Below are 144,179 nucleotides of genomic sequence, written 5' to 3'. Positions count from 1 at the left end.
AGCTCAATGGCTTTATGATTACTTCTACTACTCATTACAGGCTCCCGAAGGAAATTCGCAAAATTGCAAAAATGTGGTATGTTATCCTTTACAACAGTATGCACTCCTGCATTCTCACTTGATCTTTTGGAGATCCAGAGAATACGTCACAAGACTCAAATCAATTATTTACAGTCTTCCACGTACCGAGGCCCCAAAAATAACGGACGGGCGTTTGGTACACGGAAATGGGTTATAGAGCAGCAACAGGCGATTCAAACTTTTTTGATTGATTCTTGCAACTGCTCTTCGATCAAGCCTTTTTGGCAGACTCGGTATCCCCTTCGGCCAAGAGCTCTTTCAAACGTTCCGGAACCGGGCTTGTCAAAAACTCCAGGCTACCTGGGTTTTCTCCATAACATACATAGTGCGCAGAGACCGCTCCCTGTAACACAGCCATGGCAATGCGGACCTGCAATTTCAAAACAATCGGAGTCAAATGGAAGGCACGTGCCCTATAAACCAGCTCCCATTGAAATCTTCCGAGCTACGGAAGAGCATTAATCCGTCCGCTCTTACGATTTTGTGCGCTGGGAGCGCGTATCAGAAACGACCAAATCCACGCGTATCAGAAACGACTAAATCCACGACCTATATGAAGGTTCCTACCATGACCTGCAGAGCATGTTACTTACCATAAAGTATCCAATTACGAAAGATACAACTGATATTGACGAAGTCAGCGCCTTGTGAGTTCCGAATGTCCAACCTCCGCTCACAATAACACAAAGCATTCCCCCGGCTATGCCACTCAATACGCAAAACGAGCTTGTCATGTCTGTATCGATGACAACATTGAGTTCCTTGTTTCTAAATAGATCCCAGGTATCTTCGGAAGCTCTCACAAAGGACTTACTTTGAAGGCCAACCTGCGAGATTTTCATCGCCACCATGAACACATAAATGAAATTTGCGACTCACTATCCAAAACCAAACGACTTTCTCGACTAACATCAAAAACAGAGCAGTTCAGACCACCTGCACAAACGCCCAATTGTTGGCGTATCGGACGAAGGTTTCCATGACACCGATAAAACAATCCGCACAGGAGAACATGAACTCGTTATCTCCATGAATCCTGTTCAGACCCCGAGCCTGTCCAGAAGACATAAGATCAGCAATGACATGGGAGAAAATTGCAGGACTGCTGTGGGCGAATAAGATGCACTTACAACGACCCGCAGGGCATGGATAATTGGAACGATAAGGGAACCAAGGCAAATGCTCCCGAAACTTGAAGTGACAGCTGCATGTAGAGATCGTTCCCAAGGGATTCGAGGCCCATTGTCATTTTCCAGATAGATCGCTGCAATGCCTCTGGCAACCGTGGTACACACGACGTTTCTCAACGTCTCCAGCGTCCACGCCAAGCTCACTAGCAAAGCGAAAATGACCAGAGGAGCGAGCTTAAAGCTGAGCGCGCTCACTACTCCAAAGCTCCAGAACACAAGCCATAGCGAGGCTACAAGTAGAACCCAGAAAGACACCAAATAGGTGCCTGGCACTTTTCTGGCTGTGATCAGCGAGCAAAAGAGGAGATCTCCCGCATATTTGATCCTAATACAAAATGAGCTTAGAAGTCAGCCAACGAAATGCAACGGCACGGGCTCATCTGAAGACTCTGAGTAGATGGAACCGACCTGTTGGTAACCCAGCAGGAATAGAGACCTTGGCAGATGGAGAAGATGAAGAAGAGGATCCCGACACCGAGGCTGGATGGGAGGCCAGTGGATATGAGCATAAGAGACGCGGCAAGGGTGAGCAGGGAGCTAGTCCAGAAGACGGCTCTAGCCATTAGAGCTGGGAAGTGTTTGAAGAGCGTCTGCCAGCCGGAGGCAAACAAGCTTCCCACCACCACAGCTGCACCAAGCTGGGGGAACCATCGCTCTAAGTTATGGAGCTTCCTTCTGCTCATATCTTTGAGATACATGATGTTGAGGAAGAGGATTCCGGCAATCACGAGCAGAAGGTGCAAGGCGAAGAGGAAGAAGAAGGCAACATCTCTGTAGGGAAGGGAGGAAGATCGCCATACTCTGATTCTTTGAGTCGAGGCAGGCTGGAGAGAGATTTTTCGAGCTCGGATTAAGAGCAACCATGGCGTGATCGCGAAAGAATCGACATTGTTATCAGAAAGCTTACCTTGGTGCTCTGATCCGGAGCTACTTGAGTCGTCTTCTGCGACCTGAGGATGGAGGGTTCGCCTCTGCTGGTCGCTTGGGCCTGAGCTTCCGCATCGCTCGTGATCTCCCCCTCGTTTGCTCCACCCCCCGATTCTCGAATCGGACTTGGTGCTGTCGCTGCTTCCTCGCGGTGCCTATACTCGTCGTCATAGTAGCCCTCCTCCTCCCTGAAGCTGTCGCCGGACGCCTCGGTCGCGCGGGGAATTTCCAAGGTATTGTCCCAAATGTTCCCGGCCTCGGTGGATTCCTACGCCACAAAAAGCAATGTTACAAACGGGGCCAAAGAGGGGGCAACAGGGCAACATTCCGGGGCGAAGAACGAATGAACGAGGGAGAGGGAAGGCAGAAAAAAAAGGAAGCACGGCCATGGACGGGCAAAGAATGATGGTGCAAAAAGAGAAGGCAATGGAGGGGATGAGAGGCTGGAGGGATGATTACGATGGCTCCCATGATGGAGAGGGACGAAGAGGAAGGATGCTAGGAGATCGCCATAGCCAGGAAGAACGCCATAGACAGGGGAAACGCCAAAGAAGGGGAAAACGCCATAGCCAGAAGCTGCTGAAGCTGTAGATTTCAATTTTAAGTGAAGAAAAAACGAAGAAGAAGAAAGAGAAGAAGAGGATGAGGAAGAAGAGGACCCTTCAACTGGCCTCCGGACGGCGTGGAAAACAATCCCCACAACTTGGCCTGACACGTGGCCCCCTCTTACACCGTGACAGCTACGTGGGCCCCTTCCCCGCCCGACACATCGAGGCCTGACAGCCTAATTTAGCTAGCGTGGCTCCGCCACGTTGGATACACGCCCCTGCCTTCTTCCGCTGCGCCACGGCCACGCCCCTGTGTTTTCTGAGTTGGCACCCTGGGAAGTCCCCGGGGCTGCTGACATGACCCACGTCGTTTGGGTCCACCTAGTGCGTTTCCGCCACGTCAGCAGCGGCCGTTTTACGAGGTCATGTCGCCCGCGGCCCGCCACTTTTTGATGGCGGAGCCCACCCACCTCTGAGTACGAAAATTCAGGCGATTCTGCGGCACTAATCGCGAATTAAGTAGTGGATTAAATATTTTAAACACGGATTGAGTCGTGGATTAAACATAGTGATGTTCCTGGCACACGGATTAAGAGAGGCGGCTCACTCCATACCTACTCCCACACAGTGCAGTCCTTCTCTTTGTACGTGACCACGTGGCGATTTGAAATATAATCCGCAATAGTGTTTTTTCAATCATTCTGGCGCAGTGGCCGCCTCGTGTGGCGCTTCAGAAAAGGAGCAAAAAGCCTGAAATGCATAATTCCCCAATTTTGCCCTTTCGAGGGTAACTTCTTAAATGCCCCTAGGCTCTTGCATCATGACGCTCATTACTCATTGTCTATTGGGCAAAAGGCAATCTACAACCATTTATTAAGTGGCGCTTTCATCATAACGCTTCAATTTGAAATGCGGGGTGGGATGAGCCTCGAGAGTTTCAAGTTTGAACTTGTCTTACAAAGAGCTAAAATGTATTTGAGCACCGAGAATTACCTAACTTTTAATCGAAACTCAAACTACTTAGTTAGCCCGCCCTTTCACATAAAGTTGCTTTGAAGCTCACGATTAACATAAGGTTGCTTTTAAGCTTACAGATAACATAATTACAAATTGGGTTTTTACCAGAGGGCCTGCTATCTTACACAGTCACCCGAGATTGGCTACAAGAATTTTCAGAAAAGGATTGAGAATTTTCAGACAAGTATGGGACCCAGGTGGTGGCGATTGGATGGACTTGGATTTAATTATGCGGAGATTTGATCTTACTGCACAGGAGTGGGAGAGTTGATGAGAATGCTCTTGACCAAGATTAAAGATAGCTTGCCTACTTGCCATCTATTTCAGGATGATACGGGCTACAAAGGGGTTGTGTGGAGGTTGAGTAAACCTCTTTCTAAAGTCAATCTGAGAGATTAAAAAGAAGAGGAGGGCTCAGTCTCGATTCCGGGGCTGGCAAGGAAACAGTGGAAGTTTCATGCTCCATTAGAGGGACTGGCTGTGTGGACAACTAGGGTTAAAGAGTATGGAAGGCAACTCCTTCCTTCAAAATTAACCTCCTTCTTTGGAGAGTGTTAGCGGGAAAGCTCCCGGTCAGAGCCAGGATCTTCAAGCAGAATCATAAAGTCAGTCACGTGTGGTAGCTCTTTTAGGGGACAAAGGAGGATTGAATGACTCCTTACATGAAATATGGTAGACAATCAAAAGATCAGTGCTTATGCAGTTATGGAAAGTCAAAAATGATGTGCTTTTCAATAGACCTCGGAATGGGAGGTTTTTGGCTCAGGCTGCCAATAAGGAGAGCAAAAGGACTATTCACTTTGGATGTAGAAATGAGTCTTATAGAGCTTTAAGCCACTTATGGGTTTAAAGATTTTTGCCTTTTATTTAAAGGTAGTCGATTTTCTTTTTCATTGTATACATTTTTCTCCTTAATATAATTTTGTTTTACCTGCAAAGAAAAAAAAACATAAGGTCCTTAGTCTGTGATAAATTAACATGAGCTGGCAAAGGTGGCCATTGCACATCAATTGGACCTCAAGCCTCACAATTGTGAGGCAAAGAAGGATGGGAGTCATGACAAGTGACTGCTCTATTGCTACCCACACTAAGTAAAAAATTCACAATTGGTGCCATAAACAACATTTTGTTGACACGCCTAACAGCTTCAAGCATTTATTAGAGGCCTGCATACAAGAGCTAGCCATTTTTTTATTGGCTTGCCTATGAAGAGCTCTGGAGCATTGAAGGCACTTCAACTCGACGCCAATGCCAAATGCAAGCTTGCCATTGGCTAGGTAGGAAATGGAACTGCACTGTTCAGAGACCACGCTCAACATCATGTGATTACATGTGCATAGCACTGACACATATAGAGTGCTATAAAGGAAAGGGTTAGATGCCCTAACCCTAACCCTAAATGGGTTTGTATATATTCTACATTTTCAACCAAATCTAGTGTGCGAGAGAAACGGCCAAGGCTTCATCGACGAATGACTTCAATCTCTCCTGGTTGTTCTTCATCAACATACTAGAGCCCATGGCTATTATTCATTAATGCAAGGCCAGGAGGTGGTCAAGGGGCCGCCCGCCATGAACTGTGTGGTGGAAGGAGTCAAGGGTGATTCGTCGAAGAGCTGCCTCACTAACGCCCAACGACCAGCTACTACCACCGACTCCTCTGCACCACAAACCTCCAAGGTCCCTCACAAGAGACTCTCCAACGCCACATCATCAACCTTGCCAGCGAACGGCTAACCATAGCTCTCAACCGACGGGCAACTCCAACGACAGGCAGTTCCAGGTCATAGCAAACAACAAGACCTTGTCAACGTTGATAGCAGCAGCTGCTCCTCTCATACACTTCACTAGCTTTCCATCGATGTAGCAAACAACAGATGCCACGGCCAATTGAATCTCTCCACACCCTCGCTCATGGCAGCTCTAGCCCCAACGTCAATGACCGCGACCCCTCCGACAACCACGAGCAAAACTTTTCATCGTCGGAATCTCTCTTTATTCCGTTGAACCACAGTGTGACATGTGGCTAATACCTTGGTCACCTTATCCAAAGGTCACAACCAAGGCTTGGTCCAGAGGGAGCCAAGTGGCACCCTATCCTCTGCCATGTCAGCAATACCCTACGTGCCACATCAGCAGACCTAGTCCATGAAACATCATCAGCCATCTCAACATTGCCATGTCATCATCCACATCAGCAAGTCCACATCATCTGTCATGTCATCAAGATTGACCAGTCAACTACCACGTCACCTTGTCCAATCAGTAGTGTCACATCATCACTACCACATGGTATTATTCCCTGCCAAGCACTTTGACCCTCTGCAAGCACATTGTACACACAAGTGACACATCATCATCTTGCTCCACTGGCACACCTCTCCACGGGCACAGTCACTACATGTGCCCCCTGAGTGCCACATCATCCACTGAGCACATTTGCACTCCTCTCCACCTAAATGAAGTCGTATCTCTTGATCCAAGAAGAATTTGAGGGCGCTCCAAAAAGGAAAAACGGTCAATGTTTTGTGCTCTAATGCTCATTACATCATTCCAATCAGTAGTGCCACATCATCACTACCACGTGGCATTATTCCCTGCCAGGCACTTTCACCCTCTCTACAAGCACACTGTACACACAGGTGACACATCATCATCTTGCTCCACTGGCACACCTCTCCACGAGCACAGTCACTACATGTGACCCCCTAAGTGCCACATCATCCACTGAGCAGATTTGCACTCCTCTCCACCTAGATCAAGTCGTATCTCTTGATCCAAGAAGAATTTGAGGGTGCTCCAAAAGGAAAAACGGTCATGTTTTGTGCTCTACATGCTCATTACATCATGCACAAATTTTGGTGCAAATATCACTCACTTTTGAGCCTCGCCGACAAATCCACTTCCTTCATGCACATTAGCCTCTACATCAACACATTTGACCAAAGAAAAAGATATTATTTGATGTTCTTTTCTTTGATCGACGGTTGGTCTAGATCTAGATCAGAGTAGACTAGATCGCCATAGTGGAGACGATTTGAATTTCTCCAAGTTGCCAATCTAAGCCATGCCCAAAATTCCCGACTAGTTCTTACTCGGAGTCAGAGTCCCTACGCTCACATGCGGTTTCACACTCATTACATTTTCTAAAACCCTACCATCTTCGGATTAGTGAGCAGTCTTCAGTGGTATTGGCACATTGTATCGGTGGGCAAATTGCAAACTATTCCACATTTGCACTTCACATTGCCACCATTGTAAAGCCCTTAATTAGGGTATATTCTGGCCTTTGTGCACATCATTTTTTAGCCTTATAAAGCCTCGTGGCTATTCCTGACATCATTTGCCACAAGCCTTGTAATAGATCGGATTATATATTACAATTCTACCTTCACCAACAGTTCAAATTTCACTTGCCACAATCAGTGTTTTGCAGCTGATTCAAACAGTGATTTTCATGACACTTTGAGTACATTTCTTGCACCATGTCTACGACTAGCAACCTCAATCTAGAAGCATCTGCTAAGCTAGACAACTCCAATTACGGCACATGGAAATACCGAATGGAGACAATTCTTGTACTTCAGGACAAATGGGAGTATGTCAATGGATCTACACCTAGACCATTGGAAGATCCAGCCAGTAGTAGCTCTACTCCACCTGTTGTCATAGCACCAGCAGTGTTATCTCCAGTTACACCAACGGTTTTCGCACCTGTAGCAGATCCTACCATTGCCCAAGCACAGGCAGAAGGGGATAAGAAAGACAAGTATGCATATCATCTAATCAAGTAGAATGTGCAAGATGTCATGCTAGGATAGCTCAACATCGTCAAGACATCAAAAGAAGCATGGGATATGTTGCCAGCTCTACGAGTCCAAGAACACTTCCAAGATTCTCACACTGAGAAACCAAATCAACTAGAGTTTCGCAATAGCAGGCGAAACCGGTCATGCTTACATACTCAGGATCAAAGATTACAACAATCAATTCGCAGCAGCAGCATGAGAGACCATGAATCCAGCAGAAATGGTTCAAGTCATCCTAAATGGACTAGGAGATGGATACAAGAATCTAGTCCAGAGTATTGCCATCCAATGGTAAATTCTGACATTGGAAGAACTTCAGTCAATTTTACTTGGTAAAGGACTCGGGACTCAGGCCATTCATGCATGCAAAGGTCATTCCAATGATCAAGCATTCACACCTTCAGATAGAAGTAGAGGCAAAGGCAAAGGTAGAGGTAGATCATTCTAGCAAAGTGGTCATCATCAGCAACAAAACCAGCATCAAAGTTAGAATCAGCATCAGCATCATCCTCAGCAACATCAGAATCAGCAAAGAGGAAATCATTCCAACCAAGGAAGATTCCAAAGACGAGGGAATGTATCCACCAACATGTCAAACATTCAGTGCAACTACTGTCATAAGTTTGGACACTATGAAAGAGCTTTCTGCAGGAATCAGTACGACCAAGGCGGTCAATCCAACAACAATCGAGGGAATTTCCGCGGAAGAGGAAATCATCGTGGTGGACATTCTAGTCACAGTCATTATGCAAATGAACATGGGAATATGTTTCTTACAAATGAGGAAATGCAGAAGACTGGTACAGTGTATCTAGACACTGATTGCAATTCAAAAGAGCTATCAAGTCAACCAAGCAGATCAGAATCCTTGGTACATCAACAACGGTGCATCATCTCATATGACAAAGCATCAGGAATGGTTAAGAGATATGAAACCATTAGAAGGTCAAAAGAATGTCATATACATGGCAGATACACCGAATGCAGTTCAAGGTACATGCATTGTCCCTATGAACAATTTCACTGGTACGAAAGGATTGTGAAAGATGTACTCTATGTTCCAAAGCTCAGCAAGAACCTCTTGTCAGTAGGTCAAATAATGGAACACAACTACCAAGTCATTTTCGACAGAGATGAATGCACTATCAGAGACAAATCCAGAGGATTTCAACTAGTAGGAAAAGCATTTTTAAGGAAGGACGCTTGTTCAGAATGCTAGCAATAGTACCAGATTTGCATGCCATGTCATCTCAACCGCAACATATGCCACTATCTACAAAATGGCACGAGATATGGACATGTCAATTTTAAAAGCTTGATAGAACTCAGGAACCAAAATATGGCAATTGGGATTCCTAAGCTACAGTTTCTTGGAAAATTTTGTGAAGCATGCTACTTCGGAAAACAAAGGTGAACCAACTTTGGCAGAACCTCTCGAGCAAGAGGTATTCTTGATTTGATTCATACAGATGTATGGGGTTATGCCTAGACCTACAGCATCAATGGTTCACTTTACTACTTAACTTTCATCTACGACTATAGAAGATATTGTTGGGTCTACTTTCTGAAAGAGAAATCTGAAGTGTTTTCCAAATTTCAAGAATTCAAAGCCATGGTAGAAAACTAGACAGGCAGAAAGATCAAAGTCATGAGATCAGATAGAGGAGGTGAATACATGTCTTCAACATTCATGAACTTTTGTAGAAGTCATGGTATTCGAAGACAATTCACATGTGTAGATACTCCTCAGCAGAATGCAAGAGCTAAAAGGAAGAATGGTACTTTAGCAGACAATGCTAGAGCAATGCTTAGTGAGAAGCATCTTTCGCAGCATTGGGCAGAAGCAATAGCCACTGCAAACTATTTGCTTAATCGGCTTCCTATCGAACCGATTCAGGGTATGGCACCCTATGAAGCATTCACTGGACACAAGCCACGCATTGGGCATCTTCGCATATTTGGTTGCATAGCATATGCCCACATACATGATCATCATCGCAGGAAATTGGATGTTAAGTCACACAAATGCATCATGATTGGCTATAGTGAAGACATCAAAGCATATGATCCCATCAACCGCAAGGTCATTACCTCTAGAGATGTAATCTTTGATGAGGAATCAGAATGGAAAACCTCAAACACACAGGAGATAGATGCACTGATTTCACAGTCATCTATAGAAAAGGTTGATGAAGAATAGCAAGAATTGCCAGAAGAACCACATCAACTGAAAAGGTCTACTAGGGAAAGCTGACCTCCAACCAGATTGACATATGGTGAGAAAAGCAAAGGGATTCAGGTTGAAACCACCAACTATGCTCTTATGACTACCATCATGGATACAGAAGAGCCTATGTACTTCGAAGACGTAGTTGACAAGCCAGAATGGCAAACGGCTATGAATGAAGAAATGGATGCTTTGTACAAGAATAACACTTGGGAATTATGCAACCTTCCACTAGGAAAGAAAGCCATAGCAAACAAATGGGTATACAAAGTGAAATACAATCTAGATGGAAGTATCAAAAGATAAAAAGCCAGACTAGTTGCAAAAGGATTTGCTCAGTAGTACGGTCAAGATTATGATGAGACTTATGCTCCAGTAGGCAAAAATGGATTCCATACGGTTCTTGATATCACTAGCGACACTCAGCAGATGGAATATGTATCAGCTCGATGTCAAGAATGCATTTCTCAATGGTTACCTAGACGAGGAAGTCTACATGTAACAACCAGTAGGTTATGTTGAACCTAGAAGGAGAATCAGGTTCGCCACCTTAAATCCCCCTTAAATAAAGTCTCTATGGCTTAAAGCAAGCACCCAAAAGTTGGTACAGTAGAATCGACAAGTTATTTGCTGATCTCGGATACATGAAATCTAATGTAGGTCATACTCTCTACTACAAAGCTTAAGGGGAAGACATTACTATTGCACTTTTGTATGTAGATGATCTAATTGTGATCGAAAGCAAGGATAGCTTCATTAAGAAATTGAAACAAGACTTATCTGCAGAGTTCAACGTGAAAGATCTTGAACTTATGCACTATCGTCTTGGTATTGAGTTCTAGAGAGATTCAGATAGCACCTTTATGAGTCAGCTCAAATATGTTAATAGTCTCTTGAAGAAGTTTCATATGGCAGATTGCAAGATTGCTGCCACTCCCATGGAACAGAGTTTGAAACTTAGAAAAGATTCAAAAAATCCTACAGTCAATGACACGTACTACAGACAGCTCATCGGATCTCTTATATATCTGACTATCACACGGCCAAATATTTGTTATGCAGTAAGTTCACTAGCACAGTTTATGGCAAATCCAAAACAGACTCATTGGAATGCAACCAGAAGATTCTTGAGATACATCAGAGGTACAACACAGTTTGGAATAGAATACACAGGAAGTCATCCAAGGTTGCATGGATACTATGACAGTGACTATGCCAAAGATCATGAGACCATGAGATCCACATAGGGATATGCATTTTAACTTGGTCATGGTGCTATATCATGGTTGTCCAACAAGCAGCCAACTGTTTCTTTGTCTTCGGCTGAATATAGGGCTCTCACTACAGGTGCATGTGAGGCTATATGGCTCAGAAGACTATTGTCAGAAACAGATTACTTTGATGAATCAAAGTCAACAACAATATACTGTGATAATCAATCGGCTCAAGCATTGGCCAAGAATCCAGTATATCACTCCAGGACAAAGCACATTGATGGCCAAGAATCCAGTATATCACTCCAGGACAAAGCACATTGATGGCAAAGAGCACTTCATCAGAGAAAGAGTGTTACTTATTGACATCACACTACAGCATTGTGATAGCAAAGAGAATGTTGCAGACATCTTTACCAAACCACTCGGTAAAGAGCTTTTTGAGAAACCCTGACAAGCTCTTGGTTTGACTCAGAGGAAGGACATTCCTATTAAAGGGTGTGATAGAATGTAATTCCCAGTCCTTCTTTGATTCCCCGGGGTGTGACAGAATGTAATGCCCAGTCCTTCTTCGATTCCCCAGAATCATCATCTTGAGAAAAGGCCTACTTCATGATGTTGATCTTGAGGGAAGATTACATGTGCATAGCACTAACATATATAGAGTGCTATAAAGGAAAGGGTTAGATGCCCTAGACCTAAACCTAAATGGGTTTGTATATATTCAACATTTTTAACTAAATCTAGTGTACAGTTAGGAGAGGCAGTCAATAGAGCGAGCGAGAAAAAGCAAGCGAGCCCAAAAAAGCGAGCGACAATTAGTTGAAGTGGTTGGAAAATCAAGCAAGCAAAGAAAGAATCTAAGTTTTTTATAAAATAATTGCTTGAAGCACAAACTATTCAAAAAGGTGGTTATGTGTCACAAAATTTATATTCTGATGCACACAAGTTTTTTAGATGGTGCAAAAAGGCATGATATCATATTCATCTAAATCATGCCTTGTCATTTGATTTGATATGTAACATTATGCGATTTATATTTGATAATCAAAAGATGTAGGGATGTTAAAAACTCATCTTTTGGGCCAAAACAATCAAATATTGACATCTTGCCAAAATATAGGGATGTGAAAATGTCCTCTTTTGGGCCAAAACAAGGAGCGCGTTAAGGCCAAAACAGGGAGCGTGCCTTGTTTTGGCCTAAAAGAGGACATTTTCACATCCTTGTATCTTTTGATTTACAAGTCCAAATGGGGTCATGTTACATATCAAATCAAATGGCAAGGCATACTTTAGATGATTATCATGTCTTTGTGCACCATCTTGTAAAATTTAATGCACCAAAAAATGAATTTGTGGCCAATTTGCTGCATTGGTAAGATTAGTGGGAGGTAAGAATAAATCATTAGGGAAGGATATTTTTGCAGTAACAAAGAAACATGGGTTTTGTTCCAAGAGTGAACAGAGTTAAAAAACCTAAGCATTTACATATGCATGGAATCTAGACTAATCCATGCAAAGAGTCCTTGGAAAGATGATCTCAATTACTCTAGTGGAAAGAGAGAACTTGATTGCAGTAGGGTTTGTCTTTGATACAAACAATGACTTGGAAGTTAAACATACAAACTGTCTCACGGATGATGTGAAATTAGTGTTAATGGCTTTAAAGTTATATGCATGTTTAACCTTCTGGCATTGAGGGAACATATGCACTTTTAAATAAGTTATTATTTTTTGCTACTAAAATGGGGGATTTATAAATCTTTTATTGTTTTTTATCGCTCGCTTTTTTTGGCTTGCTCGCTTTTTGTTGCTCGCTTTCTGGTAATCCTCTACAGTGAGTCATTTGTGGTGTGCTCTCTAGCCATGCCCTCTCTTCTCATCTCCACTCTTCTCCTCTCCCCTCTTCATATTTTGCCATGCACATCAATGGCGCTTCAACTTGCTCTCGAAATATGTGCCAAACTCCAAAAACCAGCACCAGCCTCGTGTTTTGGGCATCATGTGCACAGACCCTAAGCAGTAAGGAAATTTAAGAGGAAGAAAGATGCAATTGAAGTCCTTGCACATCTAGCAAGTAGAAGCAAGCAATAACCTTCTTGTCATCATAAGCTGCTGTTCCTTGAGAGCGATGAGGGAGAGTGTCATAATTTGTCAGGTGATGAGGGAGAGTGTTAGAGATGGAGCACTTGATGACACATATTCACGCACCAAGAACTATGGGATCACCCTTCTCATTTTGGGGTGACAGAGGAATCATACAATCCAAACGTGCATAGATACGCTGTCACTTTCAATGCCAAACAAACATTAGGAGCCTCCATGCGTGTTCAACTACGTGGTTTGAAGACAAGACCTTGGCTTTCAATCAATATCTTTGTTATGAAGTGAGGCAATGCAAAGAATAGAATTGCAAAATTGTTGCAAACTTGAATCTAGAGTTAGGGACCATTGATGTTGATAGACAAACTCTAGGTTGACATGACACATAGCACATGAAATAAGGCTTTTTGTTTTTTTTTCCAAGAAAAATGTAAAATTTATATTTAAAAGAGGGAAAAAGAAGAAGAGAAAAGTACAACTTTGCAATTCTAATTAACATCCCATAGAGACTTACACACTATGGCAAGATCTACAAACCGATGACTATTATAGTCAAGAACACTCAATATGTCACTTTGAACCAATTGAACCAAATTGATCAGATGATGAGGCCAAATTTGTTGGACTACTAAAGCTCGAACAATATTGCATAGCCTAATATGAGAATCAACCTCAATGACCCAACAACATCAATTTCCACTTGAAATGAATGAGTATCTATGCCTTCGCAAGCCATTTGTGACCAAATCACCAGCACAACTATGCAGCTCCCAAAAAGGTGGTGATGGCATGACAAAGGGTTCATAGAGAGGAGACCTATTTTCATTTTCTTATTCAATCCTTGGTGGAATACTTACAAGTCAATAACTAGCAAAATGAGAAGTTTAGTCATTGAGATGGAGTTGCTCTCCAAATCTATCTCAATCGCAAACCCCAAACTTGTGTAGAATCAAAGGGCACCCATTGTAACCAATCCAAACAGACATTATAAGGTATATCAAAAACTGACTCACAAATGACAAAATCGGGTAGTCCACAATGAGTTTTCTCTTTTTCTTGGCTAATAAACCAACCCTGTACAAGGCAATAAATTGCACTGCAGGGCCATTGTGGCTAAATTCTGGCAAAGGTGGACAGTATTAAATTCTTTTCTCTAGTCAACAGTTGAAAGCACTATGTTAATTTCTCAATAGAGAGCCAATCATGCTTATGGCTATCCCACAAGCTCGCCCAAGTGCATATCCCTAGGCTATTACATCATGTAGATAGTTTGGGGATAATCTAAATAGGAGTGATGAAATTGATGAACAACCATTTATTGATCCAAACATTGTGTCCTAAGGAGCTATTACCAATCACTCTTTGTGAACCAATCCAAGACATCTAACAAGCCCTCTCCTATAGACAATGATCCACCCTGAGAGTAACTTAAAATACCTAATTCAAAGAGGAAAATCACACATGTTTAGCTCCTGCCATCTGGCCAATCCTAGGGAAGTGCCGAGGACACCTTGTTGCTCTATCCAGTGGTATGCAATAATTGCACAAGGCTGCATATTGTGCATCTTGGTGATCCATTTGCAGCATAATCTGTCACAATAGAATCCAACCAAGACCACCTTGTAGTTTAGGCATGGTGGCGTATGACCAAGGAAATGAATGCCATTGACTTGCCATTGCTAACTTCTCAACCTTCGAAAGAGAATGACATAACTATAGACAATGAAGTGGCATTAGAGCTAATATATGGTTAAGTGCGGTTATTGTTCTAAGAAGGGATAGCTTCTTCTCTTTCCACTTAGGGAACTTGGCATGCACTTTGGTAAGACACCAGTCAAGTCTCTGTTGCAAAGTGGAGGACACCCCATATATTGAAAAATGACACCCACGGGGATTTCTATAAAGCCATACTATAGAAGCCAATCTATCCTAACATAAGACAAGTGGTCTTACGAGTATTTATTCAAGAGTCTGACATGGTACCAAAGGAATCATGTACCCCCATTAGGGTGTCGAGATTGTCACGATCAACTTCAAGAACATTGGTGTTGTCATCTGCAAAGAATTGCGAAGAGAAGGGAGTGCCATTTGGTAGCACCAAAACTTGGAGAGAGCCCCTACTAATGTGGAGATCTAGCAGCGCAACAAAGGCTCTGTAACCACTATAAAAAGAGGAGGTGTAAGGGCACATCTTGTAAACAAAGAGCTTAAGAGAGAAGCTGTTATAAAAATATCCATTAGAAACTATGGCGAATGTAGTGATAAAAACTTTAACATGTAAAATAGTTATGTGCTTGTCAATAAAAGACACCATTTCATCTTTTTTGTTGAAATTGTATATAGGAGCATCTTTAATCCACAAAATCCCATGTCCCACCCCCGCCCCCTTGCATTTTATATCTAAAATGTAATGCTCTACCCCCCTCTCCCCCCCCTATCATTTTGAATATTATGCCCTGGCCCTTGGCCCCCCTTCCCCATGTCTTTGATTCTAAATAATTATAATGTAAATAGATAGGGGGGAGATACAGAGATTGGGGTAAATAGGCACATTTTTGCAACGATAAGAAACTACAAATTTTCAATTAATGGAGGGGCATGGTTGCAAAAATTCAATTAATTAATGGCTCTACTTAGTGACATAATGGGAGAACATAATGCAAAATTTAAATAGTTAATTATAGTATTTTTCCCATCTATGTCTTCTCATTTTATTAATGCTTGTGTTTATGCTCGTATGAAGTATAAAAATTAAATGTCAATCTCACTATAGTTTGCAGAGCAGATGTGAGGTTGTGAAAAGAGGTAAGGGGAGGCCTCAAAAAACTACTTGCAAAAAGCCTACAACCACTAGGATTTTTTAGGTTAGTGTCACAATAGGGGTGGGATAGAGTTAAGAGTCCTTCCTTATGTCCACATGTTCTTGCAATTGTCTTGTCGAATGCAATCAACCTCAAAAGGGGTAGTGCAACCCAATAGTGCCGCAAGTGCCATGAGTGCCAGTAGCGCCAACACCACCAACTCCACCAGCCAACCCAATGGATCAACATGTAGCAAAGTGCAAGTTTGTGGAGTTTAGGGGTGGAAAGAAGGATGATCCGGATAGCCACATAGCGCAGTTTGAGACCTGATGACAGGCAAGTGGCTTCAACACCATGTTTGGGGATTTGAAAAAGTTACAACAGTTTGTAGGTACCTTGAGTGGCAAGGCTATGAATTGGTTCACCGTATGGTGTAGCATAGTTTACAAATTATGAGGAGATGAAGATAGCTTTCTTGCATAGGTTCCATAAGAAGTTGCAGAGCTCTGTCAAAAGAAACTCATGGTGGAAGATTATGCACAAAAATTATGAAACCTTAATGCTCAGTTGGATGTGGCAGAAAGACCCACAATTGAGACGTTGGAGGAGTAATTCTACAAGGGATTAAGAAAAGAAATATGTAGCGTAGTAAGCATATTGGATATTTGAGGTGCGAATGGCTTCAATGACTTGGTGGATGTAGCTAAAAGAGTCAAACGACTATGAGGATTGTTTAAAATTCAATCCAAGGATGACAACTCAGACAGTGAGTCAAATTTTGATAAGATGAATCTGACAATGATATTTGGATAATGAGGATGGTAAATCCAAAAAGAAGAGAAAACTTAAGAAGAAGAAGTCTAGCAAGAAAGAAATCTAGAAAAGAGAAAAGGAAATCAAAGAAGAAAATAAGTGATATCGAGAAACTCATGGATGAGAAATTGAAGGGTTTGGGAGCAATGAAGTCAGGGTCTTAGCAAGCTGAAGTGTGAGACTGCATGAAGAATCACCCGACTAGGGTTTTTTGGTATAACCCAAATGCTCGGATAAATCTGGTACAACAGTTACCTTGCCCACTGGCAATGGGTGCCAATCAAGTCACCATTGTGGCCCAAATCTAGAGAAACATTTGGAATCAGAGAGGCAACTGGAACTAGATGGGACATTGGAACACACAAGTAGCGTGGGGCTAACAAAATTCCAGTATCAACGAGACTACAAGTATTGTTTGGAGAATGGGCATAGACAAGGCTACAGCTCTCACTACCGACCATGTCCTCTTCTATACAAGAGGCATAGCCTTTGCTATTTGTAGGTCGCCTGGGGTTGGCGAAGGTACCGAAGATGTGCTGCTTGTAGAGTTTGGGCTTGAGTTACTTAGGCACCCGAAGAGGTCACTGCTAGTGTTGGCTATGTTGATGCGGGAGGTTGTTGTGCCTATGGTCATCGCTGAGTGTAGTCCAAGTGTAGTCCCCACTCAGGAGTTGGAGTCGCGTTGAACTGGAGACTATGTTAAATGTCGAAGACGTTGCTGGTTGGCTAGATTTGTTGGGAGTCGATCATATCATTTGCTACACTGCTTGTTAGATTGTAGGAGGTTGTCATTACTTGATCACATTACTTAGCGCTAGTTCTCACTGGAGGAGCACTAGTGCAACTGGCATTTGGCTCTTTGGAAATGTCGCCTATAGAGGCTCGTTGCCTCATTACTAGAGTTAATGAAGCTAGAAGTGGATGCAATTAGAGTAGGCGGCTAGAGTTGGAGCATGGGCATCGCTACTAGTGAAGTCTACGTTGAAAAAGGTCGTAGGAGCTGTCTTGGAGCCTTTGGATGAGCCATAGGTTTGATTTGAGTATTGTCAGCAGTCACGGGTGCTACTACTTTGTTGATGGTCGATGACGCATAGAAGGCTTGTCGGGCAGCTTGTTATGTAGTGGCATAGGAGTCATCTACACCATTGAGGCCGCCAATAATGAACTTCAATGAACTTGCCAAGGATGATTGATAGAATGAAGCATATTCTACAAAGAAACAGGCCGAATCTCGCCTTTGGAGAAAATAGATTTTATGAGTAGAGTCCTATGTCTCTCTCTCTCTCTCTTTCTAAGACAGAATTTCAATGAAACCTCAAAATAACTTTCGAGATCTAAAATTAATCTTACATTCTAAAACTAATCTAGGAATGGGAGAAATCCTAGTGAGCTACTACTGAGCTAAACTAGGAGAGCTAAACCTATGGTCTGATACCATGTTAAAACATGGGTGCCTCAGGATTTATGGATCGCTTTAAGGTGAATGGAACCTATTTGAAAACATGATGAAGAGAGTGCTCATAACATGTACCTCAAGTCAATTAGGTTCCAAGATAGATTATCTTGGACTCATAAACAAAATCTTGAGTAAGTGTGCATTTCTCTATTCAACAATACATAATAGGCCTCTTATATAGAGAGTGCCCTTAGAATAGTCAACACTTGTGGGATCCTCTGATCCTCATCTCTCCTTGTGGATATCCTTGATCCACATCTTCACATCTTGTAGTCCACATCCTAGGGTGGCTACTTTAATTCTTTCCTATACCATACCTTAATCTTTAATCTACGTGCTCATGGCACCATATCTCAACAGATGGTGTACACACTGCTACACATACCATCATCGCATACATGGTGCATACATTTCTACACACTCATATAGCCATATCCCTATATCCAACCATTTGTACGGATGGTGCACACATGGCTATACATACCATAGTGCTCATCGTGTAAGTGGTGCACACACTGCTACATACTCATAGCATAAGTGGTGCACACAATGCTACACACTCATACAAATAGTGAGCACATATTGCATCAACTGTGCAATAAAATGCTAGATCTCACAACTAAATAGTGAAAGATTAAAAAATAATGGGATAATCCCAATCCTCATAATATCCCTCTTGCTTGATATCGCAATTGTCCTCAATTGCATGACAAAAAGGTAGTCAACAAATCAGGGTATTGGCAAAAATATCGTGAGGGCATCCACTTGGCATCCTCTTCAGGGTGGTTCTTGAATGAAACAAGATAAATGGGATATGAATTTCCACATCTTGTCTCAGTGATTTGTGTATCAATGATATGGTATGGCTCTAACAGCTAGGTCTCTCCTTGAAGCAAAGGTGCCTCCTCTACAATAGGTCAAATCGGTGGATTTCCACGATGTGTAGTCTCAATGGTGACTCACGTGTCGTGGGGATCTTGAAGGAATGCCGATGGAGCCTCCACTCCAATCTACTTCTTGTGAGAGCAATGCAAAGCACAAGCCATCTGCATGTGTCACTCAAGCAGCTCTCGGATTGTTGCAATGTGTTTCCATGAGAGAAAGAGGGAAGAGGGAGAAGGGAGAAGAGAGGGGAAAAGGGAGGGAGAAGGAGAAGGGAAGAGGAGAGTGAAGTCGAATGGAGTGGCAAACACAAAGGCACTATAATGTTGAAGAGAAGAAGGAGCTTGTATTCCAAACTTGTGCATACAACAATGAAGACCAAAGTCAACCATTTGGCCTTTTATACAAGTCACCTTTTGAAGGGAGGGCCAACCCTTTATCTTTTTGCACTCTCCCTTTCTTTACATTCATAAGGCTCTTGAGCCCGTAGGGTGCCAAGGTATCTAGACTATCCTTTCTGTCTCTCCTCTATTGTTCCACTCATGTGTTGGAAATAGCACTTGTGTTAGCCATATAAGAGCACCAAATAGCGCTTGTGTTAGCCTCATGCCTCCAAGTCCTAAGCCATTTGAGGCTGAAAACTTGTATATGAGGCTCAAAACCTGGAGTGGCGAGGCCAATCTTGAGCTATTTGTGGCTCAAAACCCATGAGGCCTGGAACCGCTTGGATTATTTGTGGCTCAAACCCTATGGATCTTGCACTGTACTTCCTCCATGGCTACAACCGTGAAGTAAATCATGCAGCATAATAACCTCTGATCACTGATTACTGTACGCTGTGGATGTTAACATGCCCCCCTTCCTATTTTGCTGAGTCGCCCTCAGATCAGCTACCGTGCTGGAGGAGGTGGGTGGAGAGGACCATCTGGAGGACTATGTAGTGGTCCAATTGGTGGGGAGTGAACCGAGTCAGGTATGGTTGGAACTTCAAAAAATGGGTGGTGTGCATGTCCTTGTATGTGTGGATATGGACTCAGAGGTAGAGGCGGAGGTCCTGAAACTGAGTGGGGCCAATGTCGAGGTTAAAGCCAATCTGATTGTTGAGATTGTGGAGCTTGTCTCGTCAATCGGTTGATTGTGGGCAGGGACATCACAGAGGAGTAAGAGGAGTAGACGGTTGAAGTGGATCACTGCAACGACAGTGGGATATGTTAGAAATCCTTCGAAACCCTCAAACTAGCCCTGGCCACTGCACCAATATTGGAATCTAATATTCCATGTCCACATAGATGCCTCCAATTTTGCTATCAGGTGTGTGTTAGCCCAACTAGGGGAGCATAACCTAGACCACCCGGTGTACTTTGCGAGTTGGCAATTGAATGAGGCTATCAACTACACAACAATAGAGAGGGAGGGTCTAGCCATGGTCTATGCAGTCAAGAAGTTCATGCAGTACTTGTTGGCCAACAAGTTCGTCTTCTTTGTGGACCACCAAGCACTGTTGTACTTGGTCAACAAGCCATGCATGACATAACATAAAACAAAATGAACCTTCGATAGTAGCTCATGTGGCCAATAAATCGCTGCACTCCCTTAGCATATTGGGAGGTATCGTGGTTCCCCCATCTATGATAGTGTGCGTAGAGGGTTGACCTTGCCCTAAGGCAAGGACACTCATTGGAGGGATGGTTGCCATTACATATCCCGCATGGTTGCCATTTCATATCCCGCACCACACATTGTCTCTTCATGGAAACAAGTGGGGATTGCTTGGCACCTCCTTGGAGGCCCCTAACCTCCACTATTGGCCTAGCTGATTCAACAAATTCGAGGCCAACTCACTCACATTCAAGCCCTTGAGCTCATTGTTCTCCTTCTTAGTTGGCTCCGCACTGGAAGACCTGACCGATGGTGATACCTTGTTGAGATATCAAGCTCTACCCCCGATACATCTCCTGGATGACTATCACTTATGTCACCGCCTACGTTAGTTGTACTCGTGGTGTAGTTAGACTACCACGTATGTTTTTGGTTTGGGTTCACATATGAACCACGTATTCTAGGTTTGACATATAGGGTATTTCCCTCTTCTATTGTATTGTTGTTGTGTGCAAAAGTGAAGAAAAGCTTCACCCTCCAACCTTGTGTCCTCTCTCTTTTGTGTGTTGTGAAGAAAGCTGAACTTGAGTCTCCTATCTCTCTCCCTCATTCTTTACATGGTATCAGAGCCTTGTTCGAGGTAAGGAGCTCAAGAAAGCAAGCCAAGTTTGTGGTGTCCTGGTAAGAGGACCAGTGTTGCTTTCCTATTTCGAGTTTGGGAGCAAATCTCTGCAGGTAGCACAGCCAGAAGTGCAGGAGTGCACTGTTTCAAATTGAGAGGCCCTTCGCGGTGTGGCGAGAGCGCAGTATATGCTGCGGGTGAAGGCAAAGCCCTTGGTGACTTTATTTTTTTGATTTGAGGCCGTTTCGGGGCCCGTTTTGAAGGCGCAAGTTCTTCGCAGGCACTCAGAAAAAGGCCCTGTTTTTGCTGTGCGACCACCGCGCGCGGCTAGTCGGTGGAAAGGTGCCATAGAAATTGCATCGTATGTCTATGTGCAGAGATATTGGGAGTTGCAGATTCATGCCTGTTGCCTGTTGATGCAAAATCGTCACGAGGAAGTGACTGTGTGGTGAAATACCACTTTCGTCAGTGTTGCAGATCTGCCCCTGTGAGGCTTTTCGCAGAAGTTTTGCTATTTGCCCTTGTGAGGCATTTGCTGTGTTTACAGGTTGCTGTTGCAATTCGTGATTTGTAAAATGTCTGAGAATCTGTCTACCATTGTCAGTGAGAAGCTTGACAAGAACAACTTCCAAGCATGGAAGTTCAGGATGACAAACTTCCTTATGGGAAAGGGAGTTTGGGATTACATCAGTGGTGAAACTGCAGAACCAGTTTTGGGTACTGCTCCCACTCCTGCTGAATTGAAGGCCTTTAAAGAATGGCATGAAAAAGCCAGAAAATGCTTGTATTGGCTGTCTGTTAGCATTTCAGATTCTATGATTGTGCATATACAGGATGTAGAGACGCCTAAGGAAGCATGGGATACATTGGTGAAGCTGTATAGCACAAATACCAAAGCACGAAAGATGCAGCTAAAGCAGGAGTTGCACAATGTGCAAAGGAAAAATCTGAATATAAATGAGTATTCCTTGAAGGTGAAAGGCCTTGCAGATTCTCTTGCCTCCATTGGAGCACCTGTCGATGATGAGGACTTAGTGTCCGTGACCTTGAATGGTCTTGGGAAAGATTATGCACAGTTTCGGACATCCATTGGAGTCCGTGAAACATTTCCTGATTTTCAGGAACTTATTGCTCTCTTGCTGAGTGAAGAGCAAAGGAATGGTGGTTCAGCCACCTCAACTTCTCAAGAGACTGCTTTCTACTCGAATACAGGTAGAGGCAGGGGTAGAGGAAGAGGCCGTTTTGGTGGCCGTGCAGGAAATCAGAATCAGCAGCAACAACAGGAAAACCAGTCCTATGGAGGAGGACGTGGTAGTTCTAGAGGCAGGGGGAGCCAAAGAGGCCGTGGTTCATGGCAAAGGAACCAGTAAGTAAATAGTAGCACAGAATGCTATTATTGTGGAAAGCCTGGACACAAGGAGAATACATGCTATAAAAAACAGAATGACATCAAAAGTGGGAAGTTGCAGCAAAGCAACTATGCATCGTCAAGTGGGCATGGTGACGACAGAAATGAGCACCTTTTTGTGATGCAGCATATGGTTAACTCCATGTCAGGAGATGCTGCAGCTTGCAATGATGTTTGGTATGTTGATTCAGGTGCCTCTAACCACATGACCAGTCATGGTGAGTGGTTTCATGATGTTAGAAATTTGGATAAGCCAGGTTATGTTGAAACAGGTGATGATACTGCGCACCCAATTACGCAGGTTGGTAAAGTGCCATTGGCTATGCAGGATGGCAAAACGAAGTACTTGGCAGATGTACTTCATGTCCCAAAAATCACTAAGAACCTGGTTTCCCAGATGGTTGAGCAAGGTCTGCAGGTTAGATTTAATCCTGATGGATGTTTCGTTGAGGACTTGAAAAATAAGTGCCGCTTGGTTGCGAAAGGCAATAAAAATGGCAGAATGTTCACCTTGGATGTTGATATGCCTGAGGTAAAAGCTGCTATGTTTGCCCGTGGGAGAGGTGTCATTGCAGATATTGAGATATGGCACAAGCGCATTGGGCATGTGAATATACAAAGGCTGAAATCTATGCAAACGAAAAACATTGTTGCAGGTTTGCCTAAATTCAGAGTTGAGGGAATGCAAAAGGTATGTGAAGCATGCCAAATGGGTAAGCAGGCCAGACATGCATTTCCCAAAAATGCTAAGGTGAGCAGAAGACCTTTGGAAGTGATCCATTCAGATGTTTGGACAACCAAAGCTGCTTCTATTGGTGGATGCCATTATTATGTGACGTTTATTGATGACTACACTAGGAAGGTGTGGATTTATTTTATGAAGCACAAAAGTGAAGTGTTCAGCCATTTCAAGGCTTTTAAGGCCATGGTTGAAAAAGAGAAAGGTGTGCATATTAAAGTGCTAAGATCTGATGGAGGGGGAGAGTACTTTTCAGAAGAATTTTGTGAATATCTGAAAGAACAGGGAATTCAAAGGAAGTACTCATGCAGGTCTACCCCTCAGCAGAATGAGGTTGCAGAAAGGAAGAACAGGCATATTGCAGAAGTAGGACGGGCGATCCTAAATGAGAAAAACATGCCTGATTATTTTGGGGCTGAAGCAGTAGCAACTGCTGTTTATATTATGAACAGAACCCCCACTGCAGCTGTCCATGGCATGACGCCTGAAGAAATGTATACAGGCCAAAAACCAGATATTTCTCACTTGAAGGTATTTGGTTGCATAGCTTATGTTCATGTTCCTGATGAGAAGAGAACAAAGCTGGATCCAAAGGCAGAAAAATGCATCTTTATTGGATATGCTCAGCACCAGAAAGGGTATCGCTGTTATAACCCTTCCACCCGCAAAATGCAAGTGAGCAAAGATGTTGTTTTTGATGAAATGAGCAGCTGGTATGCACCAACTGTTATGGTAGGAGATGCAGATGCAGGAAATGGGAATGCTGCAATAAATGCAGAGCAGCAATCTCAAGCCTTGAGTGGACCCAGAGAGTCCTCTACTAGTGGATCTAATGCATGGACAGGGAGATTGAGATCTAGTGAATCGTCACATGGCAGTCCTGATAGTGTTGTGCAGGTATCACATAAGGGAAAAGAAAAAGTGGACCATGCTCCAGTGTTTGATGTGTCTGCTGGTAGCTCTCATGTTGATGGAGAGTCAAGTGGCTCTGAAATGAGCCTTGATGAGGAACTTGGGATTCCTTCTGTTGTTACACCTGGTGCAAGGAAAAGCAGGCATGATTTAAAGACTCCTTCAACTGATCCAGTTGTACGGAGGTCCACTCGTATTAAGTATCCAGTTGATAGGCTGAGATATGATGGGTATACAGCACATCACTATGCTTATATGGTCAAGGTTCTAGAGGAGCCAGAGCCCACATGTTTTGAGGATGCAGCAGGGCATAAAAATTGGGAAGCAGCTATGGATGAAGAGATGGCTGCCTTGGATGCAAACCACACTTGGGATTTGATGCCTTTGCCTCATGATAAGAAGGCTATTGGCTGCAAGTGGGTTTACAAAGTAAAGCACAATGCTGATGGGTCTGTTAGCAGGTACAAGGCAAGATTGGTTGCCAAAGGTTTTGCGCAGACATATGGAATTGACTATGAGGAAACTTTCAGCCCAGTTGCAAGGATGGCAACCGTGAGAGCAGTAATTGCTATGGCTGCTGCAAAGGGATGGTCTTTGCATCAGATGGATGTGAAAAATGCCTTCTTGCATGGTGATTTGCAGGAAGAGGTTTATATGATGCAGCCAGAAGGTTATGAGGATAATGCACACCCCAATTTTGTATGCAGGTTGCGCAAAGCCTTGTATGGCTTAAAACAGGCGCCGAGGGCATGGTCAGACAAGATAGGGCAATATCTTGTCACTATTGGATTTCAGATTTCCAATTCAGATTTTTCACTTTATGTGAAAAGGACAAACAGAGGGATTGTGCTTATAGTCATCTATGTTGATGACTTGATTATTACAGGTGATAGTGATGCAGACATTAATGAAGTGAAGCTGCTGTTGAAGCAGAAATTTGAGATGAAGGATTTGGGAGAGCTGCGTTACTTCTTGGGCATTGAGGTTATTAGATCCCCGAGTGGGATATGGCTATTGCAAAGGCAATACGGTTTGGACATGCTGTCCAAATATGGGATGACAGGCTGTAAGCCTATTTCTGTTCCATTGGAGCAGAATGTGAAGCTCAATGCAGAGACAGGTGAGCTTCTTGAAGATATTACTATGTACATGCGCATAGTAGGTAGCTTGATTTACATGACTATAACCAGACCAGATTTGAGCTATGCTGTGGGGCTGGTGAGTCAGGTTATGCAGGCACCGAGGAAGCCACATTTGGATGCGGCTAGGCGCATACTGCGGTATGTGAAGTCCACATTGCATTATGGACTGTTTTATGAAGCTGGGTGTGCATTACAGGTACATGGATACACAGATGCTGACTGGGCTGGTAGTGTCTCAGACAGGAGATCTACTAGTGGTTTTATGTTTTCCCTTGGGAGTGGTGCCATCAGTTGGAGCAGCAAGAAGCAGCCAACAGTTGCCTTGTCGAGCACAGAGGCTGAGTACAGGGGTGCAGCAATGGCTGCATGTGAGGTAGCTTGGTTACGGAAGCTACTTGCAGATATGGGACAGTCAGTTCATGCAGCAATTGTCATTCATTGTGACAACATTAGCAGCATCATGCTTGCTAATAACCCAGTTTATCATGCTAGAACGAAGCACATTGAGGTGCATTATCACTTTGTGAGAGAGAAGGTTCTAGCTGGTGAGATTGATCTTGTCTATGTCAGCACTGAGGAGCAGGTGGCTGATATTTTTACGAAGGCATTGGGTACCGAGAAGCTTCGCAGATTTAGGAGCTTGCTTGGTGTACGTGAGATGGATTTGAGCTTGAGGGGGAGTGTTGAGATATCAAGCTCTACCCCCGATACATCTCCTGGATGACTATCACTTATGTCACCGCCTATGTTAGTTGTACTCGTGGTGTAGTTAGACTACCACGTATGTTTTTGGTTTGGGTTCACATATGAACCACGTATTCTAGGTTTGACATATAGGGTATTTCCCTCTTCTATTGTATTGTTGTTGTGTGCAAAAGTGAAGAAAAGCTTCACCCTCCAACCTTGTGTCCTCTCTCTTTTGTGTGTTGTGAAGAAAGCTGAACTTGAGTCTCCTATCTCTCTCCCTCATTCTTTACAATACCTCTGATGGGGTCGGATTTTTGTTCGAGGTAACCTTGTCCATCATATTATCACTTATACGGATAGCCACCTTGCTGTATAATTCAAAGGAGGTAGGGTTCATAACCATCAGGTGGTCATGCAGCTTCGGGTCTGCTAATCCGACGAGGAAGCGGGGCAACAATCATTCGTCGCTCATCTGCTAGTATGGTTCGCAACGAGAATTGAGGTGCTTGATTCTAGCTATGTAATCCCAAAGGGATTCCTTGTCATTCTACTTTACCTCATATAACTGATTAATTGGCCTCCATTTATGTCCATTGGGGGCGAACCCTACAATGAAGGATTCTCTCAGTGTCTCCCACTTGACTTTTTCTTTCGAGGCGAGATCCCTATACCATTGGCCTACCTTGCTATCCAGATAGAGACCAAATGCATTAGCCATTTCTAAATCTTCAAGAGATCCAAAGGCTTCACATATCTTCTCAAGTTGCTCCACGTGGGAGACCGGATCTCCTTCCCCAAGGAATTTGTCCATCAACTTGGAGATGGCTATGGTTTTGACCCCTTGAAGGATGCGTTATCCCTACTGGAAACACTGTAGGTGAGGATGGTGTGGCCCCCCTTCCTAGCGCATTTACCAAGATGTGCATCGCATCATCTGATAACACCATTTGGGAAGTTGGTGGGGGCGGTGCCATTGTGGGCCTGACTAGATTGCTCGAGTTTGAAGGCGAGAACGTGACTGAAGGAGGTGGTGCTAGGATATGCGACCAAAGATGGACCTGTGTACCAAGATGGTGTGCGAAAGCGGAACCAGACCTGTTGGAGCAGGATGAAAAGCTAGGAAAAGATTTCGACATCGAAAAGTTCCAGAGGACTATGACCAGGAAGTTACGGGAGCATCTTCATCAACGTGTTGGCTTTGGGCCTGGATGTGTTGGTGAGAGGGGGTGTTGGAATGGTCACCTCCCAATCTGTAAGCCCCCATATGAGGAGAGCATGGGGGAGGGAGACCTAGGGAAGGATGTGCCCAAGAGAAAAGAAAGAGAGGGGGCTGCCACATGGGCAGCACCTCACATCAAAGAGAGAATACCTGGATGTGTGGATCTGGGACAGATCTAGAGCATTCATGGTCGGTAGGGTATCCCAAGGATGAAAGGCTGCATCAAGAGTAGCTCATGTGCAGGATGATGGCAGGGACACATTGTCTTGGATCAGTGAGGCACTTAGAGGACAACTTTAAGGTGACACAACGCGTGGAGTCATGGTTGGACTGTGGGTAGGATTGCGACCTGCAACAGACACCAGTAGATGGCATCAGCATGGTGAGCCATATAGCGAGGGTAGTGGGTAGGCGAAGGGCCTGCAATAGACCCTGATGATGGTGCATAGGTTGGTGCAGCAGAAGTAGGGGGAACATGCGCTAACATGGCGAGGGATGGAGCAACACATGGCAGCCTATATGGAGGGCTGGTTGGGCTAGGCAAAGCTACCCAACCAGGCCCTATCTAGGGCTGGCCAAGGGCTTAGCCCTTGCATGGAAGTGTGGTCCAAAGGCCCTAGAAAAGAGAGCCCCAAAGGGGCATTTATATACAGTCTAGGTCAGGGCCTGGTCGGCCTCTTTGGGTTGGCCATAGGTAGCTTGACTGGTTGGTTTTATGACAGGCCTTAGGGCCTATAAAAGCAGAGGCACTTGCCTCATTTCAATATCCAGCAGCTAGCAATCCAGGAGGCAGAAAGGAGCAGCAGGAAGCCACCCTTTGGGCCTATATCCAGGAGGTGAGAGGGTGCTTGAAGGGATGTAGACTTAGTCGGGAAGGGTTGGGACCTCGGTTGTCTTCTAGGGCAGCAAGGTGTTGTGATCATCATACCTTCTGGAGCAGCCATTCACAAGCAGGTTGGAGCAGTGGAACAGCTATCTTGGGGCCTACATTCAGGAGGACCAAGGGGACCTATGTGCTATAGGCAAAGCTTGGCAGGGGCTGCCCACCTAGGCTGATTCACAAGCAGTAAGGTGGAGAAGAACTCACTAGACGGAAAGTCTACAGACGCTCAAGGTGGAGCATGCGGGCTCAAGTCTAGAGATAGGCAGTAGATAGGAGAAGGACCTTGTGGTTAGATCAGAGGACCACACCATTGGTGGGACTCTGGATCTATCTTTTTTGTATTGTGTCCATAGTTTTGGACGAAAATATATTATTTTGTTGGTTTCACTATCTGGCTGGTTCATTGTCTGTTGATGACTCTGCACATCTATTTCATGCACATAAGTTAAGAAGTTTGTGATTCCACATCCCACATGCACACTGTGTGAGCTTTTGGGCATTACTATCAGTCTTTTGCTATGCGTACCCTCTGTTGAGTTCATTTCTAACATGACGTAGGGGCGACTTCGTGGTGGAATCCATTGAGTTTCCCTGGTGGTGCAATCCATTGAGTTGCTGATACCAGCATTGGAGCGAACGCACCAAGCCCTTGCATTCATTGGAGCAATAGAGGCAGGTGGGAACGTCTCTGGAGGGGGTGGGTCACGGAGCATTTGCATGGAGGTTCCTTGCATTGGGTGATAGGGTGGAACTTGGGGTGCCACATAGCCGGCAAAGGTTGGAGGCACTTGGAAGGTTAAGAGTTCATAAGACACCCCCCCTTGAGAGCCTCTCACATCTTCCTAGCTAGGGTCTTGTCCCATGAAGTCCCTCAACCATGGGTCTTCATCCTCCATGCGTTCCCACTGAGGGTGCCTTGCGAAAGCTATGGGCCCCAGGTCCACGAAGGTGGTTTCAGTCCTTGTCTTTGGTTCAGGACTTGGTTGTTGTTGGCAAAGGGGTTCTCCATGTCTGTCAAATCTATTCGACCTAAATGTCCAAACATGTTGGTGATTGTTCCTTTTAACCTAGATGCTACAAAGGGAGTAGGAGAGTTGGGGGAGCCAAACTAGAGTGAAGGGGGCTTCGGAGGCCCTCGCGGACCTGCAGGGTCTTGCATCTCCTCATTCAAGCTCTCCGTCGTGGTCCTATTATGGAGTGGGAGCTAGGAGTCGAGCCTCCAATTCGGACCGATCCCCAAATGGGGCAAAAGGTGGGTTGAGTGCAAGTCAAAGCATTGTCCTCCAGTGCAGGTTCCTTGGACAATATGCTTCCAGATCTCAAGTGCATGCATAAGACCTCTAAAAGGGAACACCCTGGCTGAACTTTACTTCTTTTTTCTTTTTTTTGGACTACCCCAGAGGTATCCCGATGGGCGTGAGGATAGGATTATGGTGATGGTTGTAGGGATGAAGCTAAGGCAATGGTCATAGGGATGGGAAGTGACACGTGTCAACGGGATAGGATGCAAGTGGTATCCCCACGGTTGTGGGGATGAGCTAAGACTATGGGTGGAGGGATGATAAGGTCGGCGGGATAATGGTATGGCAATAGGCATGGGGATAAGACTATGGCGATGGGCATGGGGATGAGCTCAAGCCACGAGTCAACATTTGTCAGAGACCAACAAGATACCTAATTTTGACATGCATTAATTAGGGTGGTGGGTTAGATGGTGGTCAGAAGTTAGGTTGTGGGGATAAGGGATAAGGCCATGGGTCAACATAGGTTTGACTGACGAGATAGTGCTATGGCGAGGGCTGTGGGGATAGCACTACAGCATCAACCCATGGGGATAGGAATGTGCTATGTTGCCGACTGATTTTTAATGATTCTTGACAAGGGTTTTTTGTGATGGGGGGATGCTAAACTACCTAGTCTACCTACTCAATGCAAAAAACAATATTTGAATGCAAAATGAGAGATTTCTTAAAGAGGTGAGTGTCAACACTCAAAACCATTTCGATTTTCAACATGATTCATCATTCTTGTTTTTTTTTGTGAGTTTTGACACCATACCCTCCTTAGCAATCTTAGAAACTACCTTCCTATCATTACAAAACACTAACAAACCTCAACAACAAGCTTCCTATACTCAAAAATGCTTTTCAACATAAAATGTCAGTTTTCCTTCTCTTTTCCATCCAAGTCACACTTCCTTCCTCATTCCTCTCCTAAAACACCACTAACAAAGACTAAGTTAATCTTGAAGCCATGTGAAATGGGTAGATTATGAAAGAAAGCAAATGCAATGCAAAAGCATACCTGAAACTCCCCGACGGTGATGCCAAAAATATGGTCTCAATGGTGACTCACGTGTTGTGAGGATCTTGAAGGAATGCCGATGCAGCATCCACTACAAGCTACTCCTTGTGAGAGCAATGCAAAGAATAAGCCATTTGCATGTGTCTCAAGTGGCTCCCGGATTGTTGCAATGTGTTTCCATGAGAGAAAGAGGGAAGAGGGAGAAGGGAGAAGAGAGGGGAGAAGGAAGGGAGAAGAGAGGAGGAGATTGAAGAGGGATGGAGTGGCAAACACAAAGGCACTACAAGGGAAACAAGAGAACACCCAAAGACACTCATGAAGAGAAGAGCGAGCTTGTATTCCAAACTTGTGCATACAACAATGAAGACCAAAGTCAACCATTTGGCCTTTTATACAAGTCACCTTTTGAAGGGAGGGCCAACCCTTTTCCTTTTTGCACTCTCCCTTTCTTTACATTCATAAGGCTCTTGGGCTCGTAGGGTGCCAAGGCATCTCTACTATCCTTTTTGCCTCTCCTCTATTGTTCCACTCTTGTGTGTCAAAAATAGCACTTGTATTAACCATATAAGAGCGCCAAATAGCACTTGTGTTAGCCTCACACCTCCAAGTCTTAAGCCATTTGAGGCTCTAAACCTGGAGTGGCAAGGTCGATCTTGAGCTATTTGCGGCTCAAATCCCGTGAGGCCTGGAATCGCTTGGGTGAGGCTCAAACCCTATGGAGCCTACACTATACTTCCTCCATGGCTACAACCATTGAAGTAAATCATGAAGCCTGATCACCTCTAATCTCACTTATTACTCTGCATTCTGCGACTATAGTCTGTGGATGTTAACACACGAAAAGGTTTCAAGAGATGCACATGAAAAGAATAATGAATTTTGCAATGTGGTGGTAATTCTAACTGATAGGCATTGTCATTGATATGCTCTAAAATTTTAAAGGGACAGATGTGTCTCAATACTCTTAAGTTGACGCTTTTCAATTCATAACATGACTAGGTCACCTTTTTCAAATATAGCTCTTTCTCTCCCCTTATTTGCTCGTTTATTTTATACAACTTGAGTGTGCTCTATGTTCTTACGAACAGTAGTCAAAATTGTAGAGAAGTCCTCAGTGATCGGTCAACAGTCTCTACTTTTGATGCTTAAGATGGGTCAACGAAGTAGGAATAGTCTTGCCATAGCTAACTTGAAATGGTGATTTACCTATAGCAGAGTGCTTAGTATTGTTGTAGGCAAATTGTAAAATGTGTAAATATTTGTCCCATTTGCCTAGCTGGCTAGATACATAAGCACGTATCATGTCATAAATACTATTTTGTGTGACTTCAGTTTGACCGTTGGACTCTAGATGAAAAGCGGTGGAGAAGTCTAACTTCGTACCAAGATTATCAAAAAGTGTTGTCTAGAAGTTACTACAGGTTTTACTATCTTGGTTTGACACAATTGCTTTCGAAAGGGCATGGTGAACAAAGATATGCTTAATGAACAAATGAGCAACTTAAACTGCTATCAAAGTCTTTTTGCACGGAATAAAATAAGCATGTTTGCTAAATCTATCTATGATAGTCCAAATCATATCGAAACATGAGCTAGCTGTAGGAAATCCAGTAATGAAATCCATAGAGATTTGTTCCCTTGAACCATTAAGAATAGGTAAAGGCATAAGCAAGCCTTGATATTTGCCCTTGTAGCTCTTGACTTTCTAGCAAATAAGGCATTGTGCAACAAATGATGCAACATCAACTTTAAGCTTGGGCCAAAAAAAATCTTGAACTACAATTTGATACATTGCAACGGTACCTCTAATCCCCATGTAGGGTGGTTGATGCACCTCTTCTAGTACTAAACAATGAACTGATGTAGTGATGCACAAGTGCTTTTCATAGAAAATGTATTCATCTCATGAATGGAATATGAGGCCATAGGGGTACTATTGTCTTGCTTAATTTTATGCCAAATTTTTGAAAAGTGTTGATTAGTGGCATAGTTATCCTTCATAGGCTCAAAAGGGTCTCCCTCAATGACTGTGATATTATATAAGCTAGGTCGTCGGCTCAGTGCATCGACAACTACATTGTATTTGCTTGGTTGGTATTGGATCATCAATTTTAAATAGTCAATAAGGTAGCCCATTTTATGTGTCTATCAAAGATCCTTGGTTGAGTAAGGAGATGTCTAAGGCTTTGGTGATCGGTCTTAATAAGTAATTCATAACCCATAAGATAGTGCTTCCAAAGTTTAAGGGAACGGACTACAACGACTAACTCTTTATCATATGTGGAATAGTGTAGCTCCGCTGGTTTCAACTTACATTCAAATGCAATCGGTGGTTATCTTGCATAAGAGCAGCCCCAAAACATAGCCCACGAGCATTAGTTGGCCATGACAAAGAAACATCTCATGAAGTCTAGCATGGTCAAAACTGGTGTTTGGGACATTGCTTCTTTAAGTCACTGGAATGCTAAAGTGTGTTCTTCTTCTCAAGAGAAAGCACGAGTCTTACTTAGAAGTTCAGTAAATGGATGTGCCTTGTGTGCAAAATTCTTAACAAATCTTTGGTAAAAACACAGACTTAGAAAAGATTGCAACTCATGAATGTCTTTAGGCTGTGGCCAGTTCACTATTACCTCTATTTTCTTAGGATCTACTCAAATACCTTCAGCTAAAATGATGTGACCAACATATTCAATTTCAGATTTGAAAAATGAACTCTTCTCTGGGTTGGCATAAAGGTTGTTCTCATGTAAGAGGGAGAAAATGAGATCCAATTGTTTCTCATGTTCCTCTTGACTCTTGCTACTATAAACCATGATGTCATCGAAGAAAACTACCGCAATGTCCTAATAGGGTAAAAATTGATAGGAGTTTTTCTCGATGGAGGTTTGAGAGTAAAATACTGCCACAATACATGTTATGGCAATTGGGACTTTCCTGGTCAGAGCTTGTCCCATTTCAGGTTCGCATGGTGGATCAAGGAGAATTCAACCAATGGGTATAATCCAGAATCAATTGATACCCACACAAGGCATGGTGCTCCGCATAAATTCTATAATCCTATAGATGGAGGAAGAAGACATGCGCTACCATGTTGTTGGGTAGGCCTTAATTTAAAGTAGCCAAAGTGAAGCAGGATTGAGGTTCTCCATGAACACCATACGGAATGGTAAGAAGTAGCTGAAGACATGCGCTACCATGTTGTTGGGTAGGCCTTAATTTAAAGTAGCCAAAGTGAAGCAGGATTGAGGTTCTCCATGAACACCATACGGAATGGTAAGAAGTAGCTGAAAATGCAAATGATCTTAAGTACAACCTTGTAGAAGAAACAACAACCTGCCATGGCCCAATGGCTGAATATGGGAATAGAATTGGATGATGACGAGGAGCAAAAGTTCCTAGATGTGAATCTGTCAATGGTCCCACTATTCGAGATAAACGTGGAAGAAGTGTTCTAGTAGAGGATCCGAGGGAAACATCACATTATAGAAGTGCATATAGTAACAACAAAAGACCCGATGCTTGACAAGGTATTTGAACCAGAGGATGCCCAACTTGCCATACTAGATCTTGAGCTAGATGTAGCACTTTACTAGAAATATGGAGAGGATCTAATCTTGAAGGCTAAATTGGCATATGAAGATCAAATGCAGAGAATGTCCCAAGTAAAAAAGGATGATTCAGAGGAGTTTAATCTGGGAAAGGATGATCCAAAACCAGTCAAGGTGAACATGTTTGCTACAGGAGTATTCCAACAAGAATTAGTCCAGCTATTGCGAGAATAAAATATGTTTTTGCATGGTAGTACATGGACATGGAGGGAGTAGATCTGGACCTCTGTGTTCATCACATCAACTTGAAGAAGGATGCCAAGCCCATAATCTAGCAGTGTTTTTGGATGAATCCAAATTATGCAAAGCAGGTGAAAAGGAAATCGATAAGTTGTTAAGGGTAGGATTTATATATATGAAGGATAAGGTGACTTGGCTATCTCCAATCGTAATTGCTCCAAAGAAGAACGGGAAACTCCAGATCTGTGTGGATTACAGGAAGCTGAATGCAACGATAATCATGGATCCATTTCCTTTTCCTAACTATGGTACTTGCTAGATGCAGTTGCGGGCCATGAAATGTATAATTTTTTGGATGGCTTCAACGGGGACAATCAGATTCAGATGGTTGAAGAAGACAAGGATAAAATGGCGATTACTATGGAACAGGGAGTTTATGCCAGCAACATCATGACATTTGTGCTAAAGAATGCACCACCAACATTCTAGTCATGGATACTAAAGATCTTTGAACCATACCTAACCACCTTCATGTAGGTGTTTTTGGATGCCTTCACTGTTTTTTAAAGAAAGCTAAGCATCTAGACCAAGTGCACTTGTGCTTTGAGAAATGCCAAATTGCCAAGTTGAGCTAGCAAAGTGTGCTTTTATAGTGAAGAGAGGAGTGTTACTAGGTAACATCATTTTGGAAGAGGGAATGACAATTGATCCCCGAAAGGTGGAAGCCATCTAGAAGTCCAAGGTTGTGGGCTAACTGAAATGGCACACCTAGTTTCTATGTTTTATTTGTCATGTGTTTGCTATCCCCTTACCAAGTTGATATAAAGAAGGATGCTCCATTCAGTCATGGTAGGAACATGAAAAAGTATTCCGGTTGCTAAAGAAGATCCTAGTAGGTGCCCCAATATTACAGTCATTGGATTGGAGTTTAGACTTCCATGTGTTTATGGATGTGTCAGAGATCGTAATCAGTGCAGTGTTGATGTAGAAACGAGGGAAAGGTTGGTATCAACCAGTATATTATGCAAGTCGGATGCTCACCAGTGTAGAAAGAAATTATTCAATCGCAAAAAGAGAAGGCCTAGGAATGATCTACTCCTTAGGAAAATTTTGGCATTACTTATTGGGAAACAAGATTGTATTCTATGCAGATCATCAAGCTTTATTGTACTTGGTAAATAAGGTACAACCGATGGAGAGGTTGGCTTGATGAATCCTCCTCTTGTTGCAAGAGTTCGATTATATAGTAGTAGATACACTGGAAGCTAGCATTTAGTGGTAGATTACTTGAGTAGATTGGATTCAGGATATTAGATATAGATCTATTTCATGATTCAGTTTCTGACAAATGGGTTTTGCTTGTCAGACCATGCTCTGGGTGCTTGCTTCAAGCCATACCTTCAACCTGCAAACAAACTCAGGATGAACATCATGCACATAACCTAGTGGCTGCTCCATATAGACCTCTTCTTGCAAATCACCATGCAAGAAGGCATTCTTTACATCCATTTGATGTAAAGACCATCCCTTTGATGCAGCTATAGCAATGATTGCTCTTACGATTGCCATCCTTGCAACCAGACTGAATGTTTCTTCATAATCAATGCCATATATCTGTGCATACCCCTTAACAACTAATCTTGCCTTGTATTTGCTCACAGAACCATCTGCATTGTGCTTTACCTCATAGACCCACTTGCAGCCAATTGCATTCTTGTCTTTAGGCAAAGGCACCAATTCCCATGTAGCATTTGCTTCCAAGGCATCCATTTCTTCATCCATGGCTTTCTCCCATTTTTCTTTTCCCATGGCTTGCTCAAAAGAAGTGGGTTCTGGTTCATGTATCACTTTGACCATATAGGCATAGTGAATGGCTGTAAATCCATCATATTTTAGCCTATCCATAGGATACTTAACTCTGGTAGACCTATGCAAAATAGGCTCACTACCAGGTGCTCTTAAAACATCCCTTATCTTCCTTACTCCAGGTGTAACAACAGAAGGAATACCCAACTCATCATCAAGGCTTTGTTTTGAGCCACTGGATTCACCATCCACATAAGAGTGACCTGCATTCACATCAACCATGGGCTGATCTACTTTCTCTTTTCCTTTTCGTGATACTTGCATACCATTATTTGCATTGCTTTGAGGAGATTCTCCTGATCTCAATCTACCTGTCCACGGCGAAGTATGTGAACCACTGCTAGAGGACACTATAGGTCCACTAATATTTTGTGATTGCTGCTGTGAATTCTGTGCAACATTACCATTTTGTGCATCTACATCGTAAATCTACTGGTTTATACTAGATACTCATCTCATCAAAAATAACATCTTTGCTCATGGTAAACTTACAAGTAGAAGGGTTCTATCATCTATACCCTTTTTGCTACAGAGAATAACCAATAAAGATGCACTTCTCAGCTTTTGGATCCAACTTGGATCTACAGTGGGAGCCCTATTCATTATGTAGACTGCTGTAGCAACTGCTTCAGCCCAATAATAATCTGGCAGGTCTTTTTTGTTGAGCATGGCACGAGATACCTCTCCAATATGTTTGTTTTTTCCTTTCTGCAAGTCCATTTTGCTGTGGGGTATGACTGCATGAATATTGCTGCTTTATGCCATGCTCTTGCAGGAACCTTGCAAACTTATTTGAGAAATACTCTCCCCCTCCATCTGACCTTAGGCATTTTATTTGCAGGCCTGTTTCTTTCTCAACCATAGCCTTAAAAGCTTTGAAATGCCCAAACCCTTCACTTCTCTTTTTCATAAAATACACCCAAACTTTTCTGCTGTAGTCATCAATAAAAGTGACAAAATAATGTGCTTTATGCCATGCTCCTACAGGAACCTTGCAAACTCATTTGAGAGGTACTCTCCCTCTCCATCTGACCTTAGGCATTTTATTTGCAGGCCTGTTTCTTTCTCAACCATAGCTTTAAAAGCTTTGAAATGCCCAAACACTTCACTTCTCTTTTTCATAAAATACACCCAAACTTTTATGTTGTAGTCATCAATAAAAGTGACAAAATAATGATAGCCTCCAATAGATGCAACTTTAGTAGTCCACACATCAGAGTGGATTAATTCCAATGACCTCTTACTCTCTTGAACATGTCTAGGAAATGGTTTCCTTGCCTATTTTCCAAATTGACACGCTTCACATACCTTATGCATTTCTGCAACCTTAAACTTAGGCAATCCTGCAATAATATTTCGAACCTGCATTAATTTAAGTCACTGTACATTAACATGACCAATGCGTTTATGCTAGATATCAATATATGTAACTACACCGGTCCCATGTGCAAACATTGCTGCACTCAATTCAGGCATGTCCACATCTAACGTAAACATCCTGCCCTTCTTCTTCCCTTTTGCTATCAAGCGACCTTTATTTTTCATATCCTTAACAAAGAATCCATGAGGATTAAATCTGACCTGCAAGCCCTGCTCAACCATTTGACCAATAGAAACCAGGTTCTTGATGATATTCGGGACATGAAATACATCAGACATGTATTTGTTTTTCCCATCTGGCATAAACAAAGGAACTTTACCAATTTGCACAATAGGATGTGCAGTATCATCACCAGTCTCCACAAATCTAGGTCTTTCCATTTTCCTTGCATCCAGCATCCATTCCGCATGACCTGTCATGTGGTTTGACGCTTAGAATGATGAATTTCCTTAAGGGAAAAGGCTATTAGGAGTTCATTACTAGAGCTGAACAAGAACTAGTTATTCCTAATGTTCCCAATCAACAGGAGTTGTAGGCATTTAAAGGTTGGCATGAGAGGGCCATCAAAGTTATGTACTGGCTGTCTATTAGTATTTCAGATTCTATGATTGTGCATATTCAAGATGCAAGCATGCCGAAGGAGGCATGGGATACTTTGACAAAAATGTATAGCATAAATACGCAAGCCAAGAAAATGCAGCTCAAGCAGGAGTTGCATAATGTGCAGAGAGAAAATATGAGCATCAATGACTACCACATGAAGGTGAAGAAGATTACAGATGCACTTGCTTCCATTGGGTCGCCAGTGGAAGATGATGATTTAGTTTCTGTGACCTTGAATGGTCTAGGAAAGGATTATGCACAGTTCCAGACATCCATTGTCGTCTGTGAGAATTTTCCTGATTTTGGGGAGTTGATTGCTCTTCTAATTTCTAAAGAGTAGAGAAATGATGGTGCATCTTCTTCAGGAGGAACTTCAAAAGAAGTTGTCTTCTACTCAAATGTTGGAAGAGGTAGAGGCAGAGGCAGAGCAAGCCGATCTGGAGGCCGTGGCAGAAATCAAAATATGCAACAAATTTGAGAAAACCAGTCCTATGGAGGAAGACGTGGTAACCTTAGAGGCAGGGGAGCCAAAGAGGTCGTGGTGGATGGTAGAGAGACCAAAATGCAAACAGCAATGTTGAATGCTACTACTATGGTAAAATGGGTCATATGGCTAAAGACAGCTACAAAAAATAGAATGACATCATGAATGCAAAATTGTAGCAAGGCAATTATGCATCCTCTAGTAGACAGGGTGATGACAAAAATGAGCATTTGTTTATGGTGCAGCACATGACCAATTCTATGACAAGTGCAGAAGAAAGCAATGATGTGTGGTATGTTGGAAGTTGTTCTTGTCAAGCTTTTCTGTGACTATCTGTGAAAGAGCATCAGACACCATTATAGAACACTGCAAAAATATTCTGTCACTACAAAAAACACAACTTCTGCCTCACAAGGGCAAATCTGCAAAACTGACGAAAGTGGTATTTGACCACAAAGTCACTTCCTAGTGACAATTTTGCATCAACAGGCAATAAGAATGATTTTGTCACTTCCAATATCTCTGCGTATAGGCATACGATGCAATTTCTCTGGCAACTTTTCACCGACCTGTAGAACAGTGGTTGCACAGCAAAAATAGGGCACCTTTTTGAGTGCCTACGAAAAACTTTTGCCACAAAAACGGGGCCCGAAATGGCCTCGAATCAAAAAAATAATGTCATCTAGGGCTTTGCCCTGTTCCGCAGCATATACTACTCTCTCGCCACACCGCGAAGGGCGTCCCAATCTAAGACAGTGCACTCTTGCACTTTTCGACTGTGCTACCTATAGAGATATGCTCCCAAACTCAAAAAAGGAAAGCAACACTGATCCTCTTACCAAGACACCACAAACTTGGTTTGCTTTCTTGAGCTCCTTACCACGAACCAAGCTCTGATACCATGTGAAGAGAGTGGGAGAGAAGTAAGGAGTCTCACTTGCAACTTTCTCACGTACACAAATGGGGGAATACACACAAAGGTGGAGGTTGAAAACAGTTTTCCTCTTCTTAGTTGTGAAAGCCAAAAGAACTCTCTCTTAGTATAAAAGAAATAGATGAACCCTATATATGGGTCTCAAACCAAACTCAGCTAACCTATGTGGCATACTAACTGAGGCACTAACTAGAGTACATAAAGATAGCTGTCATCTAGCTATTATTCATGGGTGGTGTACCAACTGCATCTGCAGCTAACAAGTTGGTGACATAAATGTACAATGGTCACCCTGGCATATCACTAGTGGAGCTCGATATCTCAACAAGATAAATGATATTTGAATAGTATTTTAGGAGTATTTATGCATAGTTAGTGCTTACAAATACGAAGGGTCACCACCTATCGAGTGTACCTCTTCAATCCCATGCTTGGAAATGTATGAGAGCCAGAATGAGATGTTTTGGGGATTTGAGTTGTAGGGAGAGATTTTGCTCTGGTTGTAAGTATTTTACATTTTTGAATGTCTATTACTTTTTCGTATCTATTGATCTATTCTTTGCAGTCCAAGCAGTGTTATGAGCTTCAGAGTTATGTGGCAATGGTGATTCTCTCTGCAATCCATAATGTTAGCTCTACATCCAAAATACGGAGCAACGTTGCAAAATGTTTTCAAGTTTTTTATTAGAAGTTCTCTTATTTTGAGAGATGAGAGTAGTAGTACTAATAGTCTGGAATACTTTTGTAGGTCTAGATGCCCCAAAATAAGGTCCATGGTTTTACCATCTCTGGTCACTACTACCACCAATATTGGCAACATTTTTTTCTCCTCTGACATGATGCATACACAACCAAATGTTGATCATCACATTAGAGAGTCAATGCCTGTCACACCTAGATACTTTGACATTAGCTCAAGACATTCACAATTGGTCACCAAGAGGAATGGCCCTATCGATATTCTAGTGATGTCGAATGCTTTGCAAATTCGCCAAGGTCAAGTCTTGAGCCATCTTTGAAGCAATTTTTGGATCTAGTTTGTCACTTGGGAAGGAACTAAAGGTCATATCGATGTCCAACAATGATACTGGCTGTGATGATTGGTGTTGTATGTGTGAGTACATCCCCTTCATTATAGGCTGAATAAGAGGATACACATAGCTTAGGTTTTGCTATGATTATGGGGCTCTTGCCAATGTAATTTTGTATGGGTATTATGGCTTCATGAAACCAATAGATTATTGGATCTATTTTATTAATCCAAAATAATGTGATTTTATCTCTACTTAATTAATGTGAGTTCGTGTAGTGAGTCTCTTCAATCAAGTATTGCACTTACCTAAATGAAGGTCCACTTAATCAATGTGAATTCACAAAATGCAATCCAAATTGGCTTTTTGGCACGCAGAGTTTTTTATATGCAAAAATACAAAAATGTTGCCTTTGGTATCGTGCTAATCAGAGTTCTAAATTGAAAATTATAGATTTTGGTTGATCCATCGAATGAAAATTCAAACTTTGAATTATTATTAGTCCTCCCTCTCGTGAATGAACTCATTAAACCTAAGTTAGTAAGCCTTTGGTATCATGCTCATCAGAGTCCTAAATTGAAAATTCTAGATTTTACAAGAATGTTGACCCATCGAATGAAATTTCAAATTCGAATTAGCATTTTTCCCCTATCTCATGAGGGAACTTATTTAGTAAGCCCCACCCTTAAGAAATGAAAATTATTATGTTATAACGGCCTCCCTTTTCCCTTCTCTAAGTCACTCCCCCTCCTCCCTCTCTTTCCCCTTCCCTGTGCGGCACCCTGCTGCTCGCCCCTCTCCCTCCCCCTTCTCCCTTCTTGGCCCCTTCTTTCCCTCTGCCTTGCCTCTCTCCCTCCTCTCTCTCTACACCCCCTCTCCACCCTTCCCCCTCCCTCTCACCCTCCTCCCTTCCCTCTCAGCAACCCTTCCCCCTCACCCCTCTCACACCCCCTTCTCCCTTATCGCCCCCTTCTCCCTTTGCATTTTAATGTTACCTTTCTAGAGCTCAAATGGCAATGTTCGTGTTTCCATATTAGCTCATAGCAGAGCTTTGCATTTCTAATTAATTGGTAACAAAACATAGTTACAATTGGGATTGTCATTGCTTGGGTGTAGTTAGAACAACGTTAAAATCTAGCTCCATGAGGTCATGGTTGCGATCAAGTTGCTTATGATTGCCTAGTCACGATAGTGCAAAGATGGTATTGCCATAGCTATAGATTGAGCTAGTATGGCTCAAAGAAAGCAATGCATCAATAAGAGATTAATGAATTGAAGAGCAGAGAAGCTCCAATATGCAAAAAATTCAAGCGATGTTTGCATGCTTGGTGGTGCAAAGGTAGAAGGTGAATCACCTACCAACAAATTGGATGAATGGCTGCAACAGAAGAAAGGTATAAAATTGAAAAACAAGAAGTTGCTTGATAAAATATAGGTGCAATATAGATGCCATTTTAGCACCATCTCCCAAAATTATGACAAAAAATCTCATGGTAAAGTCAAAGGTGGAGATTGCATATTATGTTGGCTCATGGGATCAAAGATAATCAATGAGCATAATGAAGAGGATTCGAGTGGCTTGGAGCTGACTCAGAAGCATAGAAATCTGTGACATGCCACTGTGCTTGGTCAAACTCAGTATCTTGTGATCTGGTCCCCTCTTATTGCTCCTTGATCTATCGCAGAAGGTCTCCCTATGGTGGCCCAAGTTTCATCTCGATAACGGACATCCACACAAGTATTCCCATGTGGTCCCTCCCCCTCTCATTAGCTCATTGACCGCTTCTACGTGTTGCCCTATTCGGCTACTTTCCATGGGCATAGCTAAGGTCTAGGCATTAAGCATGCTAAGTGTGTGTTCTCTAGGTAAGAAAGATCAACCCATCATTCTCTAGGCTAAGAGGGATCTCGGATCGATCAAGCAATAGCTTGTCTACGAGGGTCATAAGGAGAGCAATCTCAAGTAGATAGAGCCCAATGCAAACCTGGTCATGGAAGTGGATCAGTCACTATAATGGGCCGAACCCACTTCCATCTTGATAAAGATAATGGTATCACCCCCAGATCTCGTAGTAGGCTGGGCAGGCGCAAAGAAAGTGATCCTCTGTCTCAATCTCTCCTAGTGTGCATAACATGCAGATCCACTACTCTCTAAGTATATGTACTGCTATTGAGCTCTTTATTTCAGCATAGTACTCAGCCCTTTGCTTTAGCCCTTTGTGGCTTGTATGAGATTTTTTTCTTTTGGTGTTTTTCGCACTTTGTCCCATAGGCCCGCGAGGCCTTCCGCTTACGTTAATATCTCTCTCTCTCTCTCTCTCTCTCCCCCCTTACTCTCTTTCTCTCCCCCCCTCTCTCTCTCTCTAGGTTGTATTTGTCAGGTCCATGGATATTAACATGATCCTTGTCATCATAACATCATTATAATCCACCCCGCCCTTCTCTCTCTCTCTCTCTCTCTCTCTCTCTCTCTCTCTCTCTCTCACACACACACACACACACACACACACACACACACCGTGCACACTTTTTTTTTTTTACGACATGTTAACATGATCCTTGTCATCATAACATCATTATGGGGACGAGCATTTTGCGAGCAAAATCTTCCGAGTGTCCGAGCAAAAGAAAAAAAAAACTTCAACTATGCAAAAATATGGCAAAAATGAATCGGAAGAAAACATAGTTTCACATAGAAATATGCAAAGTATTATAGCAATGCCTATTTTATATACAAACTCTACGTGAATCTTTGGGAATGGTGAGAACATAATGGAACGCTTTTGAAGATGTAGAGTAGACTTCTCTATGAAAATTCCCTTATGATCTTTCTTACAACTTTTACTTAAAAGGGGATGACATTGAAAAACTCTCTCAACCTATCTTCATGAAAGGGTTTCTCCAAAGAAAACTCATTGAAGCAAGCATCAAGGTAGTTTCGCCAGCGAAACCCCTTTGAAGTAGGTCTTCCAAGGTAGTTTCGCTGGCGAAACTACCTTGGACAACACTTTTAGAAGTGACATAACTTTCACATCCAATGTCCAAATATAGTCATTCAACCACTCAAATTGATCGAAAAACCCCATTTTTGCACATATATTGGGTTACATTTTGAAAAATCTTGCATATAGTATTAATTATTACGTGTATTTTATGAGAGTGATATATAAGCCCAAGTTAATACTTATTTATAGTAATTTAAACTTCTTTAGAAACATGTCCATATATATCTTGTTATTTATGCTATAAAAATACTAGAAATATGATATAAATGTGTTTAATAGGTAATTAGCTATGTATAATATTATTACATTGAGAGTGATTATGAGGGATGTTTCTTAAAGGAATTATTTTTAAACACTTTTTTAAGGTAATAACAAGGGTACAAAGGGATGTCTATGAATAAGAAAATTGATGTTAATTAAAAATGAACGAATAACTAGTATGTATATTTTTATGATAAAGGGATCTAGTTCTAGTGAAGATAAACGTGTAAAAACCATTTCCTAAAGAAATGTAATTTTTTAAATCTCTTGAAAAACACGCTTGAATAAACCTGCTCATAGGTTTTTGCTCGTAAAATTGACGCATCCATTATGGGATAATTCGCCCTCCCTTCTCTCTAAACGAGATGTGCCAAAGTACATCAGCAGAAGATCTCATTGTATGACACGTATACATCAGAGCCTGAGTTTGCAATCAATCAAAGAGAGACTTCTAAAAGGAGAAAGTAGGATGAATGTTAAGAACTTGGGTTTGCAGACAATCAAAGAGAGATTGCTCACCAGAAGATCTCACTGTATGACACGTATACATCAGAGCTTGAGTTTGCAGTCAATCAAAGAGAGACTTCTAAAAGGAGAAAGTAGGATGAATGTTAAGAACCTGGGTTTGCAGACAATCAAAGAGAGACTGCTCAGTGAGATCTTCTGCTGATGTACTTTGGGGCATGTACATCAGCAGAAGATCTCACTGTATGACACGTGCATCCCAAAGTACATCAACAGAAGATCTCATTGTATGACACGTATACATCAGAGCCTGAGTTTGCATACAATCACAGAGAGACTTCTACAAGGAGAAAGTAGGATGAATGTTAAGAACCTGGGTTCACAGACAATCAAAGGATTGTCTGCAAACCCAGGTTCTTAACATTCATCCTACTTTCTCTACTTTCTCCTTGTAGCAATGTCTCTTTGATTGACTACAAACTCAAACCCTGATGTATACTTGTCATACAGTAAGATATTCTACTAATGTACTTTGGCACATCTCGTTTTAGGATAGTTACTCTATAACATAAAGTTTCAAAATCTTCAACAACAAAAAAAGTGCACGCGCACGCGTGTGTGTGTGTGTGTGTGTGTGAGAGAGAGAGAGAGAGAGAGAGAGAGAAGGGGGGCGGATTATAATGATGTTATGATGACAAGGACCATGTTAACATCCGTGGGTGTGACAAATACAACCTAGAGAGAGAGAGAGAGAGAGAGAGAGAGAGAGAGAGAGAGAGAGGGAGAGAGATTAACATCTACGGTAGGCCTCACGAACCTATGGGACAAAGTGCCGAAAACACCAAAAGGAAAAAAACTCATACAAGCCACAAAGGGTTGGAGCAAAGGGCATGTGAAGGCCCTTGCTGAGTACTATGCTGAAATAAAGAGCTCAATAGCTCAAGCAAAATCAAATGCCAAAACATGTCGTATCATATCATATCATGTCATGTCATATCGTGTGCTATCTGAAGTAGAAAGAGAGCTGGTAGTGGGAGAGGATCTCATAATCCGAAACTCGGCACTATGGTGGCTCGTCTATGAGCAGTGAAGATTTCTCAGATCTGCGTCTGTCTAATCGTCTCACATCGTGGTGGCGGAGGAGGGCATGGTCTCCTCGGTCTCTGAACTCGCTGAGCTATGTTCAAAGTGACCTCTCGCCTTGGAAAGCCTTCTCTGAAGAAAGCGGTGATAGGTCGGACCTCAATCGAGTGTACTCTGGTCACCCTTCGTGTCACGGGTAGCCTCTACAATCCTCTCTCAGCAATCCATACCGCCCGCATATCAGCTAGCTCCTCCTCCACCCCACTATCTTGGAGCTGACTCAAATGCATAGAAATATGTGACATGCCGCTGTGTCTGGGTCAGCATTTGTATCTTGTGGTCTGGTCCCCTCCTACTACTCCCTGATCTGTCATAGCAAGGTCTCCCTATGGTGGCCTAGTTTTAGCTCGATAACGGACCTTTTTGGACATCCACACGAGTATTCCCATTCGGTCCCTCCCCCTCCCGTCAGCTCACTGATCGCTTCTACGTGTTACCCTATAAAGCTACTTTTCACGGGCATAGCTAAGGCCCAGGCATTAAGTGTGCTAAGGGTGTGTTCTCTAATAGACGCACGGGTAGGTAGAGAGGGATCCCAGATCGATCAAGCAACATCTTGTCTACGAGGGTCATAAGGAGAACAATCTCAAGTAGATAGAGCCTAATGTAGGCCTGGCCATGGAAGTGGATCAGTCGCAACAGTGGGCCGAACCCACTCCCAATCCTGATAAAGACAGTGGTATCATCCTCGGATCTCGTAGTAGGCTAGGCAAGCATAGAGAAAGTGCTCCTCTGCCTCAATCAATCCTAGCATGCCTAACATGTAGATTCGGTACTCTCTAGGTATACATTCTACTCTCCTTGTCTCAATCCTTAGCTGATCGGATGAAACCTGCATTTGCCCAATGGCGATCCTCAGTGTGTGTGAGACTCCCCTGTCCTCGAGATACTGGGGTATGATGATGAATCCCTCCTCCGAGACTCTCAAGAAATGGTTGCAGTAGAACTGCCTCTTGGTGGGAAGCTCCTGAGCTCCCCCCATAAGCCCAAGATGTCTATCTGTATGATACGATTAATCTCATCTCGTGAAATCGACTCAGGGGGTGCATCCATACTGTACTAAAAGGGAGGGAGCCTCTCCATCCAAATCTCGTGTCTGGCTAACCATGTGGATATACGTGCACACCATGTGTCTGCCGCGATCTCAGCTAGTCTTTTGGATGACTCCAGCGCCAGCCTTAGTAGTCTTGATTGGAGTGATTCTCAGACTCTGAGTGAATGTCACCGTCTCAAAGATGGCATCAATCTGTAGTGGTGTCATGGCAAACTTTGCCTGTACCATCTCATGTGGGACTGAGGGCTTGCTCCGAATCATCCTAGATCCCATAGTCACTTGTAGCTGCTCAAATATCCTCCACTCTGCTATTGGTAGGTCACATCCCCAGAAGGGTGTTGCATACATGGCAATCAACCGCACTAGTGTATCGAAGAGCCGGCACTTCGTCGGTGGATCTTGAAAGTGTGCCTGGGAGCACTGCCTCTCCAATCGGACTAGAGCACCTTGCCCTCGTATGGGTCGTGCATGGGCTACATGTGTCATAGTGAAAATGGGTCCTATGAAGACTGCTCCTAAATAGGTGTAGGACTACACTATCTCCACTGGCTCGTCTCGATAAGTGAAGCTGAGTCAACGGAGCACTGCATATGAGGTATTAAAGACCATAACCTTGGTCTTCCCAAGATTGATGGTCAGGTCTATCTGCAGAACAGCTCTAGGGCCTCCAAGTTCTCTGCAGCCCAAGGTTGATGGTCTTCCCAAGGTTGATGGTCACGTCTCTCTGTCTGCAGAACACCTCTAGGGCCTCCAAGTGTCTATGTAGCCCCTCTGCTGAGAATGAGATAAGGACTATGTCATTGGCGTATAGCAATATCTGTATCATGAGATGGCCAATAGTGATCCTTCACTCCCAGGCGGTCTATGAAGGAAGTGACCTCATCAATGTAAAGCCCAAAGAGTGTTGGTGATCTGGCTTTGTGTATCAGTACAATATTGGTAGTGCTCCAAGCATGTGAGAAACCGTGGTATACAGCCCGATTGAAGCCCGATTGAACATTGCCCGATTGAACATTTGTGCTAATGTGCAAAGTACTCAGTCCGTAGGCCATCATGTGCTCTCCAATTGTGTAATCTGCGAAGTGCTACTCATACATTCTATGTGGTAAACAAGTGGCAAGTAGTGGGCCTAGGCATAGACGACATATCCGGTGGTGTTTGCATCTGGGCATCATAGAGGGAACATGCATACGTGTGCCACACAACCAAGTGGCTTCCCCTCCAAAAGTACCCCATCCAGTGGTCGGGTCTCACTCCCATTGTATTTACATTGATGTGACCTAATCTCTCTCTCTCTCTCTCTCTGCCCCCATCCCCGCCCTGCCAACCCCCTCCATCCCCGTCCTTGCCAGTCGCCCTTGGCTACGTGCTCTCCGTGAGCCTTGGCGCCATAGAGGCCCCTCGCTACGCCATCGTTGCTGCATCGCCATCGTCACAGGCCCCCAGTGGCTTGCGACATCGTCACAGCCCCCCATGGGTTCTTTGTCACCGAATGACAGCTTTGCTGTGCCATAATCCACCCCTTTGCTTGACTCTCTTGCTCAGCAGCGCCAACTGGAGCTCCCCACGTCCACCTCTAGGATTTGATGTGGCTTGGCCTACGCCAAATTATAGGCTGTTGCGGGCTGCCCAAAGCTGTCGTGCAGCCTGGTGCACAGTGCACGACGCAGCAATAGCATCCTAGAGGTGAACGCAGGGAGCTCTAGTCAGCGTTGCTGAGTAGGAGGGTCGCACAGAGGGGCGGCCTATGGCACAGCAAAGCTGCTGCTCAGTGACGCAAGAACCCACAATGGGGCTGTGATGATGGCGCAGCTCACTAGGGAAGGCATGTGGCGATGGCGACGCAGCCTCGACGGCGCCAAGGCTCACGGAGAGCACACTACCAAGGGCGGCTGCCAGGACAGGGATGGAGGTCTCGTGTGAGAGAGAGAGAGAGAGAGAGAAAGAGAGAGAGAATATGATATGATATTACTAATGTCCACTCAAAGGTGAGTCCACGAAAACGTTACATGTAGCAGCTCTAAAATTAGATGTCAACAACAATAGTTCATGTGTTTGTGTTGCCGAGCATGCTTGCGAGCGTGTGTGCAATACCTCCTTGATGTGAGCTCCTATACCTGTGGTGGTTGGTCGAAAAGGATGAGAAGTTCATGTGTGTGGACATCTTTATTTCAAGTCTCCCTGATAGGGTCAACATGTAATGATATGATAATGAATTTGTTAGCGTCTATGGGAGGCAGAACTATAGACGGAGAGAGAAGGGGCTAGGGAGGGGGGAGAATGAAACGAGATGATGTCTATTGGAGAACCAACAGGGATCTAGGGATGGTTGTGTCAACGTCCACAGTAGCTGCATGCAATCTAAGAGAGAGAGAGAGAGAGACTTTTCTTATCAGGAGCTTGCTATGCATGGATCTGTGACAGCACCATGCTTTTGATAATACTGAGTATTCTGAATTTTATGAAGCTTGAAATTGCGACTCTTGATCAATGCTTAGAAACAGAGCTGTGAAACGATATAGGGTTCAGTTTTTGCATGGGTTTACTCAAGCTAAAGGACAGGTCAGATTGTGAATGACTGCCCAATGGATGCATTGGTTATTCACCGTAGTTATGTTGGGTCTCTTCAATACTCTTATCACAGATCGTTTAGGCACAAACAATTTTTTTGCTAACCCATGCATCCAGTTTTGTTCTTTTGATCAGATGACACAGAAGTCATTTCAATTGCAGGATCGTTTCTTTTGAACATTAAATCACATTGGAATCTATCTTCAGGTTTTCTTGTGTGTGTTGCAGCCCTTTTTCACTTTCAGATGGTAATATCAGATTCAGAAAAAATGCTGTAAATCCTCCCAATGAGAAGCCACTACTGATAAATAATATTATTGAATCTCGCAACCCTGTCCAAAAAACAAATCGAGTTAAAGACGATAGATTCATGCCAACATTTACACTTTTTTCAATGTAAAAAACTCCTAGATACAGACCCTTCCATGTGCTCACATCATGGGTGCGTGCGTGCGCGCGCGTGTGTGTGTGTGAGAGAGAGAGAGAGAGAGAGAGAGAGAGAGAGAGAGAGATTACCTCGATATCCAGGACTCCAGTGTGGATTTACAGGCCAGAAGTTACCCTCATTGGGATAGCCAGATTGTCCAGAAATATTCACCCAAGCAGGCACCAAATTTACTCCAAGACCAATTCCCACAGCAAATGTTGCAATAAAACGATTCCTGCGGGTTAAACCTTCTCTTAAGTTTAGGACATGTATTCCTGATACCACCACACTTGCAACTAGACAAGCTGTAATGGCACCCAAAATGCAGTTTGGAATTGTAATAAAGATGGCTGCAAATTTTGCAAACACTCCCAATAGGAGCAGCCACACACAGCAAGCATATCCTGCTCGCCGAGATGCACAACGAGACAGGGAAATGACTCCATTGTTTTGAGCATAGGTTGTCAATGGTATTGATGTTCCCAGCGCCGCCCAGAATGCATTCAAACCATCAGAAAGCAATGCACCTTGTATTGATCTTTCAAATTCAGGTCCTGGGCAAACAGTGGATGCAGCAGTTAAGAATCACATCATCAATATATACTGATCATTCAAGGGAAATTTGGTAGAGGTCCATCTTTGTATGGCTGTTTACCAAGTTTTTCAAGGTAGATCAGGACGTCATGGGCCCATATAGCCTTTTGATACCAATTTTACACCTGTATGCTGGGATATTCTATCTGACCATGTACAGGAATCATTGCCTTGTCTAGAAATCCGAACTAGTAGTTCCTAAACCTAAGTAAAATGAAACCGCTAACTGATTACATTATAAAAATGAATTTCTTAAAACTTTAAGCTTATTAGGTTTGCAGAGTCGAAACATATCTAAGGGTCTTCTGAATGTTAATGGCACACAGGAAATGTGCAAGGTCCCATCAACAACATTAATTTTTAACTAAACTAAGCAAGTGGTCCAAAACCCATTCTCTAGAATGAGCCTAAAAGTTAATACACAACATAATAGAGGGCTTTAAACCTCTCTTGTAAATAAACTATTTCTACAAAAAAGACAATCTTGAGAGGAGTGGACCTCTCCCTAGCTTTTATTTAAAGGTAGGAACAAGATCAATCCTAGACTTATCAATTCTTGGGAGTGGCGCTGACTGGCTGAGAGTACCCAACTAGGACTATCACTTTTGCATCCATAGTCAAAATTTCTCCTCTTTCAAGCAACTGAAGCTGCAACAGCTCCCCATCGCTTCCTCCCCCCCCGCTGCCCACAATCCCCTTCCTTGCCTATCTACCCCCCACTTCTTGACTGCCCTCTCCCCCCCCCCACAGCCTCCCTCGCCTCCCACCATCAGCCCCTCTCCCGTGCTGCTTCCCTCTCCTCCTCCCCCCTCTTCCCACTGCCTAATCCTACCCCCCTCTCCTCACCCATTTCCCCTCCCCCTCTGTCAGCTCCTCCGCGCCCTCCCTCCTCTCTATCATCCCCTCCTCTCTCAGCCCTCCCCTTCCCTCAGCCCCTTCCCATTATCTTAGCAATGGACACAGCATTATTTATTGTTTGAATCAACCTTCCGCCCTCGGTTGACAAATAGCCACCCATTTAGTCAATCCTCACCCACATCCACCGGCCACGACAACGTGCATTTTTTCCAAAGACTAGTTGTTGCAGCTTCAAAAGGATGTGGAGTTTGAGAGATTCACCACCCTCGTTGCACATATTCATGGGTCCCACCCTCCGGATCACAAGCTAGGGACAAGATGCTACCTTCGGACCTCACCCCACACCCTTCTAATATTCGAGGTTTCCTTCAAACGGCCTTTGACTCTCCTAGAGCTGTGAGCACAATTCTCAAAGCTAGTAAGATCTCCTTCAAGTTCAAGCTCTTCTCTTTAGGATTCGACCCTATAGAGGAGGACATGCAAAGGACTTCACTCCTCATCAAATTCCCAGGTCTGCCTCAGGTGTGCCATCGAGTTCCTAGCCAGGATCGGAGCTTCTTTTGGGCTTGTCACGGGGACGTGAATTTCTAAGCTTTAGGAATTTATAGTGATTGTCCTAGCCTCAAATTGATAAAAACAATTCAAAGGACACTTCAGTGGAATTAATTCCATGGGCCAAGGCAAGGATCTGAAGGGTAAAGAGGGGTAAAAATCCCTCTAGCTAAATCGGGCTTGGAGGCCACATGGCACAGGTGACGTGCAGGGCAAGCAAAGGCAGTTATTCCAAGATCAATTGGAGTGGGGGCCAAGCCAGTTGACGTCCAATCTTCTCCAGAGCAGCTAGCTTCACTAGGGAATCTCCTTTTTGCTGCATGCATGCTATCCACACCTTCCTAGAGCCCCATCTGAATCATTCCCTTCCCAAAAGCCTTCCAAGCTAGGCGCCTACCAAAATCAGGCTGTTTGGAGCTGCCAGGAAATTCATTTTTGCTTCCAGGAGGGAGAATCTACCGAGTCACATCTGCCAGAGGCCTATCGGAGCTGCTAGATCTGATTTCGCTGCTTCCAAGTCCACTCCAGGGTCTCCAGACTGAGGGTTTTCTGAATTCGCACCTGTTTGAGCTGCTCCAAGCTCCCAAAACTAGATGAAAGCAGTGTTCCAGCCTTCTTGGGTGCAAGGCTGCTACCAGATTCAAATCGCCTTTTAGGATTGGACTGCAAGGGTCCTGAGGGGTGGCAAAAGCAAATCGTTTTGCTTTTTCCACCTCTTCCAGGGCTGTTGCTGCTGATTTCGACTGCCAAACTGCTTGGGAACTGCTCTATATCAATTCTCCTACTTGCTTGTTGCTGCTCTAAGGTCTCTAGAGTCGTTTGTTCAGCTATCTGCCTTCCAGAAGCCCTACAGTTGTCTCAGAACCTTCATAGTTTCTTGCCTTGCTTGCAGCTGACCTTTCCATGAGCTAGGAACAGCCAAGGTTGGCTGTTTTGCTGGCCTCTGCCCTGCCAGGACTCCTTTGGAGCTACCAAGACAGTCTTGGCTGATTTTCTCTCCTGCCAAGACTCCTTTGGAGGGTTAGAACACATCAAACATATATAGACGAAAGGTACCTATGGAAAGTTGCACTGGATTGGGATGCCTTTTTGAGACTAGAACGGTTTGCATAGCAAGATGGAAGTGCCTGTGAATGGATTATTTGGTTGGCTGTTTTTGGTCGCATGCACGGGAGTACTTTTATTGTATTTTTGATGCCTTCTGAATAAAAGATAAAGAAATACTGAAAGGGGCGCTAAGTTTAGGGCCAATCTAGTGGCGCTAAGTTTAAGGCCAATCTGGTGTCTGGTGCAGAAATGGGCAATCTAGCTCCTCAATATTGCTTTGGAATTATTTAGTGTCGTGGATATTTTCTAAGTGGCTGAAAGCTAAGTATTTGCTGGTTGTTATCTGTTCACTGCCCTTTGGATGTCCCGAAGGCCGGTTTCAGTGGTTCCATTGCCAGGACATCACCATCTTTCTCAAGGGGGTGAGCCCATGGTTTCTTTGGGCCACAAAAGCAAATACTAGTTGCTGCAATTAATTTACAGCCAAGAGAATTTTACAGACATGGCACATAGCAGTGATCGGGAAGCCGACTTTGAGTCTTTTCAATACAATCCATGGTGGGACGAAGAAGAAGATCAGGATGATGAGGAACAATATGTTCCATCGGAGCATGCCACTAAGGGTTCCCAAGATGAAGCGAATGAAGTTGAATAGGAAAATGCTGATGCACAGTTCAGGGCGCATGAAAAAGAAAAAATAAAGGCAGCAGCCTAGCATGAAGCCTCTTGCCTGTGGTCCTAGTGGGAATGCCCATAATTTTCCATTTTTCAATTCAAGACAGCAAACTTTCCCTTAGTCTTCCATGCATTTAGGCTATTTTGGGGGAGGTTTAGTTTTTTAGGCTATGGTTGGACAGCCTGAGCAAAGACATGGGAATACCTGAAATTTTTCCTTTTGGATTTCAGCCTAGCATGCAGGGCTATCAGGGTCCGATGTTTGGTGGAATGCCTGTGGGGGTTAAAGGCCATTGTACCTTAACCTCGATTATGTACAATACTCAAACACATATATATATGGATGGCATAGAAGATTAGGGTGTTTTGCACCCACCAAAACTTGTGTGACTCTCTCTTCTGGCTCTCTCTCTCTCTCTCACCCTCTTCCATTCCGCTTCCGTTGTTGAGATCTCTCAACTGGTATCAAAGCTCGGGTGTTCTAGCTGAGCTCGGGTGTAAGCCTGGAGCCCGAAGTCTGTTGCTACAGCTCTGTGGGAAGAAGGAGAAGCTCCATTGGGTGTCTTTACTAGCATCCATATGTGCAGAGACCTTGCAGAAACCTTTGGAAAGTTCTCTGAGTGGTTTTTTGCAAGCCAGTAGGTGGTTTTGGAGGGCAAAAGACAATCTATTTTAGACCTGAGAGTATTGTGATGAAAATATCTTTCTTTAGAAGCTGAATCTTGCCCTGAGATCTAAAGCAAAGTTGTAGAATACTTTGAGTACTTCATTTTTCGTTTTTACATCTCTGTCATCCGAGTTTTCGGTGAAAAGTTACAGCTCCTGCAAAAAGTGAGGAAATTCAATTTTCTGCGCGGATTTCATGTGTTGGATCTCCATATCCATGCCACCAATTGCAGTTCAGACACTCCCAGTGGATTCAGAGCAGTCCAAAACTTCTACCTGTGAAGCTACTTCCGATTCCGTGAAGTTCTGAAGCTGTGTCTACTCCAATGTCTTCATTCCATCATTTTCTGTATGAGTGGAAACTCCACATCCGGGCCTCCATTTGTCGAGCTGTCTGTTCCGTTGGATCCGGGACTGCCTGAAACATATGTCTTCAAAGCTGCTTGCCATTCCATGAAGAATCGAGGGAGTTGTGATTCTCTGTGTTTTTCCGTCGTCTCTTTGAAGGAAATTTCTCAAAGTTTTTAAGACCTTCTCATTGATTGCTATGTGGCATTTTGGCTAAGGTTAAGTTTCCTAAGGTTCATTTTTGCAAAGAAATGCAAGGGTTGACTGGCTCTTACTCCATCCTTGGATGAGATTTTGGAGTTGTAACAGAAGAGAGATATTTGTAGATTGTCTTATTGAGTTTGATTATGTAGTGACGCCCATGTTTTGAGACATCCCAGGTTCTATTTTTACTAGCGGTCATTGCCGTGGGGCCATGATTTCTTGGATATACCTTATGCAGATCACATTGAGCCATGTGCGCTCATTTGTGGTTCGCATTGGGTTGCAATGGATGCTTTACAGGCCATTTGGATGCATTGCGATCCTTATTGGATGCGCTGATAGGGCCAGATTGCCTTGTGGGATGCTTTATTGATGGACATTTAGCACACAGATGCTATTTTATGCTGAGGGGCAGCTTTGACATATTGCAGTGGATGCACAGGTTGGATGCACAGGTTGTGCTATGATCTCTTGAATGAGACATTATTGATGCTTATGCCCATGGACGGTGTTTATGCTTGAGGCATTTGGCTCTTATTGGCATTATATTTGCCATTGTTTTGTCATTGTGGATTGACATTTTCTTTTGGGCCAGTTTTGCTCATATGGATGCATAGTATATGCACATGAGTCAAATGCATTTTTTGATGCTTTGAGCCTTGAGTTTTGGTGACACTATCCTTCATTAAGGCAGACATATTGGATGTACCTAGTATTTGGTGTGATTTCTCTCTTGCAGGTACTAGCAGTTGGGATTTTGTTTCATTCGCATCATGGCATACTCTTCCATGTCTGAAAAGGAGTTTTTTAGCATTAAAAAGTTTGATGGAACAAACTTTTCTTTGTAGAAAGAACAGATAAAGGATGTGCTTATTCAAAAGAAGCAGATTAAACCCTTGGCAGGGATTGAAGCTAAGCCTGTAGATATGTCTAAGGATGATTGGAATGAGTTGGATGCATTAGCAAAGTCTACTATTAGACTTCATCTTGCAGAGTCAGTTTATTTCACAGTAGTAGACTACGGAAGATTTGTGAAAGAAATTATGTGCTACTTACGAGAAGAAAACTGCCTCTAATAAAGTTTACCTCATGAAGAGGTTGTTTGAGTTGCAGATGAAGGAAGGGGTCTCCATTGCTTCTCACTTGAATGAATTCAATATTATTTTCCGCCAGCTTCAGGCTCAGAAGATGATATTTGTTGTGGAGACTAAGGCAATATTTCTCTTATGTTCATTGCCATCCTCATGGGATACCTTCCGTACAACTGTCAGTAACTCTGCACCTGGTGGAGTACTGAAGTTTGATGATGTTGTGGGTAGCTTGTTGGCCGAGGAGAACAGAGGCCGAGTATGTTGCAGCCATAGAGGGTTGCAAGGAGGCTATATGGCTTGATCAGCTAGTGAGATATTTGGGGATTCATACAGGTATACTGACATTGCATAGTGATTTCATGAGTGCTATTCAGCTAGCACGGAATCCGGTCTTTCATGCAAAGACCAAACACATTGAGGTCAGGTACCATTTTATCAGGAAGGTACTTGAGGACAAGCACATAAAGCTTGTCAAGGTTCATACAGATGATAACTCTGTAGATATGCTGACAAAGAGTCTACCTAGTCAGCGGTTTGAGTATTGTCGTGTATTGATGGGCATTGGATAGTATGCTCATTGGTTGTTCTCCCTTAAAGGCACATTGGCCTTTAAGTGGGAGGCTGTGGGGGTTAAAGGCCACTGTACCTTAACCCCGATTATGTACAATACTCAAACACATATATATATGGATGACATAGAAGATTAGGGTGTTTTGCACCCACCAAAACGTGTGTGACTCTCTCTTCTGGCTCTCCCTCTCTTTCACCCTCTTCCATTCGGCTTCCGTTGTTGAGATCTCTCAATGCCTAATATGATGTACGGTAATATTTGCACACAGCCATGGATGCAGGTTGTTATGCCTAGCATGATGGGAAATTTTTCTGGTATGCCTGGAATGAATGCAATATGACCAGGAACGGTCAATCCTACCATTAACAATGAAAAGAGTCCACCTACTTGTTATGCTCTAGCCGAGATAGCATGACCTCGGATAGATCGGTGGGCATTTTCTCTTAGATGACCAACTTTTGTAATAGTTAATGTGCGTAATTAAATGGTCAAGAGAAGTAACTGCCAAGGTCCTAGGTGAGGGCGGAATGGCATTGACTAGATAGTTCTGAGTGCTAAGGCCTAGGTGCACCTAAATGTGCAATAATGCCAAGGGGCAAGTGGATTTTAATGTGCCCCAAGAGAGGGGTAAAATGGTGCACCAAGTGGAGAGGCCAAAATGTTGACATTTGGCAAGGAGAACTATCTAGGGAATTGTGGGTCTCAGGGATAAGGACAATGAAAATAACGAAGAATATATACGAAATATGATGCATCAACGATTCCTGAGAGTTGGCTGGGAGGAATAATCTAAAGCCATCGCCCGTGACAATTAACACGACGAGGAGAGATTTATCTTGTGAGAAACGACGAGATAGGAAGAAAGACTTTTACATTTGGTATCAGAGCTTCGGTTAAGAAGAGAAGGGAAGGCTGCGTAATCAGACCAGCGTCGAGGGAAGAAGAACGTTGGTGGAAATTGGTTCGCAGGGTGGTCTGAGAATTCCATTCTACTAAAGTTTTCGTTCATCGTTCTTCAAAACCAAAATTTCGACGGGGTGGCTGTGACAATCCTTCGCCTTTCGTTCTACAACGTGAACACGCTCGCTCCGTTTCGCCATCACACAAGCGCCCACCTGCGTAAACCAACGACAAGTAAATATAGTAAGCAGCAAAGGGGCCACGGGTGAGGAACGTAACGGCGACCTTGAGTTGCAGGGAGTGAGTCCCGGGAGATCCTAGCTGAGAGCGGGATAGCGGAGCAGGAGGCGATGATGAATTATTGAAACGGAATGACGGCCATGAAAGACCCGAAGTTTTTTTTCAACATCCCTTGGGTTTGTTGATCAGCGCACACACGATAGCAGACTTCTCACTACCCACATAACCGGTGTCCTTCACATTGTCCTGAGATAACCGATGCAGATCTGGTTTAATCGAAAAAAAATATACAGGACTGTCGCCAGCACTTGGACCGGGAATTCTGAAGGGATTCGGTCTGTCAAGATTGCAAACCGTATATACAACAGGGCAGAGTCTTTTTGCGAGTTTCGAGGATATCCAGGGGGCATCTCTTTCCCTTTAGGATATATATTTCAAGTTTTCAGTTTGCAGTAGTTTGTTCCTGTACAGGAAGGGATTTTGAAGTGCTGTACTTTTGGAGTTTTCGCATAAGAAGAGAAGAAAGAAAATTTTTTTTAAAAAAAAAGGAGAATTTTTTTTTTTTTTCCCCCTTTTCAACAAATGGAGGCAGAAGGACAGAATTCAAGAGTGAATCCTAGTGGGTCTAGAGTACAGTCTACACAACAGATGTCACATCAGGCAGCACCTACATTGATTGGTAGGATTTCGATATTAGAGGATGCTTTGCAGCAGATTATGAACCAGCAACTTCAAGTGAATGCTGGTCAAAATGAGATTAGGGAGATGGTGCAAGCCTTGTCGGCTAGACCGTCTAGGATTGATAAGGGCAAAGCTCCAGCAGAGCCAGAGCCCAGTATACATTCCTTAGAGCGCGCAAGGGTCAAAGTACCTAATATCGCTAATTATAGACCGGAGAAGTACGTTGGTCAGATGACCGAGCGCAGCTCTGATGTGATCGAGGTTTGGTTGCACAAGTGGGAAGAAGCCTTCGCCATTTGTGAGATTAGATCCGATCTAAAGAAAATCCGCGAGGCCACACACCTGTTTATTGAGGCAGCGGACAGATGGTGGATAAAGCAACAGAAGGATCAAGTTGCTCCAACCACCTGGGAAGGGTTCAAAGCTGAATTCAAGAAACACTTTCTCCCACCTGATGAAGAGTCCCGAGCTTGGGATGCTTATAGAAATCTTCGTCAGAGGAGCTTGTCAGTGGTAGAGTACACTGACAAATTCAGGGAATGTGTCATGAAAATAACAGACCCTCTCCATATGTCGGTTCAGTTGAAAGACTATATCTATGGACTGAACGACAAGATCAAAATGGAAGTTCGGGCTAAATATGTGACTACACTAGATGAATCTATAGCAGTAGCCCTGAACTATGAGGATGCCAGAGGCAGATCGGGTGGATTTGTGCAAGCAGGGACTCAGTATGAGCACCCGAGAAAAGGGGGATTTCCGAGGAAATGGGTTTCAAAGACAAGTGTCTCGCAGCCAAGTGGCCAAACCAAGCAGGTGAAGCCGGTTGAGGGACCAGTAAAAACAAGTACCACCGTTGGGGTGAAAAGAAAGATAACTCCAATGGCAGCCCGGGCTTGGTCAAAGTTCTCGTTGACCCCTGAACAAAAAGAGAAAGCTAGAAAAGAAGGATTGTGCTTCGGCTGCCTTCAGCGACATCAGTGGAAGGATTGTCCACTGAATAAAGACCGTCGCACGGCTAATATGATAATATCTGAATGCAACGTAGAAATGCAGGAGAGTCCCAGTGCGGAACATATGCAGATGCAACTGGCAGGACCTTCTCAGAGGTTAGTACCTTGTTTGTTATGTGTATCTCTTGCTAAGTTAGTGACGAGTGCACCTGATAACATCCTATCTAAGCCCGCAGCAACGGGGTATACAGCCTTCAATGATACGGAGTTAATTAAAATGAAAGGGCAAGTGGCCAGTCATGATGTCATTGTGTTGTTTGACTCGGCGTCAACTCACAATGTGATTAACTCCAAGCTCGTGAAGAGGCTGAAACTAAAGACAAGTCCATCTGACTATGCGTATACAGTCAGGATGGCCGATGGAAGTTCAACTGAAGTATGGGACCAAAGGGTTACCCAGTTGGAGCTTCGGATTCAGGACTATGCTGAGAAGCTTGATTTTGAAATGACCAAGCTTGCTCATGCAGATATAGCCTTGGGAATGGCGTGGCATTCTAGGAAGAATCCAGCCATTGACTGGAAAAAGCACGTATATCAATTCAAGATGAATGATGTGCTTTATGTCTTACGAGGTGAAAAAGATATACCTCAGGGACCGTTGGTTTCCGTGATGGAAATCAGAAAAGCTCAAGTAGAGTTCTTATTCCTTTGCACAGCGTCGGTAGAGCCGGTGGATGATTCTTCGGCTAGCACTGATGTTACGCAAAGTGGTGAGATGGCCAAGCTGGCTAATCTTATAACAGAGGAGTTCTCTGAATGTTTTAGGGATGAACTACCTTATGGGTTACCTCCAGAGCGGAAAGTTCAGCATAAGATTGAACTGATCCCGGGGGCAGAACCTGTAAATAGACCTCCCTATAGAATGAGTTTTGCTGAAGAAGCGGAGGTGCGTAGGCAACTGGAAGAATACCTCAAGTTGGGGCAGATTCAACCAAGTTTCTCACCTTTTGCTTCGCCAGTGATATTAAAGAGGAAAAAGGATGATACGTTTCGCCTCTGTATAGATTACAGAGCATTGAATAATATCACTGTTAAGCACAGGTATCTGATGGCTCGGATTGATGATTTGCTAGATGCGTTACATGGAGCCGTGATTTTCAGCAAGATAGATCTTAAGTGCGGCTACCATCAGATCCGAATTAGAGCCGAGGATGTGCATAAAACCGCTTTCAGGAGCAGGTTTGGTCATTATGAGTTTTTGGTAATGCCTTTCGGACTTACCAATGCTCCAGCGACCTTCGTCATGCTTATGAACGATTTACTACGTCCGTATATCGGAAAGTTCGTAGTACATTTTATTGACGATATCTTGATATTCAGTAAAAGTGTTACTGAGCATCATGAACACTTAAGAATAGTGTTCAGTACTTTGAGGAAAGCCAGTCTCTATGTGAATAAGAAGAAAACTATACTGTGTATGGTTAGGCTTGGTTAGGCTTGAGTATTTAGGGTTCATAATTACTCCACAGGGGGTAGAAATGGATCCGAAGAAAGTGGCTGCGATACTAACTTGGCCAATCCCTCAGAGTCTGACCGCGTTGCGATCATTCTTGGGATTTGTCCAGTTTTATAGAAGGCATATCAAAGGATATTCCGGAATAGAATCGCCATTGACTGATCTAACCTCAGATAAAGTACCCTTTATTTGGGGACAGAATCAACAAGAAAGTTTTAACACCATAAAACAAGCTGTGGTCACAGGACCGGTGTTAAAAATAGTTGATCCCCAGAAACCGTTGTTCCTAGAAACCGATGCAAGTGGCATTGCGGTAGGAGCAGTTCTCCTTCAAGAGGGAAGGCCAGTAGCCTTTGAAAGCAAGAAGCTTTCTCCCTCTCAAAGGAATTGGCCAACTCATGAATTGGAGTTGTATGCAATTATCCATGCTTTGAAAACATGGAGGCATTATTTGTATGGTTCAGAGTTTTATGTGGATGTGGATCATGATACTCTGAAACATTTTTGTAAACAGCCTGACTTGAGGGGCCGCCAAGCTAGGTGGGCAGAGCTCATGCAGGAGTTTAATCTAACGATTCGGTACCGAAGAGGAAAAGACAATAAGGTTGCTGATGCGTTGTCTCGCATTATGCACAACCTGAGTTTCACGGTATTAGAGAGTGCTCTAATGACCGAGATAAGAGAAACTCAAAAGGTGGACGAGTTTGTCCAGAGCTTATGGCCTAAGGCTCATGTGTTAAAACCCGGGGAAAGTGAAAAGGATGACCTGGCATCCAGAAAAGGCCAAACTTATGCAAGATATACCATAAGGGATGGTATGCTAGTTAGAAATGGCAAGGTTGTAGTACCTGGTCAGAATGATCTCAGGCAGAGAGTCATTCGACAATGCCATGATAGCCCGTGTGCGTGACATCCAGGAGTCGAGAAGACATATGATCTCGTGAAGCGAGATTTCTTTTGGCCAAGGATGAAAAAGCATATTCATGAATATGTGACACGGTGTTTCTCGTGTCAGGTAAGTAAGGCCGAGCGGGTGAAGCCACCCGGACTTTTACAGCCCTTGGAAATACCACTAAGTAAGTGGGAGAGCATTTCCATGGATTTTATTGTAGGGCTACCTGCAACACAAGGAGGATATAATTCTATCCTTGTGGTGGTTGATCGTCTAACCAAGATGGCTCACTTCATTCCGACTAGAGAGTCTGTTAGTGCCCCGCAAGTGGCGGATTTGTTCATTAGACATATATTTCATCTGCATGGATTGCCTAAATCCATAGTGTCAGACCGAGATGTCAGATTTACCGGTCATTTCTGGACAGCGGTATTCGAGACACTAAGGACTGAGTTAGGAATGAGTAGTGGGGATCATCCTGAGACGGATGGTCAGACGGAAAGAGTCAACCAAACTTTAGAAGATATGCTGAGGGCATATGTGTCGTTGAGGCAACATACATGGGAAAAGTGGTTGCCATTATTGGAGTTTGCCTACAATGATAGGAAACATTCATCTACCGGGTTCAGTCCGTGTGAGCTGAACTATGGTTATAGACCAGCCAATCCAACTATAGTTGGAGTACCTCAGAAAGTGCCTAGTGCCGCGAACTTTGTAGTTCAGATGCGGGAGATGCTAGCACTTGCGAGAGCTAATATCCGCCAGGCTATGGATAGAGCCAAGGTGTATGCGGATGAAAATCGGTCTATAAGAGTATTTGAAGAAGGAGAAAAAGTTTTTCTCAGAATTCCTTCGCACTCGAAGTCGTTGACTTCAGGAGAGTGTGCTAAGTTATCACCTCGATACTGTGGGCCGTGGTTAATTCTAAAGAGAATAGGAAGTGTAGCCTATAAATTAGAATTGCCACAGGGGTGTAAGGTGCACCCGGTTTTTCATGTTTCGCGCTTAAAGAAATTTTTGCGTACAGGTGACTCACTAATCGAAGGTGTGGTTTTGTTTCAGGAGATAGAGGATATTGCAAAGCGCCAACCAACAAGAATCCTGGACCGAGGAACAATGCAGATACGAAATCGGAAGATACCCACGGTGTTGGTTGCATGGCATGGTCAGCCTCTATCAGAAGCTACCTGGGAATCCGTATACCAGTTACGGAGAGCGTTTCCAGATTTCATCATCCAGGACGCTGATGCTTGAAGAGGGAAGGAATGTTATGCTCTAGCTGAGATAGCATGACCTCGGATAGATCGGTGGGCATTTTCTCTTAGATGACCAACTTTTGTAATAGTTAATGTGCGTAATTAAATGGTCAAGAGAAGTAACTGCCAAGGTCCTAGGTGAGGGCGGAATGGCATTGACTAGATAGTTCTTAGTGCTAAGGCCTAGGTGCACCTAAATGTGCAATAATGCCAAGGGGCAAGTGGATTTTAATGTGCCCCAAGAGAGGGGTAAAATGGTGCACCAGGTGGAGAGGCCAAAATGTTGACATTTGGCAAGGAGAACTATCTAGGGAATTGTGGGTCTCAGGGATAAGGACAATGAAAATAACGAAGAATATATACGAAATATGATGCATCAACGATTCCTGAGAGTTGGCTGGGAGGAATAATCTAAAGCCATCGCCCGTGACAATTAACACGACGAGGAGAGATTTATCTTGTGAGAAACGACGAGATAGGAAGAAAGACTTTTACACTACTGTTGGTAATGTTATGCAGCCTCCGTATTTATAGGCACCTGTCTATGACAATCTTACACCCAGGGGCAAGTAGAAGGATTATACAGCGGGTGGTGCAGCTGTGAAAATTGACACCTTTAATGGAAGTCAAGATAGGCTGAAATCTCTCACGTTTATACAACAGTTTGATGCAGCCTACTTAGGTGGGAATTTCATTGAGTCCTCAAAAGTCAGAAAAGCGGCCGCTTTCTTGAATGGTAATGCTCTACAATGGTGGACCAATCTCGCGACTTGGGTGGAATTCAAGCAGGTTATTTCAACTGCATGGTTGATTACTACCTTTGAAGTCGACATTATGACTGCCTAGCATAAATTGGATGCTGATAGTTGCCGCAATCCGGAAGAATACAATAAAAAATTTTGGGAAGCACTATTGCCAGTTAGTTCCTATCGGCATGTTCCATTGTCTGAGTAGATAGAGAAATATTGATGTGGATTGCCGAAAGAAATTCAGGATTTTTGCACAAAATCAAAGGTATCAAACACGTCTCAGCTGATAGAAAATGCCAACACAGCTTATGCTTTATTACAGGGAAGGGCAAGTGGCTTTAAGGGCAGCCAAAAGGCAGAGTTCAAAAAGAAGGAGAAGTTCGGTAAGCCTTACAAAGCTACCTTTGTTGCAGGACGTCAGTGTGTTTTCAGGTCACGGCCCATGAGGTTGACAAAAAGTTTAGAGAGCAAAATAAATGTTTTTACTGCAGAGAAGAGGGCCATCAGGTGCATGGATGTCCACATAAGAAGAAAAGAAAGCAGCTCATGAAGGAAAAAAGTGAACAGAAAGAAGTACCGAAGACTGATAAAAAAGGGCAAAAACCGTCTGTTGGGCTTGTGTCTGACATGATCAATGAGAAGAAACAGGAGGATGACATAAAGCATGGGAAAAAGTACATGACCAGACAACTTTATTTTTCTTTGAACTAGGTGTAAAACAAATTTCATCTCTCCCAAAGCGGGGGTTTCCATTTTTTGAGCGAAAACCCTCGAGCGACGAGCGGACAAAAAGTGAACGAGTCAAAATATGTAGTCTCAAATCATTTTTGGGGAGCACAAAATTCCAAATTATTTCAAGGAATATGTAAGTACATATGAAATATTCAAAATAGAGATAGATATATAATATACCTTCATATAATGTACATATATAATGTCCACGTGGTGACTTTCAAATATCTTTTTTCTTTCTTTCACCGTTAGAGAGATCATGAAATTTTGAGCAAATGTCATCTTTACAATTCCTCAAGATGAGCTAAGAAAAATATATAACCCCTTTTTAATAGACCCTCCAAGTGTATTCTACCGGAGGAATATGGTTTGTTGCCCCAACCCTATTCCGCTGATGGAATACCCTTGGAGGGCCTACAAAGAAGGGGTCATAACTTTTGCTCCTTAGCTTGGATTAAGGAGCTGCAAGAAGGAAAAATGTTTAAAATTTCATGATCTATACAATGGTAGGCTTAAAGATATAATTTTGAGAGGTATAGAAGAGATAAATTGGGAATTTCAAGATGTATATGAGAGTAACACCTTCTCCGTAATTCACATTATGGTACGAAGTTCTAAAGGAGCCACATTTCCTTAAAAGTACTTAGGTTTGGAGAATTGGGAACATTTTGAAAATCCCTCCCTTGCCTGCCCATATTTTGATAATGTAGTAGAGATGAGTTTATGATCGATTATAATGGCTTGAAGTATGAGGGTTTTCAATATCTCTTTCCTACTCATCCAAGGAATATGGTATATATTATTACATGAGAGCTTTTTTTTTTTTTTGGCAAAGAAAGGAACCTTCTATTAATGCTTAAAAGACTTCATACAAAACAACATTTCCCAAGGTGCTAAGTATGGAAAAAACCGGAAAAGGCTGAAAGAAAAGAACCAGCCTGTTCCAGAGAAATCCAGCTCACTGCCTAGGGGATCTCTAGTATTGGGGCTAGCAACCAAGTGGGGGGACTATACAACAAGTGAATCCCTCGCGGAGTGAAGATGCAGAAAACTCCTATAGGCCAAGCCTTGCAGAATAAAAAACGCCTCTCAATAGTCGCTCTAGAGCCTGGAGTCCCATGCTCCCAAGTGGAGCGTAGAGTGTAGATGATATCCTGTCAGATGGCGACCATGGTAGCCGAAGGTGGAACCGGATGCTCACCCATAACGAGACTACAACGAGCCACCTAAATGTTCCACGCAGTGATACTAGCTACCACCTCCCAAACGCTGTCCTCCGAAGGAGAAAGGGGTGCTAGGCCATCAGAAGGGATTGCCTCATGGAGTGCTATCCTCTGAACGCTCTGACCCTGTATCCAGTAGGCTGGGGAGATCTCATCAATCTGGACCGCGTGTCCTCCCTCAGTTAACCAAGCCACCATCCCCCAGGTGTAGTCCCTCTGAAGACTCTGCATACGGGTCATGATCCTGAGGGCTCCCATCCAGATCCTCGCTGCTCTGCGACAGTTCCAAAGGCAATGCGGGATCCGCGTCTGCACTGTGACTTAGATGCGGCTTTAGACGCGGATTTAGATGCAAAGCAAAGAATACAGAAAGTGAAAAATTGGTGCAGACTGATAAATGTACATCACTGCTTTCCTAACATTGCCCATGATTACCAAAGCACGTAATTTTAACAAAAATATCAATGCTTTTTGGCAAACTCACATATACAAAAATAAAGTGAGGTGAGGAGAATGAGACAATATGTAAAATAGTTTTGCCAATATCAATGATCGGCTACGGTTCAATCTCATCCTCAATGAGATTAACCCTTGCCAAACTATCTACTTCAAAATCCAAATCAGTGTTGAGATCTACAAATACATTCAACCCACTACTACTTGTGCTACTCATGTGCTCATCGAAATCAGCATCACCAATGGTAGGCTCGTCCTCACGGGTAATGGCCTCAATATCTGTATCTCCTATCTCATGATCATCCTCCTCTCTCGTATCACGGTCATCATCACCTCCATGGCCATGATCATCCTCCATACGCTCCATATTAGTAAATGTACTATACATCACTTTGGAACGTGGCGTAATAGGGTAATTATTATTGTCATAATTCAAAGTGAAATAAAAATTCAATGTTAGTTTCACCATACGCACCCTTTGCAACAATGGCACTGCCCCTCCACTCGCATCTGCTCCAACCATGGTCTGATGGGCAAGCCTCCGTGGGTGTAGGATATCTTTCTCGGCCGCAGACTGGACCATAACCGCGCCCAAAACCTGGAACGGACATCCTAGGGCACTCTCTAGGCCACCCAATGCAGCTCCCTCGAGGGGGTCCACCTCAAAGAGTCCATCTGAAGCCTCCTGCCAATCCGTGTAGTGTAGGAAAAGAAGGGCATCTCGTCCATCTGCTTGGCAAGGCCGCCCCTGGAGGGCCAGAACCACTCTCCCAGATCCTAGTGGACCTCCCTCAAGGGTCTACCCTCCCACAGCCAAAGGCGTCATCTACGGTCATCTTGCTCTGAGATATTGGGAGGATCAATGTGCCACTCCTTCCCTAAACGTCCCACCACTCTGATCATCTGCCAGTGAATCCCATCAAGACTCCCATCCATCTCAGGGTCTCTCTCAATGAGTGGATGAAGTAGGCCTCCAGGTCCTACATGGAAGAAGCCGAAGTGCATGCTACCTCTCTTCATCATCATCCTTAAGGGGGCACCAGTTCTAGAAAACTGCCCCAACCAAATGCTATCCCTCCAAACGCGAAGTCCCTCCCACTAGGACTCAGGGATGGCTAGGTCAATCTCTCTCATCCACTGCCCTGCCCCTCGCAGATGCGCTACGACGCCAAGCCTCGCCTCTGCCTCCATGGGTAGTCTGCTCCATCTGCCAAAAGACCCAGCCGGACCACTCTCCCACTATGCCCAACCAATGTGTGTCCGCTGTCCGAGCATACGCCCCTCTTGATCTCGGATCTCTGGGTGCCACATAAGGGGCTGATGCTCAAACTCCTCTGCATCTGGGCCGAGCACGAATGAGATCCCCTACTGGTCTCTGCCAGACTCTGTGAAGGCTTCTCATCAAGGGGAAACCCTTCCCTATAAGGGGGGCCTTTGAGAAGATCCACTTGTGTGAAGGCTACCACTGTCCTCGGTGCGTGGGGTGTTCATGAGAAGACCTTGTTGTAAGAGGAGCTTCCAAGGCTCTGCACCTGGGGTGAGGCCGCGAACAACCAACTTGCTCAGGAGGGCTTTGCTCTGCATCTCCGATCTATGATACCCAAGGCTCCCAGTGCCTGCGGCATGATCACCCTCTGCCAAGCGACCCGAGCTCTAGGATTCCGCGTGCCATCCAATCCTACCCAAAGGAAGTTTTGAACCAATTGTCGGAGCTGCCCAATGCATCCTCTGTGAAAGCACTAGCAAGAGGCGATATACCAGGCCGTGGCAAGAAGGACCTGGTTTGCCACTAAGGCACAGCCTGCTAGGGAGAGCTTGGCTAAGCTCTAGTAGAGAGGCTTGCGCCGAACACTCTCAAGGACCGGGGCCGATCTGTTGCTCTGCTGTAATGTCAATATCAACCTGGCCTCCGAGGTATCTAGCTATCTGACCCCGCGGTATCCATTTGAAGCCAAAGTCACTCACGAATCTCCTGTGTCTCCTCATAGCCCGTGAAGAAACCTATAGACTTTGTCCAATTGATCCGCACACCCGAGGCCTCGCAGTAGATAGCTAGGGCTCCCCTGACTCTCTCCAAACTCGCTATGGTGCCCTCAACATACAAGGCCGTGTCATCTGCAAACTCGGAGTCAAGCAGTTCCTCCTCATGTCTGATTGGGAGCCTCAACCCTGTGAGGCCCACCACCTGTGATCTCAAGTAGTAGCCCAAGTCCTCTGCCACGAACAAGAAGAGGAAGGGAGGGAGTGGGCAGCCCTGGCGGACCGAGCGAGAGAGAGGAAAGGCCTCGCTTGTGTGTCCTCTAATAAGCATCTAGCTAGAGCTCCCCGCATAAAGCGCAAAAACTCCTATGACCCATCTATTTGAGAAACCCAATCTCCGCATAGTGCCCTCTAGGGAGGACCACTCCACCCTGTCGTAGGCCTTCTCAAAATCCAAGAGAAGGACGGCCAGCAGCTGTGACTCCTCCCTAGACCAATCCACTATCTCCCAGAACGTTGTCCAAGATGTTGCGCTCCTCAATGAACCCTGTCTGTGTGTCATGGATAATGTCAGTAAGATGGGGCCGTAACCGCAAGCTCAAGACCTTGGCGAGGATCTTGAATGTAGTATCAAGCAAAGTGATCGGTCTCCAATGCCGGATGTCTGACCTATCTCCCCCTTTCGGGATCAAACAAATCCACCCCCTGCTCAAGGACTGAGGGAGGGAGCTTGTGTCAAAAATCTCTTGGCATGCTAGTTGGAAAGGGGTGGAGATAATCTCCCAGAAGTTCCGGAAGAAGGCCGGAGTCAAGTCATCCTCGCCAGGACACTTCTGGGTCGGGAGAGCCTTGAGGGCTTCCTAGGGCTCCTCATCCATGAAAGGCTCCTCCAACTTGCTGCATAAATCCTGCGAGACTACTATCGGAACGTGATCCCAAACTACCTCTCAGGCCACAATACTAGCTAGAGTCATTCTCTCTGTCTGAAAGAGCTGGCTGTAAAATCCTATGGTCACGTCTAAAATCTCATGCGGGTTAGTGTCCATGATGCCTTGCAGATCTCGGAGACGCTGGAAAGAAAAAGAAAGAAAGTTTATTAACGTCCACTGGAGACCAAAAGGTCTATGGGACAGCAAGAAACCCTCTAGTACATCTGCTTTAGGGAGGGCACATGGCAACTCCCAAGGAGTGCAAAAAGCAACCCCAATTATTTAGAGTACCTACATGATATTCTGGAAGAGTAAACAGCCATACATCAGTTTAAGATTGAGAGTCTTTTGGTTTTGATTTAAACTCGCTGATTAGTGCTACCCCTTCACGGTAAATTGCCCATTTTCCATCCTTTCTGGCAGCCCTGACTTTAGTTAATTCAGTTGCCTTAATCTTGAGTTGAGTTTGTGTAAGCTCCTCTGCTATCCATACTTTGGTGCCCTTCAGCTTGTAAGATTGTCGAAGAAGCTTGATCCGCATATCTTTTGACTTTAGTGTAAGGATTGCATGACCTCTATAGTGCAAAATAGAAGTTGGCCTAGAGTTGTCATCATCCTGCTCATCATCATTCACCCATTCAATGTTGGGCAAGCTTGATTTGATCTTTGTCAATATTTCACTATATGGGGAGGCTGTACGAAAGGAACGGTACTGGAGAGGCTATACGGGAAGGTACGAAAGGTACGACAGGAGAGCTACGGGAGGCTGCGTACGGAAGGTACGGAAGGTACAGAGAGAAAGAAAGAAAGAGTGATAGGAGAACTCAGCCTGCCGAATCTCCGTGTCCTGAAGCTCAAGGTCCTGAGAACTCAAGAGTGATAAGAGAACTCAGCCACTGAGAACCTGGGTCTTGCTCCCTGAGCCGCTCTATGGAGGCGAGGTCTCTCTTCAAAGACTGCTCACGCTCCTGAAGAGTCCTCTGCTGGTTTGGTTCAGTGGGGTCATCCTTTAAAACTGATCCCCTAGAGATTCTTTAGAATAGGGTCATTGGTTCCTTTGCACTAGGGTCATGGTGTGCCATCTAATCCCCTAGGGGCATTAAAAATCCCACGCCTCATTTTGCTTAGGTGTCTGCTGGTGGCCTATCTGCTTGCCTTGTGTCGCCTCTGGAAGTCCCTGGAAGGCCCTGGAGCCCTTTCTTTCCCTTCCTTGCTGATTTGAGACTTCTCCCCTACCAGAGCAGCCTCATTCTCTTCATGATGGCGGATTTCTGCAGCTCTCCCTTTGCTTGCTGAACTGGAATTTCATGCTTTCTTCACGACTTGGTGTCCTCTATTGTTGGCATGCTTCTGGGACCTGGACACCTTCATTCTGGGCCACTTTTGAAGCTGTTTTCAACTTTCTTCGCGACAGAACTTCTTCTTTTTTGCATTTGAAGTCATATTCATGGGCGCCTCTCTTCCTGCTCCTCCCTGGTGCAAGGCGCACTCAAAACGGAGCTGTTTGTGGGCTGTAAACTCTGTTCTGGTGGACGCATTCATGGCTGATCTGCTACAGCTTGCTGGACGCACTCTTCTCTGATCTTTTCTGGTGCTGGAAGACACTCCTAGGCAGCTCCCTCCTACCAGAGTCTGTTGTTCGCTTCTCATCCTACTTCTGGAGCTGTTTCGGGCTGAAATAGGCTCTTTCTATTGGCTGAGTTCTCATCTTCCTTCTACACTCTTTGCTACAGCCATTCCTACTAGGTTGGATGCTGTTGGCCCGGGAGAGCATTGGGGCATTGGTTGTGATACTCTCTTCCTGGGGGTGCAGTGGTTGGCCTTGGGCTCGGGCCTTGGGCTCAGTAATGGCTTGGAAATGGGTAATGCATTGCTTGGCATGTTGTCAGATTGGTCTACTTGTGATTATGCATGTCTACTGAAAGGAACCAAGGTAATAGCACTCGGAGTTGGTCACTAGCATAGCCACGGGTTGGCATTGTACTAGGTTGCACTTGCGGGTGAGCTCATGACGGGAGTCCCTTTGTATCTTTGAGCTAACCGGTTTAAATAAAAACCGCAAGGGGCGCCAAGTGTTGGGGCCAACAGATGTCACTCTCTATGTTTCTGAGTAGGGGCATTCTAGCCTCCCTTGTCTGGAATGGTTCCATGATGCTGTGTAGTGAAGTTCTATGCTTTGAGTTTGGTTTGTGAACAAAGGCAATCAATTAAGTTGGTTGTATTTTCATCTTTGTGAGATAGTAGAGACAGATACACTGCCCTTAGTAATCTAAGGCCGGTTACACCCTCGGTGTGAAGATGTGGTCTAGGATGGAATGCTATCTCCGAAATCCTGCCTGTCCTAGAGCACGCTACCCATGTGCCTCTGTGTGACTGCTGATCTCTCTCTCTAGTATAGATCCATAGATCTTGGTCAGAGTGTGGCCAATCATGAGAGTGCGGTAGTTCCTAGTGTCCATGGGGTTACCTACCTTGTGTATTGGGACGATGGTGATAGTGCTCCAAGAGGGTGGAAAGCCGTGGCATATGGCGTGGTTGAACATTTGTGCTAGGATCGGGGCCAAAACCTCGTGCCCGTGTGCGAAATGCTCCGTCCGTAGCCCCTCATGATCCTGTGCTCTCTGGTTATGTAGCCGACGGAGTGCCGCCCGCACATTCTGTGCAATGAACAAGTGACAAGTGGCGGGTCTGGGCATAGCGGACATATCAAGTGGTTCCTGCATCGGAACATCATAGAGAGAGCATGCGTATGTGTGCCAAACACCTAGGTCTGTGATGGGGATAGGCGGCTTACTCTCCGATAGGAGCCCCCATCCGATAGTAGGATCCCCTCCTCTAAATGAACTAATCACCTCGTCCATCCTATGGGTGAGGAAAGCTCGCCGCTTGCGGCGTGTTAGCCGTCGTGAGATCTTCTGTGCCTCAGGTGGTGTCAAGTGGCCAAGGGCTTGCTCACGTGTGAGGTGAGCTCTCATCTCTCTGCGCTCATCATCATACCAGGGATTCTGAGGCATCTTTCCCATTGAAACGTGCCCATGCCGAGTCGTAGGGAAAGATCTGATAGCTGCGTCCGTGACCACCATGGCAAGGGTGTCTGATGCATGGGTGAGGTCTACCTCGTCCCCAAGTAGTAAACCTGGGAGCTCCTGTGCCAAATGGCTCACGTAAACGGGGTCAAGGGTCCGGACAAAGTGGACCCGTACACAAGTGGAAGTGGGGGGGACTCTCCATATGACTAGCGTAGTAATGGAGATATTGAAGGATAGGTATGAGTGGTCAGCGCCTAGTGGGGGAGGAGGCACAACGAAGTCGTGTACCCATGAGGTGAAGGATAGGGGACCGAGTAGGTAATCCACTGTACTAGTACCTCCGCCATGCGGGAAACAAGTGAGCTCACCAGATAATGGCCATCTCTGTAGGCCATTATATATGATTAGGTCATGGATAGCCCCTAGGTCAAGTAGATGCCGGCTGTATCCCGTCACGTGTGGTGCATCCGCTGAGTGCCTCACTATCCCAAGCTTTGCAATGTCTAGTTTTGGTACTATGACAGAGTCTGATGTAAAGTCAAGTAGGCGCACTTGCTTGTCACCTGTGCGTGCATTGAAGTCACCAAGAAGGAGGATGTCTCCTAGTCTGCTGGAGAACTCAATGAGATCATCATGTATCGTCTCATATGGGCTTTGTCCCTTCGTAGTGACTGCGTGTGCATAAGATGATGTATCTGGGGGAAAGTAGCACTCTACCATGTAGATTGGTCGGGCATCAGGTATATGGACCACTGAAATGAGGGGTCTCAAATGTGATCTGAAGAAGATGGCCACTCCTCCAGAGCCACGCATTCCACTATCCCCCCTCATTTCCTTCCGGTGGGCTGACTCCCATGTATATCCTGCCACAGTGGGCAGTCCTCTCTTTGGACTCTCATGTGTCTCGGTGTAAAAGATCATGTCTCTCCCAGTGTATGTCTCCGAGAATCCTCCTGGGTCAAGACCAGAGTGTGCCATTGTAGTTCCACACTACCATCTTGAGTTCATTTTGTGCATTCATCCCATTGGTCCGACACCGTCATAACTCCCCATCTTCCTTCTCTTTCCTGGCTGGTCTCTTGCGGATAATGACTTTACCATCTCTATATACAGCCCATTTTCCTACCTCCCTTGCTGCCATTACCCGTACCATTCTCTCCCTTCAGTGCTCCTGCTGTAGGAGGGTTAGATCATCATCCAAATATATCCTGGTCCCTTTCAAGGCTGCTCTCATGCTCACAATGGTGAACCTATCCATGGCATTCCCGAATTTCAGTACTAAGGGTCTCATCGGCGTTTCAGCTTTACCTACTCTCCAGGCTGTCTCACATGTGAGATTAACCCCCATTTTAGTGAACAAAACTTGGGCATCTGCCATTGGGGTATCTCCCACCGTCAAGCCCCTTACAAGCACATTCAAGACCTTGCTGGATCTCCTTTTCTCTTCCTCTAGAGTCTCAGAGATAAACTCTTTCTTGGGTGCAACTGATCCCTTTTTAACCACTGCTGTCCATTCAAGCATTTCTTCTTTCCCTTTATTGAGCTGTTGTGTGATCTCAGCATGTTTCCCAATCATCGTGGCCTGCATGGCCGCCATCTCTTTTTTGAGAGCTGCATTCTCTGTTCTGAGTATTTCCATGGCTTTACAACTCCCCTCTGAAGGCATTTGCACATCCTTCATTTGATGTAATTCAACACCTAGTGAATGCATCTTGTCTTGGAGCCTTACCTTCTCATTAATCCATTCTGCCATCATTCTTGTATTTTCCCTCCCTCCTTTTTAAACTCAGCAAGGGTCTTGTCAACATGGGAATTTTCAGCCAATAAGGCCACATTTGTGGCCTCTAGGCTGTCTATTTTTTCAATTAGCACGAGACATATTTTGTTGAGGCATGTGAGCACTTCAGTGGTACCTTTGTGGGCTGTCCCATTCAAGAGGGCTGTCAAAGCAGATTCCAAGGCTTGTTTTCCCCAAATGTCCTCCACACACCCTCGTGTAGGCATAGTGCAAAGTAGATTTGAAGAAAAACCCTTGTAGAGAAATAGCGATCTTACATTCTTGCACAGGATCCCTCCCCTTTTCCCCTTGATTGCGGGCCTTTCTTGATCTTGGTGTGTTGCAGGTCGCCTGTAGCTAATGCGGAGCTGTGGAGCTAGGCCATGAGGGCCTGATGGAGCCTCGAGTAGGGCCAATGGGCTGTGGGGATATCCAGCACTAGCCCAAAGCTAGCAACAGGCTTGAGGACAGGTGAGCAGCAGGCGCAGCTCCTCGCCACTGTTGGGACAGCTGGCGCAACTGCTCGTGGCCTAAGGCAGCAGCTCAACTGCTGTATGGCCAAGCCTAGAGGCCTGCAACAGGCCTAGAGTCCCACCCACATGGAAGCAGCAGGTGCGGCAGCAGCGACAGCAGGGGAGATGGTGTGACAGTTGGGGAGATGGCGGATAGCAAAGGAGGTGCGACAACAGGGGGTTTGGCGCAACAACAGGGGTGTTGCGGGGGGGCTGGCGCGACAGCAGAGAGGGCGAGGGAGGGGGAGGGAGGGGCGAGGGAGGGGCTGAGGGGCGAGGGAGGGGCAGAGAGAGAGAGAGAAAGAGAAAGAGAAAGAGAAAGAGAAAGAGAGTTTATTAGCGTCCTCGGGGGGCCAAAAATGACCCATGAGAGAGAGAGAGAGAGAGAGAGAGAGAGAGAGGCGGCTTTGCTTCTTACTGAGCCATGATATGCACGATGCGGAGCCAAATGAAAAACGATAACCTAAATTGGACTTGAGGTCATCAATGTCGCCTGACCAATTTGAGTCTGAAAAACCACTCAGCAATACGTCACAATCTGGAACATAATGCAGCCCATAAGAGAGTGTACCATGTACATATTTTTGATGTGTTCCAATGCGTGACTGTGGGACAATGCATGAACTAACTGAGTAACCCTGTGGCATAGGCAATGTCTGGTCTAGTGGAACATAAGTAGATAAGACTGCCCACTAGCTGCCTGTAGAGTGTGCCATCAAACTTTTCAGCCTCATCATGCTTACTCAGCTTGATTCCCTTTTCCAATGGAGTGGCCATAGGTTTACAATTCTCCATGTTAAATTTCTGCAAGAGACCCTTGGAATACTTTGTCTGTGACATGTTGATCCCCCCTTGGGTCTGTCAAAACTCAATGCCAAGACAACAGTGAAGTAACCCCAGATCTGTCATGTCAAATGTCTGACATAAGACGGACGTCACTGCTGCAATTTTCTGCAAATTACTGCTAGTGAGTATAATGCCATCCACATATAGCACAAGAAGGACCAAATCTGTGTTTTCTTGCAGAACATAGAGACTGGGCTCCGTATGTGTATCACAAAGCCTAGGGACAACAGAAACCGATGTATCTTGTGATACCATGCACGAGGTGCTTGCTTGAGCCCATATAATGCTCTCTTCAGCTTGCATACCTTGTGCTCATCTACAAAACCTTGGGGCTGCTGCACATAGACCTCCTCTTTGAGATCCCCATTCAGAAAGGCAGTCTTGACATCCATCTGAAAGACTGGCCAACCATAATTTGCAGCAAGAGAAATGACACAACAAATGGTAGTCATTTTGGCTACCGGAGCAAAGGTTTCCTCATAGTCAATTCCCTCTTCCTAAGCATACCCCTTGGCAACAAGATGGCCCTTGTGTTTCTCAAGAGTACCATCTGCATGATACTTGATCTTGTAGATCCATTTGGTACCAACCACATTCTTGCCTATGGGAGGATCAACCAAATCCCATGAAACATTTTTCTCAATGGATCTAATTTCTGATTTCATGGCTTCCTGCTGCCATGCGGGATGTCCGTGTGCATCCTCAAAATGCTGAGGTTCAGTTTCAGCTTCCATCACTGTAGTCATCAAGGCAAAATTGACATGATTATGAGCAATTTCGGCGTTGGCCCTGGTTCTCCCTAAAGTGGGCTGATCTCTGGCATCTCCAAGAGTCAACCTAGCCCATCTTGGGACTGATATTTCACCTTTACTGCTGGTTGTACCAGTGGGAATAGCAACTGGAAGTGCACCCGGAGTTGCATCCTTTGCACGATGGTGATAGTGCTTTCTGTCCCTCTCCATGAGCTAGCTGCAAATCTGAAACATTCAAGGGAGAAGCGCCCTCAACTTGTGGCAACTCAGCTAGAGTCTGACAGGTAGGGGGAATATCAAGTGGAGAGCCCAAATCAACTGAAGGACCCAAATCAGCATCATCCTCAAAGTGAACAATATCCATAGGTGTATTATCATATGTGGGCTGCATGCTATCATGCTCAGCAAATAAAACATCCATGCTTATGATTACTTTCCTTGTGGCTAGATCATAAAGCCTGAAGCCTCTGTTTTCAATGCCATACCCCACAAAGATGCATTTAATGCTCTTATCATCAAGCTTGATTGATTCTCAGCTGGTACCAAAGCATGTGCAACTGACCCAAATACCTTGAAATGATTCACCTTAGTTTTGTGGCCATAAAATGCCTCAAAAGGTGTCATGTCAACTAATGCTTTTGTAGGGCATTGATTCTGAATATATGTGGCTGTAACTACTGCCTCACGCAAAAATGACATCTTCTTAAATATCAGCATACACCGTGCCATCTCCATGAGAGTCCTGTTCTTCCTCTCTGCAATTGGATTGTGTTGAGGCGTGTGTGGCACGGTTTTGTAATGCCTTATCCCATTCTCTTTCAAGTATCCTTCAAAGTCATTTGAAGTGTACTCTCCCCCATTGTCGGAATTGAGTGCTCCAATTCTAGAATTGGTTTGGTTCTCAGCCAATGCCTTGAACTCCTTGAACCAAGTGAACACTTCAGATTTGTATTTCATGAGAAAGGGCCACGTGAACCTGGAATAGTCATCAATGAATGTAAAAAAGTACCGATACCCTCTATGGGTAGTTATATCATTGGTCCACAAACATCACTATGCACAATCTGCAAAACCTTGTGTGCTCTTACTGAACCTGGGTCATCCTTTTTGAAAGGTAGGCGATGTAACTTTCCAAGTGCACACCCTTCACACACCTCTTGAGCATGCTGCTGTAATTTTCGCAACCCTTCAACCATATTATGATTATGCATGTATGCCAAAGCTCTATGATGCGCATGACCAAACCTGGCATGCCATAAATCATCAGGAGTAGCATAGGAGATAGCCAAAGCATGTTGATTATAGGGCTGAGCATCAAGCTTGTAAAGACCCATGCTGGCGTCATAAGTGCCTGCAGCCACAATCTCATACCCTTTCTTTGGACCCTTGATCCTGCATTGATCATCCTGAAATTCCACGAGCATGTGCTGATCATGGGCCATGGATGGAACTGAAACGAGATTTTTTCTCAAGTCAAGAACATACGAGACATCACGGATATACTTTTTCCTTCCTAAATCCAGAAGGATGGGAACATCTCCCACTCCTGTGATGTCCTGAGATGCATCATTAGCACAAGTAACCTGCCTGTCATAAACCGGTTTGATTTCTTCAAACCATTCTTTCCTTGTGAGTCATGTGCTTCAATACACCACTATCTAGATACAAAGTATCTATGGCAGAAAATGAAGAATCACCAGATGAAGCATGAGAAGCATCATATGCAACTGAATCCCCCCTGGCACCAAATCTGTCCTGAAATGCAATAAATATAAAATCCTTTCCCTCTATTGCAAAATGTGCATGAGATGGTGAAGCATTTAACATAATTACTGCTTATGCCTTGCCTCTTTTTCTCATTGGCAATCCGTTTTTGGCAATCTGCAATGTAATGACCAGGCTTCTTGTAATAATTGCATCTGCCTTTCTTCACCTTTGCACCTTTGTATGCATTCCCTGCATTTGTGTTTGCATTTCCCTCCTTCTTGGGCTGATGGGCATGGCTGGTCTTTTTCTGAAAATGATCTCCTGTAGGCTGAAATCTACCCTTTCCATGTGTGCCAAGTGCTTACTCACCCTGACTAGAGGAATGGGCAGCATTGGAAGTCCTTGTTTCTTCCTGTAATAGCAAGCCAACTAACTCATCAAACGAGAGAGGAGCAGCCCTGAGCATGATGGCCAAGGAGGTAACAAATGTGCCATATGAGGGAGCCAGGCTGTTGAGGGTGATACAGACAAAGTTCTTGTCTTCTATGTCCTCATCAATGGCTGCAAGCTCATATCGAATGTCAGTAATCTTAGCAATTCTATTACTGCTGGTACCTATACATAGAGCCCCTTTGCTCCCTCATCAACCTCTGCTGTTGGTACCCATACACAGTTCCGTGATGGAACAGCATGAAGGATTCAACAAATGGAACAAAAGAGATGTTTATTCAAAAGAGGAGAGGCTCTTATAAGGGCAACTTATACAATGCATGTGCCCCAAAGGAGAGCATCTCCAGATCCACAAATCACTCCACTAATCTCTCAATCAAGCCCATGAGTCTCTCAATCACACCTGATAGAACCTTCTACCACCTAACTTGGTCACACTAACCACTATGTGGTGACACACAAACTCACACAAACCTTGTACCCCTCGGTACACCCCATTAAATCAATTTATCCTTCATACCCCCCACAAATCTGAAATAGTTTGACCTTCTTGCATGGACAGGTCATTGAGCTTATTGCTCAAAGCAATGCTTCTTGCTTCATTTTTGACAATCCACATACTTTTCAACTTGTCCCAAGCACCCTTTGCATGCTTGCTCGACTTAATGTGCGTCTTCACTAATAATGCAATCAAAGACAAGCTTGGGCATCCATGCGATCAAACCTCTTTTGATCCTCCGTGGCAGCCACCTGGGCAGTGGCAGTAGGGAGTGTGAGTGGTAGTGGAAGATGCACTCATGCTAGGTCTACCAGGTCTAGTCTCGTCACCATTGACGATGTCCCATAAGCCTTTGCTAACCAATATATTCTTGAGCGTAAATGACCAGAAAGCATAGTGGGTCCATCCAACTTATCTGCCTTAGTCATGTACCAAAATTCTCATTGAGAGACATGATCGCAAGCTCAAGAATGAATGTTAGGAAATGGAGTCAAGATGAGTCAGTTTGATGTGTTCTAGTGTGAGTTCTAGTCTAGTGTGTCCTATGGATGCCACGTGTCAAATTGGGAGTTATCCCATATGCATTGGTGTTCATATGTGTGTGTGTGCTCTATATAGGAGCTGTACTTGTCTAGTGTGAAATCAATCAAGTATCAAGCCTACAAGCTCTTTGGTCTACATGTGAGTACTTTCATTTTATTCATTGCTCTTGCTATTTCATGTCCATTTCATTATGTCTCTCTTTGAGTATTATTATCTCTCTTCCTAGCCTACCCTCTCTCTCCCTCTCCACCATGCACCTTCATGTGGTATTAGAGCCTCCTTTCCTACCTTTCCTACCTTTCCCTTCTCCATGCTCAAGCTAGAGGATGAAGGAAGCCTACAAATGGAAGCCATCTTCTTCTCTATGGTTGAGATCCCTTCCACTCCTTTCTCCCCATCTTGTTCTCTTCTCCTACCTTACCCTCACCTTCGGAAGCTAAGGAGCTTGGTCTGCTGTCCACATGAAAAGGAGCAACTCGGTCACCATTCTTGTGGGCATTAGTGGGCGTCTTCGTAAAAAGACGAAGCTCGTTTTTTGCTCAGAAACAGCTCATTTTTGCTGTTTTGGGGGCGTTTCTGTGAAGAAAATAGTTCCTTATTGCTGTGGAGATGTTTCTACTACTGGTCACCCTAAAGCGACCTCGTTTGGAGCCCGTTTTTTAAGAAACAACCTACTTGAAGAGAGTTGCTGCTACATCGACCATTGGCATCATTATACGTGCCATTGCTACTCATTGCCTCTTCTCCTCCACATGAGCTGAGCTATCCTCATTTTGCCCACAAATTGCTGCCCCATCTCCTGCATGATGACATCTCTATCCTCTGCCTCTTCTGCCTTCAACTCTAGCCCTCAGTTTCATCTCTTTTTCTGCTCTTAAAGTGCTAAAGACTGAAGTTGCCATTTCCCGAGGTACACAAAGAGTTCAAACTCATTGCACGTGGAGAAGTTCAAGGGGGAAGGATTCCCTACTTGAGAAACTAAGGTTCAATTTTACGCAGGTACTGTCGACTGGTACGTTGAAAGAAACTAGACTTTGTTCGCCGGAATGAGGAGGAGTTACTGAACATTATGTTCAATAACAACTCTAAGGACTTTTGGCGGAGATTTCTAGAGGGGTGGTCTCCCTCACCACTCAATGACACTCAGGTGTGGTTTGATTATGCACGCACACTCTATGATATCCCAAATCAGCTAGTCCCTAACCTCTCACATATGCCATGCCCTACATCCTACATCCTCTTCACTAGGGGAGGGGGGGTAAACGATGTCGTAATGAAACTTCATAATGGCGCCGAGTGAAGGATCATGAGGGACTATGCACTGAGTTCATTGCATATGGGATTAACCTCCTAGCCCCAATCTTAGCAAAGCTATTTACTGAAGCTGTTTGTTTGGGGTTTCCACGCACCTGGACCATCAACACTATCTCACCCATTCACAAGGTAGGGGATCCCATGAGCCCAGAGAACTACAGGACCATTATGATTAGACATGTCATGTCCAAGATTTATGCATCAGTGCTTGATTCTGAGGTCAGCAGATTTGCGGAGTGTCGAGGACTTAGGGCAACGGGATAGGCCGAATTCAAACGTGATCATGGGACCATGGACCACATTCCCACACTCAGATGTATCATCGAGGAGGTGAGGGCATGGAAGCAGAGAGTTTACTGTTGCTTTGTGGATTTTCGCAAGGCATTTGACACAGTTCCGAGAGTCTGCCTCATACAACGCCTACAGGATTTGGGTTACGACTAGGAGATCATTTGGGCTGTCATGACACTCTATGACCGAGTTCAGGCAGAGTCTGGGCAAGATCTGGGCGGACAGACGAGATCATGAGCACTATCGGGGTCAAACAAGGGTGCCCATTATCACCTACCTTGTTTGGCCTCTACATTGACGAGCTTGAGACAGTGATGCAGACACGGGGTGGTAGGTTGCTCTCTTGCGGACACCCTGATCCGGATATTGCTTTATACAGATGACGTGGCTCTCTTGTCTTCCTCGGCAGAGGGGCTCCAGAGACACCTTGACGCATTACAGTCCTTTTGTGAGTCTCATGATTTGAAGGTCAACCTGGGTAAAACCAAGGTTATGATCTTCAATACATCTTGAGCCGTTATGCGCCAAGAGCAGTTCGCATTTGATGGGTCACCTGTTAAGGTAGTTGCATCATACACTAATCTTGGGGTCGTCTTTTTCGGACCCAGCTTCACTATGAGACCCGCGATGGAGGCATGCTTGGGCAGAGGATATGCTTCATTGGCTAGACTAGAGAGGTAGTGCTTGCGCTCCCACTTTCAAGATCCACGGACCAAAGGGCTGCTTTTTGACTCCTTGGTCTGCCCAGCGGGGATGTATGGTAGTCCATGTTGGGGGCCAGACTTATCGGATACAGAGTAGGCCAGGGTGGACCGGCTACAGGTTCTCATGTTATCATGGATGATCCGTTGTAACCCATCCGTTCCTTACCAGATCATTCGGGCAGAGTTTGGGTCATCCCCATTACAGCTAGATACTGCATTTCAAGTCATCACGTATCTGTACTAAGTCAGGGAGTATGGGGATTACACCTCTGGGCGTAGCAGGCTACCATGGCTAGCACTATCCTCTTCTATGGCACTTGCAGCAGGGGGAGACCAGAGGTGCTGGTATGCATGCACAGAGAGATGGTTTGGGGGGCTGGGGCTCCACATGGACATACTACCTCCATTCCAGTACAGTATGAATGCTCCGTTTTCTCCCCTCCTATCACACGAGGTCAACCAGGTTATCCGTGAGGATCTACTTCAGCTACACACATTGCGGACCTGGTTGGGCCCGAGTGATCTTCCAATGAAGTTGGGCTTCTACAGAGATCACTTCTTAGTGGAGGGTTTCATTGACCCACCAGGATACACACAGAGTCACCCCCACTCGCTGAGGATCTCTCTTGGGCAGTCCCGGGTTTCCTCACACAGACTTCGTAACGAGAGCGGCAGAGCAGAGCGACTACCCAGGGAGAGGCGCATATGCACATTGTGCGACATGTAGGAGGTTGAGACTGAGGAGCATTTCATCTTCAGGTGTCCTGTTTACTATGAGATCCGAGGGCGTTTCTACTGCCTCTTCAGAGATAGCTATGGGATTTTGGCCCGTTTCCTCTCCTACCCAGACCGATGTTTGGTAGGTTTCATTCATGAGACACTTAGACACCGCGAGAGGATACTCCCAGCACGGAGCTAGGATCAGACTTCTTCCTCGGCTGATCCCTCTCAGAGCTCTATCACGGAGTTCTTTCAACCAGACCATGTAGACCGTCACGGGATGAGGCCTCGACATGACCGTGACCTGGAGCCGGTGACCCGACAGCTCAAACAGAGGATTGACACATTGATCACACTGGGGGATATCCCCTCCTTGTTTAGAGTCGGAGCCCGCCGACCGATAGGGGTCACAGTGGCCCTGGTTAGATGCAGAGCTACGACCAGGAGACGTGCCAAGACTACACCTTTGAGGGGGCGACAACACTCTATTACCGACCTCATGCCTCCACTGCCTCATCCATCCTGATGTCTTGCGGTTGATGATGATGCGGAGAGTGATATATAGTTGAATACAGACATGACTATGTTGTACTTAGGACTTAGTACTGCCATTTTGCATTTTTTGCTTTTTGCATTGGTGTGGATGCTCATTTAGTAGCTCCACTACCACAGCTCATTGTATCAGTTTTTTTAGAGTCTCATAGACCCATCAATCTTCCAAAAACTTTAATAAACTTTCTTTCTTTCTTTCTTTCTCCCTCTCCACCATGCACCTTCAATGAAGGCAAATGTACTTGCAAATAAAATGCAACTGAAAGGCAATTGACTGATATGCAATCACTGCAATGGCATACACTGACAGTGGCTGCTCTGAAATAGCAGAGAATATGCACAAAAGTATCTGCCCAAAACACAATCCCTTCGGGATACAAAATGCAATCAAGCAATATATTTCTGCGCCAAAAATATCCTGAATCACAACCAAACACTGGCTCAAAATGCAATGCCAAACATTGGCTCAAATTGCAAGAGGGACAAAATTCCCAAATCAATGTACAATATAGTGATGAAATTACAAATTTTTTATGAAATCCCCAAGTGTCTACATGCAAGAGACTTCAATACATCTCAAGGGATGCAAAAAGAAGAAAAGCCCTAAATTGAAAAATTAGGGCTTAGCAGAAAATTAGGGTTCAAAATATTTTGGGGCTTTTTAAGATTTCTTGTATCAGAGTGTTTCTACAGCACTGAAGAACCATCAGAGCATGATATCACCAAAACAAATTGAAAATCAGAGCAGAAGTTGCAGATGGCGTTTTTTAGGGTTTCGGGGACTGTGTAGGGCAGGAAATCAATCTACGGGCAAGGGCGGCTGTTTTTGGACGCATGTAAAGATGAATGGCGGTCGAATCTGGGCAGGTCGTAAGCTCTCCGAGATCAAAGCAGTTGATGAACGAGGCTGAAGTCTGAGTAGAGGCAATGAAGATGCAGGTCACGCAAGTACTTCAATGAGGCGCCAATGTACTATTGCAAGTCGGCGAAGAGCAGCAGCAATAGCTAGTGCACCTTCAAATGATTCTCTATCAGCAAGATACGCAGCATGAGAGATTGCGTTGCGATGACGCAGATCACGAGCAGTGGATTGGAGGTGATGGGCAGCAGTGAGCAGCTCATTGACTACGTCTGCTGCATCATTCCCACACTTAAATGCCGTTTGAAAACAGCTCGTCAATCCGACATCTTCTCCACTCCTTTCTGGTCCATAGCTAATCGTTGCTTCACGAGGTGAGGCTAGGGATTGGAAGGGAGCTCTACCTTTGAGGAGAGGGGAGCTTCCATTTGCGGGCTTCTCTCATCCTCTAGGTAGAGTGAGAAGAAGGGGAAAGTGGAAACGAGGCTCTGATACCACATGAAGGCACATGGTGGAGAAGGGAGAGAGAAAGGGTAGGCTAGGGAGAGAGATAGTGATACTCAAAGAGAGACATAATGAACTGGAAATGAAATGACTAAGCAATGAACAAAATGAGAGTACTCACATGTAGACCAAAGAGCTTGTACTTGATACTTGATTGATGTTACAAGTGACAAGTACAACTCTCATATATAGCTAGCACACACATATGAGTACCAATGCATATGGGATAACTCCCAATGTGACACGTAACATCCATAGGACACACTAGACTAAAACTCACACTAGGACGGACTAGAACAAATCAAAACTGACTCAACTTTACTCCATTTCCTAACACCAAGTACTAACATATGAAATAGACTAAGTCCTAGTCTGTCCTACACCACCATATCATTGTATATCTCAACATGTGTGTGTGTGGGAGAGGCAGGGGGGGGCGGGGGGGGATGAGTGGATAGGAGAGAGAGAGAGAGAGACCGTAAGGTTTCATCCTGCTTGCTTCTGTTGTTGCAGTGACGTCTCCAATGCATTCTGTGGCAGCCACTATCGAAGCAACTAGCAATGGCAACACGGCAGGTGCATAGAGCGTCAAAGGAAACTTATGTGTCCATAGAAAGGTCACCCAGTGAGCAGAGGAAATTTGCTGGCCTGTCACATATCTTTCAGACACAAACAACAGTCAGTCGAAAAAGTAAGAGACCTGCAAAATATTTGCGACTGTCACTTAAGATTCAAGATTAATAATATGTGATTCATCTTAAGGAAAATTGATAGTCTATAAAACGTGCCACTGATGCATAAATTCCATGTTTTGCAACATCTTTCATGGGGGATGTTCCTAGTAATTACTCAGCAGTACGTTGCAATATATCACAGATGCTGATAGAGACAGCATTCACATATGTGTGATCTAGGACAGAATTATAGAAATTATATTTCAGGCACAAGTATTCTATGCACATTGTCTTAGGCAAAAATGGTGCTGGATGACTATAATACTATACTCCCTTGTGATTCAAAGCATCGTTGACCTAAGCTTTCCCTATCCAGTTTGTATCTAAACTACACCTTCAATGACTAAGAGTCAAAGTCCAGGCCTTGAAATTAAATATTCTTAATGCCACAGGTGCAAGAGTACATGAATTCTTATTTAGAAACACAATTTTCATTTTACCTGGGCTTATCCATCCCTGTTATCTTAAACTTCATCTTCTCTCTGGTGATAAATTCTTTGGAATGTTCAACAAAATTATCTGGATGATTCCTTGAGCTTAAGAAAGAAAACAACAGGACATACTGAGCTCTGTTGAAAGAATAGCAATGGTTTGCAGGGGCGTAGTACCTTAACTTCTGACAAACGACACCACTGCAAACAGCAGGAGCACATTGTGACTGACTGCACACTGTGTTATTTGGGTATGTTGATAGAGGCGATCCACTTATTGTATTGGATGTACTATTGTAAAACACTCCCTGCAAAAATGTGAATAGCCCTAAAAGTAAACAATGAAATACGGTCCAATTTCCTAACTGCCAATAGTCAGTATTGTTAAGTATGAGGTCCACAACTTGAAATCTCTAACTAAATTACATGGAATGCTACTAGGAATCTTTTTTGTCAACTTCACCCTCCCCCCCCCCCCCCAAAAAAAAAAAGGTATTATATTGCATATGGCAATACATTTTGGGAAATGTGATGATAGAGAAGCAATTGCTTTCTTCTTTGACCAGGAATATCCTATTTAGTGGGTACTGGAATTCAGAGATGCTTGTGTGCTATCTGGCATGCCCTTCTGATAGCTAGGAAAATAAACTTCTGGTTGCTCCTTAGCTTAGAAGTTCAGTATCATATTGCAATATATGTGATTGGCTGATACAATCACTTTTTAAAATGACGGCCAATTGACCATGCTATAATCTATACATTTTCCATCACTTTTTAAAATGACGGCCAATTGACCATGCTATAATCTATGCATTTTCCATCATTTTCACAGATCCCTGATTCTTATTGTATCTGAAGATGATGATGATGTCCAAGGAATTCAGGACTCAACATGACCAATAAAATCTGTTTAGAAGAAAACAGTGAAGCTCCAGAAACATAATTATGAAGAAATTTGGATGTTATGTATGTTTCAAGGCCTCGATCTTACTACAGCAAGGGCAACAAATCCCCAAGAGAAGAAATGAATGGAAGAAAGGAAAACATAATTAAGGATTGGTTTTTGGCAACATGTACAAATTCTTCATGATTTACCTCACCTTATAGAAAGATCTGACAGAAGGCTTGTAGCAGAGCCATGGTGCCCTTCAGCTTTCAAGGTTTTCATATTAATTGTCAAAATCTAGTCGATCTCTATGAGCATTTCCATTCTTAAGGACAGCTTTGGTGAATACCCAGCTACATGTCAAGAAAGTCACTAGTGTATGGCACTCCTTTCTAAATCATGCAGGAAAAAAACCTTATTCAAGAAGATCTAGCAGATAATAGGCTCATAATAGTTGGAAATTACTCAAAAGAGGAAGTCAGATTACTCACAAAAGAAAGTCTGATAGGCTCATAAAATCTAACCTGTGGCAGTATATCGTAGCAAACTGGTGGTTGGCACACTGCTGCTGCACAATTTTCTTGACAATTGGTGACTTGTATGGCCGATGCGATTATCATGGAAATAGCCAAGGCCACTATTACCTGTTCATGAGAGACAGTACCGAATAGGCAAAATGTTAAAATGGATCTCTTATTTTTCTCATATTTTTTATATTTTATGTAAATTTTGTGATAACTCTGAAGACTCGATTCTCACAAGTGCTAAAATACAATCTTTACTATGGATCTTCATGCATAATCGATAAATTTTTACTAGGAAATGCAAGGCTAATCCTCCCTTCAGTGTTCAATCTGATATTCTTTTTGTTAGGTAGCATTGTTCTTTCCATCAATAAGGCTGAACTTATGATAAATTGAACCTTTCTGGAAAAAAATTGTCTACCACTCAAATTTTCTTTACTAAATTGCTAGAATTGTTCCAAATATGGAATCTGGATTGACTGTCATCAGAGTGAAATATTACCTGAGTGTTCCTCATGAATGGCGAGCCAACCAGCTCTATGGCAATGAAAGAAACAAAGACAAGAAAACCCAGGCCCACATAGTACCTATGTCCAAATGGCAAGCTGACATCCCCATTGCCTGTGCACAGTATTTTTGTTGTCAAAACCTACAGGTTAAAATCAAAATAAGTTTAAGTATAAGGATCAATCCTTTAAACTCTCTCTCTGTGTGTGTGTGCGTGCGCGCGCGTGTGTGTGTATGAAACTGGTTTCACCAAAAAAAGTGTGTGTGTGTATGAAACTTTACCTAAATGCTTTCTCATAGGAGAGCTATGTAAGAAAACAATACAACGTCTGTGCTCAACAAATAACAGGATCTTGTATGCAAGAGAGAAAAGTAGATAGTATGGAGAATCAAAAATTTGATTACTGTAAAACTGATACAATAGATGGCATTGCCTCCCAGCCGTGCGCTCCTGTGTGAGAAGCTTCGATGGCGTGCTGGAAACAGTAGAGGATGGAGGCTGGATGCTAAGGAATCAGGGTTGTTGTAGCCAGTGATGTTAATGGGCTTCACGGGCTTGCTCTTATATAGCCACCAGTTGTAGTCGGTTAGACCCAATTGGGAGACCGACCCAGTCGGCCCAAAACGGCCGACTGGAGGTCGGTCCCGAAATAGGCCACCGACCACACGTCAGAACCGTGGCGTAGAATAGAGCAACTAACCTACAGTCTCCGTTCGGCCTCTCCGTTCGCCATCCAGGATCATCTGGGGCTGCAAACGGGCCCCACAATCCGAGAGTGGGCTGTCCCGGGAAATGCTCCGTCTACCCTCAGTGCGGTCAATCATGGGATGCCTTCCCGCACTTGCATGTAGCCTAGTTGGCAGTGTGCCAACTCTATCTGAAGCCGTCCAGCCATCAGGCCATACATGGCCCCCATCTGGTGTCCAAACCAGGACCTACCGGATAACCGAGCTACTCAAATGCCTTCTTCTCATATGGAGGGCTTACAAGTAGAGTTAGCTGGTTCCCCCGTAGCTACACGAGAGTGGAGCATTGATATCTAACACCCCCCCTCAATGTCCACCCGCAAGTGAACTTACTTTTTCGGCCCAATGCCAAGTTGATGAAGATGCCTCTCTAGCAAGTCTCTTCCAAGAGCCTTCGTGAAGATGTCCGCAGCATTCTCTGTAGTCGGACAGTACACCAAGTCGACCTCTCCATCCATGATGAGCTCGCGTACAAAGTGATATTGAATCTCAATGTGTTTTGTGCGAGCGTGGAACACAGGGTTCTTTGCAATTGCCATGCAACTCTGATTGTCACATGATAACTGCGTAGGCTTGTTCTGCACTGCACCCATGTCCCCTAAAATCCTCCTCAACCACACTGCCTCACAAGAGGCAAAACATGCTGATTAGCCTCGATAGAAGAAAGAGCAACTATAGGTTGCTTCTTGCTGACCCATGACACAGCTCCAGATCCAAGTGAGAAACAGTAACCTGTCACTGATCTCCTGCTGTCCACGTCTCTTGCTCAATCCGAGTCACAGAATCTAGTCAAGATGTTGCCCTTGGTATAGGTGATGCCATAATCAAGTGTGCCTTTGATGTATTTCAGCACCCGCATCCCTGCCCTCCAATGGTTCTCACGGGGCTTATTGGAAAACTTGCTTAGTACACCAATCGCAAAACTGATGTCCGGCCGTGTGTTGCACAAGTAAATCAAACTGCCCACAAGCCTTCTGTACTTCGCTTCGTCCACCAGTGGTGATGAATCCTCGTTTGAGAGCTTCACGTCAACCTCCATAGGGGTGCCAATTGTCTTGCACTTAGCCATGCCAAATGCCTTCAGTATCTCTCTAGCATACTTCAGCTGTGAGATGAAGATCTGTTTTGGCTCTTGTCAAACTTCAATCCCCAAACAGAAATGCATCAGTCCGAGGTCTTTCATTTCAAACTCTCTTCCTAGCAACTGCTTTGTCTGCGAGATCTTTTCTTCATGGTTCCCTGTTATGACAAGGTCGTCCACATAAAGGACCACGATCATACACCTGCCTCCTCCTCTGTAGATATACAAATTTGCATCAGATGGACTCCTCATGAATCCGTTTTGCAGAAAGTAGGCATCAATACGTTGGTACCACGCTCGTGGAGCCTGTTTCAGCTCGTAAAGTGCCTTCTTCAGATTACAGACTTTACCTTCTGAACCGGGGATCACAAAACCTGGTGGTTGTTCCACGTATACCTCCTCCTTGAGATCTCTATTCAGAAAGGCGGATTTTACATCCATCTCAAACACGAGCCAACTTTCCTGTGCCAAACTTTCCGTTTTGTAGAAAGTAGGCATCAATCCGTTGGTACCACGCTCGTGGAGCCTATTTCAGCTCGTAAAGTGTCTTCTTCAGATTACAGACTTTACCTTCTGAACCGGGGATCACAAAACCTGGTGGTTGTTCCACGTATACCTCCTCCTTGAGATCTCCATTCAGAAAGGCGGATTTTACATCCATCTCAAACACGGGCCAACTTTCCTGTGCTGCTAAAGCCAAAACACTGCGAATTGTGGTTAGTCGAGCTGTGGGAGCAAAAGTATCCTGATAATCAAAACCATGTACCTGTGCGAATCCTTTTGCCACGAGCCGAGCTAAGCCGAGCCGAGCCGAGCCGAGCCTTGTACTTATCCAACGTGCTGTCGGACTTGTACTTGGTCTTGTACACCCACTTGATGCCGATTACCTTGCGTTTTGGTGGTCGATCCACAAAGTCCCAAGTGTTGTTCTTCATTATGGAGTCATACTTCGACTGCATAGCCTCCATCCATCTATCATCACCCTGTGCTTCTTTAAGACACTTGGGTTCTTCAGCACGAATCACCTCTGTCATCAAAGCGTAGTTGACCAAGTGTTCCTGCGCCCTTCTTTGCTCCTCTAATCTCTTGGACCAGCGGTGTTCGAATGGTTCCTCCTCAATGGCTGAAGGTTCTCTCCCGTCCAAAAGCTGCTTTACCCACGTCGGAAATGGCCGTTGCCGTTGTGGTTCTGCAGGCTCTTCTCCCTCTTCTTTATCTTGAATCCTCCCAAGCACCGTTGGGGGAGTTTGGTCTGCTGTTGATGGTTGTACTGGATGGATATCCTGATCCTAGTTGTCTGGGAAGGAAGCATCCTCCTCCAATTGATGCGGCTGTTCTGAGAAGACCACATCGCGACTTACTGTTACCTTCTTGGTAATAGGATTATAGAGATGGTAACCCTTCGCCTCTTCACTGTAACCCAAGAAAATACACTTCCGGCTCTTTGGTTCAAATTTGGTTCTGTTAGCATCAGGGACATGCATAAAACACTCACATCCAAAAACTTTGAAATGTGCAGCTGAAGGTTTCTTACCATAAAAGGCCTGCAGTGGAGTCATCCCGCCGTTCACAGCCTTCGTGTAGCTACGATTCAGAATGTAAACTGCCGTGTTACATGCTTCAGCCCAAAAAGTCTTTGGCAAATCTATCCCTTTCATCATACTCCTGCCCATTTCGCATATGACGCGCATCTTGCGCTCTGCTACTCCATTTTGCTGTGATGTATGTGGCAGGGGTTTCTGCCTCTTGATCCCGTGACTTTTGCAGTAACTTTCGAATTCACTTGATGTGAACTCACCACCTCTATCTGATCTCAACTTCTTCACCTTCCTCCCCGTTTCTTTCTCGACCATTACATGCCATTCTTTGAACTTACTAAAAGCCTCATCTTTAGTCTTCAGGAAGTATATCCATATCCTTCTACTGTAGTTGTCGATCAACGTCATGAAGTAGTAGGAACCACCCAAAGCTTCCGTCTCCATCTTTCCGCAGAGGTCCGTGTGAACGAGCTCTAGAGGAGCCTTTGCCCTGCTGGCCTCTTTAGGAAAGGGCTACCGATGCTGCTTGCCCATCAAGCAAGCTTCACATACATCAGGCAAATCGCAGAGGTCCGTGTGAACGAGCTCTAGAGGAGCCTTTGCCCTGCTGGCCTCTTTAGGAAAGGGCTTCCGATGCTGCTTGCCCATCAAGCAAGCTTCACATACATCAGGCAGATCTGTAATTTTTGGTAGGTCTGCAATCATTCCACTTTTATGCATCTCCTTTAAAGAACTAAGGTTTAGATGACCAAACCTCTCATGCCATAGCTTAGTGTTGTGCTCACATCGGCTCGAGCACTGAAAGCTGAGAGTTTGTAGATGTTGCGCCGTGTATCTTTACCAATGACCTTCCCTTGAAGATCCAAAATCTGTGCGCCATTCTTATCGAAGTGAACTTTGAGGTCCCGATCCGTGATCGCAAAAACGGACAACCTCTTGATATCTGGCACATAAAGAACATCGAACAACTGTTTTACAACTCCATCTGACTTGAGAGCAATCGTACCTTTTCCTTTTGCTGGACATTTTGCATCATTGCCGATTGCTAGCAACCAGGATGTCATTCCCTACCAGATGTAGAGAGGTATACCAATCCTTCCGACTGGTCATGTGGCGCGATGCACCACTGTCAATAATCCAAGGTTCATCTGTAGGTACATGAACTGCCTCCGTGCAAATCTCGTCAATTGCTACGAACAACTCTACTGGTACTACCTGCGCGCTGTTGCTGGACTCTTTCTTTACTCCGTTCTTCTCATCTGCAATCTTCTTCTGGCACTCATTCTGCTTGTCCCCTGCCTTGTTGCAATAGAAGCACTTGATCTTCTTCTTTCTCTTTTTATCATCAGAAGAAGATGGGTTACCAGAGTCCTTACCCTTACCTTTCTTTGATCCAGTCGAGAAAGCCGAATCTTCTTCAGTCCTCGTCTTTTGACGCATCTCCTCCTCCAGAAGCATCGCGCTGAAATTCCTAAAGTTGAGAAGCGGATTTCTGTTCTGCGTATTCAGCGCCATAACAAGACCGTCGTACTTTGGTGGGAGAATCCGTATGCACCTTTGTGCTAGATTCTTGCTGGTGATGGTGATACCAATCGCAGTCATCTGATCGCGCAGATTCTTCACCTGGTGATGAACTTCTCTGCCGTTTCAGACTCAGATAGTTTCTCGTTCGCGAGTTGAGTCTCCAGATTCTGAATCCGCGTCTAATTCGTGGTCTCGTACTGATTTTTCAAGACTGTCCATGCCTCCTCCGTTGTGGTGACATGTTGAATTAACGCCATGACAGAATCACTTACACTGCAGACAATAGAACACAGTGCATCTGCATTTCTTCTTGTCCACGTGAGAATCTCAACCGCAGTTGATACTATCTGTTGTCCTGCATTGGCTAGATTCGGTCTCGCGACCGGCTTCACATCCACCCCAATAGCAGTATCCCAAAGCTCGTATGCGCTTAGAATGGTCTTCATCTTGAACTTCCAGAGTGGATAGTTAGTGCTGTCTAACTTTCCGCTTTCGCCGAACGGTGGGATTCGCAGTCTTGCGGATTGGGCTATCTCTCACAATCTGCTCGCAAACAGAAAAGCACTACCAAATCTTCTTGCTAACGGTGGGATTCGCAGTCTTGCGGGCTAGGCCATCTCTCACAATCTGCTCGCAAACAGAAACACACTACCAAATCTTCTTGCTAGAGCCCAAGCTCTAATACCATGTAAGAAAACAATACAACGTCTGTGCTCAACAGATAATAGGATCTTGTATGCAAGAGATAGTATGGAGAATCAAAAATTTGATTACTGTAAAACTGATACAATAGATGGCGCTGCCTCCCAGCCGTGTGCTCCTGTGTGAGAAGCTTCGATGGCGTGCTGGAAATAGTAGAGGACGGAGGCTGGATGCTAAGGAATCAGGGTTGCTGTAGCCAGTGATGATAATGGGCTTCACGGGCTTGCTCTTATATAGCCACCAGTTGTAGTCAGTTAGACCCAATTGGGAGACCAACCCAGTCGGCCCAAAACGGTCGACTGGATCGGTCCCGAAATAGGCCACCGACCACACGTCAAAACCGTGGCGCAGAATAGAGCAACTCACCTACGGTTTCCATTCGGCCCAGAGCCATCCGGGATCATCTAGGGCTCCAAACGGGCCCCGTAACCCGAGAGTGGGCTGCCCCGAGAAATGCTCCGTCTACCCTTAGTGTGGTCAGTCATGGGATGCCTTCCCACACTTGCATGTAGCCTAGTTGGCAGTGTGCCAACTCTATCTGAAGCTGTCCAGCCATCAGGCCACACATGGCCCCCATTTGGTGTCCAAACTAGGACCTACCGGATAACCAAGCTACTCAAATGCCTTCTCCTCATATGGGGGGCTTACAAGTAGAGTTAGCTGGTTCCCGCGTAGTTACTTGAGAGTGGAGCATTGATATCTAACAAGCTAGGGATCAAGGTATAGACACCCTACCCCATCCTACTGGCTGAGACCGGTATGATACCTCTCGAAGGGGAAGCATTATGCCAATACATGGCCTATCGCAACTAGATTGAGAAGATGGATGCCAGTAGCTTACCATGCAAAGCATTGGAAGCTACATGAAACGTTGGATGGCACAAAGAGGGAATGAAATGGATGGAATTCTGGGGCATAAAAGCTGCTGATATACCAAAAGATACATGTGAAATCAGGGATTTAGTGACACAAAAAATGCTATAGAAAATATGGCAAGATCCAGGGCAAAATGTAGTTCTACAAGCAAAAGTCAATCCGATAGTGGTCAGCTATGGAATGCAGAAATATCAATGTTTAAAAGGCATCTAATCTGTGAATGAGAAGTACTTCACATGATCCAGAGGTAGAGTGTGGGAGGTGGATGAGACCTAGGGTACCAAGAAAGGAAAGATTTTGTAAAATTTACTCCACAGGAGTGAGCAACATGTACTCCTAAGATGCCAAGCTTATGCACACATCACAAAAAACTACAGGAACAGCATAGACATCCTAAGAAATCTGTTGGAGCAGCCAGCCAAAAAGCCAGGAAACTACATAAAAGAAGTACTAGAACATCGCAACAAAGTACTTGGACTAGCACAGAAGCTAGCTCAACAAGTACTCACTCCATAGTAACTTTTGTTAGATGCTTAGTTTGCTGGACGTAAAAGGCCACTATTAGTTAATAGTGGACGTCAGCCCCATAGATCCTGAAGGGTCGCACGTGAACTTTAATAAATCATATCATGCCATCTCTCTCTCTCTCTCTCTCTCTCTCTCTCTCTCTCTTATGTGACACATAGGAGGTCGAGTCGGAGGAGCATTTCATTTTCAGGTGCCCAGTTTACTACGAGATCCGAGGGCACTTCTATTTGTCTCCTCAAAGATAGTTCTGGGGTTGTCCCGATTTCCCTCCTATCCAGACCAGAGATGCTTGGCGGCTTTCATCCATGATGCAGTCACGCACCGCGAGCGTCTACTTCGATCGCAGATACAAGATCAAACCTCCTCCTTGGTAGACCCTTCTCAGAGCTCGGTCAGTTCTTCCAGCCAGAGCATATGGACCCCCATACTACGAGGCCTCAACATGTACGAAATCTAGAGCCAGCGACATGATAGCTCAGAGGGTTGACACACATATTACACTTGGAGATATCCCTTCTCTGTTTAGAGTTGGGGCTCGACTAATAGGGGTCACTGTAACCCTTGTTAGGCGCAGAGCTATGACCAGGAGATGACACAGGACCACGCCCACGAGTAGCCAACAGCACTCTATCACCGACTTCATGCTTCCGCAGTCTCATCCACCTGGATGACCTAATGATGTCGATGATGACGATGATGAGGATGATATTGATGTGTAGTCGATCACTCTGACATGACTATGTTGTACTTAGTACTAGTTTTTGCATTCTGCATTGGTGTGGATGCTCGTTTAGTAGCTCCACCCTCACAGTTTGTTTGTATCAGGATTCTCACAGTCTCATGGACTAATAAACTCTCTCTCTCTCTCTCTCTCTCTCTCTGTATCAGGATTCTCACAGTCTCATGTTCGTTATGCCTCAGATGGACCAAGACAGTCACCTTTTGAGGATTTGTCAGCCGATGTATTGGAGTACTCACGCCGCGGAGAGGTCATCCTTTTAGGAGACTTCAACGCGAGGACATCAGACAGACAGGCAGAGATTTTGGACTTTGCTGAGGATCCAGTCTTAGTTCCAGCTGCCTTAGATGAGAGTTTTCCACGCTTATCTTCAGATAGAGGGGTAGAGGTGACAGATCAGGGACATCGCCTATTGGAGCTTCTCTCATCGCACGGCATGGTCATTTATAATGGACTTCGACAGTGGCCGCATTCATCCACAGCCACATGTTTTCCCTTCGCGGGTGGTGGTACGAGCGTCATTGATTACGTCTTGGGTCCCCCGACTTTAATCCCTTTTGTACATAACCTCACAGTCGACCCTTTTATGCCTTCAGCCGATCATGCACGTCTGCACTTTATTCTTACCCAGATTCCTCATGCCCCCCCTTCTAGACATCATGAGCGTCAGCCATACTATGAGGTTCATTTTTCCATGAAAAAGACTTCTATTAAGTAAGAACAAAAACCCGCGAGAGCAAGCTCAAAGCGGAATACATCATGAAATCATGAGGATAATAAAAAACCCCCTCAGAGTGAGGTGGAAAGAAACCAAGGCTGAGGCTGAAAGTGCCATCTCAACCCTGTAGTAGATTCAGAGAAGAAAGGAGAATCCTTCCATTCCCTGAAGAAAGAAGCCCTCCTAGCTGAGGCTGCACGGGAGTCCCCCTGCATACCCGTCCATACGGCCATCAGAGTGTGTACGATGTCTGTCCAGATACTAGCCAATGTGTGCGAGGGATGAACCTGAGTACCCTCCATAGCCTCTGTGCATCTGGATCTCCAGATATGCCAGGCTGCTATGCTCGCTATAATCTCCCAAGAAGTATCCACAGAGGCATGTACAGCTGTAAAAGGACGGTGTGTAACCACATCCAACGAGCAGAGCTCAACCCGATGATGTCGAACTGAAATGGCCCGGGAGGAGTCAAGTCCCTCATAGAAAACCTGAGGTCCTGTAAGAGAAAGTCAAGCCACCGAGCCCCAAGTCATAAAGAGTGGGGAATGGGCAAAGTGACTGAAGATCCTGGCTATCCCCATCCAAATCAATCTCGCCTGTCTGCAATCCCATAAGCAATGCTGAATAGACTCCGAAGCAGAAAGGCAACGAGGGCAAGTAGGGGCTCCGAATCTGGACCTCCAAAGGTTCACTGCAATCCCTCCATGAATAGAAAGCCAAAAGAAGATAGTGATCTTTCTATTCCTGTGGGATTTCCAGAGCCTCCTCCAGAAGTACCTCTGCTGATCCGCAGTAATACCAAAAGTCTCCCAATGAGGAACTCTGGAGGGTCTCCAACCTCTACTACTGAGCTGAAATCTCCTGGCATTACTGACCGTGTAACGAAAGAAGGGGATGGTCTTCTCTCGATGCCCCGCGTCAATCCACTCCCACTCTCCGGGGTCCCACTGTAAATACCTGATGGGAACTCCTCCATAGAGCCAAAGTCTCCAAGACCCGGTGGAGAGTAACTGGGGGTCAGGGTCTAAGAACCACTCTGAATCTGATCCCTGCATCAAAAGGCCTACGACCCTGATAGGCTGAAAAGCAGACTCAAGCAATATATCATCTGTAGATCTGAGCAATCTGCCACCATCCTGGACACTGAAAACCAAAGCATCCTCCTGTGCACCTCGGAAGGCTAAGACCTGAAGTGGAACCCCGCCTCTCGAGAAAGTACCTGCCCAAGTGGAGGTAGTGAGAGGCATATCATCTGTGTCTATCCAAGCCTCTGGAAGGGCTGACTCAATCTGCAAGATCCTCCCTGCACTCCCTCTGAGATGTCCTATCAACCCTGACTTGGTTTCCTCTGGAAGCCTACGGAAGGCTTTCCAAGATCCCAAAGAAGAAGCAGGTCCCCTCTCCCACCTGGCCCACTGCATGTAGAGTGAGGCACCCAGTGGTCTGCCACGATCATCTAAAATACTGTCGTTCCACATGATGGGCTGCCTATCAATCTCTTCCCGGGAGGAAGGAGGAATCCTCCGAAGAGAGCTTCTGAAACTAGCCCAAGCTTTCAGAATGGCAACCATGAGAGGGGATGAAGGTGATCTGAGGTGTGCTGAGGTGAAAATCCATCTAACACTGCTCATCCAGTCTCCTCCTGAGGAAGGTGTGCACCTCTGTATGCTGCTGATAAGAAAGTCCTTCCACGGTTCCTGTCCTGGCATCAGTCCTCGCACCACTATCTTGCAAAGTAAGGCTCTGCACTGTAAATCTGGATCGATAATATTGAGACCCCCATCCTGTGTAGGGAGGATGAGGGTCTCCCAAGCCACCCTGGCTAAGGCATCTGCTGTGCCATCAAGCCCACTCCAGAGAAAGTTCCTGATCGGTCTTCTGAGCTGAATGATGCAGTCCCTAGAACGGCACCAACATGAACAAATAAACCAGGCCGTGGCCAAGAGGACCTGGTTGACCACCACAACTCTAGAGGCAAGATCCAGCTTGGCTGAGCTCCAAAAGAGAAGCTTCCTTCTGATGCTCTCCAACACGGGAGCAAACTGCTGCGTGGTAGAAATACCCAAGCCGACCTGGCAGCCCAAATACCTGATAGGCACACCCCTCTGAACCCAAGTGAACCCTATGTCAAGTCCCCAAACTGGAGTGTCCTCATCACTGATCCAAAAGCCATTGGATTTATGCCAATTTATCTGCGCCCCTGCCGCCAAGCAAAATAAATCCAATGCTGTCCTGAAAGAAGTCAATGTCTATGGAGAGGCATCCAAATAAATCGCTGTGTCATCAGCCAACTCACTGTCAAGCAGCTCCTCTTCTCTTCTGATAGGAAGTCTCAGCCCAAAGATGTCAGCTTGAGATCTAACATAGATGCTCATAGCTTCGGCCACGAATAAAAAAAGGAAAGGAGCAAGGGGGCATCCCTGACGGACTGATCTCGAAATCTGAAATCTCTCACCCCTTACCCCACCAATAAGTACCTGGCTATGGGCTGATCTGTACAAAGAGGAAACACCTCTGATCCAAACATCAGTGAATCCAAAGCGTAGTAGGGTGCCCTCCAAAAAACTCCAATCTACTCTGTCATAAGCTTTTTCAAAATCCAACAGTAGAATGGCAAGATTCTGGCCACTTTGCGCGGCCCACTCTGAAGCTTCCCAGAAAGAAAAAATGTTATCAAAAATACTTCTGCCATGCACAAATCCCGTCTGAGTGTCGTGGATAAGATCAGGGAGAAGTGGCTGCAATCGGAGGCTGATAGCCTTGGCCAGAATCTTGTAACAAGTCCCCAGAAGTGTGATAGGCCTCCACTGGGACAATAAATTTCTGCTACCTCCTTTTGGGATAAGGTGGATGAGGCCCTCTGTAAGCGATTCAGGCATCTCGCCAGAGTCCCAAATGGCCTGCATGGCTGAAGTAATATAGTCTCCAATCATATCCCAAAATGCAATGAAAAAAGACGGAGTGAGGCCATCTAAACCTGGGCACTTGCCCTTGTGAAGGGCTGAAAGTGCAGTCCTGAACTCTGTGTTGGTGAAAGGTGCGTCAAGTAGAACATGCAAATCCGGATTCACCAACACAGGGATACTCTGCCAAATAGCCTGTCTAGCATCCTCTATATCGTGTGTCTCAGGATCAGCAGTAAGGAGGGTGGCATAGAAATCTGAAGCTATGCGTAAGACGTCATCTGGCTCTGTCTGTAAAACCCCATGTGAGTCAATAAGCTGAGATACACTCTCTCTACTATGTCTAGGGCCAAGAGTAGAGAAGAAGTGTTTATTGACTCTACCACCCATCTGAATCCAGAAGGACTCCCGTGCATGAAAGGCATACTCTGCTCTCTGATCAAGCAATAACTGCAAGTGAGCCCTCGCTGCAGCAAGGCGCTCCTGAATCCAGCTCCTGAATCCAAGCATCTGAAGGCCGTTTCTGCTCTTCCCTCTGCAAAGCTGCTAACTGCTGGCGAACACCAATCTCACGTCTGAGAATATCTCGTCTCCTGGTAGAAGCAACTGAGCAATAAAAGTCGCTAATACCAGAGAGGGCAGCGGCTAAATGTGAAGGATGTGGCTGCCCTCCCTGGACATGAGCAAACCATACCCGTAGGGCTGCCTCTGTAAGGTCCTCCTCTGTGTAAAAGGCATCTGGGATCCTGATGCTGGCTGATCGGCCTCTCAAGTGAGGCTCTGAGATAGCCAAAACAACAGGGAAATGGTCTGAGGTGGAAACCCCTGCAGCAATGCATACCGATCCCCCTCTGTCAAGTGCCCAGTCATCTACATAAAATCTGTCAATGCGTGCATGAATAGGCATCTGTTGCCTCCTGTTCGACCAAGAGAACAGGAGGGACTGTGGCTGAATAAGAAAGGCATCATCACACCAAGTATCTCTGCCACAGAAATGGAAAAGAAAGGCATCCCAAGCTGCTCTCTCCAAAGAGTGAAGTCCGCCTTCTCTACCCCCTTTTTTGTCTGAAGGTAACTCGACCATGTTAAAGTCACCTCCAATCACCCAAGAATCCACAATGGGGGCCCAGGAGAGCAAAGTCTTCCACATAAGGACACGTTCCCCTCTAATGTTGGAGGCATATAGGTTGAGGAAGCCAACCTTACGCCCTCCAATCAAGAGAATAATCCACTGAGCTCTAGAGGGGATAATGACTCCGTGCCCAACAACTAAGGGGAGAACCGACTGCGAAACTGAAATAGAAGTGCCTCCCCTAGTGCCCAATGCAGGCGACCAAAAAGTATGTCCTGAGAGCAACTTGCCTGACTTGGCACAATCTCTATAATCCAGCTTGTGCTCTTGAATAAATAATATATCAATGGGACCACCAGTAACACCTGGATGAAGCTGATCCCGGATCAGCTGTCTGCGGCGGCGATGTGGGACGCCACCTAGGCCCTGTATGTTCCAACTGATAATCCTCATCGACGGGAGGATGTAGAGTGGAACACCTTACCCGACCTAGTGGCGGAAACAAACCCCTCAACAGGGGAAGACCTCCTGGATGGAGGGAAGGAACCCAGTGGAGAAAAGTCAATAGGGGAAAGAATCCTGGCACCTGAAGAAGAAGCCCTGTCAATAGGAAATCCAACCACTGGCTCCCCAAAAGTAGCGGGAACAAACTCCTCCTCTGGGAAATCTGAACTCTCTGCCAAGGCTGAAAATGAGTTCCTGTGGAGCAATCCAGACACCGGAGTACGAAGGATCCCTTGTGAGGGAAGAGGATCAACAGTGTAAGCTATCCCCTTCCCCCTGTCCAAGGGAGGGAGTGAGGAAGGCTCTCTACCCGGTGTCTGCCCAGCCGCGGAAATCTCTCCGTCCTCAAGAGGAACATCTGGCAGTGCTGGATCTAAGGAAGAAGCTGCAACTGGGGAGGAGGTCGAAGCTTCAGCGTCTCGGACTGTGCAAGGTGAGACAGGAAGGACAGCTCGAGGTGAAGCAGAGTCTACTAAGGTACCCTCGTGAACTGAAGGAGGGACCTGCACACGTACTGGAACCCACTGTAAAGCGTCACGTGTGCCTGAGGGAGGTGGGGGTCGAGGAGCAGGACCTGTACCACCCCCCTGGTGAGGCCGAGGAATAGGTACTGGACCTGTACCACCACCTGACTGAGCAGGACCGCCACGTGAAGAATGAGGAGCAGGAGCTGGACCTGTACCACCCCTCTGTCGAGGTCGAGGGGCAAGTGCCGGGTCTAATCTCCCCCCCTGTCCCCCCTGTCGATGCCCTGAGGCGGTAGCTGTACCAGAGGTCTTCTTAGGCCTTTTCTTCTTTCTGGGACAATCCCTGGCAAAGTGTCCCGAGGTCCTGCAAATCCTGCACTGGTCCTGCCTGCCTGAAATCTCCACTCTCTGGCGAAAAAAGGAACCATCCGGGCGCTGTATCATGACGTGGTCCATCTCGAGGTTAGGATCCTTGCAAAGGACCCTAACTCTAGGAACCCCATCAGCCTTGGTTGCCTCTGCTGCAGTCAATGGCAACCCAGGGAGGGGTGGGATCTCAGCAACTACGCCAAAATGCTCCCCAATAACAGAAAGAAGTCGATAGTAGACCTGGGGAAGCCCGGGGAACCTGATGAAGAGCGAAAAGAATTTCTTATCTGCCTCAACTGGGTCGAAACCAAGGTGAAAGGCTTCAAAGAAGATCTTCCTGTGTCCCAGGTGTAAAAGCTCGGCCTTGAGCACAGTGCTCGCAGCCTCTGGAGTGTCAAAAACAACCTGGAAGAAACCTCGTCCCAGAAGGCGAACATCTACCAATCGAGGAGCGAGGTCTGGGGGGAGAGCCGCAAGCATCCAGTCTCTGGCTTGGGATCTGGAAGGGTGAGACCCGAAGATGCGTGCTAACAAAGTGGTAGAGCACTCAATCTCTACATCCTTCCTGAGCTGCTGCAACTCGTCTTTAGAGAATGTGATAGTTTTCGCGGCCGGTGGAGATGGAGTAGGATTGGCTGACGGGGAATCCATCGCCAATCAAGGTGAGGAGGCCGACTCGAACAGGAAAAAAGGCTCCTTCCGTTCCAAAAAAACTGCGAGGGGCAAGGGAGGGGAAAGGAGGCTAGGAGGAAGCAGGGGGGAAGGGGAGAGAAGGAGGAGAGGGGCTAAGGCTGAGAGGGGAGAGGGGTAAGGAGGGAGGGGAAGGGAGAGGAGAAGAAAGGGAGGAGTGAGAGGAGGAGGGGGGCGGGAGAGCAAGCAGGGAGGGGGCGGGACAGCAGGGGAGGGGGCGGGACAGCAGGAGAGGGGGCGGGACAGCAGGGAGAGGGAGCGGAGCAGCAGGGGGGAAGGGGCGGAGGCAGGGGGAGAGGGGGAGCAGCAGGGAGAGGGGGCGGAGCAAGGGGGGAGGGGACGGAGCAGCAGGGAGAGGGGGCGGGACAGCAGGGGGCAGAGGGGAGCAGCAGGGGGGAGGGGCGGAGGCAGGGAGAGGGAGCGGAGCAGCAGGGGGGAGGGGACGGAGGCAGGGAGAGGGGGCGGGACAGCAAGGGGGAGGGGGCGGAAGCAGGGAACAGAGGGAGGGAGAGAGGGACAGGCAGGGGGAGGGGGCGGAGCAGCAGGGGGGGAGGGGGGGAAGCAGCAGGGAGGGGCTAGGGACAGGCTGAGGGGGGAGAGAGACGGGCTGAGGGAGGGGGAGCAGCAGGGGAACGGGGAGGAGCAGCAGCCTATGAGGTTCATTTTGACCACCAGTTTGATGATATTTATAGCCAGCACCTGAGTGGTCTTCTCCGTCCGCACCTTCTCGATGCCCTACCCTCCACACAGGATCGGTGGGACCTTGTACATACCTCCATCATCTCGGCAGCCCACAAGTCCTTCCCCGTCACTTGCCACACATCCAGTCCTCCACCAGTCGGTCTTGTGCCTTGTAATGGATGGTATGATGAGGAGTGTAAAGAACTCCGCAGGAAGCTTCGCCTTGAGACACAGGAGAAGTCTCCCCTCCTCATTGAGACCAAGAAGAGTTACAAGCGTTTGGTGCGACGCAAAAAGTGCCAATTTCTAGCCCGGAATGAGGAGGAGCTGAGAAGTTTACTTTTCAGCTGTGATTCCAAGGAATTCTGGAAGAAATTCCTTCGCTTGAAATCTCAAACTCCTCTTACAGACCCGCAGGTTTGGCTTGCCTATACTTCCACTTTATATGATATTCCAGACCAGCCACAGATCGACTTATCCCATGTGCCTAGACCCACCTCCTCTGCCTTATTCTCATCCAATAGTGTCCGAGCAGCAGCTCATCGTTTGAAGACTGGGAGAGCTAAGGACCATGATGGATTGCAAGCGGAGTATGTAATCCATGGGATTGATGCCTTAGCTACAGTCCTCTCCCGTCTTTTTAACGAGTCCATTTGTACAGGTCTTCCACCTAGTTGGCTAGAAAATACCATAGTACCCATACACAAGTCGGGGGATCCTTTGGAGGCGTCGAACTACAGGACCATTATGATTGGCCATGTCATGGCCAAGATTTATGCGACCATTCTAGAAGGACATATAAATGACCATGCCGAGGCGACAGGCATGAGAGCTAGAGGGCAGGCAGGATTTCGTGCAGAGCACTCGACTCTAGATCATATCTTCACACTCAGGGCTTTGATTGAGGAGGCGAAGTCACGTAAGCAACGGCTCTATTGTTGCTTCGTGGACTTCAGAAAGGCATTTGACACTGTGCCCCGTTTCAGACTCTTCCAGCGACTTCGTGACTTGGGATTCAATGGGGAGATTCAATGGGCGATCATGGCCTTGTATGAGAGAGTCACAGGTAGAGTCAGGACACGGGCGGGGCTGTCGGCGGAAGTACGCAGTACGATAGGGGTGAAGCAGGGGTGTCCTTTGTCTCCGACACTCTTTGGTCTCTATATCGATGAGTTAGAGATGTACATACAGACGATGGGTGGTACAGGTTCTTTACTGGCAGGATCCACGATACCGATTCTCCTCTATGCAGATGACGTGGTTCTTATTTCTTCCTCCCAGCAGGGTTTACAGGCACATCTCCATGCACTCCACAGCTTTTGTCAGGACAGAGGGTTGTCTGTAAACCTTGGGAAGACCAAAGTCATGGTCTTCAACACGTCATACCAGGTTTATAGGAGAGGCGAGTTCTCCTTCACATTTGATGGGCAGGAGGTGGAGCTAGTTAGGGAGTATACATATTTGGGTGCCACATTTAGAGGTCCAGTCTTCACCATGACGCATGCAGCACGAGATAGGATCAGTAGAGGGTATGCCGCCTTGGCTCTTCTCGAGAGGCAGTGTGCACAGTCACATTTTCAGCATCCCGACACGAAGTCCTTACTTTTCGATACGCTGGTGAGACCTGCAGTCATGTATGCTAGCCCCTTTTGGGCAAGAGATCTCAGGGTTGCAGATTGGAGACGAGTAGAGAGGTTACAGATCATCATGTTCTCCAGATTGATCAGAGCGAAGCCCACGGTACCGCATCAGATTACGTTCGCAGAGTTCGGAGCTACACCCCTAGCGCTAGATGCAGCATTTCAGTCAGTTACGTACTTGCATAGGATCAGGGCGCTCGGAGACTCAGCAGTAGGCAGAGCACGATTACCGTGGCTAGCACTGACATCCTCGCAGATGTTAGCGGAGAGAGGTCATACTTTTTGTTGGTACCACACACTCTCCACATGGCTCACCTCGCTGGGCTTGGATATGGATAGGCTGCCACCATTTCGATACAGCATAGATGCCCCTCGCCTCCCTCTCACTCGACATGAGCTCAGCCAGGTTATCAGGGCAGATTTGTTGCAGCTACACACGTTTCGCACTTGGGTTCATCCCACGGAGCTTCCTACGAAGATGGCCACATATCGTGACCATTTTCTCAGGATTTCAGAGGATGGCTTCATCATATCCCCAGGATATATCGGCGTTCATATGTCGCACTCACTCAGGATTGCCTTGGGCCAGCTCAGGGTATCTTCCCACAGATTAGACGTTGAGGCCGGCAGGATGCGTCGTACAGCTACCGGACATAGACCCAGGCGAGAGACTAGGATATGCCCTTGTTGCACTATGGGGGAGGTGGAGACTGAGGAGCACTTTGTTTGCAGATGCCCTTTATATTATGAGATCCGTGGCAGATTTCACTGTTTATTTGGGCACGGATTTGGACCTCTCTCTCGGATTATGGAGTATGAGGATCAGTATTGCTTAGCGTTGTTCATCAGGGAGATCACCAGATACAGAGAGAGATTCCTCAGAGAGCACCGTCGCATCCCTGCCAGAGGCCTGGTTATTCATGAGGAGCAGGACGAGGCGCAGGACCATGAGCACAGAGATAGCCCATCTTGCCAGAGAGCACCGATGGTTCCATTCCGAGGATGTACATATGACATGATCCGGCAGCACCGCAGGATGATCTTACACAGAGGCCGTACCCGTCGCTTTATTTCTAGACGACGGAGGATGATGGCAGATTTTCGGAGGAGATTGCTCCATGGAGACTTGGCACCGCCAGCAGCCCATTTGACACTTGCCCAGATCTTCACACTCATGGCAGGAGGCATGGTCGATGGCCATGACTTCCATCATTTCTTTGGATCACAGACCCCTTAGGGAAGACGATGTTCCTCATATTTCATATTTTACATTTTGTATCTAGGCAATTTTGGTACTCTATTTCATTTCATTTTGTATCTAGGATTTTTGTAGCCATTTTTGGCATCTTAGCGGTATTACGATGAGGCCACCTAGTTGGCGCATCATTGATGATGTATTTTCCTTTCGGATGATTTTGTGTCCCATAGGCCATGTATGGCCTTCCGTGGACCTTTAATAAAATTTCTTTCTTTCTTTCTTTCTCCCCCCCGCCCCCGCCCCCAACCCTTTGCTGTCAAGACACGTCAGTAGCTGCACCATTTGCTGTACCTTCTGGTACATTTGAGCTGTTGGTCTCCAACTGAGCCAACAATACAAAGCCACACAGGGTATATCTCTGATTGCGACCTGGATTTACTGCTAGAGTGATTAATACTGTTCAGAATCGAAAGGGAAGCTAGTAAATGCTAAACTGGATGTACCACTGCCAGATGCTAAATCTGTTTAAATAGATCGAGATTCATTGAAGAAAGTTTGGACAAGACAAGATAAATAATTGTTAAATTTCAGGACTCGCAGTCTCGCTTTAAAGTACTGAACGATAAGCACCACCTCAAGGGGAACTCAATATAAATAAATGAGGATCTCGTGAGGAGCTAGTCTCCCAAAAGCTCAAGGAACTTGAAATAATCAGAAATGTGAAAACAGCAGTAGTGGTTTCAGGCTCCATTGGAAAACAGCAGAAGTGGTTTCAGGCTCCATTAGAGCTTTACCAGATAGTAGATAAAACAGCAGAAGTGGTTTCAGGCTCCATTGGAGCTTTACCTTTCTCCTCATGAGATGGTCTGGTAGACATACTGTGAACCATTTTCCTAAGCTCGGATTGCCCTACATTTGCTTGCAGTTGTTGAGCCAGAATTTGTTGCAAGGCATCGTCCAATAATGCAATTCTACCAGACAATGTATGGTTTGCTGGGCATGACACCTGCGGGGTCGGCCGGACTCCCGATTCTACGGGATCCACCCTAGAAGCTTCTTCTTCAACTTCCATTTAAGTCGATTGATTTTTTTTCCTTTTTTCTTTTTTAAATTACACACATGAACTGTATCTACAATCGAAAGTCCAACTACCGAAATTACAGCTAACCAGGCATATACCAAACTGCAAACCAAAACTGCTTTTCCCTATACTAGGGAAACTCTTGCAATCTTAGAAACCTCAAATCCTAAGGAAAAATAAATGAACATACACCACAACTTTAAAAGCATAGAAAGCTCCCTAGTCATTCATGCTGCATGGAGAGATCAATTTGTCCCTGCAAGCCACTCCAACACCCAGTTATGTTCTTGGTCCAGCCAAAGTTAACTCCCAATGAACAGCCGAGCTCCCTGAGACTAGCCTCTTCTCCAATTTAAATCTGTATTGTTGTCGAATTGGCCTCTGTTGACCAGGCAGGTATTCGTGAGCGTATTCAACGACTAAATGCAACCAAGCTCCCCCAAGAACAATTCACAACAAATGCACATAGCTCTGCTTGCTACCAGGCCCAATAGCCAAGCCCACGACTAGCGAAGCCAACTATACCATCGTAATACACAAACTTTGCAGAGCAACTGATCCCACGATTCGAACACCAACTGTGTTCCGACAGCCTCTCACACCATACAATATTGTAGCTCCAGCCTTTGGTGTTAACCAAAGTCCCACCTGCCGGTCATGACGTCGGCTAAATAGGCTACATGCTTCATCTTGTGGAGTGCACCCACGTGCAATAGCTAGAGGTTCACTACACACGTGTATCGCTATGTTGAACCGCCATATGAGGGCTCGCTGAAGTCATCTATTAACCAACAGGAATCCGTAGCATTGCTATGCTAACCTGCCATGCGCCTTCGTTAACGTTCTATACCCCAATGTTGACGAACCATACGCAAACGATCTCGTCTATCAGAATTCAGCACAGTCCGATGCTCCACGTGTCGTTCGTCCACAGCTTCATCTCCCTATTCCAATCACCCACTCTGATACCAAATGAAACGCTCAAAATCATATTCCAATCTCTCTGTTGGGAATCACGGGTGATGGCATGCTCATTAACCTCCCAGCCTATCTCTGTGTCAGCATACCCACAAGAATAATACACACATTTTAAAAACTCGCATGCTAATCCACAAAGCCCCAATTCCCTAGATGGATCTAGTCTGCCACATGTCATCATTCTAGGGTACCTCTTAAATGCATCTTTTACCCCTCTCTTGGGAGCACATTAAATTCATTTGCCCCTAGGCACATTTACACATTTAATGCATTTAAGACCCATCTAGTCTGTGCCATGTCACCCTCATCAAGGACCTTGACACCGATTCCTTTGACCATTTACATGAAGCGCTGATACGATAATTGATCCTCTAAAGGAAAATGTCCACTGATCCCTTGGAGGTCGTGTTATCTCAACTTGAGCATAACATTGACCAAGACTCTAGGATTGTGTCACCTACGGTTCAAGCGGCGGGAGGTTAGTGGATAATTCGGAATGGCTTTTTGTTCCGAAATGACAAATTTGTGTACCAAATGTGTCGGATCTTCGATCCAGGATTATTCAGGAGTGTCATGATGCACCTAGTGCGGGACATCCTGGAGTATATAGGACTCTGTCTCTTGTGAAACATAGTTTTTACTGGCCTAAGATGAGAGAATTTGTTCAGGACTATGTGGTAGGTTGTCGTACTTGTCAAGTGACCAAGGCAGAACGCCTTAGAAGCGCAAGGTTGCTACAACCCTTGGACATTCCTGGAAATAAGTAGGAAAGTATTTCCATGGATTTTATTATTACGGGATTGCCATGAACGTGCAAGGGTCGTGACTCCATATGGGTTATCGTGGACCGCTTGACAAAGATGGCTAGATTTATATCTACTAGATCCATGGTCACAGCGTCTCAGTTGGCTCAACAATTCGTTGACCAATTGTTTTGTCTGTATGGGTTGCCGGCTGACATAGTTAGTGATAGGGACTCTAAGTTTACGACTGAATTCTGGACACTTGTCTTTGACCAGTTGGATACCACCTTAGTTTGAGTTCCTCTTAAAATGCCCAGTCTAATGGTCAGACGAAAGTTGTGAACCAACTTCTCGAGGATATGCTTCAGGCATATGTTTCCAAGAGGTAGTCATCATGGGAAGACTACTTACCCATGGTTGAATTTGTGTATAACAGTGCAAAGCATTCTAGTCTGGTTGCAGTCCTTTTATGCTTATGTACGGGTTTCAACCTAAATCTCCAATAATGGTCGAATTCAAGGGAATCAAGAATGATGCTGCGAAAACATTTTTGCAAGACATGCAAGAGATGTTGTAGTTTGCCAAGAAGTCTATTAGAAGTGCCCACGATAGGGACACATTTTATGCTAACAGACATCGTTCGCCTAGAGAGTTCTCTATTGGAACAATTGTATACTTGTGTATTCTCAAGGAATCCAAGAGTCTCAGTACTGGACAGGTTAGGAAGTTATCCCCTAGATACTATGGTCCATTCAAGGTTATCCAAAGAATCGACCAGGTTGCATATGAACTCGATTTGCCTCCTAATGTAAGGATTCATCCAGTCTTTCATGTCAATAGATTGAAAGAAGTGCTGGGTGCTGAGGGATCAGGTAGTTACTCCTCAAGAACTTATAGAGGTTGAAAATTTAACCTTTATACCGCACAAGCCTAAGAGTATTCTTGGCTTTCGTGAACGTGAAGTTAGAAATAGGACAATCACGGAATACAAGATTAAGTGGAAGGATCATGTTGCGGAGGGACTCTGCATGGGAGACATCGACTAACCTTCAAAGAGAGTTTCTAGACTTTCTTTTGAACTCACGAGTGAGTTCTTAGAGGAGGGGAGTATGTCATGTGCACAGATTGTATCTAACGTGTGCTTAGGCGCACAGGACTAGCTTTGATAGCCTGGGGAGGCTAGTGGCTAGGCAGGCAATTCTCAGGTTGGGTTGCAAGGGCAACGGACGAGTTAGGGTTCCGGCTATTTATAACGGCACTAGGCTAGAGCCTATATAAGGGGCCCAAGGGTTCAGTTTCATTCACGCAAGTCAGTCAGGTCTAGCTCTTCCTTGCTAGTCTGGATCTTGGATTGTGTTGCGAACACGCACCTACTTTCTAGCGTAGCTCAGATTCCCAGTGCCGTCCTAAGGCCCTATGGGCGCCTTCTGGTGGTAAGGGACACCATTAGGTTGTGGACTGGTTGGATGCAGATGTTTGTGCCGGTAGCCCACAGCCTATGGCTTGGGGGGATGCTCGGATTCTACGGGTCTTGAACCCGTGAGCATCACGGTTGGGTGGTGAGCATGCCTGCGTCTCTCTTTGTGGTTCTATGATCGGTGGTTTGTGCTTGGGTGCAGGTCCAGATTTCCAGGAGCGATCGTGGTCGTGTCACCTCCTCAGGTGGTTTCACTTGCTTTCCACATGGGGCAGGGTCTAGTGCAGTTGACTACATCATGGGATCCCCTACCTTCACATCGCACATCACTGACTTCTCCGTCTCACCACCCCCCCTTGGGGCAGATCACACCTACATCTTTTTGAGCATCTCCAGTTCCGTCTCACGGTACCACCCACCACATCAATCACACACACCACTTATCATGATATACACTTCAATCACGACCTTGCACCTGTATACTCTGCACGGCTGTATACACTACTCATATACATTGATCACATACCCCTACTAGAGGACCGTGCTGTCCCGATTAGCCACTCACTCCACGAGGCTTCCCTTCACGCCTTCCCAGACACCACACTCTCTACTAGAACCCCACCTCTTTGGTTTTGTGCCTTGCAATAGTTGGTACGATGAGGAGTAAAAGGTTCTTCACCGACAGCTGCGAAACACAACCTTCCGAGTGAACCAAACATGATACGCGAGTATTGTCGCCTGGTACGCCGGAAGAAGTAGGCATTTGTCCGCCGAAATGAGTAGGAGTTATTGAACATTTTGTTTAGCAACAACTGCAAGGAGTTTTGGCACAAGTTCCTTGAGCGAAAATCACCCTCACCTCTCACCGACACTCAAGTTTGGCACACATATGCACGAAGCCTCTACGATGTCCCTCACCAACTCGCCCCTGACCTGTCACACTCACCCCGTCCCGTCGCTTGCACTTTGCTCACCAGAGGTGGTGTCAAGGATGCAGCATTGAAGCTCCACAATGGCCGAGCGAAAGATCACGAGGGATGCTGTATTGAGTTCATTGCATATGGGATTGACGTCCTAGTCCCAATCTTAGTAAAGCTATTCAATGATGCAATATACCTTGGCTTCCCACATGCATGGACCCTTAACACTATCTCTCCTATTCACAAGGCAAGGGACCCCATGAGCCCCAAAAACTACAAGACCATTATGTTTGGTCATGTATTGTTCAAGATCTATGCATCAGTACTTGACACAGAGGTCTATAGGTTTGTAGAGATGCAGGGACTCGGGGCAGGAAGGATTCCGGTGGGACCATGGGACCATGGTGTTAGAAATAGACCCACAAAGGGTACGCACAGCGGAAGACTGATATAATAGCCCAGGAGCTCACACAGTGTGTGTGGGGAGTGGAATCACAAACTTCTTAAACTTATGTGCATCAAATAGATGTGCAAACTCATCAATAGACAATAATCTAGCCAGATACAGAAGCTACCAAAACAATATATTTTCGTCCAAAACTATGGACACAACAAAAGAGATATAGATCCAAAGTCCCACCAGAGCGTGGTCCTTTGATCTTACCACAAGGTACTATCTACCGGATATCTCTAGACTTGAGCCAGCGTGCTCCACCTCAAGCATATGTAGACTCTCTGTCCAGATCTCAGCTTCTTGCTGCCCTGATAGACAGCCTAAGACTCAGCCCTATGAACTCAGTCTGCAGCACACCTCTGGCACACCTTCACCTCTAGTGTTGAGGCCCAAGGGAGAGGCTTGCTGGCTGCTCCTGTCTGCCCACTCTTGCTGAAGTGCTGGATGAATTATGAGGCCCAGGGCCTCTCCTTTTATAGACCGAAGGCCTGCTCAAAATAGCCAACTAGTCAAGGGCCTATTGGCCGACTTTTGTCTGCCCCAAAAAACCAACCTGGTTGGCTGCCCCTACCAACCAGGGCCCTATATAAGGGTCTTTACTGGCCCTTTCCAAGCCTTTGTTCCAGGGCATAAAGCCCTCCATTTATTGCAGGGTCCAGCCCCTCCTGTCCTGCCCTCTTCTAGGCATGGTAGGCTGGCTGGAATCAGCCCTACCAGAACTATATCTGGCTGACAAGGTTTCCTCGCTCTCCCTACTTGCTGTACCACTTTTCCAGTGCCTGTTGCAGGCCATGAGCCTGCCCACAGCCCTTGCCTATGCTCCACGCCTGTTCTGCCAGGTTTTGTGACTCTGCCAGGCCCTTCTCCAGTGCCGTACAGAACCGTACACCCTGCAGATGTCAGTCCCATGTCAGTGGCTCCTTTCTCTTTCTGATCTCTGCCCCCATGGCAGCCATAGTGCTGCCCATGTGGCCTTCCATCAGTTCCCAGGTCCACCTCTCCCATGCTCTCCTCATATGGGGGCTTACAGATGGGGAGGTGACCTTTCCAACACATGGATCACATACTCACACCCAAGAGTGTCATAGAGGAGGTTAGATTGCGGAAGCAGAGGGTATATTGTTGCTTTGTGGATTCCCGCAAAGCTTTTGACATGGTCCCACGAGCTTGCCTCATTAGGTGCTTGCAGGAGCTAGGGTATGACCAGGAGATCATATGGGCTGTTATGGCGCTTTATGAGAGAGTATCGCGCTGAGTTCGGAGATTATGAGTACCATTGGGGTCAAACAAGATTGTCCATTATCACCAACCTTGTTCGCCTCTACATAGATGAGGTCGAGACCTTCAAGGGGGCGCTAGGTGGGCTTGGTGCTCCTTCGCCGGTACCTTGATTAAGATCCTCTTATAAGCAGATGATGTGGTACTAATGTCCTCCTCTCCCAAGGGCCTCCAGAGACATTTAGATGCACTATAGGTCGTTTGTGAGTCACATGATTTGAAGGTCAACCTTGGCGATACCAAGGTTATGATCTTCAACACATCTCGAGCAGCCATGCATAGGGAGCAATTCATATTTGACGGATCCCCAATAGATATTATCTCCTCATATACTTACTTGAGTGTTGTCTTCTCTCGCCCAATTTTCACGATGAGACCGACGATGTAGGCCCGGTTGAGCAGCAGGGGATACGCCTCACTTGCCCGACTGGAGAAACAATGCTTCCACTCACACTTTCAGGATCCTCGGACCAAGGCTCATCTCATTTACTCCTTGGTTCGACCAGCCGGCATGTATGGAAGCTCTCATAGATGATACGGGGGAAACCATCGATGCCACATCATATCATTCAGGCTGAGTTTGGCACTTCTCCATAATCCATTGTAGCTAGATGCAGCATTCCAAACCATTACCTATCTACACAATGTCAGACGGTGTGGAGACTACACATCAGAGAGATGTAGGTTGCCATGGCTTGTCGTCCATGAGTCTTGCAGATGGAGGGGACGGGAGAGGTTGGTATGCACGGACACGTAGGTGGTTTGAGAGATTGGGGCTCTAGATGGATAGATGGATAGATTACCCCCCTTCCAGTACAACTGAGACGCTCCATCTATCCCACTGGGTACTACGAGAACCAGGTCATTCGAGAGGATCTCTTATAGCTACACACATTCAGGACTTAGTTCGAGCCGAGAAACTTCCAGTAAATCTCAACTTCTATAGAGATCATTACCTTTGCATCTCTGAGGAGGGTTTCATTGTCCCACTAGAGTATACTCGTATTCACTTGTCGCACTCACTAAGGATCTCCATCGGGCAGTTTCGAGTATCATCACACCGACTCTGTATTGAGAGCGGACGAGAGCTGAGGGGATACCCAGGGAGCATCACCTATGTAAACTATGCGATCGGCAGGAGGTTGAGTCAGAGGAGCACTTCGCACTCCGATGCCAAGATCAGTGGTCCTCTTTAGAGATGGCTTTGGGGCCCCTCTCCAGACTCCTTTCGTATCCAGACCAGGGACGCAGTTTGACATAGAGAGAACTTACTCAGGATACAGAGACAGGCCTCAGATACACCGCCCGACACTTCTCAGAGCAGGATAATGGAGTTCTTCCATTCAAATCATACGGCCACACAATCACTGATGGTAGACGTAATAGGGATCTGGAGCCCGAGACATGCCATACTCGACAGCGGGCGGGCACAAAATCGCATTGGGCGACCTCCCATCCTTGTTCACACCTGCCGATGTTACAGTAGCCTTTGTTAGGCAAAGAGCCACTGCTAGGAGATCAAGACGGACAACGCCCACAGACTGTCGCCAGCGCTCCATCAGTGGCTATGCATCAGCTCGACCTCGCCCCCTCGCAAGCTCCCCTTGATATTCATTGTCCTGGCCAAAGCCACCATGGCTTGGTGACATGGGTTGATCGACATGTGGATGAGGATTGTGATTATGATAATGATGTCATTACTAATGATATGACAATGTACTTAAGACTTAGCATTCAGCATGGGTGATGGTGCGTTAGTCTTTCTGCTTGTTGTATCAGGTTTTCTACCAATCTCATAGACCCATTGGTCTTCGTAGACTATAATAATCTCTCTCTCTCTCTCTCTCTCTCTAGTCCCAAAGAACCTAAAGGGTCTCAAGCGGACTTTTAAAAACCCCGGTCTCTCTCTCTCTCTCTCTCAAGCTTAATTAATGTACAGTTTTGTTTTTTATAGGCATAATCATCAAGAATATATTGAAGTATGATCAAACTTTGTTTCCCTCATGCAGATTTGATTCTGTAGGCTGGGTACACTAAGCACATAATAGCAGATGAAAAGTGTCCAAAGGAGGAAGGCCCTTTCTCAGTTGGTGAAGGTCTTCATACAGATCTCTAGAAACATATTTTTGGTCTGGAAGTGTTCAGGTTTAGGTTCAAATGGGTTAGGTAGGCTCATTATTAATATATCAGCTTCGTCTCAACATTTTTCCCTCTGTACTTCATCTTCTATCAAAGTTCTCACTTCCTGTTGGCATACTAAAATTAGGCCAATTCAGTGCATCTACAACTGCTGAAGACTACACAAGAGGAGCAAAGAGCCTCTCTACAGAAAGGCAATTTCTCACCTTCTTTGAAATCCAAACTAAATATTTTTAATCATGCCTCACAGTGGCGACAAATTATCTGCGATGACTGCATCCTCAGTGTACATATTTTCAACATTCCATTTCAAACAAAAATCGGCTTTTCACATGTTGATCTTTAATCAGATACTTGCAATTCGCAACGTTGCTACAAGACTGTTCTGCAAACCATTTTCTGTCATCTACTTTAGAGAAGAGACTTAATGATTTGGTTCAACCTGGCTTGCACAATTCTGACCGCCCCCCCATAACTCGAACCCAGTGCCCACTAGAGAAACTCCAAGAAGAACAAGGCAAGTTCCTGTCACCACAGGTGGAAAAATACGCCGTATGACTTTTGGGGATAGAAAGGATAGTGCTGTCTGGAACCAGCATACAACTAAAACCTGGTTCAGCAGAATGCATATTTTAAGTCAGTCTTCCTAAGATGTATGGCATCAGTTACATATGCAAGAAAAGTAAATAAGTAGTGATATTATGATGTCTCTTGAATGCCATGAAATTTTTATCAACAATTATCAGTTTTGAAGTGCAAAGTCTTTCAATTGACATGCAGAGATTCTTACAGTTCCAAGAATGGCTCCATATGCCTTCTCTTCAGAGTAGCAATGCCCCTGTAAGGGTTGTGAGCATTGTTGACAGGAGGCACCAACTTTACATGGGGATCCGTTACACGAGCATGATTGTAAATTTGTAAGAACATGCTGGGCTGTTTATGAACCAACAATCGGATCATCAGCTTTGCTCCTTTGTGTGTGTGTGTGAGAGAGACAGAGAGGGAGAGAGTGTTTTCACCACACACAAAAAATGTGTGTGTGTGTGTGTGTGTGTGTGTGTGAGAGAGAGAGAGAGAGAGAGAGTGTGTGTGTGTGTGTGTGGTGTGTGTGTGTAGGTGTGTTTAGTGTGAGAGAGAGAGAATCTTTGTGTGTGAGAGAGAAGAGAAGAGAAGAGGGCGTGCAGCCCTTGCTCCAGCCCTCCCATCAGCTCTTTAGCCTCCTCAGACAAGCCCGTCTGCCTCAGCTACCTATTGCTCTACATCAGCGACCCAAAACAGCAGTTTGGCGTCATAATTCCCTGCCGTACGGGCCCGCCATAGTTCTGTACAATTCCATATAGGTGTACGGACCTGTACGGACATTTCCGCCCTGTTCAGGCTGCTGCTGCTGGCTCGTTTCTTGCTCCTGGATTGCTGTTGTACCGGGTTTGCTTACGGGCTGCTTCTAAATGCTGGTTCTGAGGGTTCTCTCTTCCTCCTTTCTCTCCTTTTTGGTTCCTGGGTCTTGTGTACTCTTTCCATTGCCATAACTTCTCTTTTATCTTTGATTTTTAGTTCATCTTGAATCTTTTTCTGGTTTTTTCTCTTTTCCTTCTCCAGAACTTGTCTTTTCTTCTCTCTAAATCCCTAAATATCTGTTTCCTCTTCTCCTCCTTGCAAATACACTATTTCTTTCTTCTTTGAGGGCTGTTTTTTCGGGACTATTTTTTCTCTTTTATCACTTTACAGGTACCCCTTTTTGGGTTCCATCTTCTTCAGAAGACATGGCTGAATACTCTTATGAAAAACTTTTCAAAAAGATCGATCGGCTCAATGCAAAAAGCAAAAGCAGGTTGAGGGTCAGCATGACCCCGTGCATGATTCTGTTGAAGCACAACTGGTCTATGATGTCATGCACGAAGGATTTGCAGACACAGAGTGGAAAGACTCTGTTCCATCGGTTGGTCTCATAGTTGAAGTGGATGAAATTGTGGATCCAGTTAGAGAATATGCAAAAAATGCAATCATTTTATTTTTCCCAAGTCAGATGCCACCTGCTGCAGAGGTAGGCAACTGGCTGACCTGAACACTGGCTGGTTCATTTGTTCGTAAGGTACACTATGCAGCCAGAGGCTTTTTTGAGGTCATTATGGTAGATGAGATTCACAGGCAAATGCTTTTGGAACATTCGCCACTCTTTGTTGGGCAGCAAATGGTGCACGTTTTGCCATGGTCCCCCACAAGGGATTATCAAGCTTTGATTCGACATCAATGTCCGGTCTGGGTTGAAGTTGTAGACTTCCCGCAATGCATGGCTTCACTCTTGTCTAAAATTGTAGCAACTTTAGGTAAAGTGGTTTGCCCACCGCGGCCTAACGGCAACTCTAATCGATTTTGTATTCTCTGGGATACTGATAATCCCACACCGGAGTCTTATTCAGTCACGGTGAACAATGTTGAATGTAAAAAATTTGGGCACATGGCTTCCCAATGTCCAATGAGTCAGCATAAAATGCCTCCTGCTACTTTGCTTCAGATGCCCAATAAGGATGCTCCTGCCTCTATTGGGAATAAAAATAAAGGTAATAGACAGCTTTTTGTGAATCAGGATAAAGGCAAAGCCCGAGTTGCTTCAAATGGGAATGCTTCTTCCCCTTTACTTCCTGCTATTCAACCTTCAGCAAAAGGACCAAAAACTCCAATTGATGGATGGCAAAGTCCAAGAAAAGTTATTTCTGTTCAACGACCTCCACCCCCTCGCACTTGGAATGGTGCATCTTCTAGTGGAAATTCTCCAGAGGTCAACTTAGGAATTGGAATCACATGGGCTACAGTGACAGCTAGCAGAACCCTCTTCCCTGAAGAAGAGGTTGCTGCATTGCTACCCAATCCTCGGGCGGATGTCTGAGGTAGAAATGCAGGGTTGGCATCTTGAAGGTTGCTGCTGTACATAACAAATATCTGTAAATATGCTTGCTCATATCAAATGCCTTACCTTAAATGTTCAAGGGATGTGCGACAGTAGGAAATGGAAATTTGTGTGGTTGTATATCAATCGATTTCAACCTGACATAGTGGCATTATAAGAACACAATCAACATGTCTATGCAGGAAAGACAAGTCATTACTGCAACTGAAGAGTACTCTTTCTCAGGTGTAGTCATTTTGATTAAGCATGAGCTTCAGCCAGTTATTGCTTTAAATAACAATCAAGGCAGATGGATTATTCTTCAATGCATCCTTCAAGGCGAGGTGTTTGAATTTGCTTCTATATATGCACCTCAATCTTCTCGGGATAGAAGTGCAATTTGGGATGCCATGCACCAACATCCATGGCGATATCATGCCTTTATATGTGGATATTTCAATAATGCTCCGCAACAGGGTGACAATACATTAGGAAATACTCATATGTTAACCTCTGAAAGGCATGCATGGTCTCAATTACTGATTCATCTTGATTTGGTTGATCTTTGGAAGGAATTGCAGCCTTTGTCACTTGGATACACTTTTTAACATAATGTCCTTTCTTCTTACCAGGCACGTCTGGATCGCTGGTATAGTGTAGCCCCGCAACAAAATGATGATTTTACATGCAAAATGTGGGTGGACTATGTCTTTGTGCATTCAGATCATGCACCGTTATGGTTGAGGCTATCTTTTCATCATATCCCAGATGATAGACTACCTCAAAGGCGACATCTGATTATGAACAATAGCTATTTGCAGCATGTTACTTTCAAGGCAATGGTTACTAATGCCTATCAATCTCTGTCTTCTCAAAGCCACTTTGATATTGCTAATGCATGGGATTCTTTTGTTTCCAAAATGCAAGTTATAATTAGAGGTTATGGCAAGTCTTACATGAAGACTATGAGGGACTATGTTGGAATAGAATATGCCAAATATATGCAGCAGGATGTTTTGCTATTGTAAGTTGATATTGCCAAAGCTTTTGATATTGTTCAGTGGGACTTTATTTCACAAACAATGCAGGCCTTGGGATTCGGCACAAAACTGCAGCAAGTTATCAATTGGCTATATCAAGATAGTAAAGCTGTCTGCATACTTTCAGGGGATATTTCTACAACCTGGACTCTTGGTTGTTCTGTTCAGCAAGGCTGTCCCCTCAGTGCTTTACTATTTGCCATAGCCACTCATCCAATGCTTCAATATATGGACCACCTTTTGGACACTGGCATGTTGCATGGATTGGAAATTCCTAGTAGCCGTAGCATGATCGCTCAATCATATGCTGATGATTCTTTCTTTATTCCAAAAAACACTCAGAGCGATCTCTCCTTCATTTGGCTTAGCTGCTGGTTTTCATGTGAATTTTTAAAAATCCAAGCTATTGCCGTTGCATGCTAAAGACTAGCATAGTCTTTTGTGGCATGGGGAAATTGTTCCATCTTCTCAATTGATTCGACATCTTGGCTATCCTCTAGGTTGGGGGCTCACTCGTTCTCAACAAACTGATTGGGTGCTCACAAAGCTGAGGAAAAAACTTGAATATTGGAAGCTTGCAACTTGACCATTACACATGTTTGTTTGCGAATAACGCAATCCATTTTGATAGCATACATACAATTCAATCTGCCCCTCATTATGTTTACTAAGGCAGATCTGGTTTCCTTTATGTCTGCTATCATGGAGATTTTCTGGCGTTCAAAAAATAGCAAGAAAAGTCTCAGATTACTCTCTATGCATCGTCTCTGTTCTCCAAAAATGCACGGGGGTTTGAACATACTCAATATTCAAGTGCATATACTTGCTCACAGGGGAAAAATGATGTTGCAGTTTATGCAAGGGGATCAGCCTTGGGCTTTCATGATCCGCTCTCTTTTGTTGCATATTGATACTTCTACTTTTGGGCATTGGCAGCCTACACAGTGGGATTTGGCTCTATTCAAGGCAAGATCAGAGGCTGCCCTTTTGTCTCTCGTTCGCTTCTTGATTGGAAGCATATTTTATCCCACTTGGAATGGAATGGCAGGGATTCTTTGTTGGGAAATTCCTTGAGGGTTGAGAATATTTTTTGGTCCAAAGTATTCCACCCTCCTTTAGCTATACAAGAACCCAGGCGTTCTTATTTTCTATCTTTCAAAGGTATTGTTTCTGTCGCGGATATACTTCAGGATGATGGCACTCTTTTATCTTTTTTTGTGGCTGCTAGCAAGTATGGTTTGGGAGCTCATTATCGTCCTTAAAGCACAAAATTTCAGAAATGCTTCGACCTTTCTTGCCGGTATCTCATTTGGAACTTCAGGATAGGCTTGAGGATTAGACTCTCCATTCTTCCTCTTCTTCAGTCCGTCCTTTGAAGCTGTCACATATCACAATGCCTTCTCTGTATAAAGTGTTGATACCTCCATCTTGGGTTTCTGACAAAGCTAATTCTGTTTGGCATATGAATCACCCATTAAAGTGATGGAGAAAGCGGCTGCGTCTCCTTTGGCATTATAAAGTCCCTCTTCGGCAACAGCTTTTCCTTTGGCGAGTCCTACTTGGCATTTTTCCATTTGGACAGTTACTCGCGCATAGACATTGCCCCGGCTGTTTGCCACCGATGTCTACATTCTACTGAATCTATGCCTCACATTTTTTGGCACTGTCCACATACTTGTGATTTCCTCGCTCTCATTCGTCAGGGGCTTCGAGCGAGATTTCCTACTATTACTTTTAGCAGGTTCTTCTGGTTATTTGGTTTTCATCCTGCTAGACAAGGTTTTGATTTATTTTTTGTTTGGGTGCGCTACTGGGGACTTTGGACTCTATGGATGGACAGAAATCATAGCGTCTTTGGTGATCCCGCTTTTCCATCTTTCATTTTTTTCAAACGATCTCTGCGGCAATCGTTTTATGATTGCTTTCAGACTCGTTTGATTGATCATGATGTATATATGGCTTATACTAAGATTTTCGGTTGAGTAGTAGTTACTCCGCTTTTGGAGCACCTATGAATGTAATTATTTCACAGTAATAAAATATTTCTTCTCACAAAAAAAAAGTGTGTGTGTGTGTGTGTGTGTGTGTGTGAGAGAGAGAGAGAGAGAGAGAGAGAGAGAGAGACGTAGCTTTTGGCAAAGATCTTACCAACAGGTATGTATGCAAAGGATGTGCCCATAACAGACAGAAGACCAGATCCTGTGCCAAATGTGACACTTTTAAGTTAATGAAAGTCAAGGATAAGAAAAGGGTAATGGGATATGATAGGTTGCACTGCAAACAACCAATATGTCTTTAAGAGCTTTATAATAAGTCTGCATGTATAGAAATAGCTCACAGATTGAGCATCACTCACCTAATACATACTTTGTAAAAGGTATTTTGAATTGATAAATTTGAATGAATGATGCAAGTGACGTGACAATCAGAGCTGATGACACCATATCTGTACATGTCAACAATCACAGTCAGAATACAAAGGATATCATGTCAAACATGACTAGTGAGTAATTATATCCGTGAAAGGCTAGATGGTTGTGCTTTAAAATCTTCAAAGATGTCCATGTACAAAAGAGTCTCTTAAGATACATATTATTTTTACGAAAAATAACAAAGAGTCTAAAATGGATACACGCTTAAAATATCCGATACTTAATAGGCAATGGTCACAATTTGAAATGAGAAGGTGAAAACCACCAATTTTTTAATGGCGTATCTATCATTGAAGTTTTTATCAAGCATTATGTCGTGCATAATTAAGTATAATATTTTATTATACAAAATACAAAGTGCTGTTTGGCTTTTGATTGTGTGACCACTCTATTAAAGGTTTTAGCACACAAGAGGAAATAGGATGGGAATGAGAGAAAGTGGATCTTGGAGATGTATTTCTATCGTATTCCCATCCACCATGAGCTAACACTCCAAAGAACTAGGATGGGTTAGGTGAAAAAGGACAGATGTCATCATTTCATGTGTTTACGAGGTGGTGGCAGAACACATATCATCATCCCATCGTTTCCAATCCCTAAAACTGGGGATCCCATTCTAGTTCCCAAGGCCTTGAGGCCATGGTCCAGCGGTTATTCCTTTGACTTTGATCAATTGTCTACCAAATAAACAAGATAGAGTGCCTGCAATATAGGACAATAATGCTTTGCTCAAAACTAAGGGTAGCTGCTCTTGCCCGTTCCTGGGCTGTCTTGCTGCCCCAAGCCCGCTGAGCCCCCTCTTTTCCCGTCCCACTTGCTGTCGTTTTGGGGCTTCTTTGCCTTGCCAGCTTCCCGTAGCCCTGCTCCGACCCATTCACGGCTTTCGATCCCCCGCTCGCTTCGCTCTGCGAGCTCCTAGGACTGCCCTTCTGGTTTCGCGCTTCCTCTGAGCCTTGGTAGGTGCCCTGGTTGCACTAGCCAAGGCTGGATAGAGAGGGAGCCTCTCGTTTCATTTTTTCAGGCTTGTTGCTTTAACGTGACATTCATTAGACCCAAGATTTGTATGAAGGCCACCCACTCTACATGATTGGCCCATTCCATTTCCTACTAGTGTGAACCACCACGCCCGTCAATTCTGTTTCTTCCTCCATGGGTGCCATCCCCTTTTCCCCCACCGGGGATCCTTGTGCCAAGGAGTATAAAGTAAATTTTGGTTGTACCCATGATATTTTCATAGCACACGTCTCCTTCTATAATAGTAACCATTCAAAGCTAGCATAAAGGAAAGTTGATTACCTGTGTGCTAGGTTGGCTCAAGCATTGATTACTAGGAAACATATAAATAATCCGGTTCTTCAGAAGTTTCGTAGTGCAAGCTTCAGAAGATTCAAAGGATTTGTGCAGAACCTTTGGCTACTTTAATAGAACGAGCACATTATTCTATCAAGTTTACTTAGCCAGTATACAACTACCTCTAAGAAGGCATTCCAAGGTTGGCTAAATAATTGTCTTCAACTGGCAACTTCAGAACCTTAGCCACCTCCTCTTCATTGACATGACCATTCTTCCTTTTTGTTAAAAGGATTTTATGGTGGCATTGTACGTGTTAATGGATTTAACAATGATGTTCCCGTTGGGCACAACTTGCCATGGGATCTTGTGGAATTCTCTCAATCTAGTGAGGTAAACCAAGTCATTGTGGCATCATGCCATTGATGAGCTATGGGAGAGCGGACGTATGGACCATGCCACTTTGCTAGCCCCTCTTCTTCGGTTGGGTGTTTGCAATGGTGGTTGTCGACTTTAGGCTAGAGTTTAAGCTAGTTGGAGGCCATGGAGCTAGGGGAGGGGGAGCTCTTGCTTTGCTTGAAGCTCTATAAAATGAGTGCCACTCCCTTGAGCAGTTAAAATAAATGGGGCTCTAGCGTTTCCCCCTATCCCCCGTGGATTTATTTTCTGTTAGTCACATCGCCTCTCTTGCTATTATTAGGTTATGCACCTTGAGATCGTGCCTTGTTAAGAGTATAATTTTCTAGTAATATATTCCTAATTTTGGCACTTCCTTTAATGATAATTCTGCATAATCAATCCTTTAATCCTGATTTGATGCGGAAAAACTTTCTTCTATCCGCTTACTTTTGTTCCTTCAGTGAAAATGAATTGTGGCCAACTCCTCCTAATCAATATTTTGTTAGTTTGCTCTGGCCCTATTTCAGTTGCCACACATAGTGCATCGCTCATTGTAATCCACATGATAGTAGGAAGTGCAAGAATCTTGTCCTCTATGTCTAAGGCATATCTTTCTTTAGCATCTAGACACTTGGGCTTACAGTCCTTTAATATCATGTGTGTGCCCATTAGGATTTAGAGGTCTTTGGCTTCTTGGATTATTGTGATGGTTTCCCCCGAGTCATGGATCACATTTGAACCGTCAACCATAGTTGTTCTACAAGGGGTACCCTCCTTTACTCTCCATCTCGAGCACAATGAAGGTCACACTAATGTAGGCTTCGTTGATTTTGATGCAACCATCTTTTAGCATGCCCAATGCCCATGGGCATGACCACCCAATTTAATTTTGATGATGAGGGATTTTATATCTTCAATGTCATCCTCTTACAAAATTTGTCCTTGATGTGTTGATGGCTAAACCTCTGTCGACTATCACACCCTTTAGTATGATTTCATACCGTGATGTTTATCACTGGTACTTCTTCATCCCATATTGCCATCTTTGCTCCAACTTTGTCACTTGCTATTTAATGCAAGGGTTGTGGCTATGTGCCCTTTCTCCATCGATGGACTTTGGAAAATTTTCATGTAGCGGTGGGGAGCAAGTTTTACCAATTTGGCCGATTGAAACTATCACATTCAACTCAAAAAACTTCTTTTAGGCTATGTTGACCTATACTCGCTCCACAAGCCATTTCTCCACTTCTTTGGTTGGGTTTCATTCCCTCATTCATTTGTTTTAATTCATTGATTGCCCTTGGGATCGCTGATCTAATATTTATCCCACTTCAACATGTGGTTGTTCCTTCTTCATTGCCATCTTTCTTCTCCTCCTTCCAATAGAAGTACTACTATTTCAACTTCTTTGGTACTATCTGGGATGTTCCTCTTGATTGGGTGACTACCTTAGTTTCACCTCTATTATGGCCATGCTTGCTTGGGGTGCATGGCTTGTTGGTCGCATGCTTTTTAGAGCATGTTGAGTTGCTTCTTCCATAATTAGCAACTCGCTTTTTTTTTGTGCACTTCCTTCCGATAGAAGAAACACATTTTTTCCTTAGTAGGCTTTCTTTTTCTCTTGTTCCATTATGTGGATGTTCGGCTTTTGTTTCTTCTTGTTTACTAGTATTCCGGTCATGTGGCTTGGACGGTTGCAAATTTCGTGCCACTTGTTTGACCAACACTCATTTACCATATGACCCTTGGTTTTGCATTTTTAGAACCAAGTCTCTCCCATTTTTGGGTTCTTTCAAATGCCCATCTCCTTCAAGATATTCTTGAGCCCCTCATTCTCTACCTTGGGGTCATTTTTTAGATATTGATTCGTCTTCTCCTTCATAGCTATCTGATTCTTGGATAGGCTATTTCTTTTTCATTCAGAGCTCCAAGTTCCCCTTTTGTAATGATATTTCTTGTTAGAGCAATTCATTATATGTCTCTGTTGGGTACGCTATCTAGCTCCACTCCTCTCAGTGAGCCCACTAGTCAGCTAGGAGTGCAACACCATGTTGTCTTTCCCATTGGTGAGCAGTGCTCTCATTCATGCCCTTCTTTTAGGTGAGGTGGTTGAGCTTCAACAATATGTCCTCCTTGTTGAATTCACATTCAAACCTCTCTAGCAATATGTCTTCCTTGCTAAATTTGTGTTGGAAACTCTTTAGGAATGCAACTTCTTCAGCTCGCCCCACATGGCAAAGTGTCCATCAAGGTATTGGTCATACCATTTGATGGCCTTGTTGGTGAGCATGTTGGGGAAGTCCATTAAGTACTTCTCCCAACAAATGACTAAGGATTATAGCCATTCTTTAAAAAATATAAACATAAGAGTGAGGCTTCTCTCCTCATTCGCTTTGAAGCTCTGAAACTTCATCCTTATCTTTGGTCCTCTTGCTCCATTGGCTTCTCAATGTGGGCTTTTTAGTGGGAAAACTTCGACTCTGTCACTCTTCCTTCTCATTTAACTTTGTAAATTGGTCAAAATGGTTGCCTTTTTCATCCTAATTGGCTTCATATTGGTCAACTCTATCAAATCCTTTGGCTCATTCCATATTGATGTGCTCTTCTCGATTCTATCTTCTTTCTTGTAACACAGATGAGGATCCTCTCCCTTGTTCTTGCCAGAACTCACCCAAAATATTAGAGGTGGGGTTTGCTAGCTCCCTTGGTCACTTCCTTCTATCTCTCTTCATTTGGTGTTGATGCTAGCAAATGCATTAGCTTGCTCACTGCCCTTGACCAAGGATTCATCTTCTTCTTTGACTGTTTCAAGCCTTCTCTCCTTGGCCTGAATTCCTTTGAGCTACTCATCTCTACTCTATTGGGATTTGAGTTAGCCTCTTGTTCTTGCATCTATCAGCTCCATAATTCACTTGAGTTGATCAACTTCCTTTCTAGTGGCTTCTCTAATGCACAAACTTGCATACTCCGCAATAGGATCACCCAATGTGAAATTGAATGCAAGTTTGCCAGCTCCTTTGGTCACTTCCTTCGATCTAGGTTTTCAAGGCAATTCTCTTTTCTAAATAGATAGTGGAGCATCAAGCAAATGAAAATTGGTAGCATTAAATTGCCACTTGATGTGCATAGTCTTGGTGACTTAATGCACAGCCTCCTACGGCCTAAGCATCATAGACACCATGTGGACTGGTGGATTCATGCTACTCCCTTTGTTGTTGAGTCCGTTAGTTGTGGATACCTTCATACTTTGCTAGGGAGCTCTGTCTGCTTGCTTCATCCTTCGGCTTATGAGTTTTGCCTTTGGTCATAGTTGAATCCCTGAATCATCTATTTTAGGGTTCAACATACACATATATTATCTCCCTTAAAATTAAAGGCAACTCAACTAAACCTAAATTTCTTAATTTCAATAAAGAAAAATACTCTGCAAACTCATTTTTGTAAGCACTCTCTTTCAGCCTTTGCATGGGAGAATGAGATGGAAGCTTCTTCTACATTACTTCCACCCAACTAGCAACATGAAATTAGTAGAAAATAAGTTGCCATGCATGAAAGCAAAGACCCAATAACCCCCTCTGAGGCCTCTTGCATGAGTGTGCTTCAAGGTTTTAAGGGAGGCTTCTATGCCTCTCCCTTCCTCATAATGTGACATATTGTGGGTCGTCCTTGTCCAAAAGAAACATTCTCCTCTCCACCATCTATGCCATCTAATAGAGAATCAATCATCAAGAAAGAAGGATAATGGCATGCAAAGACGAGTTGTTGCAACAAAGAGATTTGTAGGCTTATAGACATCCATGACAACTTCATTTAAAGGGCAACCAACCTACAAAGCGACATCATTTGCTCTTGAGGTATCAACATCTTCATCAGTCATGATGAATAGCTACACATGGAATCATTGGAATGGCTTAGAACCAATGCATTAGTTCGTTCCCTCCCAGGCGCTCGTTCCCTGCTGCATTTCTTGAGGCATGGGTGAGGTCCAACTAGATGAGGAAAGGTCTAGTAGTCACAAATGCCTGTTTTTTAGAAAAGGATACTATTTCTTTCTCTTTGAGAAGGAGTAAATAGAAACCAAAGTCCCTCATTAGGTATTTTGGACCATAAGGAACTAGCCCCTCCACTTAGAAAGATGGTTAGTAGATGTTACTATTGATAAGCCAACGCCTATGAAAACCCATGTGGGTTGAAACCCTATATCCACCTCTCTCTTTGTGCAACTAGGACTACCGTTTTTGCTAGCCTTGAGGAGGTTCTAGGGGTTGAAGAAGAATAGTTTTATCAACCCAAGAGGTAATCCTTAGTTGTGCATACATATAGATCTTGCTGAAGATCCCCCTAGCACCTTAATTCTTCTTAATAGGAGTGAGGAAGTAATTTGGACAGTGAAAGAAATGTTCAGCCTTGATCCTTGGGTCACTATTAAGAAATTTCTCTCTAAAGGGCCCTAAATGGAAGAGGTACCCTATGCTCTTATCTCTCTAAGGGCCCCTAAGATGGTATGTGTAAGAGATGCACGCATCACAAAGAGGATGCTTTGCCTTTAATTGTTGCTTGTCCTCATGCTAGGAGGATTTGGAATATTGTATAGATTTGGCTAAGTGAACACATAAACTAGAAGGCTATATTATTAGGGGATGCACTAATGTTAAAATGGGAGCTCTGGTTTCAACTCATGGCCCAACCTTTATGGTGCATTTGGATTGCCAAGAATAACCTATAATTTAAGAATGTCCATATTAATTATGAAGAAATCTATTTGGTATGGTTGAACACGAATAGTAGAGACTTGATGAATATTTTTGAACTTTGATGAGGCACATAACTAAGTAATTAAAGAAATAGAGGGGCATGGCAAAGACCACTTGAAGCTCATTGCTACTCATGAAGGTCTACCAATCGTTGACCTCCAAGTAGTAGAAAAATCAAAGAGCAGAAGCTTAAATTCTTTCTCTTTTTATTGTAATGGCTAGAAATAAAGAAAGAAAGAAAGAAAGAAAGTTTATTAAAGTCTTCGGAAGACCAATGGGTCTATGAGACTGTGAAAATCCTGATACAACGAGCTGTGATAGTGGAGCTACTAAACGAGCGTCCATACCAATGTAAAATGCAAAATGCCAAAAATGCAGAATGGCAGTACTAAGTACTAAGTACAACATAGTGATGTCGGTGATCAACTATATATCAATCTCAGCATCATCATCAATATCATCATCATCCCCAGCAACAGCAAGATATCAAGATGGATGAGGCAGTGGAGGCATGAAGTCAGCAATAGAGTGCTGTCGGCCACTCAGACGTGTGGTCCTAGCACGTCTCTTGGTTGTAGCTCTACGTCTAACTAGGGCTACTGTGACCCCCGTCAGTCGGGCTCCAACTCTAAACAAGGAGGGGATGTCTCCAAGTGTGATCTATGTGTTGACCCTCTGTCTGAGCTGTCGGGTCATGGGTTCCGGGTCACGGTCATGTCGCAGCCTCATCTCGTTGGGGTCCATGTGATCTAGCTGAAAGAACTCCGTGATAGAGCTCTGAGAGGGATCAACCAAGGAAGAAGTCTGCTCCTATCTCTGTGCTCGGAGTATCCTCTTGCGGTGTCTAAGTGTCTCATGAATGAAACCTGCCAAACATCGCTGGTCTGGGTAGGAGAGAAAATGGGCTAAAATCCCATAACTATCTCACAAGAGGCAGTGGAAATGTCCTTGGATCTCATAGTACACAGGACACCTGAAGATGAAATGCTCCTCTGTCTCAACCTCATGTATGTCACATAGTGTGCATATGCGCCGCTCCCTGGGTAGTCGCTCTGCTCTGCTGCTCTCGATGCGAAGTCTATGTGAAGAGACCCGAAACTTCCCAAGAGAGATCCTCATCAAGTGGGGTAGGTGAATGTGTGTGTATCCTGGTGGGTCAATGAAACCCTCCGCTGTGATAGGTAAGAAGTGATCTCTATAGAAGCTAAGCTTCACTGGGAGTTCACTCGGTTCCAACCAGGTCCGAAAAGTGTGTAGCTGTAGTAGATCCTCACGGATAACCTGGTTGACCTCGTGTGATAAGAGGGGAGAGAACGGAGCATCCATGCTATACTGGAAGGGAGGTAGTCTATCCATGTGGAGCCCCAGTCGCTCAAACCATCTCTCTGTACGTTTATACTAGCACCTCTGATCTCCTGCTGCAAGTGCCATAGAAGAGGATAAAGCTATCCATGGTAGCCTGCTACGCCCCGAGGTATAATCCCCATCTTCCTTAACTCGGTACAGATATGTGATGACCTGAAATGCAGCATCTAGCTGTAAAGGGGGTGACCCAAACTCAGCCTGAATGATCTGGTGACGGATGACTTACCACGAATCATCCGTGATAGCATGAGAACCTGTAGCTGCTCCACACGGGCCCACTCTGTATCTGACAAGTCTGGCCCCCAACAAGGATTGCCGTACATCCCCGCTGGGCGAGCCAAGGAGTCAAAAAGCAACCCCTTGGTGCATGGATCCTGAAAGTGTGAGCGGAAGCATTGCCTCTCTAGCCTGGCCAATGAGGCATACCCTCTACTCAAGCGTGCCTGCATCACAGGTCTCATAGTAAAGCTCGGTCCGAAGAAGATAACCCCAAGATAAGTGTATGATGAAACTATATCAACAGAGGACCCCACAAATGTGAACTGCTCTTGATGCATGATGGTTCGAGATGTATTGAAGATCATGACCTTGGTTTTACCCAGGTTGACCTTCAAATCATGAGACTCGCAAAAGGACTGTAGTGCGTATAGGTGTCTCTGAAGCCCCTCTGCTGAGGAAGACAAGAGAGCCACGTGATCTGCATAGAGCAAAATCTGGATCAGCATGCCTGCAAGAGAGCAACCTACACCCCCCTGTGTCTGAATCACTGTCTCAAGCTCGTCAATGTAGAGGCCAAACAAGGTAGGCGACAAAGGACACCCTTGTTTGACCCCAATGGTACTCATGATCTCATCTGTCCACCCGGATCCTATCCGAACTCTGCCATAAACTCTCTCGTAAAGTGCCATGATAGCCCAAATGATCTCCTGGTCATAACCCAAGTCCTGTAGGCATCGTATGAGGCGGGCTCTCGAGACCGTATCAAATGCCTTGCGAAAATCCACAAAGCAACAATAAACCCTCTGCTTTCATGATCTCGCCTCCTCGATGATACATCTGAGCGTCAGAATGTGGTCCATGGTTCCATGATCACGCCGGAATCTGGCCTGTCCTGTTGCTCTGAGCCCTCGACACTCTACAAGTCTACTAACCTCGGAGTCAAGTACTGATGCATAAATCTTGGACATGACATGTCCAATCATAATGGTCCTGTAGTCCTCCGGGCTCATGGGATCCCCTACCTTATGGATGGGTGATATAGTGTTAATGGTCCAAGTGTGTGGAAATCCCAAACAAACTGCTTCATTAAAAAGCTTTGCTAAGATCAGGGCTAGGAGGTTAATCCCATATGCAATGAACTCAGTACATAGTCCCTCATGATCCTTTGCTTGCCCATTATGAAGTTTCATTACAGCATCCTGTACCCCTCCTCTAGTGAAGAGGGTGCAGGATGTGGGACGAGGCATGTGTGAGAGGCTAGGGACTGGTTGATTTGGGATGTCATAAAGTGTGCGTGCATAATCAAACCAGATCTAGGTGTCAGTGAGTGGCGGAGGGGACTGTCCTTCTAGAAATCTCTGCCAGAAGTCCTTAGAGTTGTTACTAAACAAAATGTTCAGTAGCTCCTCCTCGTTTTGACGAACGAAGTCTAGTTTCTTCCTTCGTACCAGTCTACGGTATTCACGTATAGCGTATCTGGTGCGCTCGGAAGACTGTTTTTTGTTTTGAATCTGAGTTGACGATGTAAGGCCTTACACTCATCATCGTACCAACTATTACAGGGTATGGTTTTAGGGAGTGGTGGGCGGGTGGAGCGGGTGGTGTGGGAAAAGGCGTGAATGGTAGCCTCGTGTAGTTCGCGGGTGACAAGGGCAGCACGATCCTCTAAAAGGGGTATGAAGTCAATATAAGGGAGAAGTATGTATAGACAGCCAGAGTAAGAAGGTGAGTGATCCCGATCAAAGCGTATATCGTGGTAGGTGGAGTAAGCACTGAGTGGGGTGGAAGGTGCTGTGCGAAGGGAGGTGAGATGCAAAAGAAAAGGTATGTGTGATCAGCCCCTGGGGGGAGAGGTGCTACAGTGAAGTTAGTAATGCGAGATGTGAAGACAGGGGATCCCATGATGTAATCAACCACACTGGAGCGCCCCCCATGTGGAAAGCATGTGAAGCCACCTGAAGCGGGCCATCTGTCAAGACCATTATAGATAATGAGATCATGTATTCTGCCCAGGTCTAATAGGGCCTGCCCATAGGATGAAAGTGGACCTCACCTGTCAGCCGAAACCCATAGCAAACCTGCCTCCTCAAGGTCAACATCTGCCAGTAGAGTGGAATCATCTCTGAAATCAAGAAGTGGTACCTGACGGGTCCTTGTCCTCGCGTTGAAGTCCCCCACTAGAAGGACTTCTCTGTAGCTAGAAAAGTCAACGATGGACTATTAAAGAGTAGCAAATGGGGATGTCTCATCATCACCTCGAATATCTCTGGCAAAGTGGGAGGTCTCCGGCGGGAAGTAGCAAACTGCGACAAACAGATCCTAGCTATCCATGTGTCATATCCGGATCCAAAGAAATCTGGAATGTGTATCTCTCTGCTCTACTGAAATGATCCCTTAAAGTGTGGATCTGAAAAGGACTACAACTCCACCTAAACCTCAAACTCCTCCTGTACCCCTCGTCTCATCTCTGTAGGCAGACTCCCATGTATATCTGCTAGCTATTGGGAGAGGGTGCTCTGGACTCTTATGTGTCTCTGTATAGAAGACTATGTCGTGGCATATATAGGATTCCGAGAAGTTCCCTGGTTCTGACCATAAGGTACCATTACAGTTCCAAATGGTGCAGGACAGGGTCTTGAATATTTGAGTCTCATAGGCCCCGCTTCCCTATGTAGGGGAGGGGGCAGGTGTCCTACAGGGGCCTGTAAGAAGTCGTCCCTTTCATACCACTACCCACTTCCCCTCCTTTCGGGCCTGATCTCGCTGCTGTAGCAAAGAGCGCCTCTCCTTGACCTGTAGAGGTGTGAGGTCCTCATCCATAGAGATCGCTGGCTAATCTCGAAGGACTGACCTACGTCGTAGAGCTAAAAGTCGTGCCTAAGTGTCATGAAATCATATGATCAGGGGTTGCTCTCGGTTGGGATCTCTCCCCACCCGCCATGCCCTCTCTATCCTGTGCTCAGCCACACCCAGGGTAGCGGTCACGAATGCAGTCGCATCTACCATTGGTGTAGCCTCAGTGCATGGGATCCCGCGTACTCTGATGTTGAGAGCCTTACTAGCTCTCTGTTGTTGCTCCATGAGGGTAGCCGAAAGGGTGACCCTTGCGGGTTCCCGTTTGGCCACATCAACCCATCTAGAAGTCTCCTCAATAGCAGATTGCATGCTCGCAATCTATGCCTCGACCATCAGGGTACTCCCTGGGACACTGTGTATGGCTATGACCTCCTATCAGAGCTGCATGATATCCTATCTGAGTCCCTGAATAAGACCCGCCTACTCCCGAATGGCCCTAGCCTGCTCCTGTATGATGCGGCTCTGCTCCTGGTTGAAGCGGACATGCTCCTGTGCGAAGCGAGCCAACTCCATCTCACGCTCATGAAAATTATGTATCTCCGTGAGTAGTGTCTCACAGGCCTCTGATATGTCAGTCCCCATGTCCATGTTGAAACTGTGGTGACTGTGGCATGAAAGAGTGGGACTGAGTTCGAAAACTGGATGGTGGCTGAGTGAGGAACGGAGATGACAGTGGAATGGGTGAGGCAGTCCCAATGGGGTGTGGGAGGATGGGCTGACTGAGAGGGAGAGGGGAGAGTGAAGCGTAATGCGGCACAGTATATGACACCTTGGAAGTAGGTGTCATAAGCTGTGTGAGAGCTGTAACAGGAGAAGAGGGAAAGGGAACAACAACCGGTGCCATGGGCATGAGTATGTCACTGATCGTAGATGTAGATGGAGCTGAGACTGGAACTACAGCTAGGCTTGAAGCGAGGACTGAAGTCGAAGTAGAGATAGATATAGAAGGAGCTGAGGTTGGAGCTGAAAATGAAACTGACACTGTAGCGGGAGTTGAGGTTGAGGTTGAGGTTGAGGTAGAGATAGATGCTGAAGAAGATAAGGCGGGTCCTAACTTTGCCTTGCTGTTTACCTCGAGTCCACTTCGGTTGTAACGTGTGTTCACATCCTCCAAATTCAGTTGTGTCGTTTGCTTTTTTTTATTGTTGTTATTTTCATCTTTCTTGGCTTTGTCCCCCATTCTCTTGGGGTGTAGGTGCAGATCGTAGTGTTAATGTTTAGCCGGGAGCGGGAGCACCAGTTCCCCCCCCATAATGGGAGGCACATCCAGTACGAGGTGGTGGAGAGGTAGTGCGGAAGCCTGAAGTGGAGAGGCAGCCAAGAGGTGGAGGAGGAGAGGCTAGGTTTTTTTTTTTTGGGCTCCCACGGAAAAGAGACCCCCCCCCCAAAAAAAAAAAGGGGAGGGAGGGAGGTGGGTAGTGGTTGAGTGAAGGGGTAGCAGGGAGTGAAAGGGGGGGGGTGCGGTTAGCTGTAGCAGTGCCCAAGGAGGGCTGAGCGAGGGGGTAGCGGGGGGGGTAGCAGAGGGCTGAACAGGGGGGTAGCAGAGGGGAGTGGGGGCTTAGCGGGGGGGCTGAGCGAGGGTGGCGGAGGGGTAGCAGAGGGCTGAGCGGGGGGGGGGGGTTAGCAAAGGGTAGCGTAGGGCTGAGCGGGGGGTAGCAAGGGGGCTGAGCGGGGGGTAGCGGAGGGCTGAGCGAGGGTAGCGGGGGGTAGCGGGAGGGCTGAGCGAGGGTAGCAGAGGGTAGTGGAGGGTTGAGCGGAGGGTTGAGCGGGGGGTAGAGGGGGGGCTGATCGAGGGCTGAGCGGGGGGGCTGAGAGCGAGGGGCTACAGCTAGAGCGGGGGGCTGAGCAGAGGGGTAGCAGGGGGCTGAGCGAGGGGGTAGTAGAGGGTTGAGCGGGGGGTAGGGGGGGTAGCTGTGAGGGCTAAGCGGGGGGGAGGGGGTAGCGGAGAGTTGAGAGGGGGAGAGGGCTGAAAGGGGCTGAGAGGAGGGGCTGAGGAGAGGAGGAAGGCGCTGAGAGGGGAGGGGGCTGAGGGCGGGGGCTAAGGAGAGGAGGAAGGCATTGAGAGGGGAGGGGGCTGAGAGCGGAGGCTGAGAAGGGCGGGGAGGCTAAGAGCGGAGGGCTGAATGTAGAGAGGCTGAGAGCGAGGGCGGAGAGGCTGAGATCAGGGGCGGAGAGGCTGAGAGGGGCAGGGAGGCTAAGAGCGGGGCTGAGAGTGGGGGACTAGAGAGAACAGGAGCAGACTAGAGTGGGAGACTAAAGGTGACTGATACAATGGACATGACGGTGAGAGAATTATAGCTTTCTTACAAGCGTTTTTCATTTTCTCTCATGAGTGGTTGAGGCTGATGAGGTAAAAAAATAAGAGTGGAACAGAGTTATAGAAATGTAGATTATCGAGAGAATCTTCCGGGAACCCACCTATTGAAGTGTATGTCATCGGGCAAAAGTTTCTCTAGTATAAATTTACCAATATTAGCCAATGCTACCATTTCAAGGCTTCCATGGGTTTAATTGTACTTGAAGTTCATATACAAGTTTTTTATAAGGTAGAATTTCAAAAATATAACCTTATAGATGGGTCCACATGACTTGTGGCTATCAATTTCAATACTTGGAGGACTTAATTCAAAGCTGTATGAGAAGGTTATGTTAAATTTTGGGCAACTTTATCAAATATAAAATTATAATATTAGCCCAAGCAACTTGGAGCAGGCTCTAGATTTGCCATTAGGGTAATATCCACCCCTATTTTTGTGCTTGGGCCACCGTTGATATGAAATCTACTATTAAATATTTTATCTCAATATATATCAATATCTCCCCCCGCCCCCGCCCTCGCCCTCTCCCAAAAAAAAATAAGATTTGGGAGGAAAAAAGATAGCAGCAACACAACTAGCATAATATTGAGTATTTGAAAGACCATCCTAGTCACTTGCAAAATAATATTCCCTCTCTCTCTCTCTCTCTATCTCTTTGTGACACCGACCCCAAATTTCATAAGATGCAGATGAAGATTAACCAACATAATGATTTGGAAGCTGTTTGTATGGTGTTTTCAAGCATTAATAGAATTTACCTTTTTTTGAAAAGAAAAATGTTAACCAGCATAATGATTTGGAAGGAAAAAAGATAGCAACAAAAAAATTGGAAGTCTAACTAGTGACCTACTTTGTGTCAATCATGTGAATGATGCTTGTCATACTACTTGCATCCCCTCCATACCCTACAAACATTGTTCTTGTTTAGAGAAACTCTCGTATTACTATGCCAAAACAATGTGATGGCAATGATGACTTCCTCACTTAAGTTGCCTCCCCTTTTCTTGCATTATGTTGATGCCCATAGGTTTCTCACATTAGGTTGCATCACTTACACTAGACGGTCAATCACTAAAATCACGAACTAGTCATTTTGATGGACAAAATCTTTGATGTTGTGTGCCCAAGATATTTGGTGTTTGTTTCAAAGAAAAATAACATAGGCAATGTCTCCCTCTTACAGCTAGTTGATCTAAGCTATGCACCCTTTTTACATTACTGAGGCCATCTCTAAAGTTAGAGAATATCGTCCCAACTCCTAGGATGTTTGAAGAGCTGATACTCGATGAATCCTCAGGTGTAAGGTAAAGTTTATGAGGACACAAGCCTAGTATTCCATCAAATGACTTGATATTACTACTTTGAATGCTTGAATGCTCCCACTAGTTTCAAGACCACAGCTTGTGTTCTTTGTTATGATGGTATTGCTTAAATGCATGAATTTACTACCTTTGATGCTAGTTGCTCTATAAGGAGGCATTTTTCCTAGCATTGTTTCCTCTCCACATGCATGCAAAATTATCTTTTTTTGTTTGGATATTGTATGATTGATTTCCATGGCCTTCAACCTCCTCCTCTTACTTTGATTGAGTTGATCAACTTTCATATCTCACAGCCTCTGTCTAGTTCCCTTACAACTCATGACAAGTTGTAGCACACCATGCGGTATTAATATTTTGAATAAAGTAAGCGAACCAAGAAATGAGAAATGATTTATGTTAGACTACCTAGCTTGTGAAGAGAAGCAAAGACTTTCTTGAAACTTCGTGATAGGAACATATTTGAAACTTGTGCATGTTCTAAGAGAATCTGAGCACAAATAGAGGAGCAAGGAGAGAATGGTGAGGAATGAACCGAGAAGGGATAGGTGCATATAAGAAGATAGATACAGCAAGGAAAACAATTGTTGAAAAGAAACAAAAAACCTGAAAGGAACATGTGACTAATGGGAAGAAGCCAAGAGAAATGGAGCACAACCTGAGGAGCACAAAGATGATGATGGGGAATGAGCCTAGAAGGGATAGGTACATAGATGGGAAAGAAGCCAAAATAGATACGGTGATTTCTTTTTAAAAAAGAAGCCAAAGTCTTGAAAAAGATAAACAGGAGATAAACCTACACGCGATAGGACATGACATGGGTGTGTACTTTATTTGGGGTCAACTAGTCTGGGAGAAGTGAAATTGTGAATGGAAGTGTAGAAGATGTCAAATATTGGGAAAAACATGGTGCCCAAGTTTTGCCTCCTTTGACTATATACATCAGCAACTTGTGCCCCTTAAAAGAGTGTAAAAAGGGCCAAAATGGCTAAAAAAAGCAACAGGTAAAATGTCATGCTACTAGGTTTGGTGCTATGGATTAATAAATGGAGCCACCTTTGACATGCTTATGGGCCTCATTGCAAGAAAGTGAGTGGAAAAGGACCCCAAATATAAAATTAAAATAAATGTTATATTTATTCCAAAAACATTGCACATTCATGCAGTGAGTTTATTCTAGTGCATCCATTTATGGGTGAATTCAGCTTACTACAAATATCACCAAAGGTCAATGTTGTAAGAACACCATGAAGTAGCTCCATAAGTGTGGAGTGCATTTGCTCAAAAATTTGCCTTTCCAACCAAATAAGAAAAAGTTATGGAACATGCCCTCAAATGTGTGCATACAAACATAGTGCAATATTGGACACCACCTAAACCATATCAAAAGGTTCTCAATTGATTTCCTCCTTTGGTTTGTGAGAAGCTCAAGTAGTTCACTTTTCAAATGAAAATATTCTTTCATATACATGTAGAGCAATTATTTGATGTTTTAAAAATAATTTGAATATCCTATACAATCTAAGATACATCCTATACAATCCAAGATAAATCCTTCATAGGCATAATAGCATTTTAATAGTTTACTAAATTAAGTTAAGATGCCAATTGTGTAATATTTTAAGATCACATTCAAGTTTAGAATGTGAATATTAGTTTAGATGCCAAGTTTGTCAAATTACATTGAGCAATGCATAAGTTACAAACCAAGCATATGGATAACTTGTAATATTTTCCCTGAACTTCAAAAAAATGGCCACACCCTATCATTCATTGGCACCCTATCATACATTGGCCCAAGCCTTCTTTTAGAGCGTACCATATGAGAGACTTCAACTCCACACACACAAAGGAGACCAGTATGAGTCAATTCTATGAATGCAGCAATTTCTTAGTGAAGAGACACTCTATCCTTGCACCTATCATTTGCACATTTGTGTTTTGGGACTCAAGGAGAAGATGAGTGTGCAGAAAATAAAATTAAAATTTATACTTATTAGATTGTCTAGAATTAGACCAACAAGCTCATTCCTTTTCAAAATCATGCTAAATACCCCCATCTTCCCCTTCTCCATCTATCACATCCCATAGACATCTCCCTCTTGCACTCCATTATGCATAAGCCAAACCCCATAAAAAGCATTAGCCCAACTATCGCATTGCTTTTGAATTTGATGATGTCGGATCAACCCCATCTGCCCTTCTTCATCCACACCATCATATAGATATCCATTTACCTCTTGTGCTCTCCTATGTATAGGCCAACACCCCATGCAAGAGGAGGTGCAGTTCAAATTGAGGTGTTCTTGTCTATTCCATATCCCTAAAGTTAATCAATTATGCTACTTCTAGCTTTCGTTGGCACTAAAATTCTCTTTTGCTTATCCAACTCTATGTTCCAAGTATCCTATGTCTTCCCAAGGCCACAACCATCGTACCTCTCCCAAAGTTTGAATTCCTTAGGCTTGTCTACCAATTATCTTCCATTTCTAGGAGGCTCATTTTATTCTCTCCCATCTAATGCTCCCAATACATGGTAGTTAAATTTAAGTGCTCAGAATGACACCGCCCAAATGTTGTGGAGCATTCACATGTGAAAGTAATGGATAGAAGAAGATATTATAAAAGCCTTGGAGGATGTTTGTGTTCATATATGAATGCTCTCAAAGATATGGTATGACTACATCTACCATCATACCCTAGATGGATGGATACAAAAGTGAAAAAAGAAAAGGACTTACTACTGCATGGATAGAATCCAAGGAGATGAGCTTGTTGAATTGATGCAAATGCTAGGCCTCCCTATAAGAACTAAATTTTAAGACATCATCTGCAGGCATGCTAGACTAGATAAAAAACAGTAAGCAGCGTCCTTGGGAAGATTTGGTGGGATGTAGATGGTATACACATTTAGATTTTGGATGACTGAGGGTTTAAATAAAACAAGGCCTATCATCTTAGGGATGAGTGTCATTGCAACATTATGGATATGCCAACATTAAGTTTTGTGTCAGGAGCATTATATGAGAGGCATTAACTTTCTCACCCTCACTTTGAACTAGTACATAGCCAAGTCTAAACTTAGACATTACAAAGTACTGAAAGGACTTAGAAAAAGCAATGTTATCTTGAGGCTTAGAAAATCACTTGGGAGTAGTAGCAAGTACAATTTGGGAGGAGGCTAATGCAAAAGGGGGTCATCATGGACGGACACAATAAGATTAAAGTGCATGAGTGTGCTCCAGAGTAGTCATGTGGCAAGCTATAAGAGGTGGATAGCCAATTCAAAGCATGCCTACAAGGCACCCAATGCCGAAAGTAATAACACCCCCTCGGGACAAGAAGCATTGATGAAACATGCTTCTCCATTGCAAAAAAAACATACAAGTCAATCATGCCAAATAGTGTGGACATAAAAGTTAAATTGGTAGAAGCTATTTTTTGGTTTGAATGCATAAAATTGTTATGCTTGTACCTAAATGCACTTGAATATGCATTCTTTGATAATGGAATGCAATGAAAAGGTTTTTTTTTTTTTTGGGCAATTTTCCATACCCATAATACCCTCTGATTTGGACCATATGTAGGTCCCGACCCTTTTGTAACTATCAGCATCTGCATCCCTTGCCATAATTCTAACCTTAAACAAAGATTTACTAGTAATCTTCACATGCTTTCAAACCCCAAGTGAATAGGTGATGAGCACCTTTTATGAATTAGCAAGTAACCCCCACATTAAATTGGTGTAGAACTTCTACATACCCCAATGCATTAATTCATACTAGCTCCAACAACCCTTTTTGTGTGACACTTCAAATCCTTTTCTTTCCCATTCCATGATGCATGCAAAACCTCACATTTGGCACCCAAAGTGTATACTTTTGATTTCCTAATGCATCCAAAATATTTCAAGCACTAGTGTGGTCAAATACCTCTTTTCCTTGTTGATAAACTTACATTATACCTCTAGAGCAACAAAACCTCCTCACTGCCCCTTTCATGAAACGTTTTCATTTCATGCCAATCCAACAATGCTTTGAATTAGGCTAGCAACATGGAAATAAAAGACCCTTGTCACCCCCACACATTGGATTGAGAGTGGAATTGTAAGTATACATACCAAAGAGTACAAATATTCTCTATCTAACCATTGAGAGGACACAATATTAAGTGATCAAGGTTCACTCGTCTAGCTATGGTGAGCATGTAATCAGCCCCAAAACCTCCAAAATTGGCTCCATGATGGGCGATGTATAGAGAGTAGATGCGTATACAAAGAATTAGGGTCAAGGGGGAAGCATTAGATAGCACATAGGCATCGTGGCCTGCAATTTCACAGTCAAAGCTTTTGAAAAAACATCTTAGTTACACATGTAATATGCAATTTAGGCCATTTGCCCACATGTGCATGTATGCCTCCCCTTAGCTACCCCGGCTAAGGTCCCATACATGTGTCACCAAGGCCCACATGTTAAGTGGCCTTTTAATGGTTCCTTTACCCTATACAAGGCTTTTAACTACCTAGAGATTCAAAGCATATATGCATTTCACATGGATAACACGTTAGTTATATTAGTTATGCCCTTGGTTTTGAGTATGTTCCTTGCGTTTGCTATCTCTTTTACCACATATGAAAGTCATACCATTGCGAGTTGTAATCATGAGATGGTCATGATTCTGGCACCATCTAGCTAGTGAATGGTGACAGGTTACATACATACGTAGGTAGGGATGTCTAGATAGATCACCTTTGTAGTTCTCTAGTTTGGGTGATTAAGATGTGAATATGATTACTAGAGATCTAGTTAAAATACCAAAGTTCATGAGCAAAGAAAATCATAGAAACTTTGGTATTCCACACTCTACTATCTAGTTAAATCGAGACTAGAGCCATGAGGATTAGCGACGTGTGCCAAAGTCGTTACTAAGTAGCTATGAAAAACGTACAGGCTTGAGTTTTCGGCGAGAAGCCAGCAGAACTTGCAATGACGACTGGTGCTGTGATGATGCCAGCCACCTGCAGTGTGAATACATGAAAATTTCAGTTGATACTCTCTTTCGCACGATGCTGAAACATATTATTCAGATGCAGCGCTGGGAGGTAGCTATTTCACGAATCATGATGCATGAGACGACGTTACCATGGCCAGCGCGTGTTGCAGCCCCATCACCAAAGCTAAGAGAATAGGAATCTTCTCGTCCTTGGCAAAGAAGGGCGGGAGTTTGGGCTTCGGCCGGAAGGGGATCCGTGGCGTGCAAAGAAACTTCCAATCGTAGTCACCAACAAGCACGCTCCGCCATGATCTCGGAGTTTCTTCACGGTCTCCTTGATCCAGCGCCAAGCTGCTAGCACTCGACATTGCTCTTCCTTCTTCTTCAGGCCCCTGGTGATGGAGGGCATCTATAATCTGGGCGGAACCATTATTCTCAACACTGTCTTCCATAACGACTGCGATGCCAACTGAAACAGCTGCTGAGGTAGATCCACGATAAAGGAAGCAATGGCTCGATTTACGAAGAAGCAAGTGCAACGATGGCAGTTGCGCTGAAGCAATCGAGTTACCGACGGATTTGCCAACGGCAGCTGATTCTTGACGCAAAATCTTAGCGTATCTATGAGCTCAACTTTTATGTATTTGTTTATGCATGCAAGCTTTACGTAAGCTCGACTCGTGAAAAGATCTACATCGAATTTACGAGTTCGTTGGAGGGTCGAGAAGTTGGACTCGTCAATATTAAATATCTAAATCTTCGACAGAAACTCTTTGGACCCTTTGGACTCGTCAAAGGAACCATCAATAAGTGACTCGTTAAAAGAACTCTCAATGAGTATTCACAAAAACCTTCCAACTATAGAGAACGAGTAGCTTGACCTGTGTGCGACGGGTTCGATACCCGCTCCACCGGGTCTCAAGATGGCAAAATGTCATTAATTCAATAAATAGAATTTCAAATAAAGGTGGCTTGTTTACGAGATAGTAAGGATGAATTATAGATGGTAATTCTCCAAATTAAAAAGATGGGCTTTCCACATATGTATGCAATTAGTATTTCAATTAATGGGAGTTTTTTATGACATGAATTTTTTATCTAGGCATTGAGAAGGAGGTGAAGAAAAACACAAATACACACACACACAAACGAGTAAGAGAGAGAGAGAGAGAGAGAGAGAGAGAGAGAGGGGGGGGGGGGGGCGAGAGAGAGCTCTTTGTTATGCATGAGGGAAAGGGTTGAAATTAGACTACTAACAAGCCTTGCCAACAATGTTTTGACTGTGACACACTTAATAAATCTGGTGTGTGTGTGTGTGGGGGGGGGCGAGAGACAGCCCTTTGTTATGCATGAGGAAAAGGGTTGAAATTAGACTACTAACATCACCAAATTTATTAAGTGTGTCACAGTTAACACTAACATTGTTGGCAAGGCTTGTATGATGTTGATGATCTCTTATACCAACAACATAACAAAAGAACTTATATAAACACAATAAACAAATTAATATATAAATGCAAGTGGCATAGTTTAACCAAAAATATGTTTTATGAATAAGTGCACTTCAAATAATACATCCGAGAACAGTATAAAATATGTGAGCATACAAAATGTACATAAGCTTCTCAAAGGAAAAACCCCAAGGTCCACATAGTTCCTGTATTCCAAAAAGGACATAGAGGTGCTATGTGGTCTAATGATCCTAGCAACTGCTTGGAGAACCACACAGCAAATCCCCAAGTGCATCTGTCCCCCAAAAAAAGGTCGCAGATATGAATAGGTAAACAAAGGAACACAACCATGTATAAGGTGCACCCATAGGACAAAAGAATGAACTGCACTAAAAAAAAAAGCCTCCATCTATTTACTGCAGTCCCACGTGGTTGTCATTCACGTGTATACTCTGGAGTCTCAGAAATCCATATCCTACGCAAGGCAAGTAAATCAGTTAAAGAACTACAATTGGTAAACTTAAAAGACTTTTGCAACTCATTAGTTAAAATACTTACGTGTAGGAACATGGAAAAGACCCAAGAATTCATATATGTAATCTCTATTCTGCCCCCCCAAAAATGTATGCCATCCTACACGCTCTTCGTATCCCAAGAAGCTCATGGAGATTCTTCGTGGTCCATTGGGCCCCCCAACTTACTAAGGAACACTATGATAATATCCCTGGTGCATGTATCCACCAAAGACAGTCTCAAACTTGGAGTCTCAACAAAAAACTTGAATCAGGAAGGAATCTATAAGAAAACATAATACTGATCAATCTTATGCACTAATACAAAGCTGAAATAAGTCTCACTTATTGTAAAGAAAATAAAGCGACAAAATACATAGTTCAGTCACCCAAGGTAAGAACAGGTCGATCAATAGCTGTGGCGACACTAGAGTTGACCAATACACCTACCTGGGACCTAACCTATATATTTATAAATGTTAGCAAATATATTATTAAATAGATCAAGTTAACATTTAGCTATTAAAAAAATATGTACCTCTCATATTTTGCAACTCATTAGTTAAAATACTTACGTGTAGGAACATGGAAAAGACCCAAGAATTCATATATGTAATCTCTATTCTGCCCCCCCAAAAATGTATGCCATCCTACATGCTCTTCATATCCCAAGAAGCTCATGGAGATTCTTCGTGGTCCATTGGGCCCCCCAACTTGCTAAGGAACACTACGATAATATCCCTGGTGCATGTATCCACCAAAGACAGTCTCAAACTTGGAGTCTCAACAAAAAACTTGAATCAGGAAGGAATCTATAAGAAAACATAATACTGATCAATCTTATGCACTAATACAAAGCTGAAATAAGTCTCACTTATTGTAAAGAAAATAAAGCAACAAAATACATAGTTCAGTCACCCAAGGTAAGAACAGGTCGATCAATAGCTGTGGCGACACTAGAGTTGACCAATACCTACCTGGGACCTATATATTTATAAATGTTAGCAAATATATTATTAAATAGATCAAGTTAACATTTAGCTATTAAAAAAATATGTACCTCTCATATTAGCCACTGCTGAGTCGATGGTGATTTCGAATGAATCATCCATCCTACCATATTGCAATAAAGATACACCAGTGTCAAAGTATACACAGAGGAGAAAACCACTGTAATTCCTAAACCACAATATATTATGCACTTTATAATATGATAAAGTCAATATGAATATAAATTTGTCACCAAACAAAGTCTCAAGAGGGTTTGAAAGAAGAATACCATACTCTAGCTTGTTGTTGTTGCCAATTGCAAAACTTCCTTGTATACAACATTGGCGATAGAAACCATTTCTCCATTATCTGCATTGGCCTCACACCCATCATCTTGAAGAAATACCTTAACAGAACTTGATGAGATTGAACACGCAAGAAAGCCACATACAACTGTCCATGACTAAACACTGCTGTAGCTAGATATAAACCAAGAATGAACATCGTTTGGCCTTGTTATTTGTTTATTGTCATGGCAAATGCTAGTCGGACAGGAAATTGTATCCTCCTCATATCGAATGGAAGTTTAAACCTACTGGGAAGGAAAGCAATCCTTGGAATGAACACTCTATCCGCAGCTATGGCACCATTTGTAATTTCAGCTTCTAACACCTTCGAGTGGAATTCTTTGCATATCAATCGGGTCCCATTACACAATCCTTGTCGAGGATTTAGATTGCGTAACAAAATGATTGGAGCATTCATTTTGAAAACCAATCGATAAGGTGGGTATCCACCTCCAAGTTCAAGGCTATTCAGATACTCTATTGCATAATAGAAAGAATCTCCACCAGATTTAATCATCATTGAATCTACACTTAGATATTATTTTTCAATCCCCGGCATTTTCCTTAATGCAGCCATGTCTTCATTACCTCAACCATGATGATACACATTCCTTTTACGCATGCACTATGTTTGCTTATCACACTTAAGCCTACGTCTCTCACTGGAACACGACTTGAGGTCCTAAGCTACATGTATACTACAAACAACAACCCTGATATATCTATAGGTAACAAAAAGCCTCGAAACCCTGCATATTGAGAATTCCCTACTCTTTTTGCAGAAGCCGTGGGAAAGAGCCAACATTTGGCACCGCTGCTAGGGAGACTAGCGTCTCAAGTAACAAGTAAACATACGCAGGTATGTGTAAAAAACAAACTACTTCGAACTTTCATGAATATATCACTCAAGAGCTAAGAGAGCTAAAAATTTTCCAACTCAAGTTTTTTTTTTAATTTAATCCTAGCTAAAACTCTTCGTTATCGGTTTAGGAAAATGCATGTTTTCTAGAAAAACAGCATCTTAAGGAATAAATCAGGCCATGTGACGGTTGTTAGAGTATAGAGCTTGAAATTCTGAACGTTTCTCCTTTTTATGGAAGCACATTCCAACACAACCACCAAAAGTTATGGGCAATCGATGGATTAAAGGTTCTAAATGCCATAACCCAAA

The 144,179-nt window shown here is 44.7% G+C and overlaps 2 protein-coding genes across 2 annotated transcripts; both read right to left on the bottom strand.

The window, feature by feature from the left end:
* Positions 1-47: 47 nt before the first annotated feature.
* LOC147894065 (protein PNS1-like) lies at positions 48-2,826 on the bottom strand. The gene is made up of 7 exons (XM_087385016.1): positions 2,658-2,826; positions 2,179-2,466; positions 1,680-2,095; positions 1,212-1,596; positions 1,018-1,134; positions 675-908; positions 48-451 (listed from the first exon to the last, which is right to left on the bottom strand). Exons 1-7 carry the CDS (start codon positions 2,667-2,669, stop codon positions 293-295), a joined length of 1,611 nt encoding a protein of 536 aa, XP_087241142.1. The 5' UTR covers positions 2,670-2,826; the 3' UTR covers positions 48-292.
* Positions 2,827-48,968: 46,142 nt separating this feature from the next.
* LOC147894064 (uric acid-xanthine permease-like) lies at positions 48,969-140,160 on the bottom strand. The gene is made up of 12 exons (XM_087384631.1): positions 139,858-140,160; positions 139,664-139,733; positions 120,121-120,210; positions 119,913-119,963; positions 114,628-114,770; positions 114,280-114,447; positions 86,846-86,992; positions 86,344-86,463; positions 85,111-85,241; positions 84,246-84,427; positions 49,686-50,150; positions 48,969-49,501 (listed from the first exon to the last, which is right to left on the bottom strand). The coding sequence occupies exons 1-12, from the start codon at positions 140,158-140,160 to the stop codon at positions 49,350-49,352; spliced, it is 2,022 nt and encodes a 673-aa protein (XP_087240757.1). The 3' UTR covers positions 48,969-49,349.
* Positions 140,161-144,179: the final 4,019 nt, after the last annotated feature.

This window comes from Dipteris shenzhenensis, chromosome 14, assembly GCF_047967505.1.
Source record: "Dipteris shenzhenensis isolate YYH24624 ecotype China chromosome 14, Dip_SZ_1.0, whole genome shotgun sequence".
Lineage (NCBI taxonomy): Eukaryota > Viridiplantae > Streptophyta > Polypodiopsida > Gleicheniales > Dipteridaceae > Dipteris > Dipteris shenzhenensis.
The sequence above is the reverse complement of the archived record's forward strand: the minus strand, read 5'-3'. Positions and strand labels throughout refer to the sequence as shown.

What these genes read in the sequence shown, in the direction of transcription:
- LOC147894065 (XM_087385016.1), bottom strand. An exon ending in TCCATGCCCTGCGGGTCGTT is followed by an intron (nt 1,135 to 1,211) that starts GTAAGTGCATCT and finishes TCTTCTGGACAG; the next exon opens with GCTCGGGGTCTGAACAGGAT. An exon ending in TCGTAATTGGATACTTTATG is followed by an intron (nt 452 to 674) that starts GTAAGTAACATG and finishes TTGAAATTGCAG; the next exon opens with GTCCGCATTGCCATGGCTGT.
- LOC147894064 (XM_087384631.1), bottom strand. Translation starts at nt 140,160, where the DNA reads ATGGAAGACAGTGTTGAGAATAATGGTTCCGCCCAGATTATAGATGCC. An exon ending in TGCAACACGCGCTGGCCATG is followed by an intron (nt 139,734 to 139,857) that starts GTAACGTCGTCT and finishes TTCACACTGCAG; the next exon opens with GTGGCTGGCATCATCACAGC. An exon ending in GTCGTTTGTCAGAAGTTAAG is followed by an intron (nt 84,428 to 85,110) that starts GTACTACGCCCC and finishes TGTGTCTGAAAG; the next exon opens with ATATGTGACAGGCCAGCAAA.